The following is a 144,179-nucleotide window of genomic DNA, read 5'->3' as shown; positions in this document are numbered from 1 at the left end:
GGCACCACTGCTATAGATTGCTATTTAAAATATCTGAAATTCTGAACTTCTGCATATACTGCCTATTTACCTCTATGTATAACCTATACTGTATTGCTGTATATCTATAATTATTGCCAAGTCAATATTATAATTTTTGCTAGGTTTTGGTTGGCAAACTGGTTAAAAACTCTATAATTTGCCATTTCAATTAAATGCCTAAAATTTGTAACAATCTTTGGGTGATGTGTTTCAAAAATCGAATTTTTTAGATCTATTTTTAAAGACATCTTTAGTTAATTACTATTTATACGTAATACAACATTCTAATAAGCCTGATAATGTGGTGGGAACCCGAGAGATAGTACTAGTCTGATGCGCTTCTTCTTTGCGCCACGCCATTTAATTACTTACTTACTTAAGGAACATTTGTTTTTATTTTTATGTTATGTCACTTAAAGATTTTTCATTAAACTACTATAGAAATATACAAATCACTATATATTGTCGCCTATAGTTGAATAGTTCCCTCGATTTCTACAGGATCCCGTCATCAGACTCTGACCTGAATTGATGACAACGAGAGCAACTACGAAGTTAACCCTTTCAAATGTAAAAAAATCCTTAATACTTATTTTCCAAATCGAGCCAGACGTCATAGAAAGATAGGGGGTATATTACGCTTACAGTGGTCCGACTATGAGCATCGGTGGCCAAGTAGATACGTACATCACGTACATGCCAGCTGGATTTTATCAGGCCGTCCTCGTAACTAGGCCTTCGACGAGTAAAATTCCTGATTTTAATGAATGACAATCTCCTTTGCTATTAAGAGGGCGTAGAGGAGGGTAAATTTTCAGATTCTGTCAAATTACCCCATTTCACGCACAAACGCAGCTCACGCACACTACCTCAATTTACTGGGACAGGTCAGTGACCCCTAATGTTTTTTTAAAGGTGCTGTTTCGAGTTTAGTGTTAACTACTGACCTCCTTTGAGGAATTAAAACTGTCAAACTTTCCTTTGTGAGAAGACAGAGAAAAAACACTTTTTATATATAGCTTTCCTTGTTTGTTCATGTCATGTCATAGGTATGTGACGTATTAGGTAATTATTTATTTTCGTTGTTGACTTTTGTATTAAGATAGGTACAAACGGCGCCGCTCTTAACTGTCCATCGGTAGACCTTATGCCTTTTGTAATAAGGTTTACGAACTGTTAGTTAACAGTGTGGTGGTGTGCGATGGTAAGTATGCGGTTTGTAGACATAGACCAAATTAAAACTAGGAGTTTTATTATTAAAGATATAAGAAATCGTCTATTTTACCTACTCGAAGTGAACTACTTATATCTAAAATTATGAATGCAGGTACTACGCTTATACTTTTGTAAGCCAGTAAGTGATGCTTACTTAAAACTTATCGGGAAATCAAAAAACTCATAATTACCTATATTAAAATATTTAAATTTACTATTCCATCTCATACGTTCAATAAGGCCCGGGACCGGGCCTTGTCACCTGCACTGACAGAGGGCCTTTTTAGCCCCACATAATATTAAAGAACTGTGTCCCGGATAGCATGGGTTCTGGGCCATGACCATGACGCGTCCCGAAGTAACTTATACAGGGCGTAATCGTTAAGTGTAGCCAGGCTATAATTTCGTAAATATAACAGATATCAGAAAACTTCAAATTGTTATCGAAAGTGCGTTACCCAATGAGTAAAATTACATTAAGGGGTCATCCATTAATTACGTCACACGTTTGGGGGGGGAGGGGGTCAAGAAAATGTGACATGTTGTGACATGGGGAGGGGGAGTCACAAACACTGTGACGTCACTTTAACTTCATCACTATTCATCAGTAACCGAAAATTAATTTATATTTTTTTATTCGCAGTACATTTAAATAATGAGGTTTTGGAAGTATGTAGGTAATTTTCGTTCCTAATTGGTTTTGTGTTATAAAATTATATATATTTATTTTACCAAAAATATATTTTTTTTAAATAATGCCGAGTTAGTACTGCCCATTTCGTTGAAAACAAAATTATATATAAGTATAAGTTTCAGTACAGGAAAAAGTACATATGAGGTGTACTTTTAATTGTTAGTACAATCGGTATCAAATAGATAGTGACGGCCAAAGTGACCAAATATAGCTATAGGATCTAAATGTGAACGAATAGGGTTAGGTGAGGCATATAAGGCCCACCTTTATTTTAACTGAAATAGTTTTATAAATAATCAGGATATTATTACCAATTCAATTCAATATAGATTTCTCATTTGTTCATGTTTCTTCATATACCAAAATAGTTATAATAATATTCCGGCGCTTTTGAAAAATACACGTTTTATAAAAAAACCATACCATGTTGGTTCGGAGCCGGGCCTTGTTACTTGCACTGTCAGTGTCAGTGTCTGAGTCATAGTACAAGTTCAAGAATAACAGAGAATATTACCGGGCCTTATTACCTTTTATCATGAATTAATTTCATCTTTAATTTAAATGGTCTAGTAAAATAAGGCCTACATGAGTCATGGAAAAACAAATTGTATTTTATTTAGAAAGTACCTATATGTTGTTCATAATCTTCAGTAAGCTGACCTCTAAGAGTCTATCTATTATAATAATTAATGTAGATTGACAGTTTACTTGGCAAATTGTACTTTTACCTTTAGGTTTTATGTCGGAAATATCTCACCCAATTTGTAATTAATGATGTTTACTGATTGTTAATCTTAAATATACCTACTTAATATTATGAAGGGCACTTATATTATTTTAGCGGACCGAACGGATGTATATTATTGTGGACCACTTTTTTATTTAAATAATTAAATTGTAATTCATTTCAAAAAAGGTTATTACAATTAGGGATATAAGTAGATACCTCACCTATCTTATTACAAAGCATTACAAAAATGTCCAAAGGCCAAAGCCACGCTGATAAGCCATAAGACCTTAAAACCTATAAACGACCTCATAAACATAAACGTTCACTGAAAAAAACCAAAGGCATTTCTCATAATTTTATTTCGTTACTGAGTTATCGTTTTGCACCGAATATCAATGAAATAAAAGCACAGTTGTTGTTTGATAGATACATTTATATAAACATCGTCACATGAAACCAATATAGGTACTCGTAAAACAGACCACTGCTGGTATTGGATTTAAATATCGTTCTTTCAACTGATAATATAGCCACAAAAACTCGCTGAGACTGCAGGTCGAGTCTTGATTTCAATTTCTTGATGATATATCATTGAATTAACTTTCAGAGCTCGTGATAGCTCTTAGAATAGCAACAGAACTAGTTAAAAACTAAGAATTTTATTGCTGAAATTATGTGAACAACATTGCTCCGTCTTCATAAATAAAATTTTAATAATTTATATTGCTTAGGCTAAAATGTGAAGAATTTTGTTGATAAATTGTTTATCTAGTATATTGACATTATGTCATATATGTTTTTAAAATGACGTAACATGAATACCAGCACAATGAAAATTTATTCCAATAAGAAATAACAAATCTTCAAACTTTTTTCATTTTAAGAGAATTAGGAAGAAGCTAATTACACTGATTTGGTTGTATTCATATATTTTATTAAATAATTTGTTATATTTTTTAAGTATTATGACTTGTGAATAAAAAGATGTCGAAATTTTTATGACTCTAGATCTCCGTGTGACGTTATTTATTTACCCTATTTATTTTGAACACAGTTTTTCACTGGTATCATCATTCGTATACGGATATGAATTTCAAACTGTCAAACTGGGAGATCCTGGTACGCGTCCGCTTTGAACCAAGCCCAGCGGGCATCTGATTGAAAGGAGAATTTGACAGATATGGCGGATGTATGGAAATTTTACGAAAGTTTACGTTTACGATTGAATTTCTCTGTAGCCTTTAAGAGGAAAAATAGGAAAAGCCTGATTCGTTGTAGTCCAGTTATCTGGCTTTCGAAATCACTCGATTTTATAGCATGAGCATCGATTTTTTTATACAAATTTTACTAAACGCTGACACTCGTTCATCTCGTTTTAGGTACAACTTTGCATAGGTGTATTTATTATATTGTAAAATATTTCAGATTTTCAAGGGTGATTCGTTGTAAACACACTCTTTGGGATAATAATGACATTTATTATAATTTTTTTTATCAAGAGATGTGAACGCTAGCGACTAAACGGTGACTGCCTTTTTCGCTGATTTTGCTCGATGCAGTCTTAACATTTACTGTACATATTTTATTTAAATGCAAAACCTACCACCAATCCATGTAACACTCGATGTATCGACATAATTTATAAGTGAAGGCTAACATATTATTTTATAGTTAAAAGAATATTATTTACATGTTTCTATACCCACGTGTATGTATAATTTAATTTAAATAACTATTATTTGGTTTGCTAAACAGTCTATGCTAATAGATATGTATTGTTATTTTATGTTTAAGGACTATGAATAAGAATTATGCACCTACATCCAAGTTCAAATAAATTTGTATGATGTTATATAATAGAGGTACAGTCATCAGCAATAGTATCTTACACAACTAGGGCCGCAAAAATATATGACGCGCTCATTGCGCTCCAAATAAGAATGTGTCACATATTTTTGCGGCCCTAGTTGTGTAAGATACTATTGCTGATGAATGTACATTAGGTATACCCGGGTGTGGCCAGAAACATAAGCAAATAATTAAAACATAGATTGTACTCCTCAAACGCTGACACTTTTGTTCTACAACTTTTAAAAAACATGAATTATTTAGACTATATTTTTCATACAAAATAAATATTATCTTCAATGGACGCCATCGCCACGCCATATCATTGTGTTTGACGTTGCTTGTCACGCCTTAAACAAAACAAAATTCGCAATACATTGCGTCTTAGAATAAACTTTAAAGTGTATTAAAAATCAAACCACAAGTTATTTTTATAAGTCGCTGAACAAATGTTAGTCAGTATGAGGAGTACAGCCTACGGTTTAATTTTTTGCTCTTATTACAGGCCACACCCGGTATAAGGGAAAGATGAGCAAAAAATCATATCTTTGTCGTTAGCTCTGCCTGCATATTTATACGGACCTCTTTGGTAATGCCTAGATGTTCTTAGTTGCAAATTGTTTTAAATTACGTAACAATTTGATGCTGTCCAATGGAAGATCGAAAGTATGATTAAATCAATCCCAATCAAAACCCAGCAGGTCGGTACAGAACAATGATAGGTGAGCCGCAGACTAATGATCATAACGCACGGAGGTCAACTTTCCTACCGCTTTGTCTGCCATTCATCAGCCATTGCGTCGTCCGCGCATCACATAACTCATAGATAGCGGACCTACTAAGGCAGCCAGTATACGTGGGATCTCTGACTGCAATACAAATACTTATGACGGATATCGGTCACAGTTATGCTGGCCAGCTTGAACGATCATGATTGGTGGTGGTGCATTGAGAGCCTTAGGTATATTGGCCCGATAATGGTTCACACGACACGAGTGTGACACGTCATACTTTGCGGTGAATTTGCGGTGCATAAACAGTCAAGAGCTTTCGGCAGGATTAAGGTCATACATGCGGATAGATAACAAAAAGGGTTATAACAGTATCCGATCGGGAAAAATGGGCCCTTCCTTTGTAGTTTTCAGGTAAGTACCTATTAAAGTTTTGGCATTTTGTACCACGTTTAGGGTGTTTGATCGTTTGTGCACAAACAAATAATATTGGTTTCCATTCATCTTGAAAACATCTTTAAAGGATTTGTAATGAATAACAATGTGTATTATGCTATCAGGTATGTATGTAAGTCATTACACTAGTGTGTTAATGTTATAAAACTATCTAATGTTATTAAACGGAAGCTAGTTTTTTGCGATTGAATCCTTCACTAGTTTTTTTATTTTAATTTAAAACATACTCCCACACATCGTCTGTCTGTCTATATATTCGCGATAAACTCTAAAACTTCTGAACGGATTTTCATGCGGTTTTCAAATATCACTAGAGAGATTGTTGAGGAAGTTTTAAGTGTATCATTTGTTAAGGTGCGGCAAGCCCGAACGAAGCCGTGGCGGGTCATAATTAGTTATCTAATATTTTAAAGGGACTAGTTTTTTTGCGACTTACTCGTAATCTTTACTTAAGTACTTATTTGTACACTATCAATACATTTTATAAACGCGCACTGTCTTGTTAACAATCGAAAAGAAAGTGACAAGCACTTGACGCGGCCTTTCTACCTCCGCATCGATCGAGGATCTCACGTCTCCCAATTGTTCGCTGTGATCTATTGTCATGTGCACTTGCCAAACGCACTGCCGCTATTGTGGTTTTGCTCTTGTGAAAATATCACAAATAATCGGCCACTACTATTTTTATCCTGCTTGTATAAAAAGGTTGAATGTGACCTATTTTATTTTTAATGTACCTAAGTACTCGTAGTTGCCCCAGCTTTCGCATTTTTATGTTTAAATTCTGCCATAGTAGCAACACGCGTGATGTAGGTAAATAGGTTTTCTAATTGTAATCCTTACACAGTATCCTCAATTGAAAGATGACAATAATGTAAATCTCAAGAAATACATACATGCAATGTGCATCTCTCCTCTGTCTTACCTACATCGTATACCTACTCTATTGGTCGGTGGTCGTGTAATGAGATGCTGTGCAGGACAGGAACTAAGATTCAACTAAATAACCTACCTACCTAATATTACTGAAATGATTTGTAGATTTTAATAAAATAAATCCATTTGCACTCTAATAAAATATTTTAATGGGAAAATATAAGTACGAGTATGCACATTTCATTAAGTTTCAGCATAGGTAATTAACACGGCTCTTAACAAATGGCATTTTAAACGTTCCGCAATAAACTTGAAAGCGTTTTGCAAAATAAAAGCGCTGCAATAAAATAATGAAGTGCTAGAGAACGTGCGACAGATTATCGCGCGTCGTGCACCTAGGGGGGTTATTCTAGAATACTTCACTTCGTTTATGATTTCTCGAAATCGGTTTTCTTAGTCTTTTTAAGATTCCGCTTTTGCCATTTTGGCCACGGAGTCCGTCTGTCTGTCCTTATGTCACAGCCATTTCGTATGAGGCGTATTTTGTGAGGCGCAAGTACTTAAGTTTAAATTATAAAAAATAATAGTTGTAAGTAGGTTCATTCTATACACATACTTAACAATTTTTTTAAACCTGTAAATATCAAAGTATGGCAAACCATGACAGGTCTTAAAAATTATTATTAAGGTTACTCAACGCGATTTTTCTATTTAGAGAATAATTTTGGAAATAATCGCTCAGAAAGTGTAATATAATGTACGAAATTTTGCAGGAATCTACATGAACAGGAATTTACAGGAAGGAATGAAATATCAAAAATACACCAAATTGTCTTTTAAACGTTTCATGATTGTTGCAGGAAGGTACATATGTCTGATAACAAAAACTACATTATGTTACAATTCCTTCATTTAAAACGTTAATGAAATAAAATAAAAATGTGATCCTTTAAATTTGATATTTGGAAACAGCGATATTAGATATGATGTTCTATGGCGTAGCAAACGAGGCCTATTCTGACTTAAAATCCCTCGTGGTGCTGGAAATATTAAATCAATATCAAGTTAAGAGTTGTAATGTTCAAATAAGTCACCAGGGCAGTATAACGAAAGATTGCAAGAATAATCCTGTGGAACACGGAACCACGGGGTTGGGCAACCGCCCCTCATGGGAACCTCAGAGCACTAACTGCCGCTAATGAAGATGATTTACTGCTTAGTGGACCTGTTATTACACCGATTATATCTACGGTTACAGAGAAAACAATGCGTATTTAAATCTTCAATATGTCAATTTATATTAAGAAACATTTACGCCTACGCCTTGTTTCGGTTTCAAAACTAAGGTTATCTTTTATTATATCTAGCTAAGTATAACTACCTGCGCCCGATTTTTAGGGTTCCGTACCCAAAGGGTAAAATGGGACCCTATTACTAAGACTCCGCTGTCCGTCCGTCCATCCGTCCGTGCGTCTGTCACCAGGCTGTATCTCACGAACCGTGATAGCTAGACAGTTGAAATTTTCACAGATGATGTATTTCTGTTGCCGCTCAGTCAGACTCTTTGACTCGCACTTGTCCGGTTTTTTTAATTACTAGAGCTCGATTTCATCACTCAAAAATCTGTGGAAAACGGCAAATTGATATTTTTCAAATACGAGCGATAGAAATTGGGAATCTACTGATATTGAGTACTCGTTTTCAATTCTATTAGCAGAACTTAAATGCCCAGTCGTGGAGATATATTTAGGGGACACAAAATCGAGCACTCGAAATTAAAATCAGTAATTAAGGATAGTCTTCTCGGACATATTTACCACGACCATCTTGCGTACTAATTACCTCTCGTTAAGGCCCACCATGGATGTTAATAGATCCGTGGTGGAATGTCATCGATCCCAGTGTGCCCTCACGAACGGCAGAGAGGGTGAAACGCCGGAGTGGGTTTAGTGGGTATAGGGCCACATTCTCCCCCTCTCTTGCCAGGAGAGGGGAAAGGAGCGGCGAGTCCCACACACCGTGCATATACGCATTCCCACACCGTCAAAAAAAAAATGGATGTTAATGGGTGTTAATGGATGGATCGTCTCTAATTCCACCACCACCACCACCACCTACGCCTCGGCTAGTCTGTGGCCATTCATAATAAAAAAAAAAAAACAGTAAACATTAAAACTTAAATTCTGACATATTTACGCCCATACCGTCAATGAAATAAAACCAGCAGAAATCATAATTGATAAACACCCATACGTCAATAAAAAAAGTCTGCAGGATTCATATTGATTGTTCCTTTGTTCTAACTAATATTGAGACCTTTAATTGATTACATCTTTCGATAATGAGTCAAGTAAACAATGCTTCCTATTACAAATTTAGTTTCAAGAGCAATATGATTATTGTTCACATTAATTTCATAGCAAAATAGTACCTTATCATGTTGTGCAGAAGGTATAAAATGTTATTAAAATAAAACTGGCAATAGTCTTTTTCCATTTTAACTATTCGAGTGATGATGCACCAAACGGTAGGTAGCGCGGTATGCGTGTAGGCGCGCCCCACGCTGACGGTTTACACGACTAAAATGTTTCACATCGAATAATAACTAAACGACAAACAGCTAAATTAAACTGCACTAAATGTATTGCAGACTTCTGTCAAGTTAGGGACTTTCTTATTTTTAATGGCAATATAGGTTGTTACAGCCACCAAATAGATATCTACGGGGTGTGTTTGTTAAGTGGTGATGAGACCGCGATTATTCCGTAAACATAACTTTTATATCAAAAAAACTTTAAACTGACGTCAAAAGTCATCCATTTGGGTATTATCAGTTTTGTAAAAAAATGATTATAATTATTGTATAAAATATTATCGATTTCAGTTTTATGATGTAACTACGTAATATTTATGGAATCACTTTCCAGAAGATTGATTACAAATGTACTCATTCTAACCTATTTCAATTATTTATTTATTTCAAATCCAGAGATCCATAATATTGTTAGTACACAAATCTTAAAATTAATTAAGGTTAGTGACATTAAAATTACATTATTATAGCTATATACCTACGTATCTCATACCTACTAGTAATTAGCGAATACAAACATAATGCAAACGTAACTGATGGCCATGCATTTTGATCGGGAGGTCTATTCAAATAGTAATATCTTGTTATCAAACCGTTTTGGATATGATCTGTCAGCTATCAACAGTGATCTTCAACTACAGCTGTCACAGCTGACAAATTATATCGATAACCGTTTGATAACAAGAAATTACTATTGGAATTGGCCTCCATAACGTGGGGGCACGTGGATGAATGAGTCGGGCGGGCGGCGAGCTTTCAGCGCCCCACCACTAGGCGGGCGCGCGGCCGCCGTCGGCGCACCGCCAGTCCCTTCGCGACGCTCGCGCCGACATGTCTCCCCTGTGGATCGTGCTCACACTGCTCCCCATCCTCGGTAAGTGTGTGAACAGGTGACAAGTGAACGGAAGTGACAACAATTTCCCAAGTGAAATTTCAGTGACTTTTTTCTTTCAGCGTATCAAGTTTTCCCATTCTCTGATATGTGTTGCCATGGATAGCGGAATTAATTGTGTTTTGCACGATTGTTTGGTCGCGTGCGTGTTCGTGGAAGTTTTTACGGTGCAGGATGTCCGGGCGCATGGATATGTATTTATTCGACGCATCATATTTTGCTGCACGTCACTTTGATATAGACCGACAAACGGTCAACATATTTAAAATTCAATGTTTTCTAACAAGAAGTTAGACAAAGTGACCAATTACGACTTACCTAATTCATGCTTCATGACCTACCACAATTCTCAAACATAACAATAAACAAAAAAGAGATGATATCGGTCTTACAATCTCGATTGTTTGAGACCTTTCGCAACATTGCGCGCCCATTAGTGGCAAAGTGCATGTTTATAGGTAATTACGTAAACGCGTCCCGTATGTGCATCTCCGCTGCGTTTGCGCAACCTATGCACTTTCCATTCTGCGCCCGCGCCGGTCGCCCATCGCGGGGTAATCGATTCCCCGGATTTGCATAAGCGATTTTCCCACGCTCCGTTCTCTACAAAGTAGAGCGTGATGGTCGCTCAAGGCTCTACATGCATATCTAAAATTTAAATATACCTAAATAACAGTAAAAATAAATTTTGTAGCACTTTTATTGTTGACTGTAATTCTTGAGCCCTTTCTAATGAGCCTGTACTCGATGACTTTTAGTTTTCTATCGAGGAGTTCCTATGTCTACGTTCCGACTGCATCATCACCACAGCTCCGTATCAGCATTTTATTTATAGCATTGTCAGTAGAATTACGATTACGACAGTATGCGAAATTTACGCTAATCTTACACCGGAAGTGTTTCGAATTTGGGTTACAAAATTTGAATCAAACATATATGTTTACAAATATACGGAGTGAAGCTAGTTAAAATTGTGTAAAAAACATACCATAGGTACATATAAAGGTCACCGCAGAGATGTGTCGTAAAGAAAGGTGATAAGGGAAAACTAATTTTCAACGATACTCTTAAATTAATTAATTAGTCTAATTAAAAAGATTCTTCTTTTAAATAAATAAATTAGTCTAAATAAAAAGACAGGTTACTAATTAATCTTTACGCTCCTTCTTGAGACATTCAATTTTAAATTGACTTTTAGTGAAACAACTAAAACTTCTTAATTACTACCTACCACAAGTTCAGAGCCATCGTGAACTGCATTAGTAACAAAAAAAGGTTGTTTTTTTTTAAATGTATTCGTTTTGACGTCTATTGTATTAGTTTTTGTACCTAGCTATATATTTTTCATGCGATTAGAAAGTACCCATATAAATTGACAATTAGATAGGTCAAACATGTTAAAAACTTTTATAACAATATTGCTAAAGAAGTGTAACTAATCAATTAAGCCTTTATTTGCACATAACAGTTAATAGACATTTAAGTGTTCAATAAAGTTTTGATATGTTTCGTAAGGCTACCTACCTATAAAGTGCAATGATGTTTATCGATCGGGTCACGACACTATGGGAAGATTGCGCTCAAAAAGTTTCCCTGTAAACTAAAATGGCCATATGTGAAATAATCATAAAGTGCTATTTTAAATGACACTTTTTATTAACTTGTTACGTTTTGGACGCGCGTCTTCGGTAAACGTTCTAATGTTACACTGAGTCATCACAACAATGTGTTATGTAATTAACATATTCATCGTAAACCACGCGCATCTTGCACCTATAGTGTATAGTTTCTGGTAGGTATTTAGAATTGCAATAGGTCACCATTATATTACATTCGACCTTTTTTATGACAGCCTGTGACCTGGCGAAGGATCATATAATAGCAGCGCAACAAGCAAATATATCACTAGTCAATATTAGTCTACTATTTGTTTCTAAAATGCAATCATGTTGCGATTTGAGAATTCATGGGTACCATCAAAAATTAATTATAAGAGTGGAAAAATTTCTGTCTTAATTCTTCCACTTTTAAATTTATTCTAAGCTTAAGTAATAGCATCGTCCGCATCAGACGTTTCTGCTTGTTAAAAATTAAAATGACCGAAAAAGACATTCGAATAGATTACTAGGTCATTAGATTGTTTTCTTGTATACATAGCTACTGTTTAAATCCTAAGTAAACAAAATTCTATATCTACTTAAATTAGGAATGAAAGTGGGCCTCTATTGATGTTGGTTTAAAAATTTAAAATATACAAAACCAAAACATATTCGTTCCGTACAATACATAGTATCTGTTGTCGTCAATATGTTGCAAGTAGGTATCCTGCTAATTTCGGTTTGATACATATTTTACCACATACGTATTGCCCAAACCGTCATCACGAGAGACCGGAAAATCGTGCTTACAACACTGTCATTTCACGCTGCATACTAGACAATAGAGCTTTCCACGCTGCGCCTTCGGATTCTACCGTTGTTATCTTAATACACATTGTCTGTATAAACGTCGTATTAGTAACATTAGATTATACGGTGTTAGGTACGGGTGTTAACGCGTTATATATATGAAAGTGGTTGTAGACACAGGTTTTTAAATTCGACCGTTTTTCATGTTACCCACGAAGAATATTTCCTTTTATTTATCTGGGTAGATTAATGATCGGTTGTATCGACGTCATTTCAGATAAATAACTGTCAAACTGCTCATGCCATCAAATTTTCACTAACGTAATTTAATTAAATAGTTACGATTAGATAGGTACTCCTAGATATTTTCTAGATACCAATTATAGTAACAGCACCAGTCATGGGACATTTAAGAGGGAATTTGGAGTATTTGTGATATTTCCCTAATACATGTAAATGGTCTACCGCTTAGCGTATTAAAATATGAAAGTCCTATCCGTCTTTCATGTTTCAGGCGTGTTGTATCAAAGATACTGCGATGAGTTTCCACATACTTAACAAATTAAAACTATGCTTTTTTTCTCCAGTCATGGACACCAAAGCTCCAGTAATGGGCCCCCCAGTAATGGACACAGCTCTATCAGTATAAAATATTGAAATAGGTCATCAGATCTGGTCCATGTTGTCATAATATTGCATTATTATCCGATTTGCATATTTAATTACGAATACAAAATTTCAACTCAATCGGAAATCGGAAAGTGGCTCAAACTCGGCTACCAAGATTTGACCCACACTAACTAACAGGGCAAGTTAAATGAAAGTTTGGAAAAACGATATTATTTTATCCGAAGTCCGAGCATACCTCCTGGTTGACATATTTCGTAACTACATTTTACTTCTGTATTGTTTAAACATGAAATGATGGCATGGCAAGCATCATTATGTAAATTATCCCATTATAGGAGGTATGCAGTTTTACAGCTCCTATAATGGGATTGGGCCAAATACCACTATTTTTTACATCTGTGGAGTCACAACATAGTATGTTGTATACCTTATCTGATGGTAAATGCAATTAACAAAACACATTCTAGTTTTCATCAAGTATTAATTCATTAAAATTTAATAAATTAACTCACCTCTCTTAGCGAAGTTGTTAAGAATTCGTAGAGGTATTTTTTTTCAGTGACTCGACAACTTTTGGGTTGACGCCAATTTCTTAAAAAATAACCAAATTTAATAAAAATTCAAACTGAAACAGCTCTAGGACTATTATATATGATAATATACAGGCAGTGTTTATAAACTTCTTTTAGACACTTATTTTAGAGGATTTGTGGTTTTTTGTCCCATTACTGGTTCCACGCCCATTATAGGGTACACTACGATAGCTAATTATCTACATCAGATGAGATGTAATTTGTAGAATAATCCCAATATTACTTGATAATTGAGAATATATACATGCAAAAATAAAACAAAATTATTTATCTTCAAAAAATGGGACTATTATAAATTAGGTACATAGGTACATTACGATAAGTCATAAACCTTGGACGCAAAAGTACCAAACCATAAATAAATAGGTAACCATAAAAATAATGAACATACTTAGAGTTCATTCATTATGTAACAGCATAGGGCCTAAAGAGCAAACTACGAATGAACCCATCGTATTTGCATGCAGTACGGGTGACCTTTCGCCGAGGATGCTACGGCACCTTGCGGCGCTCTCTTGCGCAAGGCTCGCGTGCGATGGTATCACCCCCCTCCCCCCCACGCATGGGAACCTCGGTTAACCTCCACTGGACTAGGTACACATTCACCCGGATTTAGTGCATGTTAGAGGTAGTTTACGTGAGGCAATCTCATCTCATTACGTTGGTCTACTTTGAGATGTTTTTGCGAGTTGTCAGTTAAGCGGTGATGCGTTAAATGTTTTCTGAGAACGAGGAATGTTTAGATTGCGAAAAACACTTAATTTTAAGTATGGACGTGCTTAATCTTGCACAAGACGATACTTCATAATTATAAACTTCTGATATCGTAATACAGATAGTCTGTATCTTTAGGTACGTAAATAAATGTAAACAAAATCTACCCTCAAATGGCTTCTCAAGCCAGTTGAGGGAAGATGAAAACATTACACGGTCAAATAATGTAGACGTTAAAGTCAGCTCGTTAAGTGACAGATCCAGGCGGTTTTGTATTTGGTCGGTTAACCAATAAATGTTATAACTACCCGAAAATTTACAAATTATTTGTTTACTTTTATTGAAATACTCGTACCTAAAGATACAGAGTAAGTAGGAATTAATATTGGTGCACTTGGGAACGTGATGAAATAAATCTATTCTACCTAATGCAACATACGTTGCAATTGCAATGTAGACATGCGTTAAGACGAAGACTGCATAATATGAGATATCGATACGACCTAATTTCTTGTTACCTACTATTGAGTAGCTCGCTTATAGGTAACTGATATTTTACGGAGACATAGTAAAATATTCCAACAGCAAAGATAATGGTGAGTAAGTATGGTTTCCAAGCAAATTAATATGGCGTGTTTTTATTACATTTATTAGCATCGCTCTTTCCCGTACGTACCTAAAGTCCGTTTTGCCGTAGGTAAAAACCGATCTAGCTAAAATTAAAACTTGTGAGAATTCGTCTTCCCAAATGTATAAAATATTTTCTCGATATCCCAAATATTTAGATGATATTATATGTATTAATTATAATATTATGTAAGTATAGGACATATTATCATTTCAAAAAGTCAATTAACGCATGCATAACGACGTTAAACAAATATGGCGTAGAATAGATAAAGTAACTGTACCTACAGTAAGAAGCAAAAGCACTTAAGTGAGTAAAGTGTTCAAAACCTATAAGTACATACACTCTTACTCGTAACGATAAAATAAACTTGTGTTCATTTTATTTTGATCACCTCGCCTGCTTAGGATCTTCTGCTGCTAAGTATAGCAACTATACTTGCCACGTTTATACCGGTAGGTACAAGCAGTAAACAGATGGCATAACACAGCATCACCTGCCCTGCGCATGCGCTGTGACATGTCAGTGACCGCGGTAATTGGATACCTACATCATTATGCAACAGCATAGCGCACTCGCACAATCATTTCACTTGCGACTTTATTATTTGGTGTTCAAGTGTTCACTGTTCGTGTTTGTATTGTCAGTACGGATAACATAGGCATGGAAATGTAAAGTATGCAGTTCAATGAGGTTTACTTACCCCAGTTATGTTCCAATATTTTTACTCGCCTACGGTAAAACATAACTCGGTCAACTCGGTACGGTTAAAAGGTAAACGTACTAGTGTTTGACAGCTCCTTTCTCACATGTCTTGCTTGGAATCAAAATTGAGGGTAGCAAACATTAAAACAGTGTACAGCTCTGGGACATTTAAGTATGTTAACGTCCCATCAAAGAGTTAATACGCACCAGCTATTATTATGTGTGACCTCTAAGAATTAGGGCTGATTTAGACGGCGCGCAAACTCACATGCGAGTTTAGCTACATTTACGTCCAATTCAACCGACCGATCAAAACCAGCATTGTAATGAAACTCGCATGCGAATTCTCGCTTCGTCTAAATGAGCCCTTACCTACTCATATACTTATTTTGTTATTCGCCTAATTGCTCAACTCATTAATCCACGTAATTGAAAAGGACATTTCCATTGACCGTTTTATTTAGGTACAATGCGTTTTTGTCATTAGCTCATTCGGCAGGAAGTGTCTCTTAGGTATTATCTAATCCCATTGTAAAAATATAATGTCTGAGAAAGGTCAGACCTAATGCTGATGCTCAAGATAAGGCAGTTGCAACACACTTGTGGGTTTGGTGTGAAACCGCGGCGAACTGGCAAATAAATGCAGCTTCACATATTTCTGTAAACGTAACCATGGAAACCGGAATTCCTCTATCTCCGAATCGCAAGATATTATCTTCATTACATAAGGGCGTAGGAGGTGCACCGCACCTCGCACAGTGTCTCAGTGACCTGGCCCCTATTTCACCAACGTGACAGTTGCGACAATTCGACAAGTCTCATTGTTGCTGACGTCACAGGCATCCATGGGCTACGGTTATTGCTTAGCATCGGGCGGGCCGTATACCTGTTTGTCACCATCATTGTATTATTAAAAAAAAAACTTTATTACCTATATCGGCAAAAAACAGGTATTTCTCTTGCGATGTTTATGATGATAATGATGACAATTGTCACAAGATTTCAGTAATTCTTGACAGCAAATGAGTTCTGTGTCGAAATTTCGTGACAATTGTCGTGTTTCTTGTGACAATTGTCATTAGCTTCGTAAAATTATTTTATTAACTGGCGACATACCTAGTGGAGTTTTTTTTTAATTAACATGTTGGTGGCAAACAACCACACCGCCCATAAGTGACGGTAAGCGTTTACCGTAGCCTATGGAGGCCTGTGACGTCAGTAACAGTGATGTCGACAATTGTCGAACCTGTCACGTTGGTGAAATAGGGGCCTGACCACGCGCTACCGACATCTGTAGGTACTGTGTGCAAGCTAGGTGCAATGTCCCATTTACACTCGTAAGCCTACAAACTAACTGGCATTATCTCATCAGTCAGTAGATGACCTACACGACCCGATGATTAACTTGGTTTTAATGAGCCTACCGCAACATGCACTCTCATTTCATTACAGAAACCTTTGCATGATATAATGCATTAACATAATCATAATGATATCTTATTACATCGTGATAATGTTCAAAGATTTGATTAACTAAGCGTAATGCGATATTAACGTGCTCATTTGCTTAATATAAGTAGGTGCTTACTTCGATCTTTTTTTATAGAGCTATAAAGTTTTATGATGTAGATTTATATTCTAAAAAATATTAGCTAATGAGAAAATTCTCATTAGCTAATATTAGACCTATTCAAGTTATTATAAAACAAGATGATTCTGAAGATAGAAAGTACATATAAAACGTATTGTATTAGAATATACTTTTCAGGCAGGTTTGTTAACTAACAACTTCTTTTCACTTATTACGGTCACCATAAAAAAATATTTATTACCTATGCAACCAGGACAGGCTTTAACCTTTTGGATGCCACTGACCGATATATCCGCACCGTAGATCCAACGCCAAAGACCGATTCATCCGTCACGACCACTGAGCAACACAGATCTACGTACATATGCATAAAGTTCAATTTCAGTTTTGACACTTCGGTGACGTGGCGTCCGAGTGACAGCTTCTGTGTTTGACACGGCGTCGAAAAGGTTAATTAAGGATCAGCTGTTCTAACTATTTACTTGTATCCAGGGGGCGCGGAAAGGTTCAACTGTCGGGGCCGCATCCTGGGCGCCTACTACGCCGACGCCAAGGCCAACTGCAAAGCCTTCCACGTCTGCGTGCGAGTAGCGGGCGGGGGCATACGGGACTTCAGGTTCTTCTGCCCGCCCGGCACGCTGTTCCACCAGGAGGCGCAGACCTGCACGGACTGGGGCGACGACGACCCGTTGGCCTGCCCCGCAGACCTCTACGACGGTCAGTTTGATCTCTACAAGATCGGATCCGGTGAGCGCTTCGCTACTAACAAGGCCTACTCGCTAATGTATTTAAGTGATCAATTGGTTTGTAGACAATAATTTTGTTGCTGGCAAATTAAAAGGAATAGTTATTACTTGTAACTGTGTGAAATCGTGAAATACCTGATGATGATCAGAAATTCTTAATTAGGTCTAGATTAATTTAATTAAGGTAAAATAATTATATTACCTTTTTAGCAATTGATTTCATTGGCTTAAACTTTGTATGCGCTACTTATTCGATATGCCTAAACGTTGTTAAGCTAATCAATAACTTGGACCATATGGAGGATGGTCGCTAGTCAAATCATGAACTGGCGGCGTTTCATAATGTGCTTATGAATTTTATGATCTAGCTGATTGTACAATAGGCCGCCAAGATTAATATGTATATATATGTATATTATACAATTATGTAACATGTATGTTAGATAGTAATCTTCTAATTTAGCAGTTTCATCCAAATGTCAACTATGTCAACAACCCAATTGATATTGCAATAACATTTGATCTCAAGGTAAACTTAACGTTAATATTTTAATAAGCAATTAATATTAAGTACATTTGCGAGTTATGCTATAGCAATAATAATATCAATGTACTAAGTATCTATAAGTACATTTAAGAGTAATATTTACATACGAATATGACTGTGATCCGATGGTCTCATTAAAATAAAATTAATTAGCAACATGCAATCGACCTTCCGTTTGATCTAAATACTAAGGAATCCGGCTGTAATTAATAAAGATGAAGCAATACCTACTAAGCTCATGCATATATAGTCTGCTAGCCGTGAAACCATTGCGTACCAAGCAGGCCAACCAGTTTAACTGTGGCCTGGAGATTCGTAGACCTGTTACGCTGTGCGCACTGTCGAAGTGTCGACTTGTCCGCTTCGACTGAGTCGCTGGCGACTTTGATTTTCTATGGTTTATATGGGCACTTAAGTTGCCGGTCGTACGAGCGACTCGGCGTCTCTCTGCGTAGTGGCGACGCATCAGCGACTGCTGGTCGCCGGCGACCAATAGGAACACGGGTTCAAATGTACACACTGCCACAGATTAATAAATAGTTGACACTGCGAGCAACTATGGAGACGACAAATTTGTATCCGTCTCTCTTGAACATAGTTGTGAAGAACACAACATATTTTAGTGATGCCTATGTATTGGTCGCCGAGGAACCAAGTCGCCTACGACTAGTCGACAGTACGCAACGGCTCGTAAAATCTATGCTTAGTCAAAGAGCGTAATTATGCTAGCTTATCTAAGTCTACAATACACCTGCGCTCGGTAAGTGTTTGGAATAACACACTTGGTCGTAAACGCGGAATCGAATTAATTGCACTGACATTTATACCGCTGACCCACTCAAGCGCAGCAGGTACTATCGTTTTTATTACATCTAAATCATACATTATTTATAAGATTAAGGAAACTTTTTTGATAAACGTATAATATGTGATTTTCTTAGAGATATGTACACTAAATTAGGGCATAAGTGGAGATGACCGCTTGCATCATGAGCGTTTGAAAGGTTAAGCATACTCAGTCGACGTTAACGCTGTATTTGGTAACGGATTGCAAAAAACTAAGCTTCACTCGTACGCTTGCGTTGTGCTTTTTGTGGTGATCTTAAAATGTATACCTATTTAATAAATTACGCTTGCCTTGTTTGGCTTAGTGCGCTACCACCTACGCCAGTACGCCATTAATTAAAAAGCGGCCAAGTGCGAGTCGGACTCGCCCATTCGCGCGGGTTCCGTAGCAGCAAGTAACGTAATAAAATTGCGGTTTACGATTAAAAAAATTATGACGATTAAGACGAGTTATGACGATTAAAAAAAACTACTTATTAGATCTCGTTCAAACCAATTTTCGGTGGAAGTTTGCATAGTAATGTACATAATATATTTTTTTTAGTTTTATCCTTTTCTTATTTTAGAAGTTACAGGGGGGGGGGGGGCACACATTTTACCACTTTGGAAGTTTCTCTCGCGAAAACTATTCAGTTTAAAAAAAATGATATTAGAAACCTCAATATTATTTTTGAAGACCTATCCAACACGTATGGGTTTGATGAAAAAAAATTTTTTTAGTTTGAGTTCTAAGTATGGGGGACCCCCAAAATTAATGTTTTTTTTTCTAATTTTGTGTGAAAATCTTAATGCAGTTCACAGAATACATCTACTTACCAAGTTTCAACAGTATTAGTTCTTATAGTTTCGGAAAAAAGTGGCTGTGAGATACGGACGGACAGACAGACAGACAGACAGACAGACATGACGAATCTATAAGGATTCCGTTTTTTGCCATTTGGCTACGGAACCCTAAAAACAACAATTTCTTAATTTAGAAAAACGGCCGGCCATTTAAATATTTACAGTTGTCACGTGATAATTAATATACGAAATTACATAATGCATGTACATAATATAAGTATATAGTATGTAAAGTAAATAAAGATTTTACGTATGTTTGATTATTGTCTTATCGCCTGCATAAAATATACTCGTATGTAAATATAATCAGCAAACAAACAAATTTAACAAATATAAACCAAATGAAAATGCTGTGTTCACAGGATTTGATACTAAGAAACTGTCGTCGCCTGGTGCCCGCGAGGAAGAAGCGGAATTTGGTTTACAGCGCGCCGAAACCGGCGACCGCCGTCTCGCCCAGAACAACGGTAACGCCCCCGCGTCGGACCTCCGCGCCGCCCACTCCTCCGACTTCTTCAGCGGACAACGCGACCGCGGCCGCGACGACCCCGCCCCGCCCCAGCCCGCCCCCTCGTCCCCCGCGCCCTCAGCGCCTCAACGTGTCTCCTTCAGAAGACCCACCAGCCCCAGGACCACCCCTACTACGCAATACACGAATCCGCCGCCCCCGCCGCCACCGAAACCATTTAGCAATAACCAATACGACCCCAAACGGAAACTCGTCCGCAAACGCCCCATTCATGCATCCACTCTAGCTCCCTCGACATTTATACCTAGCTCCCCTCAACCTCAATTCCCAGAATACCAGCAACCTGCGGATTTCGAACGTCGGGCCCCGCAGCAGAACAGACCGAACCCTACTACGGCACCGGCTAGCGTCCCTCCTCAGTACAAAGATGAGTACGTCGAAGTCAGCCGCGTGACCCCTAAACAAAACCGACACTTCTCTAATAATCCTTCTCCCGCTCCTTTCTCCCAACCTACTACCCTAAATCCCTATTTCAGGAAAAAGGAAGGACTTGTCGAGTTGTACAATTATAACGCACAATCCACTCCAGGAATCAACGTTCAAAATGACAACAAACCGTTCAAAGTGAGAAACAGCTTCAGTGTGGCGACCGATGTTCCTCAAGAGCAAGACTTTGTGCGTACTAATGTAAATAAAAATAACAATGGTCGAGGCACACCCACCACGATAGATTACAACACTGCTGCGAACCGCGGCTTTAGCACGACTCCTGCCTACAGAAACTTCAACAGCGTTTCCTACGAGCCGGAAAAGAACAACTTTGTCCAACAGTCGAATGCTAAGAATTTCTTCAACAGTCCTTCAACTCCGGCAACAACCACTACCCTGTACACTACTACTCGCGTAGACCCCTCGTATAATCTGAATACGGTAGCCTATAATACAAACGTTGGGTTTAACGCGCAGTCATCCAACTACGCCGAAAGCGACGAAGACGACGGCCAGTACCGCCCCCCGGCCGGTGAAGACGACGGTCAATACAGACCCGAACTGTACGAACGTGAGCGCGAACGTGACCGTGAACTCCTATCTGGAGCTCACTCGCTCAACATCGCTGCTAGCGGAAATAGATTGCCCGAGGATCAACAAAAACAAAAGGGCAAATCGCAGAAACCATCCAAGCCTGTATCCCAAACGGCAGCGCCGAGACCTTTCAGACCCCCTCCCACGCCCTCGACTACCGTCGCGCCCCCGTCGACCTTCGAACCCGCATACACAACTACTTACAGGCCCCAGACGAGCACTCAGCGCGTATTTGATTACTTCCAAACTTACACAACAACCGTAAGGCCCAGTGAGCCACCAGTTCCAGTCCATGTACCGACTACAGAAAACTTCGAGAACGTGCCCGTGAGGTCGTCGACGACGGCGCCGCGCACCCCGGAGCCGCGGCCTACGACGCGCCCGCCCGCGCCGCCGACGCTCGCAACGCGGCCCCCGCCGCGGCCCGCGCCGCAGCCCGCGCCGCAGCCGGCACCCAAGGCGCCACACTTCGCCAATCCCGCCAAACCCAAGGAGGACACGAGCTACGACTACGCGTATTACGACTCAGATCCTGGGTTCTCGGAATACGATCACATAGAAGAATTCGGTAAAACAAAAACAAAAGCGTAAACTTGACGTATTAAAATTTTAAATACTGCCATTAAATTAGTCGCCTCTTTAGATGATAATACAAATGTATGTTATGAGTTCATCATTGGTGTGACAGGGTGCGTTAAGCCGGATTAAGTCAAGATTTTACTTTTTCTTTAATCTGTAGATAAGTCAGGTTAACACAACTGACCACGCGAATGTTTGCCCCGTGACGAGTAATCCATCTCTTTTTTATTAGTTATTGTGTCAGATAAATGGATTATAGCACTTTACGCGACCAGTGACAAGATATCAATCGCGGATAAAAAAGTACAACATAGCAATGTAAGTACATTTCTAATTGAACCCTTTTTGCACCCTAGTAACTTTTAAAAGTACGTAAAAGAAATCGAAAGAGCAGAGCAGAATATTCAGACTGAATAAACCGTGCCAGTTGTATCGATGTTACGTATATCTGAAGAGGCTTTGTAGTTACCTGCCCTAAATTATTTGTGATATTATGGATGTTCGAAGTTGCTCTTGTCTGTTGGGTTAGTCGCTATATACTCACAGGCCTACTTGTAAGAAGAATTAAATATCGGAGCATGCTAGCGACAGCGAGTCAACCCGCTGTGCTCCAATCAACGAGGAGAATTAGTTATAATTATTCTATAGAAACCCGACAAACATTTTCTCGTCCCTGATACTTTTGTATTCAGTGATTTAAATTAAATTTAAATTTACCTTTATTCTAAAAATAAAACTCCAATGGACGGGACAATTTTTGTCAGGAATCTTCTTCATTGATTGTTAACCGATGTAAAATGCTTGCCAACATTGGTATTTATTACGCAATTCGCGAATAAGAGAATATATGTCCTATGTATGTACAATAGAGAGTAAGTTATAACGATAGATGTAAAATAATTCAATGTAAATAAAGTTTTCTTAAATACAATGGTTTGCGTAATTTTATTCTCAACCTGTGCGCGTGTGAAATAGTTGGTAATGCTTACCTGGTAACAATGTTTCGCATAAGAAACTAGTCACTTGCCTTGGTACACACATTATCTTTTCTCATTGACATTAATTATACCTATTTATCGTAAAATTTTATGAATACAGTCAAATATTTTACATGTTAGCAGGCGTGGCTCACTCCGCGATTTCGTCGCTTTGCTACAGGTAGCTAAAAGTACATCCGTTCGACCCCAATTTTGGGGTATGCCATAAGCCGCGCGTGGCGCTGCGCGCTGTCGCCACCTAGCGGCCATATCTGTGCTGATAGTGACAGACGCGTTTTGTTAGAGAGTGAGTCTTCTGTATACCTAGTACAGCACTATTATTTATTCTGTGATGTTAGGTACTTTTCCGCCAAAGTCAGTTTGTTTTAGAAATAGTTTTAGTTATTAGAATTAAGCTCCAACTTCTTAGTCGAACTTCGAACTTTTAAAGTAAAAGAGTAAAAAATTCCCACAAAAGTCAAATTTGTTAACTTGAGCCCTTGCCTTGTAAATTAATAGTTTACAATTTACATAACAATAAAAGATTACGTTGCCAATATTTTCGAAATGGTTAAACTCGGTAAACCTCGTAAGGCCCACTAACCACTATACAAAATTTTCCTATTTTAATTTGAACTTGGTTGTATAGTAAATCGAGATGAATTTCGTTTGTCTGAGAAAGCAATGAAACAAAGAAATACTTTAATTGTCGTTTGTCTGTACTTTATATGAAAGATTTTAGTTAGATTGAAACGGAGTGTAGGGCTAGATACATTTTTTTAATGATATAATATGAAACCCATTGTGGAAGGGTTGTAAGTACGTTGCCGGCCGGCCTTTAAGATGGGAGTACGCTCTTGCATTGAGGGTTTAAAGTGAGATGCAACGGATAGCTGTTTGGCAGGATACCGGATATTCGGCCTGACCATCGGCCGAATCACTATCCGGTATCCGGCCGGATATTAAAATAATGACCGGATAGGTTGGACAACGGATAGTAACCGAATATCCGTTGCATCTCTAGTTTAAAGGTCGTGTCGATCCGGATAATATACCTACACATAATTCACATTGGGCATCTTAATTAAGTAGATAAAGAATATTTGGTTGGATTGTGGTTGAATTAAAGGAGGTCTGCCACTATAAAAACAAACTAACAAAACGAGTAAGTATAGTATATTTAGAACGCCTTTTATCTAAGAAGCAAACCCCTCTCTTAAATTTGCTTGATATCCCTTCTTATGGTCCCTAATAAGGTCTCTTGGAAGTAACATTTTATAGCACATACCTACCTACCTATAATTCATAGGTTACATAGGTGAATATTTTATCCTCAAATACTGCATACAGATTTCTTGAAGACTGCCATCTTTTGATGAATAGCGGAACTGCGTAGGTAATATATTGTTAGGCTGAACTTGAAGGCGCTTCGTAAACTTATCAATCTTATCATACGCTACTCAACGTTAGATGGCGCTTAATGCAGTAAAACTTAAATCTGCTGCAGTACCTGGCCCCTGTTTCACCAACGTGACAGGTGCGACGAATTGTAAAATCACTGTTGCTGACGTCACAGGCATCCATGGGCTTACGGTTACCGCTTACCATCGGGCGGGCCGTATTCCTGTTTGCCACCATCATTGTATTAGTAAAAAAAACTTTATGATATCGGAAAAAACAGATATTTCTCTTGCTAAGTTTATGACAATTGTCACAAGAAACACTACAATTGTCACGAAATTCCGACATATAACTCATTACCTGTCAAGAATTACCTACAATTCTTCTAAATCTTTGACAATTGTCAGAAACTTCGCAGGAGAAATATCTGTTTTTTTCCGATATAATAAAGTTTTTTTAAATAATACAATGATGATGGCAAACAGGAATACGGCCCGCCCGATGGTAAGTGGTAATCGTAGCCCATGGATGCCTGTGACGTCAGCAACAGTGATTTTACAATTCGTCGCACCTGTCACCGATGTGAAATTGGGGCCTGGGGGCCTAGATTACAATATTGACAGAAAACTCCAATCGGCAACTTAAATGTGTGGAAATAGTCACGTGACTTTTCGTAACAACTGTCATCCCGATTCATTTTTAGGGTTCCGTACCCAAAGGGTAAAATGGGACCCTATTACTAAGACTTCGCTGTCCGTCCGTCCGTCCGTCCGTCCGTCCGTCCGTCCGTCCGTCCGTCCGTCCGTCCGTCCGTCCGTCCGTCCATCCGTCCGTCTGTCACCAGGCTGTATCTCACGAACCGAGATAGCTAGACAGTTGAAATTTTCACAGATTATGTATTTCTGTTGCCGCTATAACAACAAATACTAAAAACAGAATAAAATTAAGATTTAAATTAGCGGAAGCAGTTATAAAGTTGACCCAAAAATTTTTTATTAAGCTATGAGCTTCATCACATATGTGCCTTGAGTAATTCTAAGCATTTCAAGCCTGGGAGGCAATAAGAAATGTGTGTCTACTCGGATTTGTAATGGATTCAAACTTTCAACCCCTTTTTAACCCTGTTAGGGGATGAATTTTACAAAACGCTGAAATTACTTTTCCTGTCTTTTAATAATATCCCCAAATATAAAGATTCAAGTCCCGCGTTCGAAAATTTTTTTGATATCCATACAAACTTTCAACTCCTTTTCCACCACCTTAGGGGATGAATTTTCAAAAACGCTGAAATTAGTTTTCTTGTATTTTAATAATATATCGTTTTACGAAGTTTCAAATTCCTAGCTTAAAATAAAACTTGAACCCCATACAAACTTTCATCCCCTTTTTAACCCCCTTAGGGGTTGAATTTCTCAAAATCGCTTCTTATCTCTTGTACACTTTATAAATGTAATCTAGTGTGCAAATTTCAACTTTCTATCTTTTGTAGTTTCGGCTCCGCGTAGCAAAAATCTCCAACCAAATTTTTCACCTTTTTACGTTTTTCTTGTAAAATTACTATGACATTGAAAAAACAAATATCAGCAATGAATTCTACGTCTTTGGTTTATACGAAAATGATACCAAACTTGCCCTAGTACCCACCAGGATCAGAGTAGATTTTTTTTAAAGATGACGGATGGCGGCCGTCTTTGTACCCCACCCTCCCCCCCACTTCAGGCTAGAAATGCTTAGAATTACTCAAATATCAGATGTGATGAAGCTCATAGCTTAATAAAAAAATTTTGGGTCATGTATGGCAGCGTTACATAACTGACTCCAGTAAATGGGGCTCCCATACAACAAACGTGATTTTTGACCAAAGTTAAGCAACGTCGGGAGGGGTCAGTACTTGGATGGGTGACCGTTTTCTTTTTGCTTTTTTTTGTTTTTTTTTGCATTATGGTACGGAACCCTTCGTGCGCGAGTCCGACTCGCACTTGCCCGGTTTTTATTTTTTATTTTCGTTAATTTGGCGTTATTTGAGATTGTCATTTTGGCTAGAACCCCAGAGCTGTCCTTATTCTTGCATTAAAAAAATCGTTTAAAAAAAGGCCTTACTAAAGGAGAGCAAGACAAACAATTGCATTAGTATTTCAATGTGATTACTGCGTTTGTGATAAGGGGTCATCCATTAATTACGTCACACCAATTTCTAGATTTTTGACCCCTCCCCCCCCCCCCTTGTCACACTTGGTCACATTTGGCAAACCCCTCCCCCCCTAGTGTGACGTCACATTTTTTCTACGAAATCGCCAAATCGAATTAAGTAAGTACCTAAGTATTATTAATATTTTATCAAAATATTTTTGACGATATAAATATTAGTAATTTTATAACCCAAAACTGCTTAGGAAAGAAAATTAAACGATTAAAAACTATTTTCGTTTTAAAAACTTGTTATTTAAATGTACAGCGAACTAAATAATTTAAAAAAAATTTCGGTTACTGATGAAGTTAAAGTGACGTCACAAAGTTTGTGTCTCCCCCCTCCCCCATTTCACAATATGTCACATTTTCTTGACCCCCTCCCTCCCCCTGAACGTGTGACGTAATTAATGGATGACCCCTAAGCAGGGCAGAGAGGGGGGCTCAATTAATTTAAATTTGAACAATCATCAATCAAGACATATTTCTCTGCATTGAAAACTATAGTATGCATTAATGTCATTGGTCATTAGTACATTACCTCATTAATCATTATTTATTGATCGTTCGGCCGAATAGGTACCTACATATATTACACTTACCTATGTTACACCTAAATAGAGAGAAAATTTTCCTACTAAGATGAGTACAAATGTTAAATGAATGAAACGTTAAAAATGAAACCCCTTACTGCATACAAAGCCATATATGGCAGTTATAATATTCAACTCTATTGATAGCTATTAAAGTTCAAATTTGTCGGCGTGATTGATCCCCATATCAAATTGAGCTAAGCCGTGGTCGGATAGACAGATAGGCATGGCGAAACTATAATGGTTCCTAGGTTTTTACGGAACCATATAAAGGTAGCCGGGTTTTAGGATTCAAAGTTGTGTATATACGGTGTAACATGAGTAAACCGAATAATTTTAACAGCGTATTCCTGATCATATTTAGAGACAAAAATGTCCTATAAACTTTTTTGATATTCGCGTAGTTTCAGAGATATTATTAATTAAAAAATCAAGTTTTTATTGTTACATAGTGTAAAAGGCCTTTTTGATGGTTATGTTGCTGCTATGGGACGTAGTCTAAATATCCTTATTGATAGATGTCAAATAGTGACAAGTAACACTTTGCAAAAAGTAGGTCCTACGAAAAAATTATTTAAAAATCAATTTTAAGTGACCAGTTTACTAATAACATTTATTTATTATGTACAAATACATTAAAAAAATTGAAAAAACAAAACAAAAAAAAATTTTTTTTTTGGCGAAAATGATCTAAACTCATTACATTTTTTACTTCTTTTGACCTCGGAAATGCGTGGTTAAAATTATTCGGTTTCTTCATGTTACACCGTGTATAAATTAAATTATTACTTACTTAACATAATACAAATCAGCTTCATGCAGCCAGGCAACCAGTTTATAGTTGATATTAATAACTTGTAAGTCTTTTAGTATTGTTACCAACCGCTTCAGTTCAATACATAGTTATTACATACTCGTAGTATTATTTCTGTTCACTGATAGTACAGTAGACCTATAAAATCCATTTTTGTACTCGACTTATAATAGTTGTATGTAGACTTCGTATACCAACCTGTAACATCGCCTATTTTTCACTATGGGCTGGGAGACTCAACTATAACGACTTCTTACGAAACACTTTAGTCAACTGTAATGAATTCGACCAAACATGTGTCGCTGCGTTCAAGAAGAATAAATCAAAGGATAGAACATAAGACATGAACGCGCTACTATTTAATGAATAAGAAGTGCGTTGATGTCTTTTGTTCTACCTATATTTTTATCTACTGAGATACCTGATTTTATAGTTGACTCGTAGAAAAAGTACAATAGTGATATAATCAAGGTTTTCAATATCGTACCTTACTTAGGCTACTCAGCAAGCTTCGTAGCCTAAACATGGTACCCGACTTAAAAGCTCTATATATTATATCACGGTTGTATAAAATACTATACTCGTATTACAGCTACAATTATTTTTTAGAAAAAAGACAAAAAACTCATAGCTTTTTTTATCTTATTTTTTATTTAAATAAGTATCACAAAGTTTGATAACACGGCGTTATTTTAACCATTACCTATATACATGATATTTAGCAATGTCAATTTTGTGGAACTACACCAATTCATAATCAACGTATAGGTATTCTTAAATAGCCCAGCCAAATGAGGCTAACAAATCTTTGATGTGTAAAAAAAAGTACGTATTTTGAATGTATTTTAAATACAGTTACCTATTTATTAAGTGGGAATCTCTCACATAGATGTAAAATTCTGTTTCAAATTTAGGTATCAACTAATATAGCTGACTGGAATCACATACAACTGATCTATCATAGTTTTGTTGATCAATACCATGCAAAGAGATACAGCAATCCTAAACCCCTCACGAAAAAAAAACTTGTTTGTTCACATACAACGACCAAAAAAGTGATCGAGCAAACAATACTTGGATATTATTATAAAACAGTCATGTAATTAACAACTAAAAAGAGATAATTACTTTCAATTATAAATAATAACTAACCTAAATAAAGTTAAAATATTTTACGGGCTAGATAAATGGCTTGATACATCAGTAGAATAAGGTATGCTACTAAACTTACAATAATGCCTTGATTATAATATTAGCCCGGCTTAGAAAAATCCAAGGGTAACCCCCGCGACTACGCTGGAATTAAGTACAATGCTGCAATGCCTGCAATAGTACTTATACGACAAATGTCAGCCTAGAAATATTTACTAGATTCTGTGATATGTCACGTAGTCGCTTGTCAAATCGTTAAGTTGAATCAAGAGGCAAAAATAACAATATGTAGGTACATTTAAAGTTCATCGTGGAATAAGTTCTAAAGTTCTAATTAAACATTGAACTTGTATTACATGATTTACATGTCAAACCTTCCACCTCTATGTTCAATCCACCACTAGGTATTTTCTATTTCCTGAATTCTCGACTGAGATGGGGTACGATTTACATCGTTTTGTACGGCACAATTTTATCATTATATTTAAAGTCAAGATCTTTACCGGAATAGTTGGATTACGTACACTTTAGCAAGGTGTCGGTACCAATGACATTCATACATTAGACACACACTCTTCCCATTCAACGGAATCGTCAACAAAAATATTGACGTCCTTCAAACGTACTCACACAACTAGCAATGTCAACACTTGAAAAGTAGTATTACTGGATTATTACTTCTTTTACCGAGTGCATTGTTCGAGGCAAACCAGTATAACATGACCTAGAGATCCTTTAAAACTAACCGTAATCGTAGACCATTCTAATACTGGTGCGCCTGAGGCGTAGAGCTCGATGCATAATTGGAAATACGAACTGCACTTATAATCATAAGGAAGGTAATAAGTCGGTTACAGTATAATTAAACTAAGATCAATGCCAGATTCATAGCACAGGAAATCGTAAAAGCAACAATGTATGAGAGGTTTTTGGCGTAAAGTAAATATTGTTTTGACAGATAGTTATGAGGTATGTACAATGAGTAATATTTTCTGTAGATTATTATTACTACTAATAACCATGCAAGGATCCCAATTTTGTAATGGTCACAAATAAAAACGCATAATTTGGGTCAGGTTTCATAAAAAAGGACCCTCTTTAATTTTTACAAACATCGGTCTTCCCTCGTCTCACACGTGGACGGTTGCTAAATAAGCAAACAACTTTTAGACAACAAAACATATATGTGTAGGTACAAATTAAATTTGAATGGTCATCTAAGCAGGTAGACGGGTTTTTCCGCTGACCGCAAACCAAATTGACGGCATGGTACTTAAATCCTCATACTCACACTTTCATGGCTGGAGTAAGATAGAAAAATATAGTAATTTTGACTCCAGTCGTATATTTGGTCTGCGGCTAGTCTTAAGTATGTACGTTGTAAATTACGCAGTCACACAACATTATCTACACTGATACTTTATAACAATTCTAAAACTAATTATTAACAATAACTTAAGATTACCTAATTGAGCTTTCTTCATCAGGCACTCTTATTTAAGGGCCACATAGAATGCGAAACGTCTACTCCTTTCGCTCTCCGGTAGCGCTTGGTTACCGGAGTAAGGAGCAGAGGGCCTACCGCGAACCACGTTCGACGTGTTGCCTCTCTGTCGCACTTGTAAATTTGTACGTAAGTGTGACTGGGAGGCAACACTTCGAACGTGGTTCGCGGTTGCCCTCCAGAGTTGGCTATTGGAGTGGGTAGCACCCCCGTGGTTGCGGGTGGATTGTCCTAGGATCTAAGGGCGCGCGGTGGTGACTATCACTGCGCGGCGACGGCGCCGGCGACTCGCTGCCGCACGTCGCCAAGCGCGGCGCCATTGCTGAATCCGTTCAGGAGTGGGTACATCATGTCTTTAGATTCCGATTTTGCTGCTTCCGCTGCTACTTTCGCTTTGGCCATCTGAAAAGATATATGATGTTCACAAAAACATCTTTGAAAATAATATTCATCACTATAGCGTCAAATTCGTGGAACTGAGGTGTTTGGAATAGTTTCACTCCTACATTATTCATATTAGGAGCTAGATGCATATATCTTTTAGAGACCTTTAATTTCAGGGTCCTCACCTCACAATCTAGTCATGCTTGTAGAGGTTTATTTAACTAAAATATTTACCAGCGGAGGTAGCACGCTATGGCAAATAAGCCTACTTATTATAGAAAAAGGAAGTGGGCATGCATATTATGTACAAATTAGGTTAAGGTCTTGAACCTCAACAGGAAATATGTTTTAAATATTTCCATTGACCAAGAGAACAGGTTACAGAAATATTGCCTAGACATGCAAATAATCAAGGGTGTGACCTAGGGTTTTACAATGTAATGAATAGGTAGGTATATTATAATCATGATCGTCTGTGGAAGTTTAATCTATATGAATCATAGTAGTATAGGCGTTATGCCAACAGTGATCTTTTAATTAAGTTTCTGCTATAGACAGGCATCAAGAAGATATACGATATCGGCATTGAAAGACAATTATTTCTATGTCGACTATCTAAATGTGCCCTACAAGTCCTACAACTTTACTTTTCTTCAGCTCTCTTTGTGGTCGCTCCCTCATGACTGAGAATCGTGGCCATCGGTGGATGTGGATACTCCACACCTGGTCTTTATGATCTACCTCCAACGGTGCCCGTTCATCGCGTCTCTTACAACCGAGCAAAAGTTGGTTGAGGCTGGGGCCCCTTTTAATTGATCGCTCCATTTTATTGGAGATCGTCCTCGGCTTCGTTTGCTCCTTTTAAAAGACAAGTACATGGTACTCACTTTAGCTTTTTCCTTCTTCAGATAAGCCTGTTTGTAGAAGTCGGAGAAGAGGTAGTAGAAGAGGACGGAGTGCATGCCGATCCACCAGACGAAGGCGCGCGGGTAGTCGCACTCCGTGAACAGCAGCTGGAATGTGTGGAAGAACACAAGCACGAACTGGACCTGAAATGAGAAATAACCAGTTAGTACGCTTACAGTAGCGACCAAAAGTATTTTGACAATGATAATAACTTTGGTATTGTATGAAACATATTAGTTTTTCCAAATGAATTTTTGATAATTTAATCAATGGCTTAAAAGCTTCTTGAAATACGTAAAAAGCTTAGTTTCATCGAATGAAAATATAAACTTGGCAACAAAAAATAACAATTTACGGGTTCAAAAGTATTTTGACACGGTTCTTTTTTACAATTTTTTTGGGAACAGAGCCGCAGAATTTAAATATTTTGGAAGTAATTACATCTGAATACTTCTCTTAATATGCCAAACATAAAGCATATTCGAACGATTTCAAGCAAGCTGGTGCGGCTGCACTTTAGAAAGATAAGTAGCAAGCTGAGGTTTCGCGGACTTTTGGTGTATCACTGCATCTGATTTCTGTCTGGAATAAGCAGTTCAAGGCTCGAAACTGCATCACAAATAAGCATAGAAGCGGTTGTCCTGGAAAAACGACTTCTACAACTGATCGTGTAATAAAAAAGATTTCAGTAGAACACCCATGGAAGCGTAAAGTAACAATTAAAAATTAACTAAAAAAAACTATAACGTAAAGGTTGTTGTTTTTACTATTAAACTACTCTTAATGGAGCATGGATTACATGGTCGACGCCCATTAAAAAAAATATACATATTTCAGCAAAGAATAAGGTATCCCAATTAGCATTCTCGCGATTCGTGACAAGTTGTGGACAAGTTCCGATTGCTCAAAAACTTTATGGAGTGACGAAAACAAGTTTAATTTAATGTCGTCGGATGGTATCAAGTATGTGCGTCGTCTAAATAACAAAAGACACGTTGTGCGATACCAGGTACCCACCCAGTCTAGCCTGGTGGCATTGGTGGCCCTAACGTAATGGCTTGGCGATATTTTTCTCGCCATGGAGTCGGGCCTCTCGTACGAATTGATGGGATAATGGATCGATATGTCGATATGATCGATATGATAACGACCTCAAACACAAATCCGGTCATGTAAAGGCTTTCTTTAATGTAAAAAAAATCTAGGTTTTTGAGTGGCAAGTCAAGGTACTGATCTTAATGCTATAGAGCTTTCATAGAAAGCGTTGGATCGTCCAGTGTGAGGTGCAGAAATAATTCAAACAATGGGGTTTTTTCCAAGGTCTTCAGTCAGAGTGGGCGAACATACTATATGATCATATACAGAAGTTAGGGGACTCTATGCCGTCTCGATTTACTGCTGTGAGGAAAGCCAGAGGATATGCCATTAAATATTAATGAAATGTTTTTTTTAACCGTCTTGCCAGTTCAGCAAAAGCATTTCATTAAAGTGTCAAAATACTTTTGATCTACCTGTAGCGCAAATTATCAGTTTTAATTCTAAGTCTGTTGTTTAGTTTTAGTAATCTAAGTGGAAACGTAACAGATGAAAGGTGAATAAAATATAATCGTAACGTAATGATTAAATATATACCCTATTCATAAACATATTGAAAGAAGTTCGTTTGTCAAAATACTTTTGATCGCTACTGTATAGCGAAGTGGACGGGTCGAATTTTAAAGTGAGTTAAGGCTCATTTAGACGGTGCGACAACTCGCATGCGAGTTTCATTACATTGCCGTATTTGATTGGTTGGCTGAATTGGAAGTAACTAATAGTCCGCAATGTAACTAAAATCGCATGCGAGTTCGCTCGCCGTCTAAATCAGCCATTAGGGTTAATAGGCGGCTTTCCTGTGAGCGTTATAAATTTGATGAACTTTATTCTGTTTATTTATTAGATTCTGTTTACTTAAATACGATAAATTTCCCGTCAAGCAACAATCATACTATGGCAACGCAAATACATCTCAAGTAATAAAGCCATATGCGCCTTTCGTTTTTACCTAATTTTTATTCCTAACTTTACATTTTATTGAGTTTTATTTTTAATATCTAGGAGTCCGAGCTTTGCTCGGAAAACATATAAAAGCTCAAAATAAGTGTTTTGGCTGAGATAAAACCTAGCTAGATCGATTATTCGCCCCCAAAAAACCCCCATAGCCGTTTCCGAGATCCCCGAAATATATAAATATACGAGAATTGCTTGTTTAAAGGTATTAGATATACATATAATGTACACAAAATTAATAGTACATGTACTAACCATCTGCAGTGCGGTGAGGTATTTCTTCCACCACAGGTACTTCTGCACCTTAGGTCCGAGAGCGGCCAGGAGGTAATACGAGTACATAATGATGTGTACAAATGTATTCAGCATGCCGAAGAAAGTTGAGTGACCACCTGAAAAAAATATAAAAGTACAAATAAATTACTGATAGGTAAATAATTTTAGTATAACTTGATTTTACGTTTGTACTTTTTTAAATTCTTTCAAAACACTCAATACATGAAAAGAACGGTCCACGGAGACACAAATTATAAAATTAAAAATAGATAGATAGACCCAAAAATTGCCAATTAAAATGGTAGTCCCGGTAATTAATTGAGTACTTGGTCATACGGTCCAAGAGTCTGGACACCATGGTATTTAAAACAGACACGCTGTAGCAGCATTCGAATCTTAAAAATCTGTTATTGATTAGATTTTCATTTGATTTGATATAAGCTGTGCAGTTCTACTTGCTTACATGGTTATATTAAGTGCGTATATACGAGAATAATTATCAAATATAAAAATACATACATGCTTTTATGTTCTACAGACGCCATAAAATGAAATAGGTATACTAAGTAAAATAAACTAAACTGAACTAGGAAAATTTTCTCATAGAATTCTTATGTTTTACGTCATACCATATGATTTATTTAACTCTCTAATACACTAATGACTAAATATTTACTTGTAACATGGACTATGTACTTATCGACATTGCAAGTAAATATTACGACCGTTCCTAACACAGTCATGAATAAACTTCTCTATAGCAGTATCCTTAACTGATTTGCACTTTACCTTATAACACTAATCTTACAAATGAGTATAGTTTCATGTAAATATATTAAAACTATTAAAGTCATTATTTACTCGATCCAAGTGCAACCAGAACTGGTCTATATTTCTGTAATCGCTTCTTGGAACCTGACTACGTACAACTAGCTTAAATTGCATCATACAACCGTTTTTATTGGCAGGGCACACTGTTGGTTTTTGTTGAAAAGTTTTAAGCAAACTAGATTAAAAAATAATATCAATTAAAATACAAACTAAAAGATATAAGTAAGATAATATGACCAAATAATTGAACTGACTTTGAATTACCTGTTTATAATATTAATATAACAAAATAATTACAACGCGTGGTGTTGTTCTGCTTTTTCATAATATTTGTTATTAGTATATAATATTTGGCCTTTTCTTAATTTCACACGAGTAAAACTAAAGTTTAAGTTACAGATTTGACTTTAGCCCTTATTATAGTATGTACCTATTAGAGAGAAATGGCAGCCTCTAGGGCCTTTCCCAGAGTCAGAGGAGGCGAATATCAAGATGTCACACCGATACGATACCGATCTGTCAGTTTTGTCACTGACAGATCGGCATCATATCGGTTTGACATCTTATAAGAAATGTTCGAATTGTGCCGCATATCTTTGGATTATATATGCAACAAATTGCAGTGTTTTTATCGTATTACGCAACTACGCACAAGATACTTGTTTTAGGAAATCCCAGTATTGCTCTAACCGGTATTAACCACAATATCCAAAAACCAGATTAACACTTAGCAATTGAAGCTATTTTATTATAATACCTACCCTAATACATTCAGAAATTATACCGGTTTGATATCAAATGTTTTAACACCTAACACTGTTACATTATGCAAATATTTAAATATTTTTTACACTGACATCACACAAAAAAACTGATACCTACTCGTAATAGTAAATCCTAAATACGACTGCATAAACTTGTATTATCTAAGATTCGCATTTAAAACCTTTCTTGACGTCAATATGAGTCAAATAATGTTGGATTGCGCATGTCGTTTAATAAATGCATAGTACTTTGCTTTAACTCCATGCTGTAGCTACTTAGCGTTTTACCAACATAATATGCACTTAGTCCCACTTAGTCCTAGGAAATACTTCTCATTAGGGGGAATATGCTTTTGAAATGAAATTTAATTTAGCCGACAGATCCCAATATATTTAAAATAGTTAATCCTAGTCTAAAGGTTATATTATAGTGGGTATACATAAACACATACAGATATGTAGTGCATAATCCTTTGCCATCGTATTTTCTCGGAAATGTTCGTATTTGTCATGTTACTTCAGTCAACCTCACTACTTTTTGTACTGAGACTGACTAAAATATGTATGATTATGCACTACTGTGGCCCGTTTCTCGAACGGTAGGTACCTATTAGACTAATATGATTTGTCCATGAACCATCAAGTAACCCATACGTTATCATGGCAACACACTAATAAGTATTGACAGCGGAATTTTTAAACTAAAATGTTTTAATTTTTTTGTTAGGTACCTTTTTTGCTATTAAATAGCAAAAAAGGTATCTACCTAACACAAATTTTGTACTTTGTGTCGCTATATGCCATATCAATCTGGATGCGCGTTCGATTGTAAAGTTCCACCCTATTTATACTTATTATTATTAAGTTCGCAGGTAATTGCGCAATTTCCGCTTATGCCAAAATTAAACTACATACGTAAGTTTCCGAAAATACTTCTTCGAGAAAAATCCGTTCGGGCCACGACCGCGTTCTACAAACATCGTAATTTGTGAGGCTCCAAATGGGCTCCAAGGAGTCCAAGACCTTCGAACAGATTTACGTTTTTGCTGACATTATGATTATGACTCTCGGTAAAGTTTCTCAAATATTCTAATTTCTTATCAAGGAATTCAAGGATGTCATTGACATGCAATCAACGAATGAAGGGTTTATTTAAAAATTATGACTACTTTAAATTTAATTTAACCCTTTACCAGACTAAGGGATATATATTTCCCACATACGGCACTTCAAACATGTGTTCTATTTTCGATCAGTAAGACTGTCATTCGATTGTCATTTTTGAACTGTCAGCCTGGGAAAGGGTTAACCGCGTTAATTATTAGGTAACTAGCCAAGGTTGCTTCGTAAGCCGACTCGTATCACTAGCATACGACTAGCCTTATTATTATTAGAGGGGTTCACGGCACGGTGCACTATGATTTATATATTTTCATACGTTTGACTTGACATCATTTCGTTTTAGAAAGTCTGTCTCCGTGTCGGACCTTTATAGCATAAAATAATTATGTATTATGTAAGTACGATCAATATTATCGTATCAATGTCAATACATATCATATTTTTTCTTAACATTAAATGAAGGCTATATTTATTTTCAGGGCGTACAACTACAAACTTATTTAGTCTTATCACTCTTATCAGTATATTCGATATACAAAAACTTTAATTAAATACAAATTAGAACCCAAGTGACGTTTATGTATATCTGAACTGGCCGAAAAATTATCAGTATAATGACCTTTATTTAAATGTGTTAAAGACACATCTGCTGCTCTATAGACTGACAGTCGTTAAAGGTAAAGGAGAATGATCGTTTAAATATGATCATGTCAATTATTGAAAAATTTCCAAATTAGACGTACTGGAATTTTTAAAGGAATTTAATACTACGAGTAAAGTGATTTAGATTGTGGTTAATGATTGTGCACGTGCTCGAATTTCGTACTTAAATGTAGGTTTTTAGCTTTCAAAACAGTTGTAAAGATATTTAAAAGTATGAAGTATGTACTATATTTTTACACGTGCCTACTTACTATATATCTCTATCATACAACATATTCAGTCTCTTAGACAACGTACTCAGGTATAAAAAGTACTTCCATCGAGGAATAAAATTGTAACTTTGGCCTTCTGTCTGTACTTTATTGTACTTAATTTATCATGTGCCTCTTCACTTTCTCCAACAAAGATCTATTTAGGTAGAGCAAATCAGTACTAAATGTACGAATCGACAATATAAATAAATTATAATAAATAATAATAAATAAATAAATATTATAGGACATTCTTACACAGATTGACTGAGTCCCACAGTAAGCTCAAGAAGGCTTGTATTGTGGGTACTCAGACAACGATATATATAATATACAAATACTTAAATACATAGAAAACACCCATGACTCAGGAACAAATATCTGTATCATCATACAAATAAATGCCCTTACTGGGATTCGAACCCAGGACCATCGGCTTCGCAGGCAGGGTCACTACCCACTAGACCAGACCGGTCGTCAAAATTAAAACATATTTTTTACATTACACACAGCACTCCAGGCTAAAATGCCTCAAGCGATAGCTTTAACCCTTCACCAGGCTACGGGATATTTATATATTTCCCACATACATATTTGATTTGATCAGTCCCGTCTGCATACCGCTTTACTTTTATGGTTTTAAAAATTGTAGATGTTTGTTACATACCTGGTGTGAACTTGACACCGAACCACACGGACATCGGCATGATGCCATGGTGGATCACGTGTAACTTGGACACATGGTCAAACTTCTTTCGCATCACGAAGAAGATCTGTAACAAGCATGGAGTACTAATTATGGACACCATACGTCTAAAAATATCTTGGTATGAAACCGGTCAGCGGTCAAGAATGAGATGAGGCATTCTGGTTATTCTATAAATAAAGTGTAATTTACATTCTTAATTTATTAGTAAAGGGCCGTGTCTGTTGCGTGTGTTGCGAATTTGGGACTTTTATATGAGAAAGATAATTTTAATTGAACTTGTTTGTCATGTTGCAAAGAAACGCAGTATTCAATCTGAAATTCAATAATATGTAGGTACCTACATAATTCTGTTATAAAATAAAATATCTATTGGCAGGCTGAAGTTAAATGTGAACTGATAGAATTAGTCCAAATTAAGAAAGTGATCTAAAAATGTATTATGTATATTCCCGTGAAAAAAAAAAGAAATACATATTCAAAAACCAATCTTATTTACACTACAATTAGAAAAAGCGAGGCGAGGCGAAGCATACGTAAAGAAATCCAACAAATAGCAGATCAGCCTCATAGACTTAATATTACTTATGCAAATGCTGCGATATGACCATATAAGTTGCGGAAATAAACATAATCGCCAACATGTTGCCTTGGTGTGGTATCGGTGCACCTTCGCAGTGTTAATTTATAATATGTATAACTTTTACAAGTCTATAAAAACTTTCTTTAAAAAATGCGCTAGTATATACATTTCCTTATTTGTTTTCCAATCCTTCAAATAAGCAGGTAGGTACCTACTCGCCTATATTAATATAATAACGTATATAGAATTTGTATAGATTCATTTATTCCCTAATGAATTATTTATTAAATAACACTAATCTTACAATCTAAAAACTTATTTGTAAATTATAAATTGATATAGATTCAATTCTATATCCGAAAGAATAAGTTACCGCTTCCAGTTCCCAATGTTGCGAAAGAAGACATTGATTCCCCCCAACCCTGGGCTGTTGGGCCTTAGGATAGGATTTTGAAATAGACATCTATTAGATATCTTTTAGACATCACCAAGATACGATAACGATATGTTTAAGATCTAACCTGTCAAATTTGACATTTGCGCGGTTCTGGAGATACTCATGAACGATTTCCACAGGATATGAAGAGATCCAATTCACATCTAATAGATATCTTACTCTATCTAACGTAAAAGTAACATTGGTTGCCGAATTGCGCTGCAAAAGAGAACTGGTTGATATCTAAACTATAACGTATTTAGAATGGATCTAGTACGTATGTATGCTTTCCTATTTAAATAACGTATTTAATGTCCAAGACAATACTCTATATCACAACTTTTAATAGTAATTAATATAATAGTTAGGTATAACAGCTTATAAAATTAGAAGACTACTTACAGTATCAAAGAATTCCGTGAATTTCGAAAAGTAGTACCACCAACATCCGGACGCCGTCTGTAAATAACCAACGCAAATATATTATTTATCTATTGTATTTAACAAACATAACTAGATAGTTTCGCGAGATCGCTTGTATAATCAACCCATAAAAAGCTTCCCAATGACCAAATGTGAACATGAGGAAATGAAGATTGTATCGAAACATCAGAATCTATTCTTCGTCTTTTTTTTACAATTTGATAGGTCATAAGACTGGACAGAACTAAAGTAAGCATTAGTATTTTATTGGGGCATTTAATACGGAAACGATACAGGTAAGTGACATAATAACAAGTTCAAATAGGCATTACAATTACCTAATGACTAATGTGGGTTGGATCCTTTGTGATAGATAAACACAAATATAAAATGATAGACAAAGATACCAATATATTTAGCTTTGTTCGCAGAAAATTTCAAAAATGTAGACGCGAAACATCGTTCTCCCAGACAAATTTAGAATTTCGCCAGAGTATATTACTAGCTACATTATCGTCAGAAGGTCACCTCAAATCGGTTCTACAAACTACACACCTACGTTACTAAGCAAATAAAATTCCCACAGCCAAAAGTGTTAATTAAAAGTACGTAACTGTCGTGTAGCATCTTCTCTTACACTTTCCGAGTAAATCCCATATTATGAAGCTATGAAGTCCGGCTTTGACGCTAATAACATGACAGTGTATGTAAATTAGCAATTCGCGTGTCATTAGTTTTCGTTTGTCTAACTACTCTATGGAGAAGTGTGAAACGATTACACGAGTTAAATGTAAATGGGTTTTATTTTTAAGAGCCAACAGGAGTGGTCATTTCTCCATACAAACGTACTCCTCGTTTTCCTCCGTGGTTTTTGAAGCTAGAGCAATGATTTTTTCAACACAGATTAATATTGTCAATATCTGTGTGGGACCGTTTTGCTTTTTTTGATATTTTTGTTTTTTAAGGCGCTAGAGCCCTTCAAAAATGGCCTAATTGACTATGCTGCAATGAGAGGCGTGGCATTCAAAACTAATATCAATTAGCCAAAAAAGCAAAACGGTCAGGCACAGATAATTTCATAATCATTTAGATTTCCAAATTTGGTTACGATTGGTTAAGTTTTGTAGGAGGAAACAGAGGAGTACGAAACCTCAATTTTTGAGATTTTTACGCAGGATTTTTCGCCTTGTCCTTATCGCACTACTTTTAGGTGCCGCTTCCGTTAGCGAGACGGGTATATTTACCTAAAATATTTAAAACTCAGCTCCTGTTTCGTCTTAAGACCTACACCAATTCACTGAATTCTTACAATTTGACGTGTTATTACTAGTATCGATCCGTTTGCCTAATCCTTACTTTTCACTAATCCATATTAATACTTGTATTATAAATACGAAAGTGTCTGCCTGTTACCTCTTCACGCTTAAACCGCTGAACCAATTTCGACAAAATTTGGTATATAGATAGTTTGGGCCCCGAGTAAGGACATAGGATAGTCTTCATCAATCATTATCATTATCCCAGGCAGACCATATCATTACCCCAGGAAGTCACGGGAAGAAGCTAACAGTACTCTAGGTATATATGAATAAGTGTGCCTTAATCCTATGAACAACGGCATTTCAGAAATTATTAGTACCTAAGCACAATATTTTTTGCACAATTGCTTGCACTCGGGCAAAATAAATAAATCGTGCTAAATGTTAAACACTGCTATTATTACCCATTCACAATCTTCAAGGGCTCATTACCGTTTCCGTATTACCGACAGCTCACCAGCAATATGTAGATTCACGCCTACTCTGTGGCGATTCTATTGAGTTTTCGGGTTATATTATAAACTTCATCAAATTTACTAGTGATGCATGGTATAATAATACACTCCGCCTGGTACTCTCTTCCCGTCTTGTCGTGGTCACGTGACTGACACGAGCCTACGTCATCATGCGACAGCGCTATATATAGCGGCCATGTTGTTGTGACGTAGGCTTGTGTCACTCTGGGAAGAGGAGACCATGTTTTATTAGACTATGTAGTGATGTTATGCAGGCGCATACATTAGCCGGGTTCTTGATCATTGTTCGTGTCAATAACGCATACGATCTTGAAGGCTAACAACCTGTCGTTTTGCTCCCGATTCACTATAACGTAGCATACTATTATATAGACATCTTACTCTAACTAAAACCTTTTATTTTCATTCTCTTATGTAACTTGTAAATGATTGAGCGTTTTTTTAGACAAGTAGCCAATCTTACAGGAACTTCATAAAAGATAGTGGAAATACATATTTGGCTGTATATCTGGGTATACATATTTACAATATCCTTATATCCATTCAAAATAATAACTTTAACCGACTTTCACGCATGAGCTGTCTCTGAAGCGAAAACTGGACGCTAGAATCAAATTTCAAACTACATATACTTAGTTGGAGTAACAATCGTATTTTAACAGTTATGAACTTATTGATTAAAACTTTTAGATATTTATGAAGCTAAAGGCTATCAACTAAACGGTAAGTAGATGGTCTTAGCTTCATCTAAATAAGGGTCAATTCATAACTGTTGTCGTAACATTGTCGTAAATCAATTTATGTATTATTATTCTCGGTATGTAAAGCGTCTGCTAATAAACATGACAATGAGTGTTTATATGACTCAAAACTCAAAATTTAAGCTTAGGTTGAAACTAACCTAAGTTAATTTACACAGATAAAGAACTGTAGATACCTACTATTATATTTCATTTATATATGATATTTCACTTGACCTCATTAAGTATTAAATAAAAACCAATAATGCTTACCCTCATTGCCATTGGTGACCGTGAGTAGTCCACAGGCTGGCATCGGAAACTATGCGTCGTGAACCATCCACTCGCTATGCTCTGTCACGGGAAAAATATGCAACTATTAATTACATATATGTACTCACAATAGCCTGCACTTCGGTATCGTCTTGGGTCGTCCCATTCGTTTTTCGTCAATTTCTTAAATTAGTCCTATTCTGCTTTCGTCACGCATTCTACGTTGAAAGCCACCGACGATTGTGACGAATGTAGAATGAGTGACTAAAGCAGAATAGGACTAATTTAAGAACTTGACGAAAAACGAATGGGACGACCCGAGACGATACCTAAACTTCATGTAAATAGAGTCTGTGCGGAAAGAGAAGAGTCGTGGCAGAAACGGGAACTAACATTTTAAATTTTATATGGCAATCAAACCTTTGACACCTGTCTTGTAAAAAGTAAACAAACTTCTGTCAATGTATATTTTTATTAACAAAAACCGCAAGTTTTATGTATAAAATATTTTCAAAACACGATAAAGCCGTACATAAAACCACAAGGAAAATTATATTTAACATTGTTCGGTTTTGTCAGCGGGAAGAAAACGGCTAAAAGCCGACTATCGACTTACAAAAAGTCGCGGAACGTGTTTTCGCTATTCGCGGGTATTGATGTTGTATTTAATATTAAATAATTACCTATTTAATAAGCCCCCTAAGTAACTTGTCTCCGGTACATAATCGGTAAGTATATTCATTCAAAATATATTAATTTTCATAAATATGCAGGTCATTCATGATCTTTAAAATAACAGACAAATAGTCTTAATACTTGCCATTTTATGCATATTTATATGTAATTTCTTTTTCAGGATTGTGTAAAAGTACCTACGGTATCTCGAATAAAAGACCGCTAAGTAGGTGATATACAAGAATTCGTAATCTACGTGCCGGATTCAAGCACACCCAGTTCAGATGAAGATAGTTCTATGAGTGTCCCTGATTGTTTTGAAGCTAGCTCAAACATAAGTGACATTGAATATTTTAATTCAGACTTCGATTACAAAGAATAAAACTTTTTCTAATAAAATATTTCTTTATTTGTAGGTTCTGTTAGTTACGAAATTATATTTCATATTTAGCAGTGACTTTTCGGCGAAGTAAAATATCGTGAGATGAGAGAACCGGACATATCCCCAATAAGGCCTACCTACTTATGCACTATTTTTATTCATATTCATATTTATTATTAATAATGTACACATACATTACAAGTCAAGTTTACAATGGGTGAAATATATCCCAGATAAAATTACAGTTCTATTGCCCAATTTCTACCCGATCTACCCGGTTTTAATAACTGTTGGACTGCACAGATTAGGCAGTACATAAATGAGACTCGTATCTTGTTTGGTACTAAAATTACAGTTGTATTGGGCATATTCTTAAATAGTTTTAGCAGTTTTGTCAAACGCATTCACTTTTTAGTATCTGAGATATAAAAACAAGTGTATTTTATAAAGAAAACTAGTGCCTGCGCTAAATCAGAGGATTGAGTTGACGAGCCGACACCACCACCAGGCTCCGTTTCGTAAGCCGTGGTAAAAAACCGGAACAAAAGGGATTCAAGTATCATGACCTTTAGTGTCGTACTATAATCACGTGACCAGTGTTGTCAGCATAGCAAAAACCATAAAATAGCACTGGCGCGCCCTCAAATCCCACGACTCTTCTCTTTCCGCACAGACTCTATACAATCTTATGTTACGAGGGTCGCACTGAAATATTCGGGAATGGGACACTTAGAAATAACATAATAGAATGAGGCATATAATTTATAAAAATGTAACTCTTTATAAAACTTTTAAGGTATATTCCATTTGGTTGTCATTTATATTTAAAAATTACTGACAATTTGAAAATTGTATGTCGAACATTATTTGAATTTTTGGCCAAGTGATTTTTCGGATCACATTTTTAAACGGTTTTCAATATGCCCTCAGCGAACAAATAAAAGTTACAATGGGCTTCTGTTATTTTTTTATGAACTAGAGTTCATCGTACGCTCGTTTGCAGTTAAAATTATATATGAAAGTCGCTTTCATTTTATCCCATGGGTGATCTTAAAATAGCATGTCATTCCAAAGCGACGTCAAAATTTAAAATCGCATTTGTGCTGTTAATTAAAAAGACTGCCAAAAAAGTTGCATATCGGCAGATTTCGACATTCCTAAATATTCATATGACAACAGCAAAAAAATCTTTTATATATAGATATATGTAAAAAAAACTTCAATTCCGTTGGCTACTTTACGAATTTCATACAAAACCACTAAGGCCCCAAAATCGCCATACAAAAAGGACTTTGGGATTATGAGCCGTGTGCATTACAGAATGATTACTTTCAAAAGAAAATTTATATGCGTGGTCAGTTTGAGTTTAAGTATGCATTAAAATAAAGATTGACTGTCTAGATGCGACAGTTTTCTCTATTCCCGACATTTTCAGTGCAACCCTCGTAAGATCTAGGTGCAAAATAAATTTAAACGTATTTGTACGAAATATGTGGTTAAAATTGTAAACAATATCCCAATACATTGAAAAACATATATCTTAGTCATTGAGATACTCGTATACTAAATTTTAGAGATTGACTCAAAGTCGACAGGTGTCGCTGAACTCGTACCGCAAACAGAGACAATAGTTTATGCAAAGATTCATTGATTTGATTGTATAAATAAGTAAGTAAATATTATTTATTGCTCCAATATCAATACATTTTAAATATAAAAATAGTACAGTCGCTTTTTGAATTTCAAGCGCTCGATAGGTGGAAAACGGCAAAATGCTAATTTATGAAATACGAGCGATAGAAAAGGGTATCGAGTGGTATTGACTACTCGTTTTCAATTCTATTAGTAGAATTCAAATGCCTAGTAGTGGAGATATTATTGAATGAAATAAACGAAATCGAGCGGTCGATATTCCAAAATCGGTCTCCAGCGCCTACTACATGCTTTCACACGCGGTACACTCGGGATCGCGATTTTTTTTTAGATTTATTCTTAGGAATGAAATGCCCATTAAATATTTTAATTCGAGGTGAATTAACGAAAGAATATTAATCCTTTAAAAGTTTAAACGAAAAGCAACTGGTCTAGTAAATAATTACATACTACCTATCGTTTATTTCTATATATTTACCTACATTCTAAGCGGCACCGGACATGCAACGTAGGTACCTGAGTAGGTATACTTAAGGTCAGTGCCGGGAATAACAACCACATTATAACTATAAAAATAATTACCTCGTTAAATAACCAGATACTGAAGAGCACTTGAAATAAATTGTACCATATAAGCACTTGTTTGAGTTCATACGGTTTTCTGTTTTCCATAAATTTTGGCCCCGCCACCTGTAAAGAAATAAAACTGTATAAAAAAATACATTAAGAGCCCTTCAACGTGCAAAGTTTTTCAAACTATATCGTGTTATATATCAAATGAAAGAGCTCATTTTAAGAATTTCAAATATATATTTTTTTTTTATTTTTTTAGGTTAGTAGTTATTTAAGAAAAGAGCCAAAAAATTACCACTCCCCCTTTATCTCCGAAACTACTAGGTCTAAAATTTTAAAAAAAAATACACAAAGTAGTACTTTTCCTGACAGGAAAGGCTATGATAAATGACAGGAAAATCTATTAGAAATAGGCAAGGCAAGCGTGAGTCGGACTTAATATACGGAACCCTTGGAATGCGAGACCGACTCGCACTTGGCCGGTTTTTTTATGGAATAAAATGTCTTAGGTACTTACTTTGACTACGAACACATATGTGAGACATATCGCCAGCGTAGGCAGAGGGGACGACATAAGGGGCCAGTCTTTGACCCTAGGGTCACTTTTGTTGTCCATCAGGTCATGGTAGCCCGCCACTAGCCTATTCAACGTCTCCATTTTCACTGCAACAAATAGAAACTTATTTAATACGGTGCTGTGCCCAGCTGTGGGACGTATACAGGGTCATTTTTGAACCGTTTGCCATATTGTGCGATGTGATTAGGTAGGTCATACTGAACAAATTTTTCTATGGGACCAACCCCGAATTCCCAAAAAAAAATTTGGCCTTCCCATAGAAAACGTCGTCATCCACTCAACCAAAATGTATGAAACGGCAAAAAAAATTTGTGATTTCGGAGTTGGTCTCATAAAAAAAGTTGTTCAGTGTGGCCTACCTAATCCCCTCGCACAATATGGCTAACGGTCCAAAAATGACCCTGTATAGGCTGAATTATTTATTTATTTACGACAGTCGGTCAGATCGGGTAAGGTAACTAGCAGCTAGCCAGACCGAATGTCAAGACAAACTGGCTCTCAGATTGGGCTTAGGTATTTAACGTTCATTTGACCAAATTCTGTGTTGTGCCCTTGTACTCATGAACCTACGTAGTGAGCGGACTGATAACAGATGGTTTCTTAAGTATTAACAGAATAATTATCAATTAGTTTTAATTTAAATTACAGTCAATCTACAACTAATGTAAATTTCCGGTTCATATGAGATGGAAATCTCTTTTTTAAATACGAATTATAAACAAAATCTTATCATACCACCCACCCGATATTATATACTCTCAAATTTTCATAATTTTTTTTCATTTGTGGAACTCAAACTCTGCGGCCCGGAACTTCTTACCCCTGGAGTTACACACAATGTTTTTCATCACACTTGCGAAGAAAAGACTAATTATTTTTTAATACGTCACCGTATTAAAAAATATATTTTAATATATTTTAAGTATTCGTCCGCCATATATTTTTGATAGGTTGGCATCGAAGGCACAGGCCCATCGAGTATTCAGCCGTGATTTTTCTTTAATATCTTAATCTGCTATAAAATTAATTAAAATAAATATATTTAAACATAAACAAAAGTAGAGTTAGACCTAGAAAAGTCTGCAGCGATTTTGATAGCAAGTGTAATAAAAAAAAGTACTATTAACGGAAGTTACAACATCTTTATTCCAGGCGTTTACAAATTAGCTTCTGTAATCAGGTACTTATGAAATAGCAAAATTCCTAAGACAATCATAATTAATCACTTTAATCAGTTATCTATGGATCTAAACCCGCTCACTGGCCAGCAAGGCTAATGCTACATGTGGACATATTAAACGTACCTTTTGTCAGTTATTTTGTTTAAGGTTATAATCAATTTAATACTATAAATTTTGAGTTTTTAGAAATAAAAAAATGATAACACGAGTATTATCAAATACACCCACAGAAAAAAACATACACCTAAGCTTAATTGACATATGCTATGAATAGCTATGACTGCATATATAAGTAGAAACATTTTATGGCATTATTCATAAATGGTTGACTAATCCAAGAAATCGTTGGTATTCGTAATTTTGACATTTCTGTTTGTTGGAAAGAGACAAAATTTAACTTTTAGTCACTAAAATTTTGTGTATAGCTGGTCAAGCAAATCTTGTCAGTAAAAAAGGCGCGAAATTCAAATTTTCTATGGAACGATATTCCTTCGCGCCTACATTTTTCAAATTTGTCGCCTTTTTCTACTGACAAGATCAGCTTGACCAAGTATGTATACCTATTTAGTATAAGATTTTTTTTTTAGATCAGATTTTTTTAGATCGCAAATAAACTGCTTCACAGTTTGGCGAAGCATTAAATAAAGGTACGAGTGGGTACTTTCTATTTATTTATCGATCACTGTAGCCTCACTCATCTAATCTGTTTGTGATCATGAATCTAGGACAATTCGACTTTACTACACCAGTAAAAACCGGGTCTACTCCAGAGAAAAGTTGTTTCCACTGTCAGATCTGATGCAAATTTTTGCATACATTCAAGCTTTGACGTCAACTAAGCGGTTAATCTGGTAAAGTCGGAAAATAATAAAAACAAGATTATCAAATCGGGTTGACCTCAGAAGCTTGCGGCCGCCAACAGGTTTTCGAGTCGAGTCGCAAATATTTAATGAGATGCGGAGCAACGAACTTATTTGACGTCATATCCTAAATAACCAAGATACGACCTACAGTAGGTAGGTAATTTCTAAAATATACCAATCAACAGAAATTTGAAAAATATCTTATACACCTGTCTCATCTAGATACCAAAATAATAAAACTATAAGTAGTTCGTTTTTTTTAGCAGAAAAAAGGTAAACAATCTTGATGTGTCTATTAATTAAAAACACATTTTAAAAATAAGTTACAGCAAATATGTAACAATTATGAATCTAATACGATCATTTTTATTCTTCTGGTTTCATATTTAATGGTTTCAGATTTTTAAAAAGCGTTTTTCAATTAAAAGACATGTCAAGATCGCTTACCTTCTTTCAAGTTCTTCCTAATGCTAAAAAAAACGAACTATATACAAAGAGATAAAATTGTCCTTAGTCTTATATGTATGTACAGCTTGGCAAAAAAGAGTAGAAATTAAAAAGTGGCAACACTGTAGTGTCGTCCCGTTTTCTTATATTAATTGGTTCGAAATGGACGACACTACAGTGTTGCCACTTTTTAATTTCTACTCTTTTTTGCCAAGCTGTAAGCGTGCCATACCTAAACTGAACTTCTTCTAAAGTGAAGTTGTATACCTATTAATTTCAATTTCATTTATTCATTTATAATTATTGGATTAATGCGGGTAAACCTCGCCTTTAGGAATCAAACGATAAACTTTTTAATGTGACGATTTGATTTAATGTTGCCTATATTTCACATTTTGTGCCAGAGCCACGACCAGAAATTGAATTATAAATATTGGTTACTGGATTACAACACCTAAGGTAATTTCAAAATTAGTATATGAACTTTTTGCGTTCCTCTAAATTTGTCCATGAGTGTACTATGCAAAGAAATACAACAACATCAATAAAAATTAAATAATTACAACGGAATTATTAAAATAAGTCTTTCATAAGGCATACCTAATGATATTTATTATTTAACAGGCTTTGAATTTAACACTCCCGAAGTATTAGAACTCCTCAAAATGCATCGACGATACGACTGATAAAAGTAGATTAAAATCGACTTGTAAGATTTTATTTCTGGTATTTATTTATTAACAAGGGAAGGTAATAAAAGTGTCATCAGTGGGAGCTTACCAAAGAAGCTTCTCGAGCCTGCAAGCCCCGACAAGTAAGCAGCGTCCGCTGTTCTCGATTAATGGAAAAATACTGATAAATGCATTTATTAATCATCGCGGCATCGATTGGGCACTTGCTTAGGTGTTTATAAAAAAAACATCGAGTGTTAAAACATAAACATAGGTTCACTGTATTTAATAGCCGTTTAATGAATCAATTACGTGACCGATAAAATTCAGAAAAAACATATAACTTTCGTAATACATATACCTGAGCGTTAGTTTTATTTTATGCCATTTTTATATAATATTGTGACTTTTTATACCACTTTTGTGTTATTTCTAGTCAGGTACTGCTCAAAAGCTGTTTTCTTTGTAGACCTCTCAGTGTAACTTTTTAGACGAGTCTAAAAAAGATCAAAACTTTTTAGATAGGTAACTGACCTACAAACATTTATTTTGTATGTAAATATTGTTTCACGGTCTATTCCGTAATGTAAATATACTATGAAGCTAACGACTTTGGAAGTCCAGTTTTACGTAATTGTTAAATTTATATTTGATTGACGCACACATTAAATATAGCCCGTTGAAATGCATTTTTATGAGTATATAGGTCGTATTACATACGTCGTATATGTCATATACGAGAGGGACTTCGCCCTGCTGGATAAAAGATAATTTACATTTTTATTGCGAGATAATCAATGCATCCTATTAAGCCTTCGTATAACGTAACTGTTCTAGTTGATATAATAGATTCCATAAATAGATTCCGTAAATAGGTATATTTGGAAAAATCCTACAAGTTTAAAAATAAACACGCGATATCGTAAACAAATCAAAACAAGTATATTTATTTAATTATTAAATTATTCTGTAACATTTACGTCATCATTGTAGATCAACTCATAATCATTTATTTGCACATAAAAAGGGTTTTACATAAAGGTTTTATATCAGTTAAATGCTATATTATTCGCTTAGATTGTTTGAGGGTTAACAAAAACAAACAAGACCGAAGTGATCCCATAAGTGTTCCGTGAACAAAGTTAGGTACGGAACACTAAAAACACCTCTCTCTTTCCATTTTTACTTCTACACAGATTTACCTGCTATGTATTTACATAGATGTACGATTAAGTCGATTAAATATATACCTACAGACTTATTAAATAAGAGGAAGAGGAAGGAACTAAATGTATCATAATATTTGTGCAACATTGACCGTGACTGTTTTAACTACATTATGAGTAGGCACTGCCCACTCGGTAGATATCCTTGCGATGCGAGTTTTTTAAAATGTATATTTATTTTCTATTTAGTGCTCAATTTAGCTCATCTTGCATTGTTTCCACCACTCAAGTTGACTGGAAGAAATGGCTTGTTAGGGATAACACCGTCTTCTGTCTACCAATCGTATTGTTTACTTTTATGTTTCCACTGTATTGTTATTGGTAAGCAATAAAAAATACATTGTATTGTGTATTAACCGCAAAGATCTGGTCTGGCATCCGGAAATTTGTCTCCTTCTGTCCGAATTCCTAGTTAGATTTGTAATTATGTCCCATAGGATGAGGTGCTCGAAAATATATGTAGAGGCCATAAGGGCAATCTGGCAGTTTAGTCGCTTGTTTACGAAGATTAAAAAAATAAGCAGTCGGACCAAATTAAAAAAAAAATGTGATCGGTCTGCAAATACTGCCAGGCTAAGGTGAAGCCGAGACACAGGTATAATTTAGCCATTATAATATTTATAATCCGATATTCTCCATATTTTTCGATGAGGTTACAAATTGTAGCTGTCACGTGGTATCACAAATTCAGGATTTGATCAACCACTTTTACTGTCCTCAAAGGCAGCTATCCTACCATATAAGTTTCATTCTGTTTTTTGATGAATTTTGTACCACTTTTTTTCCATTTGCGCAATATTTAGCTTCTAAAAGTCAACTACCCCCACAGAGTAGGTATTTTCTATTTTTTTATCAGATGGGTTTCATACAGCCGGCCACCGGACTATATTGTTTCAATTCGGAATTTGTTTTATTTCGTAGAGTTAGTATCAGAAGTCCTAATAAAAATATGTATAAATCAAGTATGTATAGGGTTTCCTGAAATTAGCCCAATAGTGTTAGTTACTCGTACCTTACTAACCGACTATGCGGTGCGCAGGGCCAATTTAACTGCCTATTTTGTAAAAATATGAATACTAATAAATGGGGCCAGCGTTGTCTTTATCTAATTCGATACTTTTATCTGTGCATCACGTTCGCACACATACGAGTGCGTACTATATAATCCAATTCAAATGCAATAAAAAATTGTCAAATTTTCATTCGAGAATTACTTCCTGAGCTTGGTGTACTGGAGGTGTATTCGAATTATAATAATCTCAACATGATTTATTATCTAAGTACTAATACAAACTTCAGAGAGGCGAAAAGCTAGGAATTTTCAGCTTGCATTTGCAGTTTGTTTTAAATTTTGCCTGTCAAATCCCTCGGTTATATTACTAGCTATTTTATACTAGAATTATATTGCCGTGGTATGAAACTTGGCATGATTTAGTACCACCTTTAATCTTCTAAGGTTTTGGTTGCAAATAGTCTATTTTAATTTGTTGTATTTTAGCATTAAAAAGATTGTGACATGTCTTTCCTATTCTAATTTGACTTCTACACAATTCTAACTTGAATCTTTATTTTGTCAATACAAAATTGTATTTGTCTTGGCAAGTTTTGATGTCTGTGCGGCTAGAAGAGAGAAGAGGTGGGAGCAAGATGTTCTGTGTATCGTCAATAGCAAATCGAGTAGAGATTCGAACCTTCAATTATGGGCCCGATTCGGATTATGAAATAGACATCTATTAGACTTAGACATCACCAAGATACGATAAGGATATGTTTAAGATCTAACCTGTCAAATTTGACATTTGCGCGATTCTGAAGATACTCTTGAACGATTTCCACAGGATATGACTTAGAGATCCAATTCACATCTAATAGATATCTTACTCTATCTAACGTAAAAGTGACATTGGTCGCCCGAATTGCGCTGCAAAAGAGAACTAATTGATATCTAAACTATAACGTATCTAGAATGGATCTAGTACTTGTCGTCTCTTGTGAATATCTTGAAGTTCGAATACGGCAGTGTGTATCGTCAATAGCAAATCGAGTAGAGATTCGAGCCTTCGATTATGCCTGGATTGTTTATTGCGCATTGCCGGGCGGCGCGCGGCGCGGGCGCCGCATACACACGACGTCGTTGACGCCTCGGCCGGCCCTGAGCGTGGCCCTGTCCACACTACCCTGTTTTAAGACACATTGCAATAATCATATCACACAGAATTATACTTCCATTTCGTATTGTAAGCGGGAAGGATATAAAATGTAAGTGCATGTAAAAAACATTGCTTAACCCTTAGTGTGGCAAGAAGCCGGAAAACGGTCGATTAACTCAATTAAATTTGAAATTAAATCAATTTGAAAAAAGTTGTCTTTCCAACAATATGCCATCGGAAGGGCATAAAGAATTGTTTTTTGTTCCGCTTTAGACTTTACTGGAAAGTTCCAAATCGCACACATTAATGAGTACGGCAGCGAATAAGATAAACAACGAAGATGTAAACAAATTCAAATTCTTTCCGATTGTAAAAAAAACTACCACTGTTAGTAACAACAAATTATTTCCTCTTGATGTTGAATAAGATCAGCCTTTGTCGCTGTAATTATAATATCTCGTCGTCACGGCAAGATTGAGCAACGTTAAGTACCTACTTATAGGTAGAGTGTCAATGAAACAACCATGGCTAATAAGGAAAGCCTCTATAATAGCAAAACCATTAGTTAGCAATGACTGAACATTAATTAGAATAAAATCTAAGGTGATATCATTACCGCGGTTCTATCCTTCGTTTCTTAAGGATATCACTTTTTTATAACATTCTGTACAGAGTATTTTACACAAAGCCGTACAGGCGTACATTATAACCGTATTCGTCATTTAATCCGCATTTTGTAATAAAGAAAAAACAAACAGCAAAACATTTTTTTTTTTCATTACGTTGGTCCGGTTTTGCGCAGCGTCGGTCAAGATGTTGCCCTTGGAATATGACTCGGTATACATTATATAACAACAGGGCTTCTATATTTTTCTACAGATTAGCAAATCCAAACGTCAATACATATGTTACATATAATATTGACCGTCCATAGCATATTAAAAGTACTGATGATAATTGACGTTTCATAAAACAGTCCGGAATTTATTGATAAGTATTTTACACGCACATTAAAATTAAGGGTTAAATTGGGTTTTAATAACATTTCTGTTACTGTTCTTTAGGTCAACCAATCGTATTGTTTAGACGTGCCTATATACTACATACTAGGTTATTTACATTTACCTACAGCCGTAAAATATCCTCCTGAGTCCCCTTTGTCATCATTGCAGTTTTGAATTTGGAACCCTCTTGTATTCTGTTTTAATTCAAAATTCCATTTGGATTAAATCCTTTATAAAGGCCTCAGGGACTCAGGAGGATATATTTTTACACGGTATAATTTTTCAACTAGTGTTGTTATGAATACAAAACGCCTTTAATGTGTTACATACCTCTTTGTTTGTTTCCAAGATTTGCGTTACGCGCAGTCAACGAACGTTAGGCTAATACTATAGAGTAATCCCCGATATGAACACAAAGGATGACTTCATTTAATGACAGTAATTGATGTAAACTGTCTGGTTATGTAACATGCCATTTAACTAGTTTAATAGCAGATCAATAGAAAATGGCGCCGTTGTTACAAGTGTATTACAACTCGCGCCTAATAATTAGCTTTTATTTAAGCTAAATTTAAAAGAATGCAGAATAACAATCTAATTAGAGATTACTGGCGCCTCATTTAAATGCGTAGTACCAAGAATATAATAAGTATATCGTAAATGCGGAGTACGAAGAATATAACATATTTATCTAACGGATGTTTTAATTAATTAAATTCCATGGTCATTCACAGAATTCACACAATTTTACGAGTAGCTGCATGAGTGTGGTTCAAAATAATTACTGTTAAGTGATATACAAATATTGAATGTAAGTAAATTAACAAAAAAACACTATGTAGCCTATGTGAAGTCAGTTCTTGTTAAACCAAATATTTTTACGATACTGTCAAACGTTTTTGATGTTAGACGTTTTTGTCTCACTCCATTCACCTTATTTTATTTTATTATAGGTTTTATAGATTATTGGGTAGACAATTTTATCTTATTTATGTTACATAAATTATTCAAAAACGTTATGTAACACTTACTATTTTTAATGGGATGAAAAAGTAATACGTATGTAATAAAAAAAATTAACGATATTTATTTTGTCTGAAAACTTCCTGGAGTACTTAGGCTAGTCGTAATTAAAAATAAAATGTTTAAATGGGAAACAGTAATTGCAATCAAAGTCCAGAGTGTGCCAGCAAAGCGACAGTGGCGGGTGTTCAATTGCAAAACCAAACCGCGGCGGCGTTGCTTGCGCCACGAGACGAGACCGCTCCGCCGTCGCCGGCACATTCCTCGCGGCTCAAACTCAAGAAGTTCAAAGTCAGACTAGTCCTCTCAGTTAACTGAGACGCCATTATGCTCGAGCCTAGGTGAGCGTTTCTTTTATTTTTTGCCATTATATATATTGTGTCCTTTTTTGCCACTTTGTGTAATTTCAGTCAGTCAGGATCGCAAGCCCTTTTCATCCTTATAGGAGAAAAAAAGTGTCCTAAAATGTTCATAAATTTTTCAAACTTTCCTTTTTGTTACCGCCATATAAAGTGTATGGGGAAATGGTAACACAGTAGGAAAAAAATCTGGGACATTTTTTATCCCATTAGGATCGAAAGAGCTCGTTAGAAATAACGCAAAAGTGGCATAAAAGTATAGTGGCATATAAAAATAGCAAAAAATAAAAGAAACGCACAGGTGTCCATTCCGTAGCGCTGCGATGTACCCGACACGCCAAGTTCAATAGGTACAATTACATAAGGCCTTCGCTCGCTCGTCTTGGGATTATTTGCCCCATGTTTCCGTTACGCGTAAATCGACAATTTCCATTGATAATGACATCTTGCAATAAACTGATCAATTAACTGTGACGCGCGTGCTGCAGGTGTAATACATAGTTATGATTATTATTTAGCTGGCTGTTATTTCAATGTTTGTAGGTTTTTCCCTAAGTCGGAATCCAGTTTATGTAGGTATTTATCTTCAAGTTGCCCACTTTTTGAAAGTTGTGATTCATCCTAAACTCGGTTATAATTGTTATAAATTACAAAATTTGCCCCGGGAGTAGCGCGGGGAGGCCTCTTTCAGTAGTTTTTATATATACATGTATACCTTGTTTAATTTTAGATATATTTAGGGTTCCTAATTTTAATTTAGTTTTATCTATAGATATATTTACTTCATAAGATTATTTAAAAAATCCAATATTAATATATTTATATATGAAAAAAAAAAACTAAACTAGCCTTTGTAAAAATACAATAATAACACTTTAAAACTTTCTGCCTATGAAGCCGATGGTCCCGGGTTCGAATCCTGGTAAGGGCATTTATTTGTATGATGATACAGATATTTGTTCCTGAGTCATGGTTGTTTTCTATGTATTTAAGTATTTATATATTATATATATCGTTGTCTGAGTACTCACAACACAAGCCTTCTTGAGCTTACCGTGGGGCTTAGTCAATTTGTGTAAAAAATGTCCTCTAATATTTATTTATTTATTTTATTTATTTATTTTAAAAACACGTTTATTATTGCGGTCTAATCCATAACTGTCAGTTCGATAGTACCAAATATATTATCACTATTATCAGTCATCTGAATGCAAATCGATACGAAAGGATACGAATATTATAAGAAAAAGATGCGAATCAACTTGCAAGACTTATATATATTAGATGACTAGTTTGTTGTGCCACAAAAAATCTCAAACACCAAATAACAAAAAGATTTAAAGTTGCTTCCGCTAGTGCTAGTAACCCGTATTACTAAATAAAATAAGTGAAAAGTTCACGGCTATATCATATTGTAATAATTACGTCCTCGTTCTCATCTATTCTCGAGTTACAATTACAATCGATTAACGTGCTTATTAATATCTAGAGTTAGTTAATCTAACTCTGCGAGTTTGACATCAGAAAAAAGCGTGGAAGTGAAAGTGTCATTCTCAATAAATACGTTATATTTTACATCGCCGGCATGGTCGGCCTAAGAGGAGATGACAAGACGCATTTCTGCACCAACTGGACGGATGCTGCAGTTAATCGGCAAGATTGGAAGTCTAGAGGGAGGCCTTTACCCAGCAGTAGGACACTTTAATATGCTAGTTAAAAAAATATGTTGACATGGTTACACTTTGTCATTAGAAATGACATGCAGTCTGCAGAATTTGCTTAGTCCAACAGCACGGTTCTACTGCAATATCGCCTACAAGACCCTACACAGAGCATGCCCGCTATGCTGTTGGCCATTATTTAATTGTAAATATTTTGGATGTAAAGTATTACTAAAACTGCCACGCCATGTTGTACGACTTGAAGCTGATAGTGTAATTTATACACGGTGTAACCTGAGGAAACCGAATAATTTTAACCACGCATTTCTGAGGTCAAAAGAAGTAAAAAATGTAATATCAGTTTAGGTCAATTTCGCCAAAAAAAAAATTATTGTTTTGTTTTTTCAATCTTTTGAATGTATTTGTACATATTAAATAAATGTTATTGGTAAACTTGTCACTTAAAATTGAGTTTTACATTTTTTTTTATAAAACCTACTTTTTGCAAAGTGTTACTTGTCACTTTTTGACATCGATCAATAAGGATATTTAGAATACATCCCATAGCAGCAACATCATCATCAAAAAGGCCTTTTACACTATGTAACAATAAAAACCTTTTTTTTTAATTAATAATATGTCTGAAACTAGTCGAATTTCAAAAAAGTTTATAGGACATTTTTGTCTCTAAATATGATCAGGAATACGCTGTTAAAATTATTCGGTTTCCTCATGTTACACCGTGTATTTTAACTACAAATGAACACGGTTGGTATAATTTACAATTTACATACAGCCTATATTAGCTGTAGTTATAACTAATATATACTAGGCTACCTAATGTATATTGTAAATATCGATATTATTCGTTAGCTCCATTATATTTAATTTGGTATTCGGTAACTCATAAATTTATTCTTTTTCAATGGATCTTAAGTAGCATTTTATTTACTTATCACAAAACATTTGATATAAGCCCAAACTTAGGTACCTACTAAAATATTAATTTTTGATGTAGATGGCAAATGGCAACAAATAGTGTTATTTAATTTCATAATTTAATAGGAACGCTATCTTAAATAAACATACAAATTTGTATGATGAACTTAATTTAATATAACTCAAAGTTCATTCAGACAAAACTAAAAATGATTAATTCGTCACTTCGATACTGGAGAAAACATTGAATGATTTCATCATAAATCAGAAACGAATGTTATACTAGCAAAATTCATTGAACTTATATCATTCACAGGTGAAGGGCAGGTAGACCATACAATCATACAAGCATTCAGCCATTAAGTACGTACGATCACTCAGCTGCGAGCCGTGAGTCCAAGTAAAGGTAAATCGAGGCCCCGGCCCATGCATGAAGCCCATTTTGTTTAGGTAATTAACCAAATTATATAAATGCTTCTTTACATATGTATGCCAAGGTGCTACGCAGTATCACATGTTAAATTTAGTTTACGGATCTATACGAAATTCGAAAAGTTGAAGCTAATTATATTCACCATAAAAAAAACAAGAATGACTGCAAAAAATTAATAATATAAACTTAATTAAATTTGTAAAAGTTGTAATTTTAATACGACCCTGAAAGCATTAGACAAAAATTAAAGTTCATTCAAGTAAAGTTCAAGGGTAAGCTCGAGCCGGTGTCAGTCATTTCGGACGTCACGCGCAGCCGGTTCAAGATGAGCAATGATTTTAATTGCAAAAATATTAGCCATGGAAATTATGCCGAAGTCATCATCGAACCATGACGATATTCAAAAACAGGAAAAATCTATCTCCGTTGAGTGATTATGTATAACGTGTTATAACTAACAGTACCTTCGCTACGAGTTACAACTGTTAGGCGCATCTCTGTTCTTTAAAATAAAAATAAATGCTTGGGTTTAATTTAGAAGCTTTAAAGTTTAACTTTGAAGATTGAGTAGCTTGAAGTATTAAAGGCCGAGCCACACCGGCTTGCTTGTGCGTGACGTGCGCGTGTGCGTGCGCTAAAATGTTGGAGCCGCACACGCACACGTCACGCAAGCGGTGTGCCATCTCTCATAAGGATCTGTATACTACAACGCCGCACGCGCACGTGCACGTCACGCACACGCAGCCGGTGTGCACAGGCCTTAAGAAGTCAATAGCCGATAAACGTTAGAAGAGGGGGAGGGGGCATTTTACAACTTCTACGCGGATGAAGCCACAGACAGAGCCTAGTGTTAGATAAATATTTTTATTCTCACATGGTTCTACCTTCATAAAAGCATTATTTTGGATCATCGTACTTAATAAGGATGATAATTGTGGCTCATTACTAAGAATCAAACTATGAAATACCCCTAATCGTCTACCTACCCTTAAAACAGTTAGGTAAGTAAGTACCTTTGTTTTAATTAATTTTTGATCCCATTTTTTTTGTAAAACTTGAAATAGGACTATAAAACTTTACGACGCTGAATTAGTTAAATTATACACATAGGTCAAATTAACCGATAAAGACAAACTATTCGAAGCTAATTGAGGATTGTAATGCGTTTATGAATAATGCCAATGTCTACCGATATCGATATAAAGATCGAACTTAGAACGCATGTCTATTGCCAGAAGACAACGACAATGAAGCTAAAAGACAAAAGACATGACATATAAAGCACCGTGACGAAGAGTACACGACATATGTGGTCCATGACAATCATACAGATATACAGTACGATTTGGACTTTCACATAGAAATCTGTACTTAGGATTTGCTATGGTATTGTCCGCTTCTCGACACATTCTGCATAGACACTACTTTCCGAGACACAAAGAACTTGTCTGTCACCTGTAAGCAAGTTCTAAGAACGATTTAAGACCAAGACATCATTGTCAATACGGTTCTCAGAGCCAGTCATTATTTGCTAGATAAATGTTGAGCAATCTAGGTAAAGCAATTAATATCAATGCTATCCATTTGACGACTGTTTTCCTCATCTCAAGTTTATTGTTAGTAAACAATATCTGGGTGACCGAGAAAACTCGAGGGAAGAATTTTCGCAAGGACGACACCTAGATAGACTGATTTTCCATCTTTGTTAACAGGTTGTAGATGTCATGAGAATCTTTTGAACCATTTTTGACTGATTTATGTTATGTTATGAACGCCAATTATACCATTTGTTCAGTAAAAAATAGTAAACAATAATTATGTTTTTTTTTCCATTTCGCTTGTCATGTCAATGTCATATTCCTTAGTTCGTGTAAATTTAAATTGGCAAGTTTTCAATTAAAATATTTATCTACTTCTAAAGTAACGAACATCACAAAATAAACATATTTATTGTTTAATAAACATTGGGGTTGTAGCTTTGTCCAGTTGTAAATCTAAACTATTAAGAATAAAACTATTGAGATTTGTTTATTTACCTAATTGTTCAATTCTGTAAGCATGAAGAAGGATCCGGATTCTACATCCGTTTATATTTTTCCAAATGAATCACTATTATGGCAGGAATGTTTATTGCCTGTAAGTATTTTAATCTAGACTGCCTGCTTTGGTACTTCATGGCAAAGTATGTAGGTATGTACCTTACTTCGTCAATTATCTAAGCGCTACTAGACTAGATAAAACACTGCATGAATTAGTTTTAATCGCAGAGCAGTATATTAACAATTATTGATTAATTGAAAGATCCATTAAAGAAATAAGGATAATGAACGTTAATTAAACTAGACTACCGAAATGTTCTAACAATAATAATACCTATAATGTTCTATGTTCTGATTAATCAATAAGTATAATCTAAATCTTACCAGCTTTATTAATGCTCCGGCACAGAAATGTTCACTCAGGGCACTGGTGCAATAATTCAATAATATTTTATGGATACAGCACCGTGCGCAGCGATCTAGATCTGTCGTGCGAACTGGCGGCGCGGGCGATTGCGCGGGTCTATTGTGGACTAATAATGAGCGCGCGCGCGGCACGCCGCCGTATATATGGCTGCCCCTGACGTCACTACGAGATAAGGACTTCGCAGCATCAAACTCCCATAACGTGTTTAATCGCGGATTGCCGGCTGTAATCCGATAACCGACACGGGTGCAACGCTGTCCAGAGTACGACTCCGACTCTCGTCGTTATTTCCTATTAGAAGCAACAGAAAAACCGCTGTGACGATACAATATTTTTCACGCAAAAGGTGTAATCAATTGTTAGACATGTGTTACTCGATGCAAGTGACATTTTTTTGTTTTGTTTTTATGCTTTTAATTTGACACTAAGTAAGAAGTTTAAATATGAGAGCTTATCGACGTGCGACGAACAAACTAGTCTATTGCTTTTGAGAAGAACCGGGACGTTCCACAAATACAAAGACGCAATGCCAATTATGTCTACAAAAGTATAGTTTGACAATTCTGTATTAATAGGGGATATTACTGCAATGTTCTGCCGCCAGAGTGCAGCACTAGTGTCTACAGTAAACCATAGAGTAACTTATACATACGGTGCCTTAAACTGTTTTGTAAGTTTGGCAAGTTTTCACAGACAAAAAAATATGACGTAAATGCATCAAGGTGGTTAGTTAACAAAGGCCTACCGGGAAACGCGAAAAACTACATTTAGTTATCTGCCTATTTATCGCTCCAATATGCAAGAGTGATAGAGAGGTTAGATAACGAAATTTCGATTTTCTTGTTTCGCGGTAGACTCCCAGATTGTTATGGATTGTGGTAGTGGCGCTCCCTACGCAGAGTTTAGCGTAATAATAAATAAAATAAGAGACTCTCGCTAGGTGGTTGGATCAAGGGACAGATGCAGAAGGCGGTGATCTTGGACACGGCGCGGATAGTACGTCGGTTCCTCTCTCTGCAGCCCTGACCACCGGTAGCTTGGGCCTTGCCCCGCTGCTGGCGGCACCCTAGGTTAGGTTTTTTATAATGTGTTTATATGTATTTTTATTGTTTTGTAAGTGTTTTTGTATTTTACTTTTATATTCATATTATAAAAATACCTAATCTAAGATGGAAAATAAATAAAGAGAATAAAATAAAATAAAATAAAAAAGCCTTTAATTCCACACAATATGAACAAATAACTTAAAAAATAACAATATAGCTAACATACCTAATTAAAATTATTGATATTAAAATGAAAAACTTAATTACTATGATTGGTGGAGCTCTTCGCGAGTAAAGGCCTCCCCCAGCCTCCGCCATTCTGAGCGGTCCTGCGCTACCTCTTGCCATTTGTGCGGTATGGTGCCGGTGACGTCATCGACCCATCTTGTGGTTGGTCTGCCAGGTTTTCTTTTTCCTTGTGGCCCTTTCCAAAGTGTCACACGTTTGGTCCATTTTTGGTCGCTCATTCTCGCTATATGGCCTGCCCATTGCCATTTCATTTTCAGACAGTGTTCTAATGCGTCGATGACTCTCGTTCTCTCTCTTATTTTTGTGTTCCTCACTCTGTCTAGTCTTTTTAAGTTTAGTATGCTTCTTTCTTGGGCTCTTTGGCAAGTTTGAATCTTGTGTCCAACTTGTGTCTTATGTCTTTGGTGTAAGTCCAAGCCCCAATTTCACATTGGTGACAGGTGCGACGAATTGTAAAATCACTGTTGCTGACGTCACAAGCATCCATGGGCTACGATTACCACTTACCATCGGGCGGGCCGTATTCCTGTTTGCCACCATCATTGTATTATTTAAAAAAACTTTATTATATCGGAAAAAAACAGATATTTCTCCTGCGAAGTTTCTGACAATTGTCAAAGATTTAGAAGAATTGTAGGTAATTCTTGACAGGTAATGAGTTATATGTCGGAATTTCGTGACAATTGTAGTGTTTCTTGTGACAATTGTCATAAACTTAGCAAGAGAAATATCTGTTTTTTTCCGATATAATAAAGTTTTTTTAAATAATACAATGATGGTGGCAAACAGGAATACGGCCCGCCCGATGGTAAGTGGTAATCGTAGCCCATGGATGCCTGTGACGTCAGCAACAGTGATTTTACAATTCGTCGCACCTGTCACCGATGTGAAATTGGGGCCAAGTCTGACAGCCGTAGGTCAAGCACGGCAGTAAACTAGTGTCTAGAACTTTTTTCTTTAGACTTATTGGAAGATTGCTTTTTAGGACCTCTTTTAGGCTCCAAAATTTGCTCCATGTTTTTGTTATTCTTCTGTCCAGTTCTTTAACTCCTCTGTTCTTATCGAATGAGATTTCCTTATCTAAATATACGAGTATATAGCTCTCTACATATTCTATTTCTTCTGTATCGATATATATTTTGTCTCTTCTTCCGTTAGTCATTATTTTGGTTTTATTGATATTCATTTCGAGGCCGATACATTTGCTCGTCGTTTGTAGTGATTGCATCATATCCTGTATTTCTTCTGACTTGTTCGAAAATATTGCGATATCATCTGCAAAGCAGAGATGGTTTAAGCTTTTCCCGTCGATTTGGATGCCTTTATTTCTCCAGTTAAGCGATTTAGTGATGTTATGTAAGACGGCAATGAATAGAGTCGGTGATATCGGGTCCCCCTGTCTTACTCCTCTTTCTATCCTTATTTTTTTACCTGTGTTTTCGAGCTTAATTTTACTTGTAGAGTTGTTATATACGTATTTTAGAATATCTATGTATGTATTATGAATGTTGTAATCTGACAGTGCTTTCCATATGGCTTCATGGGATATAGTGTCAAAAGCTTTCTGAAAATCAATAAAAGCTATGTACATGACGCTATTAAATTCTATATGTTTCTCCATAAGCTGTTCGATGACTTGAATGTGATCCATTCTAGAGAATCCTTTTCGAAAGCCCGCTTGCTCTATGGGTATATGTTTTTCGATTGTAGAAGAAAGCCTTCTCTGTAGACATGATGCGAATAATTTGTAAATACTCGACATAAGGCTTATAGGTCGGTAGTTAGAAATGTCGGCCGGGTCTCCTTTTTTGTAGAGTATTATAATGTCTGACTCTGTCCATTGCCGAGGGACCACTCTCTGAGTTAAAATCAGGTTTAAAAGATGTGCAAGATGAGATGAGATGAGATGAGAGTTTCGCGTAATATTCCCTATTAATTTGCTCCAAGCAGAGTTTGACCGGGATTGCCTCGCATATGAATGTGCTGACAGAAAGTGGATACCTAATACCTATCTATAAATTTCGTATGGAGAAATGAAAATTTAAACTTAACTTTTATTTCTTGTAAACGTTTAATTTCTTGTATGCGGTGGCATGAAACACTCATGGCAGGGCAAAGTCAAAAAGGGCAGAGCTGCCGCTGTTGCCCGCTTGACATCACTTTTTTACACCAAGAAGATTAATCAAAGAGTTTCCTTATGGCACTAAAATATTTACAAAAACCTATAATTTTCAATTTTTCTCAATGTATTAGCTTATACGTAGGTATGCATGCAGGTTTTTATGCGATTATTTCCTCTGAGGATAAAGTTATTCTTATATCTTAACTATAACGACACGCCCCGGTTTCGCACGGGTTAACAAATTATACACCTAAACCATCCCCAAGAATCATACTCGCTGAGGAAGAGGGAGAAGTTCTTTTAATTCAATTTATAAGTTTAACTTACTTTTTGGCAGAAATTTGTTTTACGACGGGATAGCGACTGGATAAGAATATGGGTGGGGTATATAAAAAATATTTAATGCTTTTTAATGGGTTTGTTTTTGAAGGCGGTTCCCTTTTTTAATTTTTTTTTAATTAGCAAGTTCATCAGAACATAAAACACAAACATCATAAAAATAGATAAGTTATTGGAATATATTTAAAAAAAATTGGGGTTGTAGCTTTGTCCAGTTGTAAATCTAAACTATTAAGAACAAGCTTGAATTTTTTTTAACCTAAAACCATTTTTTCTAGAATGATAATTCTTCTTCTTCTTCGTTACACTCTTGACAGAGTGGTCGAGGCCACTATGTAGACTTTTGAGCGACTTTTTTAACGACACGTCGTCGCCATTCCTCCCGTAGAGCTGCTTTCACACACTGGCTTTGAATTGGTCGGTCCATCTCATTGGCGATCTTCCTCTAGCCTTGTCACCTCCCGCTCTTCCCTGCACAACTTGATGTCCTCTATGTTCCATCAGAACGATAATATTAATAGCTATAAAAACAATTCAACAAACATGCACTATGAACCAAGATTCTATAATTTTCGGTCCTAAATATAAACATGATAAAATATTTGTAAGTATGCGGTTAGCCTCTAATATTGTAAGCGATATAATATAATATACCTATACATGTATTAGTCTTAACATACAAATTGTGTTAACATGTTAAGCTACGTCGGCTCCAAACATATCGGTACTTAATCTAAACGTTTCCATTTAACGTGACATAATTAAGAGCCATACGGTACCGGTAGAAAAATGAATGAAGGTTTTGATCTATTGCCGTCGGAACGTAGGAAGTATAGGCAAATACCGGTTCTATAACATGCCATTATCAATCCCACGTTCTATAAACTCTCTGGTCTACAAATATATTATATGTAGAAAAGAAAATTGAGCCTACCTATTTAACATTTCGTATGCTAAAGTCTATTTTTTTATTCAGTAGACTAAAATGACATTTCATAGTATGAAATGACATTTTACGTTCATACTATGAAATGTCATTTTAGTCTACCGAATAAAAAAAATGACTTTAGGTTAAAATTTTTGGCGTTACCATATTTGTATTGTTAGGTATCTGACTCTGGCAAAATCAAGGAAGGGTTATATTTTGGACCTGTGTGTATGAATGTCTTAGTTATCAATTTTTTTGTAGGTGCAATACATTTATTTCGCCATCTGTCTATCTGTACAGGTACCTAAACCCTTTCGTCTGTCTGCGTCCAGTGCACTACTGAGATATGTTACAAAACGAATGGGAAGCAGGGAAGATATCAGTCTATTTAAAATGTTTTATTTAATTTAAAATTATTTTTAATAACTTAAATTAAATAAAACAAAGAAGCGGTAAAAGTTTAAGCGGTGTCCGAGTGGATCTGACGTCCGACTTTCAATCTAAAGGTCGCGGGATCAAATACTGGCTCATACCAATGAGTTTTTCGAAACTTATGTACGGAATATCATTTTATATTTACCACTAGCTTTTCGGTGAAGGAAAACATCGTGAGGAAACCTGCATACATCCGCGAAGAAATTCAAAGGTGTATGTGAAGTAAAGTCCCCAACCCGCATTGGGCCAGCGTGGGGACTATAGCCCAAAACCTCTCATGCTTGAGAGGAGCCCTTGCCTAGCAGTGGGACGTATGACGTATATAGGCTATATTATTAATTTATTATTTTAATAACTTGTATATATAGGTATTTATTTATTACCTACATTTACTTACCAGGAAATTTATATTTTATCTGTATCTTTTAGATTTTACATATAATTTCTTGTAACTCTACATTTTGCGAAAATATTAATGTTGAAGTTATACAAGTACTCTACAGAAGGGTTTTTCCCGACACAGTTCATTGTAAAGTTTAAAAATTTTTACCCAGCGTAATCAATTTTTTACTCGATACTTTGCGCTCATCAATCAGACAAAAAAATGACGGTATGAACAGTTCTCTTACAAGTTTTTCCATCGATCGTTCCGAGACGTGTTAATTTTATTATTTCTCCTGATTATTTGAATAGCCAGAGGTCCGGTTAATATAGCCGCCACAGGTACGTGTAATGTAGGGAAATCCCACATGTCTTGGGTACTTTTTCTTCACTTAACAAGTAACTTGCCCTTCCAAGGCTAAAAAAACGGTCGACTGCGAGTCGGACTCCCGTTCCAAGGGTTCCGTACATTACCCAATTTTTAACAATGTTTTTTTTTATGTCGAGCGCGAATGATATGTCTTTAAAAAACCTGTAGGGGTCGGATAAAAAACTAAGTAATTAAGTCCGACTCACGCTTCACTGCACATTTCTAATAGGTTTTCCTGTCATCTATAGGTAAAGAACTATGTTGTGTATTTTTTTCAAAATTTTAGACCTACTGGGTTTAGACCCAGTAGTTTCGGAGATATAGAGGGAGTGGTCGGACAGATAGACAGACAGACATACAGACAGACACACGAGAGATCCTATAAGGGTTCCGTTTTGTCCTTTTCAGGTACAGAACCTTAAAAATCTCTTGTAAAAAGGTTCATGTTGTCTACGTCCGAAATTAAAAGTTCGTTTTAAATCCAAGATATGTCCTTTGATTACTTAGATAATGCTTGTGTAATATTTTTCTTATAGTTTGCAATTTACAACAGACAAAAACTTTTGACACTCCGTCATTTTTTACATTTTTGCCACGACTCACGCTAAAATCGTTTACTTGACCCTCGAATTCCCCTACGGGGCTCCCACATAGTCATTTAAGATGAGTCAGTCACTCTCACTCCGTAGTTCGAGCCTCGACTCGGACAATATAGTTGTTACAAAAAATTAAGTACGTACCTATTTAATAAACTTTCTTGTATGAATTAGTGTCATAGAGGAGGAAGAGATGCATATAACTATATTCACTAACCTTAAATTAATAATTCGCGTTAGTTTTTATGTTAACTTTAAAAATTTTAATTTGAAGAGATAAATCTAAGTTGGAAGGGCTGGTGGCCTAGCGGTAAGAGCGTGCGACTTTCAATCCGGAGGTCGCGGGTTCGAACCCCGGGTGCTACCAATGGAGTTTTCGGAACTTATGTACGAAATATATATATGTATGATATTTACCAGTAGCTTTTCGGTGAAGGAAAACATTGCGAGGAAACCGGACTAAGGTCTAGTTTACCAAATGGAAGGTTGGAAGATCAGATGGCAGTCGCTTTCGTAAAAACTATTGCCTACGCTAATTCTCGGGATTAAATGCAAAGCAGATCCCAGGGCTATAACCGCGAAAATCGAAGTTCACAAATTGTGGGCATCTTTCTCTGTCACTCTAATTAGGCCGCCATTTGAGTAACAGAGAAAAATCCCCGCAATTTGCGAATTTCGGTTTACACGGTAGGCCCTCAGGCTCCCATGAGCCGTGGCAGAATGCCGGGATAGCGCGAGGAAGATGATAATGAATCTAAGTTGAAAATAATTTGATATTAGTAGCTAAAGTAGCTATAAATGTACCTAATCTACATATTATACAGTGCGAGTTATATATGTTTTCTTGTATTCATTTCACCCCTATGGAGAATGAATTGAATAAAATTTATCGTAGCAGCTCATCCATCGTTTGACCCATTAAGAAAAAAAACCCAGACAAGATCGAGTCGGACTGGCCCACCGAGGGTCTCGTACTTTTTAGTATTTGTTGTTATAACGGCAACAGAAACACATAATTTGTAAAAATTTCAACTGTCTAGATATCACGATTCATGAAATCGTAACAGGTGACAGACTGACAGACAGACAGACCGATAGACGGTGAGTGGAGTCTTAATAATAGGGTCCCGTTTTTACCCTTTGAGTACTGAACCCTAAAAACGTGTAGGTAATGTCATGAAGTCATGAGCTAAAGCCTCCTGATAGCACCTCAATAGTGCTAATGATTCTGTTTCAGAAAAAAATGCCAATAGACGGTCAAAGGTTATGTTGCCTCCTGTGCATATAATCTATGTCTTGTTGACAATTTAAGGGGATGCAGCAAGTTTACAATTTAATCGAGCGAAAGAAACCATTCGATTTTCAATGTTCGCGGTAGACCCTCGGGTATTTATCTTATTTGCTCGATTACCTCAAGATGAGCTCGGAATATTTGCTTATAGTTGCTACATTTGTAGGTATATTTTTTTACATTGCAAACAAAAGTGACGCAACCACATTAAACAAACCACAACAAGCCCAGAAAATGATTAATTTATTGCGTTTTATTGATATACCAGCGACCCGCCCCGGCTTCGCACGGGTTAACAATTTATACACCTAAGGGCCTGATTCGGATTTTGAAATAGACATCTATTAGATATCTTTTAGACGTCACCAAGATACGATAACGATACGTTTAAGATCTAACCTGTCAAATTTGACATTTGCGCGATTCTGGAGATACTCTTGAACGATTTCCACAGGATATGACTTAGAGATCCAATTCACATCTTATAAATATCTTACTCTATCTAACGTAAAAGTGACATTGGTGGCCTGAATTACACTGCAAAAGAGAACTAGTTGATATCTAAACTATAACGTATCTAGAATGGATCTAGTACGTGTCGTCTCTTGTGAATATCTTGAAGTTCGAATACGGCAGTAAACCTTCCCCAATAATTATGGTAAAGGTTAGAGATGTCTTAGTTTTCCAAATATCTTGCTTGTTGTGGGTAGTTATTTTAATTTGATATCAGGGGCCCGTCTTTCAATAACTTGTAATACAAGCGGATGTCACTTTTTGACAGCTTTTGTTAGAAAGGGACTTCCACTTGTATTACAAGTTACAAGCTTTTGAGAAACGGACCCCAGACCACACAATTCGTATTTCTGAGGAGCAGAAGTGGGTATTATTAAGTTTGAAATGAAATGAAATTTAATAAAATAATTATAACTGCTGCTACAGTCGCATCAGAGCGGCTACCGTGAAAACCGGAATTCGCAAATTGCGGGGATCTTTCTCTTTTACTCCAATGAAGGCGTAATTAAAGTGACAGAGAAAAATCCCCGCAATTTGCGGACTTCGATTTTCGCGGTTATAGCCCAGTAGTGTCGATCGTCCTGTCATTCGCATGTTGCTGTAAGTTCAAATACTGTGGCATATTGGCGCATGTATTCGCGTCATGTATGGCTAGCGTATTTGTATGTACATTAACACCAAATATTTATGCGATTATCACACCAAAGCGGCGTGCGGATCCGCGTTCAATATGAAAACCTTTTATGGCTCCTCTACACGATGGGCCAACGCCGGCCACTCCAAGGGACGCAGCTATGCGGTAGAATGAGATAGCAATGTCACTTGCTCCCTCTAACGCATAAATGCGTCCCTTGGAGTGGCCGGCGTTGGCCCATCGTGTAGAAGAGCCATTACAAGCAACAGTAAACTCAACCTACAACCAACCAAGAAGTGGTGGTATTAATTAATGACGGCAAGGATTAATGCCAAGTAGTCCAAAGACCACGCGCCGCGCAACGTGACTAGGCGACCTGTGGCCTATTTTATAAAGCTACAAGTTACAATTTACAAGCGGAAGTCTCGTTCTAACACATAGGGTTAGAAAGAGACTTCCGCTTGTAAATTGTAACTTGTAGCTTTATAAAATAGGCTACTGGCAACGACACCAAATTACTTCTAACGGCTCTTCGGTTCTATCATTTTATGGGCAAAAATGTAAATCGAGGTATAGTCCGACAAGAAGTTGTAGTAAATTATTGAGAGCTCCGCTTCCTTCGTAACTGTCACATTTTTGACGTAGACATGGCAATAATTTAGCATGGATTGTTTTAAGTTCCATTTTATTTATTTTCTACTATTATATGCACTATAGCTATATCACGGATCGAAGAATTAAATAAACTGGAAATATAATGTTGTAAAATCTTCTTTATTAATAATGAAAGTTAATAGATAACCCTATACCACAAAGGCAGCACAGACTTTTCATGACTTTAGTTTTCAAATTTTTCCTACTATTAAATAAATATAAAACATTAAATTAGCTTAAAAATTATAATACAAACTATCTCTAAACTAAAAATGTAAACTTGGCCTATAAATAAGGCCAAAACAAACAAACAAAGAACAAGCCAAAACAAAAGGACAAATTAAAATGTTACATTTACTAACATTTTTTCCACATTCACAGAAGGCATTATTCGGCTAAAAGGTATACCTGGCATAGAATATATTATTTCCTAGGAAATAAAATGGGTTATTACGCCCGTTACGTCAGTATGAAATACTTAGCTTTGTTTCATGCAAGTGTGATGAAAAACTTATTTTAATTTACCTTAATATAGTTAGACCAAGTTACGACTGCAGCGATTTTTGATAGCCCAGACTGTTCGAATCAGAAATGAGGAGATCCGTTAGACGAACTAAAGTCACCGACATAGTCCACCGGATTAGCAAGTGGCAATGGGCAGGCCACATTGCACGCAGAAAAGATGGCCGATGGGGTCGAAAAGTGCTCGAATGGAGACCACGGACTAGCAAGCGCAGCGTAATAGGGCGTCCACCCACAAGATGGACAGACGACCTTGTTAAGGTCGCCGGAAGACGCTGGATGCGGGTCGCTTCCAACCGGCACGTATGGAGGTCCAAGGGGGAGGCCTATGTTCAGCAGTGACTCAGACTCAGTCTTATGGCTGAGATGATGATGATGATGGCATATGAAGCTTGCTACTTTACCGCCCTACTTAGGGCGGGATCAAGGACAATACGAGTACGTGCCTATGTCAAAAAATTAAAGGGCCATATGTACTGTACGTTACGTTGTACAATAGGCGTGCGAAAAGGTAAAGGAATTTCCAAATGCGAGTCGGACTCGCGTTCCAAGGGTTCCGTACATTACACAATTTTATAAAATGTATTTTTTTATGTGAAACGTGAGTGAAATCTCTTTAAAAAATCCGTAGGGGTCGGACCAAAAACTAAGTAATTAAGTCCGACTCACGCTTGACTGTACATTTCTAATAGGTTTTCCTGTCATCTATAGGTATAGACCTATTTGATGTATTTTTTTCAAAATTTTAGACCCAGTAGTTTCGGAGATAAAGGGGGGGGGGGAATGGTCATTTTTTGCCTATTCTCTTGAATTACTTCTAAACTGTTTATTCAAAAATTATAAATAAAATATATTTGAGATCCTTACAATAAGCTCTTTCATTTGATATGTAACATGATATAGTTTGAAACACTTTATTTTTTAATTTTATCATTTACCCCCCAAAAGTGGCCCCCATGTTTAAAATTCATTTGTTTACGTTACATGTCCGTATTTGGGTCTTAAACTTACATGTGTGTACCAAATTTCAACTTAATTGGTCCAGTAGTTCCGGAGAAAATCGGCTGTGACAGACGGACAGACAGACAGACAGACGCACGAGTGATCCTATAAGGGTTCCGTTTTTCCTTTTTAGGTACGGAACCCTAAAAATAGTCATCCTAATAATGCAGACGATTTATACGTCTCCGTAAGAACCGGTGTGGACCGAAATCGGGTTTGGCCGGCAATGTATACTAAATGTTTGCACTTTGGCCGCATATTTGACCTTGTACATTTGTACAGTAAAGTTCATTCCCAGACCGCACTTCCACGTGTACAGTCGCCATCAGATATATCGGAGCAGCCAAGGTGTTCACAAATATCTGAACACGCCTCTATTGTCAGGGCGTTAGAGTGCGCGTTCGGATATTGTGAACACCTTGGCCGCTCCAATATATCTGATGGCAATTGTACCTATCTTACAGATTAAGTGCGTGATGAAGATAATAATTATGTAATTATGTATGTATCTGTATCATGTTAACTTCGTTACAATGCAGTTTGCAAATGTTTACAACGGTGACACATAGAATTACTTAGTTGTGTGCCATGCCCCGTATTACTTAGTGCAAGATTATGGTGTCAGTAAAGTAAATGGCTAGTAAATTTAGGTACCTTTTCTGTAAATCTTGCGTTTTACGAGAACTAGGTATTTTTGATACTTACAGATCAGATCCATATCAGGGTTGCGAATCTCTTCCTTTCGGGCATTCTCGGCTCCGTTCGGCTCAGCATTGCTCCGAGCAATTATTAGGGTTGACACAACTTGAAGTCGCTTTGCGTGAACAAACACAGATAAGATAATTACTTGACTGTTGACAACCCTAGATAGCCGAAAGGGATAGTACCATACATAACAAAGGGACAGCATGATTCGTCCCTGAACTGCTGTCAAACTTCGGTTTTGTAGTAAGTTTCCTGTCTGTACGGTAGTAGTATATTATTCTGTGTCCATACCTAATTCTTAACTTGTAGGCCAACCAGAATGTATAGAGGGAAAAGCTAGGAACACAATTTTTGACTCCGTAAAGTCCGTAACTTTGTTTGGACTAGTTAGGAGGTGAACATATCAAAAGTCCCCGGCCGTAGCCCCGGTGCTGGGGGGTAGAGGGGGAAAAGAAGGTCTCATTTTTCGGTTTTTCACTTATATCTTGGAAAATTTGCGAGATGACTACTAAGAGATAAAATTTGTTACAAGTTTTATTCAGTCAAGTTTTTCGATATCTTTAATAATTTTTGAGATAACCGCTCTTGAATGTTTATTTAGGGCTTTCAATTTTATCTTGATAAGTATCTACATTAGTGAAGCTGCTAGGCCGAGTTTGGTATCATTTTCGTATAAATCGGGGGTGCTGAATTCATTTTTGGTATCACATTGACACCATTCCTAAGAAAAAACATATACACTTTAAACAAATACCTTTTAACCTTACCTTTACCTTACCTTTTTACCTTTTTTTTTATACCTTAAGCTAGGTACATGATCTGTAACACCATATTGTAACATCCCCATACTGTATCAATGCAAATAAATAATTTCTGATTTCTGTAGTTTTTTTGGTCTTCACATTACGTTTTTCGGCATAATTGAGGTTAGTATTTAGCGTGTTATGAATAACGTCATATACTTGACCACGGCATCGACAATATTTATTGCCTCTCTTTACACTGTAGTGTAAATTCCAATACGCCACTGCAAGTGGGAGTGCCTTTGCTTACACCGGTTACACATATTACGAGTAAAGTGGAGCTTTGAAAGCCAACTTTGATCATAGAAAGCTTAAAGTTGAATTCAAAACCTCAGCCAAACACACCAGCGGCAACACTTCAGAATGCATACTCTATTTGAAGGAGCGGCGGAGAAAGGAGACATACTAAACTGATTGCTTTTAAGGATGACTGCGCCACAATTCGACACATTTACCTACGTCTACTACAATTGTACATGAAATAAACGGTGTCCTAGCCTAGTCGATACAGTCGATCGATAGTGACCTGCCTACGGCTTCGTAGGCAGGTCACTCATAGCATGCTTGCTTATGCATCCCGGGATTCCCGGGTGCATGGTACGGGCATTTATCAAAAATATTTGGTCCCAGGTTATGAAAGTTTTCAATGTATTAAAGTATATTTTCGTAGTGACTAGACTAAGTACACTAACCCACAACACCAGCCTTATAGAGCTTAATGTGAGGTTAGGCGGATTTGTGTAAGATTGTCACATAATATTTATTTATAAAAATACTTACTTTACTAGTTTGGCACGTCGACCCAAAAAAATGAGTCTTGCCCTCCAACACAAGAGCACGCCATTTTACCCGGTCCTGCATGGATTCACGCCAGTTTTCACTGACGCCGAGCTCCCGGAGATCTGCCTCCACTCTATCCGCCCACGGTTACTTAGGATGACCTATAGGACGGCGTCCAGTCGGTCGACCCAAGTATGCTCTCTTTACAGCACGATCTTCACCCATTCTTTCGAGGTGGCCCAGCCAACGGAGACGATGTGCTATTTATTTGTGCGATGTGTGTATTTATAAAAATACATTCATCATCATCATCTCAGCCTATATACGTCCCACTGCTGGGCACAGGCCTCCTCTCGAGCGCGAGAGGGCTTGGGCTATAGTCCCCACGCTAGCCCAATGCGGATTGGGGACTTCACATACACCTTTGAATTTATTCGCAGATGTATGCAGGTTTCCTCACGATGTTTTCCTTCACCGAAAAGCGACTGGTAAATATCAAATGATATTTCGTACATAAGTTCCGAAAAACTCATTGGTACGAGCCGGGGTTTGAACCCGCGACCTCCGGATTGCAAGTCGCACGCTCTTACCGCTAGGCCACCAGCGCTCACAATACATACATAAATTAAGAAAAAATACATTATGTTTTGATATTAACCTTCATTTTTGGTCATATTTACTCGATATATTATTTTACATTAATATCATAACTGCAAGGTTTAAGTATGTTTGATTATCCTCCGTCAATATTTGTTTTGAGTCACTTTACGAATATTCTATGTACATAATTCTAAAAAACTGATCCGTCCGGTAAACTCTCGAGTTCTAGTTTCTCTCTACATACACTTGATTATGTTGGTAAACAAATGTTCATAGACATAAGCTAACAACATAAAAAGCTTGACGGTTATTTATCGACGATATATTTATTAAGTTAGTTATACTTAATGTTAGACTACTGAGCCCATAAACACGTCAAATCATTTGCTTTGAAAAGTTCTAAACGCTTTAAATAACTAGAAAATTCAACCGTCTACGGGTAAGTAAATAAATTAGTAATTTATTCAATAACAAAACTTATACAAACTATTATTAAAATTAAGTATAAACTAAATAAATTAAAACTAAAACTAATAACATTAATTAATAAAACTTACCCACCTACCTTAGGTCCCCCAGATCTGTCCCCTGCGGAAGGGTGCCCATAAGACTGGCTACATTCCCACGCTGAATAGCTATGCCTATTCTTTGGCCTAGGAATGAGCCTGCCCTACCGTCTACGTAATTTTATATTTGTCGTACTTTTTATTTTAAATTACTTACTTAAAAACCGTCAATCTATCTCATTCAACCATTTAACATAATAACCGGGCCAAATGTTTATAATTTTTTTATGATGTGATTGTGATGTGAGGTGTGTATGCGTATTTATAAAACTGTATTTCAGAGGTTTTGTGTAGTTTTTACATGGACAAACAAAATGAATAAACATTTTTATCACTACTACAGTACATACGACATCAACGTGCGCTCGAGGATACCTACTAAAATATTATATATATATCTATTATTTAGTGGTAAATAATTTGGAAATGGTTTTCTCTCCTATTAGTTAAGGTCAGGCCACAGAAAAGGTACCGCTCGGAAACAGACTGCAGTTACATCATCGTTACTAGCCGAATGCATCGCTGCCGCAAACTCATAAATCATGGCAGCAACATCGATTTTAACAATTGCAGCAGTAATACAGTCGAGTCGGCAGTAATGTCGCACTGCAATGATTGCTGCAGTCGACTACATCGCCTAATAAAATTTATACTTACTTACCTACCTACTGCTGTGGCGCAATGACCCGAAGTGGATCTTGGCTAAATTTTAATCAGGGTGAAATTTCCATTCACCGTTCATACTTTGCGTAGTGACTGAACCACTTTTACTACGGGACCAACCCTGAAATCCCAAAAAAAATGGGACTCCTACATACAAAATATATAATCATCATCAGTCCAGCCAAAATGTACGAAACAGACAATTTTTATACAGGTATATAAGGGTTAACACATAGGTAAACGTCAATATATACTTCTTACCTTACTCCGACTATAACTGACCCCGCACAACACTATCGCACGCTTGTTTGTAGAAATAACATCGAATTAATTCAATCAGAAGGGCAAAAAACAACCTTAAGGGGAATTAAAAAACCGGAACCCTAATTTAAATATCTCATCAGTCATCTCGAATACTTAGATATGACGCCGCATCGGATGAGCAATGAGCATAGTATGACGTAGCTTGTGACCTTTGCAAATATTTGACGGACCACTGTTCGATATTAATGAGATTATGAAATATTCGATAAGGCGCAGCGGGGCAATTTCGACTGGTAACTTCTAAAGTACAAATTTGACTAGCGAAAACTACTATCTACATGTACAGTAGGTGAAGTTCATCCAGGTTTCATATTTTCAGAATCACATCCAAAAAAGTTGAGTATAAATGAGTTTTTTATATAAAAACGCAAAAATTGTTATTTTTAATAAGTTTCGTTACAGTGAACTTGCACTACTAAAACAAACGTGAGCTCCTGTGGTTAGGCTGGGCGCTGCGCGTACGGTACGGGATCTATAGTTGATCAAGCAGATCTTGTCAGTAGAGAAAGGCGGAAAATTTGAAAAATGTAGGCGCGAAGGGATATCGTCTCATAAAAAAAAATTTGGCGCCTTTTTCTACTGACAAGATTGGTTTGACCATCTGTAAATTGAAGCAGTTTATTTATGTATAAATATAGTCCTTTTATTACAGGGTCAGTATTTTAAAAGAGCTATTTAGGTAAGTGCATCGATAAAACCTCTAATCGTGTACATCACTAGTGTTTGCTTAATTTCATATAGGTAAAATAAGGAGGGGTAATTTTTTCTACCAGAAAGTCGAAATTAGCCGACATCTCAATATATATTGGGGTTATTTAAACTATCGCTAAAACACTATTTAAACATAAAATTACATGCGGCATAAAATATGCAACTCACCTTTGAGCAACTTATAAAGACACATTCGAAACCACTATTTTTATAGAATATTTGAGGAGACAACTCTCAGCTATTAGGTATTTTATATAGGTATTTTTTCGAAAACAAAGCAGCCGCGTAGATCAGAGAGGGTTCAGTCTATCAAAACCATCTATAGTGAACAATTGTGAACAAGCTTTTCCTCTATCTGGACATAGATGGCACTGTTGTTAATAATATAAAAGATGGAAGATATTTTATTTTGTAGAAATTTCCTGCAATCAGGATTGCCCCGCTACACCTAAAGGCCCCTACAGGGGCCTGTACATATTGGGCCAGCGTGGGCCAGTCTGAGGGACGCATTTATGCGTTAGCGGGAACAAGCGATGTTGCTATATCATTCTACCGCATGGCTACGTCCATTGGACTTAGTTCAGGAAATGAATGCTCAAAAAACGTTGTAGAGGGAAATGCTAGGAACACAATTTTTGACTCCGTAACTTTATTTGGACTAGTTAAGAGGTGAACATATCAAAAGTCCCCGGCCGTAGCCCCGGTGCTGGGGGGTAGAGGGGGGTAAGAAGGTCGAATTTTTCGGTTTTTCATTGATATCTTGGAAACTTTGCGTCTTAGCGACATGACTACTAAGACAAACCGAAAGCTGATAAAATTAGCTACAAGTTTTATCCAGTCAAGTTTTTCGATATCATGAACAGTTTTTGAGATACCCGCTCTTGAAAGTTTATTTAGGGATTTTAATTTTATCTTGATATCTACATCAGTGAAGCTGTTAGGCCATGTTTGGTATCATTTTCGTATAAATCGGGGCTGCTGAATTCATTTATGGTATCACATTGACACTATTCCCAAGTAAAACCAAAATTTTAAAAAAATATAATTTTGAAAATCCCTCTTCACGCTTAAACCGCTGAACCAATTTCGTTGAAATTTGGTATAGAAATAGTTTCAGTCTCGACACAGGACATAGGATAGTTTTTATAACCAAAAGCATCTTTGGAGGGTGTGAAAAGTGGGGTGGAAATTTGTATGGGGAGTCAATAACCGCTGAACCGGTTTAGATGAAATTTAGGATGGTATACATATGTGTTTAGATGAAAATGATACCAAACATGACTTCAAACCTTACCTTAAGCAGTATTAACCTCAGGAATTCAGTTTCGTCGACGAAGTTGAATTCCCCCCATACTCCATTTCACAACTTTAAAGGATGATTATTGAGATAAAAAGTATCTTATGTCCTGTCTTGGGACTCGATATATCTGTATACCAAATTTCAATTATCGGTTGAGCGGTTTAAGCGTGAAGACGAATTGAAAAAAAAAGTATTTGTTTAATGTTTATATGTTTTTTCTTAGGAATGGTGTCAATGTGATACCAAAAATGAATTCAGCACCCCCGATTTATATGAAAATGATACCAAACACGGCCTAGCAGCTTCACTAATGTAGATATCAAGATAAAATTGAAAGCCCTAAATAAACTTTCAAGAGTGGGTATCTCAAAAACTATTCAAGATATCGAAAAACTTGACTGGATAAAACTTGTAACTAATTTTATCAGCTTTCGGTTTGTCTTAGTAGTCATGTCGCTAAGACGCAAAGTTTCCTAGATATCAATGAAAAACCGAAAAATTCGACCTTCTTACCCCCCTTCTACCCCCCAGCACCGGGGCTACGGCCGGGGACTTTTGATATGTTCACCTCCTAACTAGTCCAAACAAAGTTACGGAGTCAAAAATTGTGTTCCTAGCATTTCCCTCTATAACTTCTTATTGCTTGGCCTAACTGGCCTGCGTTGGATATTTAAATATTATATTAATTGATGTATATAATTACAGCAATTAATAATTATACCATTGGGTAGTCACCGGACCCAATACCTAACATTTTGTAACTTATGACATGCATTACAAGTAGGGGTCTTGCAACTTATAAAACACTGATTATATATTAATGTTTAGCTATTAAACAACATATATATGGATTTAAATCATTATAGCTATTTTTAAAGTTAATTAATAAAACAACAAAAATACAAACTTGTGCAATGAATCAAACTATCAAAAAAAAGTAATATATCATAAAAATTATGCTCATTGGTAAGCCAGTAATTTTATAATATGACATAAATACCAAGTTATGCAGTAGATAAAATAAGATGCGGGTTTAAACTTATAATAAGAGTACAATATTGTTAATATGATTTAACATTGAAAAAATCCAAAAAAATAAATGAATACATAAATTGCCTATTTCGGAACATAAATTATTTAAAATTATACAATAATAATACTTGTTATATATTTACTTATATGAAAAAAATGTATTTTTTATAATTTTCTAAAAATAATTTATGTAGCTAGTCTTATGTTCAAAAACATGTTATTTGTAATGTTCAATTAAAATAATAAAACTTTTTTTATTTATCCCACCTTTCAAATTCAAGCACATATTGAAATGTTATTAGTTGTATGTAAGAAAGATTCAACCCAATCGAGAAATCCGGTTTCAAGTCCTTTTAAGTACGAATGGCTAGTTTCTTTTACTTTTAAAAGTGACGCCGTAGTATAAAAATGTAACCATATACCTAGGTAGAAAAAAATATGTTGAATTGTTGACAGAATATTTAAAGGTTGCTAAAGTATAGAAAGATAGACTTGTGAAACCTGCGATTTTTAACTAGTTTAATCCGGATTGAATTTAAAGTACCTACTAAATCTACCTGTTATGAAAACCGATCCAAATATTTAAATTTCATCGTTTTTTGTGCAAATATTTTTTTATTACCTAATGATTATAAATCAAGGCCTATTCAGGAAAAACTAGGCCGTCCCAGTTTTTCTCAATGTGCTTGGACAAAACTGGTTTGGCTCAGGACAAATTAGTTTGACCCAAAATCGTTTGGCCGGTAACATATGCATATATTACGCTATCGCGGCCACCACTAAGTCAGGTTATTTATCATTTTTATTTTTATAAAACCCATTTTTTTTTGTTTTCATTATATGCCTTTTATTTTATGTAACATTACAATAAATTATATCTAAGTCTAAATACCAACCACCAAATACCTAAGTATGTACCTACCTATTAGGGAATGCAATCTCGGACCAAGATTGGCGATTCGAGATCTCGCACGAAAAATCTGAATCGAGATAGGGTGTTTCGAGATCTCGACCGTCACACTTTCGAGATCGAGATTAATATCGACGAGATCGAGATTTGACGAAGTTATTAAAAATATGTTATTTTGAGCAAAAATCTCTAAGAATTCCGTATATACTACTTATTTAGAGTACCTACCTATGTCATGTTTTATTTTGAAGATCTTCAAATTAATCAACATTTAATAAAAAAAACTACTTTTATTAAAAAAAATACCGGTCAAGTGCGAGTCGAACTCGCGTCCCAAGGGTTCCGTACTGCTCACATTTTCGAACAAGCGAGCAAAGCGAAGTTCTAAAGTACATTCAACTGTTCATTCAATTGTTCCACACACGGCTGGCTAGGCTTCTAGGCGGCTTTTCCGTAATTTTTAACTGAGCTATCAGAGGATATAATATTTAAAATTTCAGCGTTTTGAACACATATAAATAAATAATTTTTTAAATAAATTTTGCGTTATACCCGTCTATAAAAAATATAAAATAAAATATATCTTATATGTATAAGATTATTTTATTTTATCTTATATGTATAAGGTTTTATATTATAGTTAATAATCTATAAATATGTATCAGAGGATAGTTACGCAATATTTTTTTTTAATTTAGTTCAAGTATTTTGTTAAGCATAGTGCCTACATTTTTTTGCATGGGTTAGGCGGATCTCTGTTATTTCAAGATAACAGGGCTACTACCGCGAAAATCGAAGTTCGCAAATTGCGGGCATCTTTCTTTGTTACTCTAATTACGCCTTCATTGGAGTAAAAGAGAAAGATCCCCGCATTTTGCGAATTTGGATTATCGCGGTAGCCCCTCAGGGCTCTAACCGCGAAAATGGAAGTTCGCAAATTGCTGGCATTTCTCTCTGTCACACTAATTACGCTTTCATTGGAGTAAAAGAGAAATCTCCGCTATTTGCTAACTTCTGTGTTTGCGGTAGACCCTCTGATATACGGTAGTTCAGCCTTCTCATTTAGCTACTCGTACTTAAACCAATAATTTGTTATTATTATTTGTTCTGTTTGAGCACTAACCTCCTACAGCTCATCCTTCAACCTTACGTGGAGGCGCACCTCTCTCGGATGCTTCAGGCCTTCGACCCAATGCAGAGCTTGGCCTTCGACCTTCGCACTAGCTGTCCACACCACGTTTCACGTAAACAATTGCGGTTGTGGCCCTGATAGAGCTTATCCGCAATTCTTATTCTTAAGTCCGGCTCACGCTTAATTGCAGACTTCCTATACGTTTTTCCAGTAATCTATAGGTATCGGGCCCAATCGCTTAACAAAAGATAGAAAAAAATCGACGATCTCCTTTGCAGGAAGCATGCACATGTCAGAGGCTCCGGGCCTTCAGGGCCTTCGACTTTCGCATTCAGACACTTGTACTATAATTGTTCTGTGTTTGAAGAGCACTAACCTCCCGCAACTCGGCCTTCGGCCGTGCGTTTCAAAAAGTCTCTGGGGGACGCTACTGGCCTTCAACCCTACGCGTAGCTCGGCCTTCGGCCTTCGCAAAAGCTGTTTCACGACGTTACACCACGTTTCACGTAAACCATTACGGCTGTGTCCAGCCCAACCGCGTTTTTTTTCTTAAGTCCGACTCACGCTTGACTGTAGATTTCTAATAGGTCATCTAGAGGTGAAGAATTATTATGTGTATTTTTTTCAAAATTTTAGACCCAGTAGTATCGGAGTTAAGGGGGGGAATGGTCATTTTTTGCCTATTTTGTTAAATAACTTCTAAACTATTACATATAAAATTATAAAAAAAATATATTTGAGATTCCTTTTGAGTTACGGAACCCTAAAAACTAATAATATGTATGTAGCTCTAATTTGCATGTAATTATGAAAAAGTGGTATTAATTATTTTTAATTTTACAAAATTCTAAGCATAGGCAGTAACATGCTCAGTTGATATTTTTGACAAGCACTCAGCAACTTACAAAAAAATGTAGGGTAAGCGAGCAGAAATAATAAATAATTATGACTGGGTACGTTAAGTTCGTCCGATTTATCCGCACAGAGCGCGCCACAGTGCATTTATCGTCAGCTAAAGCCGGCCGCATACCTACAATTGCACTGCCTGAACAACATGAACCTAAGGTCAAAAAGATTACTCAAAACAAAGTAATTCACACGGATCAATCTTTCAATCTCGTTCGATATCTCAAAAATATTAATCAAGATCCCGACCGAGATTGCTAAAATCGAGATTTCCTGTCAACGGGATTGAATCTAGAAAATTCGTGCGAGATCTCGCGAGATCTTGAAATTGCGAGATCGAGATTGCATTCCCTAGTACCTATGTAATAAACTAGAATACCAAACGATGCTGCCCCGGATTAGTGAAAGATAAGAAGATAACTTATTACTAGAAGATGTTACTATTACTTTAATAGTAAAACCAGTAGGGGGATACTAGATATTAGGGTTGCCACCACTTGATGTCCTTTTGCGTGCACAATGCACGACCACGGATAAGATAATGACTTGAATTTTGACAACCCCAAATAGCCAAAGGGGATAGTGCTATACATCAGAAATGGATGGCATGATTCGTCCCTGAATCGCTATCAAACTTCAGTTTTGTTGGAAGTGTCTTTTCTTTACGGTAGTACTATAATAGTACCACCGTAGTACTAATGGTAGTAGAATAAATGTAGATGGTCAAGGAAATCTTGTCAGTAGAAAAAGGCGACAAATTTAAAAAAATGCAGGCGCAAAGGGATATCGTTCCATAGAAAATTTGAATTTCGCGCCTTTTTCTACTGACAAGATTTGCTTGACCAAGTATAAATTCTGTGTCAATATCTAAAAGTTGTCCACTAAAATAATACCTAACTTAAAATCAAGATTTTGCTTAAGTATGCTATTGAATTATAAGTCAAATTGATTACGTACCTATTAACGGAATTTTGAATTTGTAAAAAACAAGTTTATATGAACAGACCCAAAAACCAGTCCTACCTGTTTAAAAAAATATTAAGGATGGAAGAACCTTACAAATTTATGTTTAGGTACTAAAACCTTCTCTTACAAAGACTCAAGATGGTCTTCACACACAATAATACATGTTATTATATATGTATATATACTAGAGATGCCCCGAATAGTGAATTTGGCCGAATACCGAATATTCAGCCGCTCGTTTGGCCGAATACCGAATTTTCGGCGACCGAATATTCAGCATGACATGCGAGTATTTTGAGGCACAAAAAAATTAATATGAAAATTGAAAACTGTTCTCCAACTAAGCACAGCGTTTGTTACGGCCCCGACACTATCATTAGCAATGACATGAAATTCCATGACGCTCCATGCAGCGTTTGGTCCAGTCAGGTCATGACATTCCTAAATCTCCCCACACACTTATCAGTATTTCTATCAGTATTTTCATCATTACCTTTCACGGGGAATTTTAAGTTATTATTTTCCTAACCGTTCTTAGCTATGTTGTAGTGTACGTTTTGAAGAACACAAAACCAAGACATTATTCAATCATCGATTCAAATATTTCTAACCTGTCGTAATTATACTATGTACTGTGGCAACTCTATGCCCGATGAGCCAGAAAAATGCAGAAAAAGAAATAGTTAATTAAAAAGAATATTTATTTGTTTCAACCTTTTCGTGCGTGCGTGCGCCATGACTGTGTGAAAGATTGGTAGTTAAAAAATGTATCCAAATATTTTCTTTTTAATCTTACCACGAACCGGGAATCAAACTATTCTTAAAGTACAATCAGCATCATATAGGAGGTAGCATCCAAAGTACCTATTCAAATGGTTCGGTACGCCATACATACCTATTATATGGTGTACCGAACTATTTGAATACTTTGGATGCTACCTACTATACGACGCTGACTGTACCTACTGGATTCTTCTGTTATGTAAGAATGTATACGTATTTGGTTAAGAAAAAAGGTACCTGATATGTAGGGATTGCAATCCGGTCCGGCGGATCCGGTAATCCGGCTGGATCCGGCACATTTTTCAAGATACCGGATCCGGCAAAATTCACCGGATCCGGTCTCGGATCCGGTAAAGTGAATCAAAGCGATAAAATATAAAATAACAGCTTAAAACACTGCTAAAATTTAAAAGTTCGCGCCATTATTCGAATTTTCTCGCTCGCAAACAGCAACAAAACAACTTGTTTGTTAGTTGACGCCAGTCTTCTAGCCGACGAAATATGTGTAGTCGTAGCGTTGAGATTTCCGTGCACCGTAAGTACTGGATTGGTTTATATTCAATTTATTGTGTTGTTTCATTGTAATTTAATGTACATGTTCTTTCGTTTTATTTTGTACAAACCATTATAGCCCACTTTAAGACACAGGTTTTTGGGGTATCCGAAATACTAATACTTGTACATAATTATATTAATTATTAAAAAAGTGGTTAGGATTTTGCTGATTAAAACTAGTCGGGGTTTCTGCGGTTGACCTGACGTTTAGTAAAAACAATATCTGTGGAGGTTCGAAGTAAGGAGGCATAAAAAGAGTCCGTCATAAAGCAAGTTCGAACGGGATAGTCTTATATGGAACATTCAACCATAAACACTAACTATTCATTCTCAATTAGTCATAAAACTTTTTAAGCTTTAGTTAATATGTTTTATCCTTCTTACAAATACATAAGTCAAAATGAGAGATAAAGACCAAAACGAGAAGATCAAAACTATTCATAGCTAATTCAGGCCAGTAACGCGTTTATAAATAATGCCATAAACCAGAGAGTTTACTTATAGGATAGATGCATACTTACAACATGTTATTATATAAGGCCATATACAGAATATACAAAATAGGGATGTTGACCATATTTTAAAAAATATATTGAACTCCATGCACGAAATAAAACGCAAAAGGGAATATTACGCAAAAGTCGGCGTAGGGTCCACTAGCAAATTCAGAGGGTCTACTTCGAAATGCGAAAATCGAAATTTCGTTATCAGTCTCTAACGCTCGAATACGCAAGAGTGATAAAGAGGCAGAAAACGAAATTACGCGGTAAGCCCCCAGTACGTGCTAGAGGCGTAATATTATTCTATTTCCCTGAATAGGGAATATTACTTGAAACTCTGCGTAGGGGGCGCCACTACCACAATCCATCACAATCTGGGGGTCTACCGCGAAACACGAAATTTCGTTATCTAACCTCTCTATCACTTTTCATCATCATCATCCTCACTTTTGCATATTCGAACGATAAAGAGGCAGATAACTAAATTTAGATTTTCGCGTTTCCCGGTAAAAATATAATTAAATTGTTGTAAACAACATAAAATAAAAGGTTTTTAATTTTTATTTCATGTATGGAAACTTTTAGAAAGGGACAGAGATTTTCTTTGTGCATCGCAATGCAGACATTTTTTCCTTTTTTCTTAAGAGTCAAGTGAAAATAAACTTTAGAGCAATGATAATAGAGTAGGTATTGTAGCGATGCTACGTATTTGCCTAGGATAAATACATGTTTTTCCATACAAGATAACCGGTACAACATGACTGTCGCATTTCCAACAAAATAACATACACCAGAGTATGACACTTATGTAAAACTATAATGTACCTTCTCAGCTGTAGGTTGTTTAGCATATCCTGCCTCCTGGTTAGCTGGTTTCGAAGAAACAAGTCTAAAGAGTATGCCACTTGAACGGAACTTGTCACCCAAATTGCGCGGAGGTTATTGAACCAAACCTGGCTTCGTGCATATCAAAATGATCCTCCTAGTCTACCCCAACTGCTCAAATAGGTCACTTCCTAATTTAATTAGTATTTTAGAATCATTTTCGGAATTTTTATGAAACATAAATAGAGATTATGAAGGTGACAGGAGAACTGTCAGAGAGTAGACTATGCGTTTAGTTACCGCATCGGAAAGAAGGTATTCTGAATGAAACAAGGTAGGAAACGTACGATAGAAATATAATTATTAGTAATTATTATTAACCACTTAAAATATTACAAGTATTAATGAGCATTAATATTTTTTAGAGAGTCATATGATTTGGAAAAGGTTTAAGTTGGTTTGACGTTTGATGCGTCGATATGGATCGAAACGGAGGGCTGGGGATTTTTCTAGAATCGACGAGGGATGGGTGAGTTGGTACTGGGGCACGCTAGCATTTATACAGTTCCTAATTGAATATCGAAATAGACCGCCTCGCCCCCTTCCGCCGCCTGCCCTGGCCGGTGGAAGATTGGGATATATGTAAAGTGCGCCGTTGCGCGCTCCCTGATGTGCTGAGCGTCGTGGGGACGCTGGTTTTCACCGCAGGGCGCAGTTTCCAAGGCCTGTGGACTGCGTGCCGCCTGGCGATCCCGAGGTGCTTCGCACAGGCCTCCCCTTCACTTGCGTGGCCTATCGGCTCCGAGGCGCATCACGTTGGCGCCACCATCAAGCCGTAGGGCACGGCCTTGTCCCGCGAGCCGTGTGTCGGACAGCCTTGCCGCGGTCCGACGACCCCAAGGTCTCATCGCGCGGGTTCTTCTTGTGGAACTCCTGAGCGCCGCGGGTCGTTCTCGCCCGGGCTTGCCAAAGCCGGAGCTTGAGGAACGCCCGTCGCCCACCGTCAGCGATCCGCCTGCTGCGTTAAATACCAGCGGGCCTGTGGATGATAGCTACGTTCGGTACCCGTGAGTGCACTAGACTTTTATCCCAGGTTTTGGCCAAGACTCCGCGTCTCGTTCATCTCGCGATCGTAGATTAAGGTTTACTATAGTGTCACCCCATAACTGCCGACAGTTTAGAGAAACCGATTGTATTCTGAGCAGCGCCCGCCCTAAAGCGGAGTGCATTGTAGTAGTTAGCGAATTGTATTAAATTGCATGTCATATATTTGGTCTTATCTTTTCAATATCCTATCAAGTTCCCATTAACCAGGTTAGAGTAACAAGAGGACCCTTGCACTCCAAAGGTGAAATGTTTTACTGCGGATCTTATCCGAGGCATCACTTCCATTAATCATTTGGGCATCTTAAAAACCTTATTATTTCTTAACAACAACAACATTATTTTTTATATACGACAGTATACTTCACTTATTGATTTAAACCCCAGTAATGACTCTTGTTAGTATAAAACCTTCTTCTAAAGTACTTTAAATGACGGAATGAGGGATTACAGTTGCCTCCAGAAACTCGCGAACTAAATTGACATGAGTTTGACAAATAAAATGATACCAGGAATAGCAAAGAAAAAATAGTCACGGGTATATGTCGATAAAATGATATCGATAAGTAGGAAATGCACTTACTACCTATTCATCCATGTCATAATTATAAAGGGGTCACAAACGATTTCGATTTGTATGAATGTGACGAGAAAAGTGGTTGATTCTATTGTAACATTGTGACGTTACCGATCAAATCAGAAGGTGCGGATGTGAAACTGACAAATTTCAATGTTAGTATGCAGGTTTGGGGGCAAGTTGTTTATTTCAAGAGCTCGCGGTTGTCGCCATAAATCTAAAATTGGTGATTTAATTTTATACAATGCGGCCGGTAGATGAGATTGATCCATAATTAAAGTTAGAACTAGAAAAGTCTGCAGCGATTTTCATGGCCCACGCAGTGCAACTGTTATTTAATACGTCATACTTTCATAGAAGCTTATTGACGTTTAAAATAATACTTACACTGCGTGGGCTATCAGAATCGCTACAGACTTTTTTTGGTCTAACTCTATTAAAATTCTGACCTAATTGTCAACTTGAATGTCCAGTTTAGGGACTGATCTTTACGATCGAAGCAATAGGGATCACCGAGATGATTTAATTTTTACGTCCAAACCACACAAATTAAATGAGAAATCTTAACTTACTCGTATCTTATTTCCCTGTCTGGGCCGGCCTTTTTGTTGTATTTTTATGTAGCCAAAATCACCGTTACTATGTTATCACCTAAAACTTGTTACTCTAGCTGTAAGTTTTCCTAACAAATAAAACAAAATAAATATAATAAAATATTTATTCAATTACCTACAATATGTTTATCCAATATCCTTGTATATCTATTACTATACAATTTTACAATTTTCGAAATACCAAATAACATTTGTAAAATAACTTAAATTACTTAAAGATACATTTTAACTGACCGAGCAACAGTAGCGCCGCTAGCGGTGAATTCTCGCGATATTCTCTAATTCAAACTTTTTTGAAAATATCGATATGAACAGCACTGGCCAAACTGTGGTATCATTTGTGCACATTCACCTGTCAATTTAGTTCGCGAGATTCTGGAGGCAACCTTAGAGTGATGCGCTCCACTCACTATCAGTATAATGTCATTATTTTGACATTTCTTCAAAAATATTAAAAATGTTTAATAACTTAATTATCGTCCATCATTCTTTCTGTCATTTCTGATTCCATCATTCTAACCAATTCACTGTCAGTATAATGTCATTTCTAGTATCATTACTTTGACATAACTCCAATACTGACGGAAATTATTAAAATAAACTTCATTTCTTGCCGTCATTCCTTCATGACACTCCCTACACTATCACTAAAAACGTCATTCCGTCAAAGTAATGTCAGTATCCATGATAGTGTCGGGGCCGTAAGTAAGATATAGGTATTTTTTATGTTGAACAGAATTAATTAATGTAGTTAGAGTCAATCAAATTAGATCAGTGTTATTTAGAATGTTGATATTTAACTTCGCTCAAAAGTTACGTTTTTTTTTTTTCTGTTTATTTCTCACTGCACCCACATGGACGCTTTTCTGTTTCGCCCTATGGTTGACTGGTAGAGAATGCCTATACCGGCATTAAGTCCGCCTGTTGTACTTTTTGTATGTGCAATAAAGTTTAAAATAAATAAATAAATAAATAAATCAGTGTTAAAAATAAAATATTTTTTAATCAACAAATGCTCAAAAACATATCTACGTATTTAACTACTTTCCAAGAATACATTTTAAATATACCTACTTTTTAGTTATTTTTCGTGTAATTTTTCTTTTTAGGTAGGTGCAATAGATATTCGGTATTCGGGCAAATAGTAGGCAATATTCGGCCGAATACCGAATATTCGGCAAAGTGGCCGAATAGGCCGAATACCGCATAGTTACCGAATAATCGTGGCATCTCTAATGTATACCTACATTGTAAAATTAAACATACATTTCGCACCCTACCTCTACCTAAGACATCGTTAAAAGTTGAAAGGTCCCGCACAAAACCGAATAATTATTGTTAAGACCAAATAAAAATTAAATACTTATAGAACTGTAGCATATATACATATTATAATTCATATTGTAACAATAGATGTCACAGAGGTATATCTGGAAGAGTATCCAACTAGCTAATAAAGTATTGCAAATATGAACACAACATATCTTGTTAAATTAATTACATTTATATACTTATCGATATAACAATCGAATGAATGAGGTGGCGATAATCCACGTCCTTGCAACGTGCTATATCAGAATCATCGAAAAGGTACTGTATGTAGATAGGTATATTATATATGTTATTAAGTAACTGACCGATTAACCCATACAATTTTACGCTATAATTAGGTAACATTTTAAACTCTCGCGTGTTGTACACGTATGTATTTAGAAATTCTCGGGTCTCGATATAATTTAATTATATTAGCTATCCAACGTTTCAGCTGGGTTTCACCAGCTGTGACAGTGGTGGCGTAGCTAGGCGTGGGCAAACGGGGCCTTCGCCCACGGCCTCGCACTTAGGAGAGCCTCGCAAAGCCAACCCTACCTCAGCTGCCTTGTTTTTTTTACCTTGCGAAAACACATTTAAAAGGGCCTCACAGATATGTGGTTTTCACCCACGGCAAGATTGGTTCACACTACGCCATTGGTGACCAGCAGTGACAGTCATCCATGGTCACTACTGGTGCAAACCAGGTGGAACGTCGGATAAGGAAAAAATACTATTAAGTATATGATAATATATATATAAAGTAGGTATTATCAAATTTCTCTTATTCTGATACTCCGAACTTATTGATCCCTACATACCTAATTACAGTAATTATATACCTACGTATAAATCGCACAAAGGATGATTAAAGCTAGACCGAGCCATGCCCGGGCCGAGACATTCGACATGTCGTTTTCTATGACGGCTGATCGGTGATCACGCGGTGCTTTCCATAGAAAACGTAGCGCCGGAAGCTCCGGCCCGGCCCCGGCCCGGTCTAGCGTGAGTCATCCTTAATGTAGGTGTGTACTTGCAATTCACATTCATCGGTGACCGGAGCACGAAACTAGTTTTATGGGGAATCCAGAGACGATGAACAAAATAGATAGCTTCAAAAGGGCTTCAAGGCATAGAACCCGTTCATGGTACTGGACTGGATGACTGATATTTATTTCGCATTACCGGACACAAACAATGGATACGTTGGTAGCGATACCTAATCATTTTATATCATCAAATAATATTTAATATCATTTTTTGGTAAAGGAAAACGTCCTGAGGAAAGCGGGTTTCAAGGTAAATATTCAAAAATGTATTCCGCAAGTAGGCTTCAAAGGCTCTATTACAAGTCAATAAGTACCTACTACCTACTTACTTACTTGCTTCTTTACTTCTCAGTTAGAATTGCCCCTATTTTCGCCTTATGGTAAAATGTCCACGGGATTATACCAGACCTTGAAATCAGAAGACATTTATCAAAACACATACTTACCTAAACTGTTCAATGTGCGCTTAAGACTTCTTCTGCCATCTGTTATCAAGTAGTGGCACAAATAAGTCACTACAAATGGCTTAGAAGCGCACTGTATAAATGCTCTTAGTCTGTCTATTCAACACAAGATGGCGATAGTATGGAGCATTATATCTCGGAAATGTTAATGGGAGAGTAGAAAATATTTTGATCGATAAATTAATACAGCACGTTAAATAAGTATAATAAATAAATAAGAACAAAATTAATAAAATGGGAGACATTCATTTACATATTTTATTTGATTATAATTTTTTTATAACGTAAATTTTTCATCCATTTTTCCAATTGTTGTTTTTTGTCGAGTAGGTCCGATTTCTGTTATAAGTTTTTTAAATATATTTCTTAATATTGTGGGGGGGTTCAGGCCTGTCCAGGCGAAACAATTTTTGACCAATCTGATTAAATTGTCCGATCGAAAAGAGGTGCGGTGCGGGTGTGTGATTATAGATGGTCAAGCAAATCTTGTCAGTAAAAAAGGCGCGAAATTCAAATTTTCTTAAAAATTTACGATATGCCTTCGCGCCTACATTTTTCTTTGCCGCCTTTTTCTACTGAGAAGATCTGCTTGACCAAGTCCGAGTATTATTCTCTTTGGTGCGTATACAAGAATACCAATTTTTGACGCAGGTATTCGCGTTTGGGGTTTTTTTTTAATTTAGAGCGCTCTAATGACCCATAAATCTAAAATTGGTGAAAGTGGCCAGATTGGCGTTTGCGTCCGCACCACCTGATTTGATCGGACAATTTAACCAGATTGGCGAAAAATTGTTCCCGTCTGGACAGGCCTTATGTGAAATTTTGCATACGAGGTTATTAGATGCAATGCATGACAGCCGCAGGCTAGAGTGCATTAATGACTTGAGTTTGCAATATTCTTACCGAGGATCCACTCGACTAATTCACTTACTAATCTACTCGACCTTTGGTGTTCAGACACGTAAGTAATGCTCGCCACTCAACTTAATTACTGACGTCGTAGTCCGAACCAGGTTTTAAAGCCGTAACAGGCTACCGCACCGCACCTCAACCTTGGTGCGGTGTGGCGCACGTATCGATAGTGTGTAAGGTGGATGCCGATAAGCTAGAGCGAGAGATATTTTGATCACACCAGGGTCGTGGCGCGGTGCGGTAGTCTGTTACAGATTTTATGGTATGGACGGACCATTTTGAATTTGACACATTGAAGCGTCCATAAACATTACAGGTCGCCCTCAAGTCCATACAAAGAAAAAAAAAATTACAGGAATCAGGAATGCTCTGAATTTTAAATGCTTAGAAGATTTATGTGAAACAAACGAGAAGGAAATTCATTTTAAATGCTAAATATCTCGTTTTATACGTACCATTTAGTGAAAAGTTGTTATAATTCTAAAACAAATGAATTTTCAATGTTTAAATTCGTCACATATCCTTACGTTCTTACTGCTTTGACAAATGAAGCGTGACAATGTTGGGTTCTACATTTTGTTTCACCAAGTGACAGCTATATTTATAACCTAAATTAGTCATCGAGTGTAGTTAAATGATAGTGGCGGCGTCTAGATTAAGTGCTAGTTATGTTCGTCAAAATAATTTTGTTAATTAATGTTAAAGTACCATATTTTGGTTAAATAAGCCACTGGGTTTACTTCATCATCGAGCTGTCGGCGCTGCTAGGCGAGGTAAGAGACTTTTCTAATTCAAGAATTTATGTAAAAATCTGTACACGCCCACTGAAAGAATTTACTTGTTGAATTGAAATATAATTTTTAATCTGCAATAAATTCTCATTACATTAAAAGTTGTATTCAATTACTGTACTACAACCATAATACTAGTATGCTTTTAAACATAAAAAAATTGACTTTGCTATTTGTTGCTTGTATTTGGTTATTGTTTTTTTTTTATGTTTGGTAGTGTAAATATTTTTCTTTTTGTTCAAACCAATGAAGCTAGTATCACTTTTATTTGCAATGACATATTTTTTGTAAATTAATTGATAAATATTTATTTGCTACTTGGTAACAATCTCTGTGGACTAGTAAAGTACACAAAAAATTGAGGTACATTTAAGCAAGTATTATACAATGGTATTTGCATTTAATATTAAAATTAAGAACAATTTCAGTCAGTTCAGTCAACCTTAACGGTTAAATAAAGTTAAGCGTAAAATTTTTAGAATAAAATATAATAAGCTAGCATAATTGTATTTAATGTGTATTTGACTGATCTGAAAGAAGAGTAATTGGACATTATTTAACGCATTCACTGCCAGGGGGCGTGGCCTAGGAACAAACTTGTATGACAGTTAACGCATATGTGCGTCGGGGCCAGTGAATGTATTAAATTGTAGGTTGTAATACTGTTCATTCCTAATGCAACCATAATGTTATGCACTCTAAACAAGCTTTGACAATTTTGACTAAATAAGTGGTGCAAGGACCTGCAGCATTAAAAGTAAAAGTAATGAGGGGTCACAAATCATGTTGTCCCTCTCTGACAAATGATGCCAAAGATACATTATCATTGTGTGTTTAATGCATCCTTGGAACAGTTGTGAGATTCTCGGCACATAAGTAATTTAAAAATGTTTTAAACCAGGGATCAGATCCCGTTTTTTGCAAAAACTTTGAAATAAGCATTTGAATTATTTTGTACTCAAAAAGTAGGACTTAGTAAGTAAGTAAGTAAGTAAGTAAATAAATATTCTTTATTGCACCAATAATCATACATCTTACATACATGTAAAATTACAAAGAAATTTTAGTGGAACAATAGAACCCGGTAACAACAGGCGGTCTTAGTTGTATTTTTAGGTTACAACTTCGTATTATTAGATTGCCCAATTATAAATTAAATAATTGACAAAGAACGAAAAAATCCTGTTATCGTTCCCATACAAAAAATACTGGTATCCAATCCCTGGACTTTAGACTCCTCTTGGATAATAGTTGTATGAATTTTACCTCTAGCCGCCCACATATAAAAACCTACATTCAACAAACACAATCTTGATTGATAAATGATTAAAAAAACACTCAAACAATAGGTATATGAATCTTTTTTCCATTGTTTCCTTTTGTTACCTATTAGATTATAATCAACGAGAGGCAATTTTTACAGCAAAAATCAACTTAAAGAGGAACTGAAAAAAGTGTTTTATCAATTTTACCAGTTATCATTGTGACTTTTAGTACTAACCTGTACATGTATATGTACATGATGGAACTAAATCACATCAACGTCATATGCCTATAGCTTAAGAGCTATCCGGCTACACTAAGTAAAAAACATTAATTCAAATCTGTAATTTTTTTTCTATTAAACATTAAGTAGATAGTATAAAAAAGATTTTTTGAATAATCCACCAACATTAATATCTGGTATGGTATGGTTAAATATAAATACTTAAGCGATCTTGGCCCACGTGGGCCTTAACACAAAAAAATAGGAAATCCCTAGAAGTATGTCAACACAACATAGAGAGAAGTATTCTCAACATCAAAAAGAAAGACAAAATAAGACTAAGCACCATAAGAAAAAACACAAATTTAAGGGATGTATCCTACGTAACAGATAGCCTAAAATGGAAATGGACCGGACACATGCTCAGAGAGCCAGGACAAAAATGGTCAAAAATTGTTACAACCTGGTACCCCAAAGACGGGAAGAGGAAAAGAGGCAGACCATACCGCAGATGGGAAGACGACATTAGAGCTATCGCTGGACCAACATGGACATGGACAAGAAGAGCAACGAACAGAGAGGAATGGAAGGTCTTAGGGGAGGCCTATGCCGGGAGGCAAGTCGACCGATGTCAACTCTAACAAAAATGACAAACAACCTTATTCTAAATATTTAAAAATTATAATAATTAGTAACAATAAATGTAGATACAAACAATAATAATAATAGTGTAATATGTTTGACTAATATGAATAATTTGACAAATATCCAATAACATGACAAAATGTACCATTTAAAAATTTAAGGTCGAAATAAAAGGCTATTTTATTTTTATTTTATTTTATTTTTATTTAAGCGATCTTGACTTATCATTTAATTTAAAAAAATGCTTTAAAAAAATCAGTAACTATTACTTATGAAAGCAGAAGAATATAATTGATTGTATTAGATTCATAATTATTACATATTTGCCATTACTTAATTTACAAACGTGCTTTTCAGTTAAAAAACACATCAAGATTGTTTACCTTTTATCTAATGCTAAAAAAACGAACTATAGTTCAAAAAAATGTTAAAGAACCTATACTTCCTATAGTTATAATATCAAGGATGGCACCCTTGAAATTAACAGAATTTTATAAAAATGTGGTGTTAAAAAAATTATTTATTTCGCTTACTCTTACATTTGAATATATTTATGTTAATGATTTTAGAGAAAAACATAAGTCAAAAACATTAAGGAAAAAAATGAAATTATATTTCTAATGTCACTTAATATGCAAATTGGCATTGTTTAACGCATTTCATGTGTGTTTCGCTGCATGTAAATTATGGAAACACTGTAATACATGGACCAAATTATTTGTAGTGCTCATTTTGACAACATTCCAGGATGAGGTAACTTTGCATACAAATTTCTTTTCTCTGCAATTGAATGTCATAGTCATAGTATTTATTCATGAATAATACAGGATTTTGTTTGAAAATACGTTTTACACACACACTTAAAACTAATGTACATGGTTCTTACTTTTATTTTTTATTTCCTATCTACTAAGATATTTATTCAATGTGTTTTTCCATACTGATAACATCATTATGTACACCTATACTAAATGTATGTATTATTTATTTATTTATATATAATCAATGTATAGATGGTCAAGCAAATCTTGTCAGTAGAAAAAGGCGCGAAAATCAAATTTTCTATGAGACGATATTCCTTCCGCGCCTACATTTTTCAAATTAGCCGCCTTTTTCTACTGACAAGATCTGCTTGACCAACTATAATAAATTTCATAAATTACTCAACCCAAAATATCCTCCTAAATACTTATTTTACTTAAAGAAATTACCAACAAATACATACTTACTAAGGTAAATAGCTTATTATAAAACAATGTAAGGTTATTTAAAAGTTACATTGTATTATGGTTTAACATTTCACCTGCTGAATACTCTCTATCTATTGGTAGGTAAATAATACGAGGCAGCTAAATATTAGCACTTAAAATAAATTACAATGAAGCTCAACTCAAAGAAAACAAGTATTACTGGTACTGTTTATATTACCTCTGAGATATCTAAAGGAGACCCTGTTGTTTATTGGCGCGAAGTGTAAATGTCAAGTTTAAGCTTCCAATGTAGCTCACAAGAGAGCAGAACCTACCTGCAATGCACAGGAAAACCTATGTGAACTATAGAAGGCAGCACTTGCTTTGGCGTGAAGTGTCAATGTAATTATGTATAATTAGTATATTAGAAATGTCACCTAAAACAAATTCAATAAATAATGAGTATTCCGACTATTCATGTCACGCAATGTCGCGCCATTTTTTTTTAATTCTTTGAAGTTATAGCCGAAAAAGAAGTACCGGTATACATATGTACACATTCTGTAAAACAATAAACTATTTCATGCCAACTACGGAAACGCCGAAATTACCTATTTTATTGGATTTTCCGTACACGAAACAATGGTGTTCCGGATACTTATATGGGTCAGTGGGAGGTGTCCGAGGAGGCCAACACAGCCCTTTCGACAATTTAATGAAAAAAAAGACAGCTCCCCCAGGAGCTGTCAGGTACGTGAAGCCACTCCCCGACAGCTCGTCACAAGCTGCCTGCCTTAACTGATTGCACAGGCACAACCACCTGGTTATGAAGGCTGTAGAAACACACTGTAAAATAGGGTATTTGACCGTATTTGAAATGAATTATTTTATACGCCATAAAGCACCAGAAGATTAATAGATTTTTAGACACAATTTATATTTTAAAACTATAAAGAGTAGGTAATTTGATTGCGACGTCACATGCCATGCTAGTGTTTCATATAAATTCCCTACTAGCAAAATCGTTTTGACAGTTCGAAAAAAGAAACTGATTTGACTAGTAGTCAAATACTCAGCTCTTCAGCTCAGACAAATTAATTACAATTTATATTCTTTACGGCGTGTTTACACAAACAATGGTGTTGTTGAAGGAGATCACACAGATTCTATATTTAGTAATAAACAAATCAGTTATTCTTGTTATCGTCACATTGCTCGATGTTTCGGGAAAAATAAATAAAAAAAAACTTTAGAGGTCAAGGACCTAAACCAATACCAATCTATACTTGTTAAAAATCCGGCATCTGGACGAATGAATGTGCGTCACAAAATAAGCGGCAGAAACTGGTTTCCAGAAAATATTCCATTAGTTACTTTTAAAAGAAACTGCGGAATTGGCTGAAATAAAAATTCGGAAAATTTTTATCCGATCCATAAATTTTTATTCACGTATTTGTTTTAGGAATAGCTATTCCTACCTCCGAGACAGTAATGCATGGAAAATATTCTAATAGGTACCTAGGTCAACTGAAATTAGTATTTTTTTAGTTCTACGCCCCACTACATAACATCAAATTTGTCTTAAAGGGCCTCTGCGCTGTTGGCTTCGGCCCCAAGTACACCTCACAAAGGACCCCACAGGGTCCCGAGAAATGGAAAGGCTTACAAATAATAATGAGTCTCAAAAAGGAGTCCAAGTTATTCTGCCATCGCCGAAGAAGTATACCTACCGGCTTTTCTGTTTGGAAACAAAATACAAAATAGTTTTTTTTTTGTTCTCCGGCAATATACAAAACTTTAAGGTTGCATGGTATCTCTCATTAAGTAATTTTAATTATAAAAATACACAAGTAATTAGACTTCCATAGCGTTATAGTCTTATAGTTGTTATATTATATAGATCTGATTAATGTTAACACCTGAACTGAAATACAGCATGTGTTACAATTTATATTAATTAAAATATTTCAGAACTGAATGCGCGTCTCTGTTTGAGATAAAATGAATAAAAATATTTTGCAAATAAGTACCTGTACCTACGCCAATAAACTGCAAAAAAAATTATAGAAATGCGAGTAGAGCTGAGAGATGGTAGACTTAATTTGGAGCGGTCAAGCTATGCATTTTTCTGGAAACTTATTATATAAATTAGCTTTTAATGATATTTCTAATTTGGACAAAACGTTTACATTAATTACGTAATTATTTACGGTTTGTAGGTTCATGTTGAATCAATATGGCAATTATTAAATAATTAGGCAAGTAATTGTTGGTTTAAATATGCCTCCTAATATTGCTTTATAACGCCCATGTTCATTTGAGGTGCCAAATATTATTGCACTTGCTACCATTCGAGGCGGAGGACGCGCGTACGGATATATATTTCGTAAGTTATTTTAATATTTTTAATTCGATATTTCTGTGTATTATGGACTATATACCTATACATGGTGGGCCCTGTAACAGGATCATAAATTATTAAGCCTATTTTTTTGTAATGTGAATTATTTATGTGAATTACCTCGTTGAAATGTGTTGATTTCCAAGAACAAATAATGCCAAAAAGTTCGAGGCCCTAGCAAAAACTTACAAGTCGGGTTGAGGTGATCTTTTAGATATTGGACAGCAAATATTTAAATAAAATTGTGAGTGACGTAGTGATGACGCAGAGCAGTGGGTTGTCAGCGCCGGCGCTGCGCTCGCGCCGCCAGTCGCCTGCCGGGCTCGCCGACGGCACCACAGCCCTGCATCCACCTGTACCGGTGATACGCGAAAGTCGATACGTTATTATTTGTATTCACGAGGTGCATTAATCAAGCACACTCCTGTATAAAGGATAGCCGTATACTTTTTCCGTTCGTCGGGCCTCCGAATAACTGCACGTACGTACCAAAATGAGAACATTACCATTTTGTTTTTATTTCGCAATTAGTAAGTTTTATTAAAAGCGGGTAGTAACTTAAACAAATTAAAGCTAATGTTTTCATTCGTTTTGTGTCACGAATGGCATGATGTTCCATTAATCTACTCTTTACCCTTAGGACCGCCCGCCCGTTAAATTTATACTGCCCTGAATTAATTTGTTATGGGGTTTATGATAAATTATTAGCAAATTTCGTTAAAAAAGGGAAATAACGTAAGTGTGTTTACAAACATTAGTAGATGTCATTGATAATATTGTGGTCACTAAACCTTATAGCTCAATAGTGGGACCGGATTTTTGCACTAAAAGTTTTGATAATTCTAAAGTTGAAAAAGTGATACTTATCTGATATAGGACATATTTTTAAGCATATATGCTATATATGATGAAAAGTTAGAACGAGCGTTAGATATAAATTAGGTATTTATATATTTTTAGTAATGATTTTTTAATATTGAATTAAAGTGCAATGTTTAAGTTCCATTGTTTATAATATGTATGACGCTTTATAATGTAAAATTATTAGAAATTTTTTTAACGTGCTTCTTTGTCAAACTACAATTAGCTTATTATTTTGTCGATATTGAATTAAAGTTTAATAAATCCACAACAACATATCTAAATTTATAAGTTAATAGGCGAGCTAAAAAGCTAGAAGAATAAGATATATGCTTTAGAATTAATATACGTTTTTTGTCCTATAAGATCTAATATTGAATTAGAGTCTGTAAAAATAAGTCTATTACTATAAAATAATATACGCAGCCATATTATGGAAAGTAAGAAATTTCTGTGTGTAGCTTGCATTGTAATAGTAAAATCTAGTTAAAAAGGCGCGAAATTCATACATACGCCGCGCTGGTCCGTCAGTCGCCGGCGCGGCGCTCGAGAGCCTATCATAGCCTACCTATACCTCGCCCCTCGCCCCACCTCCCGCTCAGTAACACTGTCTGTCTTTTCTTATCATTCATTTGTTTGTTTACCGTGCACATATATAAATTAGATGCGGACATTACGTGAAATTAAAATATCTTATTAAGTAAAAATACCTACAGCTGGTCAATCAGATCTTGTCAGTAGAAAGAGGCGGCAAATTTGAAAAATGTAGGTGCGAAGGGATATCGTTCCATAGAAAATTTGAATTTCGCGCCTTTTTTTAGTGACAAGATTTGCTTGACCAGCTATATTTCATTATCTTGACTAATATTGTAATAAAAATGTACAAGATATTCACAACTATTTTTTACTATACATAGTTTGTCAAAGGACTGTCTCATTTCAAACATAGACAGGGAGAATCATCATACTATCTTTGACTTACACTAGTACTAGCACCCAAAAGAAAAGGATGAATATAGTTTTTTGTTTTTATTTACTGACAAATTGGTTTGACCAACTATACCTATTTCTGGTTCCTATTGTCATGTCCTGTCCTATTCAACGTCAATATCATAATATGTATATTATAAACCAACTGATCAATATTACACGGTATACATCCTGAATATACAATAAGGTAAGTGGCCTCACTTACCTTATTGTATATTCCGTGTGGGCCGTATATGCCTATATACAGCCCACCTTAAATTAAAATGTTTTTTTTTTAATAAACAGGATATGAAGTATGAAAAACTCACTCAAATAGGTTTCTCATTTATTTAAGTTTCTTCATTATACCAAAATAGTTATAAAAATATTACGATACTCTTGGAAAATATACCTTTTATAAAAGTCCTATTATGGGCCTTATTGAACACTACCAGTGTATTACTTAATCCCGCAAAAAATAATCATTTTGACAGTAGGTAATAACAGATTTTATTGTTTTTAACTTAAGACTTATACATATACAAATAACAATATTTGATACTTCATAACAGGAGGATTTATTTATAATAAGTGAAAATAATTATTTTGGGTCTTAATAACTAAAGATATAAAAATTGTCTAGTTTACGCGAAAATAGTAGGTAACTAAACATAAATCTTTATTAAATACAGTAGTCTCATCTTTTAACATCTGGGGGCACGGCAGTGCCCCCGCCAAGACGAGAAAAGCGCAAGGGCACTATCTACCTTTTCTCGAAGCGCTTCGTCGTTTTTTGGAACCCTCATAACTTGGGGTTGGATTATACCAGATAAACAAAGTTCTCGGACTTATTAAGCATATCAATTGCATAGCTCTTATACTTTAGATTTTATTCATATCTAAAAACTTCGATTTCGTCACTGACTCACTCACTTGATGATCATCAATACCGGGTACTTCCTGAAGTCCTCTAAGAAGCTGAAATTTGGTATGTAAGATAGTTTTAGTACACAAACAACAAATAAATTCAAAAAAAAATTATCCCTAAGGGGATGAAGATGGGGTTTAATTTTGTATGGGAAATCAATAATCGCTGAACCGATTTAGTTGAAATTTGGTATGTAGATAGGTATTGTCATGGGGAAGGATATAGAATAGATTTCAACCTCAAAGTTTACCCTTACGGGGTGAAGGCAGATTTCAACCCCAAAGTTTACCCTTACGGGGTGAAGGGTTATATGGGGAATCAGTAAGAAGTACATTGTGTAACAGATGCCCCCAGATACTTATTTCAGGATTTTTAATAGTAAATCACCCCCAACCCTTTAAATTAGGGGATGGAAGATTGTCATAAACAACTTACAAAAAGAAGTGAAATCCCATCAAAAACATTTTGATGTACAATGTTGCCCAAACGAAACCATAAGGCTCGCACTGTCAAAAAGTTATCAGATCTCTTGCCAAACTTCTAACTCTACAAGCCCTCTAACTTTACTAGCTCTACACCAAAAGTGTGTGGCTTGGCCGTTTCGTTTCTACAAGAACTATTGTATGTAAGTATAATACAAAAACCGCCCAAATGCGAGTCGCACTCGCGTTCCAAGGGTTCTGTACATTACACAATTTTTAACAATATATTTTTTTAAGAGAAAAGTGAGTAGTCTTTAAAAAACCCGTAGGTATCGGAAAACTAGGTACTTAAGTCCGACTCACGCTTGACTGCACATTTCTAATAGGTTTTCCTGTCATCTATAGGCAGAGAGCTAATATGTGTATTTTTTTCATAATTTTAGACCCAGTAGTTTCGGAGATAAGGGGGGAGGGGGGAATGGTCATTTTTTGCGTATTTTCTTAAATAACTTCTAAACTATTTATTTTAAAATTATGCAAAAATAAATCTGAGATTCTTACAATGAGCCCCTTCGTTTGATATATATATATATATATATATATATATATATATATATATATATATTTTTTTTTAATTTATTGAACAATAAGCTAAATAAAGTACATTATTATTACAAGACCCATCGTGGGCAAAACCTTGAGGAGGTTTGTATGCCGATGGGGAGTTCGAGAAAATAACATGACAATATACATATCTATCTTATACTAATTAAAATTCTAACAAAATTCTCTTATATTAATTCATATTCTAATTCTCTTATATTAATTATAACAAGATATAGTTTTTTTTTCTTCTATTTATCATTCATCTCAAAAGTGACCCCTTTATTTGAATTTCTATTATTTACTTTACGTGTATGTCCTTGGGCTAGAGACTTACATGTGTATACCAAATTTCAACTTATTGGTGCAGTAGTTGCGGAGCAAATAGGCTGTGACAGACGGACAGCCAGACACACGAGTGATCCTATAAGGGTTCAGTATTTTTCCTTTTGAGGTCATCATTGGCCACAGCATCTTGACAGATGATTGTTGCAGCGACAGTTTATTGAGAAGAGGTCTGTGCGCCGTCGGAGACCGGGGGTGCGGCACACCTTTTCCTATGGCTGTAAAGTCCAATCGCAGCACGACACTTCCTGCCACAAAGATCGCAGGTGAAACGCGAATCCGTTGATGGTTCCTGTGAAGCCCGAAGTCTTTTCTGCTTTAAATCATCGAGCCAGACTTCATCATGCTTCGCTATGCCGTCATGTAAGAGGTTACGCCACTCCGCTCTTTTAAGGGCTTCCGTTTCCCAGGTGTTCGGGTCGATGCCAAAGGACAACATGTCCCGCTTGCAGGAATCCTTAAAGCAGGAATCCTTAAACTTACATGTGTATACCAAATTTCAACTTATTGGTGCAGTAGTTGCGGAGCAAATAGGCTGTGACAGACGGACAGCCAGACACACGAGTGATCCTATAAGGGTTCAGTATTTTTCCTTTTGAGGTACGGAACCCTAAAAATAATGAATTTAATAAATTTTTCACCTTATGCCCATGTGGCGGTAGCGAAACAGCCAAGCCACATATTTTGACTAAGGTGTAGAGTTAGTGAAGTTAGGGCTTGTAGAGTTTGAAGCTTGGCTCGACAAGAGATCTGACAACTTTTTGACAGTGCGAGTCTTATGGTTTCGTCTTAGCAACAAAATTTACATGAAAATGTGTTTGGTGGGATATTTTTTTACAGTAAAAATATTTATTCGTAACAGTAAGTATTATCTTTTAACATAATTTTTACAGTACATCTGGTGCTACATTACGACCGGTGCTATAATAAGCACGTTAAAACACTCCCTTTGACCGTGTTTTAAAATTCGTCACTCGTTGCAAAATATCTATTTTTCGCAATTCTATCGTAAAAGAAAAGAAAACTAACGAAGAGGTTTTACGCATACGAGGGCCGCACTGAAAGTTTTGCGTAACTTTTGAATAAAATCATTTATAACCATAATAATACATTTATTGCTTCTCAAAATGTTTCCCTTTACATTCTATGCACATATTCACTCGCTCAGACCATTTTTGGAAGCATGAGGCCCAATCACTTGACTGCATGTTTTCGACGTGGTGATGAAACGTAGTAACTGCCTTATCCGGGGTCTTAAATGTCAAACCCCAAATTAAATCCTTAATTTTGGGAAATAGATAGAAGTCACAGGGTGCAATGTCTGGATTATAATCCGTATAAGAGACATTTTCCACGTTTTCGTAATTAAAAAATGTTTTTGCCTTTATTGCGGTATCGGTGGACGCATTATTATGACGCAGGAGGATGCGGCTTCTCGGTCGTCTCTCGCGGTCTTTTTCAATGACTGCGGGCACACAAATGGTAGTGTACTACTCAGTATTTAACGTTATTTTATTATTTAAAAGTACGGTACAAAAAAGTCGCGTTTAAAAAAAACAGACGATCAAAATGTTTGGCAACGCTTTTGGCTTGTTGAACTTCTATGGGCCTCCTGTCACCTTCGAAAGACCCATTGACTGGACTAATGCCTTTTTTCCGGATCGTAGCAGTAAATCCAGATTTCATCTCCTCTAACGATGTTATATACAGCATTTGAACTTTCTTGCTTGTACTTACGCAGCATTTCTCGGCACCAGTCAAAAAGTACCTGTTTTTGGACTGAAGTTAATTCGTGAGGAATCCAAAGACAACAAGGCTTCCCGACTTTTAAATATTCTTGTAAAATCTTTTGTATTTGTCTCATACCTATCCCTAATTGTCCTCAAATTTCGTCATAGGTGATTCGTGGGTTTTCTTCAATGAGTCGTCTCACAGTAGCCACGTTTCCTTGAATGATCGCCGTGGACGGTCGACCTTCACGAAAATCATTATCTAGAATAATACTGTCTCTACTAAATTCACCATACCAACGCCTCACGATGCTCAGATGTGGTGCTTCAATCCCAAAAGCATTTTGAAGGCAAGCACTACACTCTTGCGGAGTAAGCGAACTTTTAAAATCATAACAAAATCATAGCTCTAAAAATATTTTCGCGTTAAAGCCACGTTCAACGCACTGACTTACTTTGACAAGCCATTAAAAACAAAAGACGATCGATTTGTCGCCAACATTTGTCACATTCCATAATCAAAAGCCTGTATTTTTTTTAAATATACAATTCATAATTTAAATGTTTACCAGTGGCCAGTAGTGCAAAACATTCAGTGTGGCCTTGGCCTATGTAGTAGGAGAGAGGAGGAGTTTGTTAAGAACTATAGACAATAGAAGAGGAAGGATGCTTGGGCACCTGATACGACACGACGAATTTATCAAAAATATCATAGAAGGGAAAGTTGAAGCAAACAGGAAGAGGGGAAGACCAAGGAGAGCGTACATGGATCAAATAAAGGAAAAGATCAAAGTCGTGTCGTATCGGGCTGTCAAAGAGAAGGCGGAGGACCGCCAAACATGGAATTTGCTCCACCGACAAGAGTCATACTCTTAAATATATGATGATGATCGTAAATACCTACCTATGTATTAACAAAAAAAGTCACTTGTAATTAGTTACTGCCTTTAAAAAGTATAAGTGCCTCAATGTTATTAGACTTTTTGATTCTTTAAAACGTCTTTAGGTCAATAAAGCAAGTGAAAAATTATTAGAGTTACACCAAGAAAAGTCTGCAGCAATTTTGACAGCCCACGCAGTGCAAGTGTTATTTATAAGTCATAATTTCATAGAAGTTTCTTCAAATCGACCTTATTAATAAGAGATTAAAAATATTGAAAATTATCTTAAAATATTTTAATCTAATATTTCATCTCATACGTTCAATAAGGCCCGGGACTAGACCTTTTTACCTGCACTGACAGTGGGCCTTCTTAGCAACAAGTACAAATTCAGAATAATTGGGAATAATAGGGAGCAACTGCTATTTTTGAATGCTGGGCCTTGTTACCCGCCGGGCCTCATATGCCTGCACCTCATCTACCTTATTTATTTGTTTTACAAGGGGAAAAGTTGTTGATTAACCGCTCGTGCTAATATTGATACCCAAACAAGCGAAACATTTTTTTTTATTAAATAGGAGGCAAACGAGCAGACGGATCATCTGGTGGTTAGCGATTACCGCCGCCCATGGACACCCGCAACACCAGAAGGGTTGCAAGCGCGTTGCCGACCTTTAAGATGGGGGTCTTTGAAGGTTTGAAGGTCGTATCGGACAGTTCATTCCACAGTTTGGCTGTTCGAGGCATTCACAAATTCAAACATTCTAAAATTGAACCACGAGCGTAGTTAGTGGTTCGTAAAGTTGAACCTTGAGCGTAGTGAAGGTTTCAAGGGACGAAGGTTAAATAAAATTTTCACCACATCAGCTCGTAAAGGCCCTCTTGATTGTTCGTAACGGATAACAAAAGTGGCATTTAATTTGATGCAAATTTTGAGTTGTTACCGTAGGTAAATTGGATCAGTTGGTTGGTAATATTCCCAAGTAGCATGGAAGTGTCGGCAACATCAATATAGCAGCCAATTAAGAACTTAGAGTGATTTAAGGGACGTATAAGAGTGTCAGAAAAGATTTAAGCTGTATAAAAGGTACTTTACAGACATTATACAGCTCAAGCTGTATAAAATCATTATAAAGGATTCTGCGGAAGCATGGGGTGCTTTATCAGAATATAAAAAATCTACTATAAAACTAAAAGTGTTGTGAGAGACTACAAGCTAATTCTATCGTAAAAGCTGTATACAGGCTGTATTGTAGTAACACTTGGCACTTTTAGCTGTACAAAAGTATCTGTCAACTCCGTTTTAAAACATTAAGTGTTGTGAAACACTACAAGCTAATTTTATCGTAAAAGCTGTATACAGGCTGTATTGTAGCATCACTTGGCACTTGTAGCTGTACAAATGTATCTGTCAACCCCGTTTTAAAGCTATTTCTTATGGCGTAATCTTACTCTCCTATAAGAATAGTAGTTGTATAACTTCTGTCTGTAAGGGTATTATAAAACCAAATGAATAAATGGCAGCTATAGTACAGCTTTTTTCTGTATTACTGATAGAGTCGCTTATAACAATCTTTTGGCGTAATTTTACACTCGTATAAGTATAGTAGTGTAATGATTTCTGAAAATAAGTGTATTATAAAACTAAAGGAATATATGACAGTTACAGTACAGGTTTTTTATTTGTTATACGGATCTCTAAAGAGAATTATAACTTATGTACGGAGAACCGAAATACAGCCAAACGAATACAAATATTCTATTATAAAGCTGTTTTAATTACAAAAGCTGTAAAAGACACTCCATTTATTACACAGCACAGCTACTAAGATTATAATGCTCTCCAACTATCCTGTAGGCTGTTTAAAAATTGTCGCCGTTTTACAATAAAAAAAAAACGTATTTGTAAATATAATTAAAGAAATACTTGCAAATATTTAGCAGACTAACGCCGTGTTATGATTACCAGCTAAAATAAATTGTTTAGCCTTAGAATTAATATTTATATATATTTTTGATACTCTAACCTTAAAAACAAACAGTAACTTTACCGATTTTTGATATTTTCCTTATGGTTTCTCTTTGTTATTTTGCAGGCGCGTAAATATTTTGCCACAAAAGATACACACGTTCACAATAAATAATAATCCGCACTTACCAATAATGTAATATTCCATTCAAGTCCTGTATAATATTTACTTTTACTTTTACCATCCACTATAACACTTTATTGTCGCCATTACTATATTACGAATTAACAAGATTAAGACATTTTAGTTTCGTAAATGATTATTGTTCTCTTGTAATTCTTTCTTATAACTCATTTAAAACTTATATTCTTATATCGTACTTATAAGAGATTATCTGTAGTGTTAAGGTTTCCTGTTACACCGAAATATAGCTGTAATGCAGCTATTATGCAGCTTATGTATTGCTTATACAGCTACTCTACAGCTCTAATAACGCCAAAGGCTGTATAATTTGGGCCCTTTTTTTACTTATAAGGGCTGTATAAGCGCTTATACAGCCTTTGTACAGCCTAACTGTACAGCTTATAGTATACAAATAAACTTTAATACAGCTTATATACAGCTTGCAATGCTACTTGGGTTGACTTTAAAATGATAAATATTGAATAACGTCAGTTTGAAATTGATTTTATGATAAAGTAAATATTATCGGAGATGATCGCTCTTAAAAAATATATGTCGCTAGTCATTTATAACCTAAAAGCGCCAAATTACGCAAAATTATATTGAAATGACACCTGTGTATTGAATTTGAAGAATACTTTAACAAGGGTAGTTATCTGTATGACAATGCACCTAAAATAATTTTCAAATGTATCTATTATTTCTGTACTTAACACGATAACGAATTCTACGTAAACGAAACCGCGGGCAATCCCTAGTACATATAGAAATAAATAAGGGAAGGTAAGTTTCCATTAGTGTACTGTGTAAAATAACTATTTACCATTGATAATAATTTTATAAACGCTTTGCGTATTTTTAAGGGCACCGCGCTAACCGCTAGCCCGCGACCGTCGATCGCTGCCTCCTGCCACGGCGCGCGCAAACGCCGCGCGTTTGAAATGTAACTTAATATAAGCTCGGAATGCATACTTACGTATCAGTATTTAGTGTCGCCGTGATTTTATATTTCTAATCTTTTGTGTGAGAAGTAAGATCTTTATTATGACCGTGTAATATTAACTCTACAAACTTTAATTCAATATTGGCTATACTGCTTAACGAGAAATCAATATCTAGACAAGCACATTGTCTACATTTCTAACTTTTTACATGTATACTAAGTTGATAGATAATATTGTAATTTTGCAATATCAGCTACTCTAATTCTGTATTTACATAATAATTCCTGTTGTTACGTTCACCAGAAAGCAGCTGTTCCAGATTTCTAAAAACCGAATAGTGTGAATAAATTAAAGTGTTATTGAATATGTTAAAGTTTTTTGTAACTTTAATTTTATATTTACATAGTTATTTAGCAAAAATTAAAAATTTAAATATGGCCGAACGCTCCACCTAAAATTTTCTAACTTTTTACATGAATGTTATTTAACATGCTTACAATAACATATCAAAAAAGAAAAAACTTTAATGTTATCAAAACCCATTTTTGTTCCACCGCTGGTCTATTAGTGCATAACTATTTTGGTTTATCGATTATTGACCTAGACACGCATAGAAGCCAATCCGACCATTAGCGCGGCAACTTTGTTTACAAACTTTGTGGCATGTTGCATACACATTACACAGCTAAAATTTCAAAATTAGCTAAATGATTTCGTCTGTTACTGCCGGCTGCTATGCAATACTTTAGTGTCGAGGACGCCGCCCCAGTATGTTTCAAAATTGAAATAACACATTATCCTGACCGCGTTGCTCAACTTTATTGACTGTTAAATGTTGATTTTATACCGATTACATGTTTAAATGTATCATATAATATATAGCATTATACTTATAATATTGTTACTAACAATATTGTATAACTAATTTAAGATATTTTTATGAGTAGCAGGTACGAGTATATATGTAATTCTGTAATAAGCCATGTGACATACGACATACATTTTCAAAAATATTAACCTTGTGTTAGCTAACATTGAACTTTGGTGGCTCAAGCATAGGCCTAACTTGTAAACAGACGCTCGATCGAACTGGAATGAGGACGACCCTAATTTAAAACTTGACAATTTGGTCTTCTTCAGTTACATAAGAGTTCGGCGTAGGCTTCGCGCGTCAATTTGATATGGCGGCATGTCGTTGTCTTTACGCAATGTCCCAACCTAGCGCTATTGCCTACCTCCTTCGCAATCAATACACTTATCCTTGTCACATATAATTACCCAGATTTAATTAGCTGCACCCATCGAAATGGAATCCCAAGTCACCAAGGAGACGACTGCACTCCAAGTATCAAAGTTCTTAGAACCTTTAAAGTTACACCTTCCCGTTCATCCGTCCCACGTTTGCCCTCAGTTGGCCTGTTAACTTAACCTGTTTATCTCTTATTTACGTTATATTGGAAAGACCCAAGCGGCAACGTTGGCAGCCCTGCCTTCACAGAAAGGCGTATTAGGGCCTACGAAACAAATAAGATAACATTCACCGGGTCGGGTTTTTCCCACTGAATTAACCTCGGCTCACCTTTGCTCATATTGCATTTGCGCTTTAGTAATAAGTTGCTCAGAACTTGCAGAACATTAGTTGTATCGATGTTTTGAATTAAGAATATTAACTCAAGAGGTTTTTGGATGGTGCGAACGTATTGGTTGTAAATAAGGGAGTTTTCTTATTGTATTCTTATCACACCATCAAACTAGTTATGCCTGGGCAATACACCCGCCCTTGCAAAATGTATTCTAGCAAGCTAACGTTGGAGAACATTCCATGGCATGCATCTAATAGTGGGGTGGCCGTCTAAGGCAGTGGGTCAGTGGTTCGGGTAGGGCGCGGGCGGTCTTCTGGCGCAACACCCTTACGTAAAGCGCGGACGGCTGCGCCCGCAGTCCGCACGGGTGAAAGTTGCCGGGCTCCGCGAGATGGGCCTTCCTCGCCACATGCTCGCTTGTCCTCCAAGGGTGGACTGTGGACTTTATGCACTTGTGTCACCGTTCGAATCGAGATCACCTGACCATTACCATCTTATGCAACACTTACCGGTGAATTATAAAAGTCGACCTTGCCGACGTAAGCGCTAGCCGTGATTGTTGTTTATTGATGATCGTGTGTAATACTCAAGGTCTCGGTTTGTTTTTTGATAAACTGGTGTTAGATCCAGTTTGCATAAACATGGTGGTAAATTCTGTCTCATTAATTATTTAAGAGAGTATTAAAATTTGTCGTCTAGATGGCACATGACTTATAATTGCTTATTTTTCAGTTCCAATTCAAAAAATTTATACTTTTTAATTTGAATAAGTTTCAAGTGTACGAGTGCATTTGCCGCGAAGATCAGGTCAAGGTCCCGCACAATAGGCGGTTGCGCAAGCGCCGACGGACGGACGGCTAGACCGACTGCGCTGTGCCATCTCGTTATTTCGGTTAATGTTGGTAATGCCCTAACCGCGTAAACTGACAACCGGCCTGCACTTGCGATTCAGAGACAATAAGTATATTGAAACAATTTGATTTTGACAACATAATCTAGTTAATTGGGTAGAAAATAAGCATTCTATCATAATAAAATAGAAATCAAAAGTACAAGACTTCAAATTTTAAGAACTCAAGTTTATTTTAAATTTCACACTTAAACCTTTGAAAATAAAATTATTATGTACGAAGTATTAATTGACATAAAATGACACGTACAAAATTTACGAAGTTTATATTTAACCGAAATCGCTTTACGCAAAAAACTTCCGCGCCTAATTAATGTAAAAAATACATTCCGTTTCAAAACAACACACACATTTTGCACCATTGCAATGGTCAACTCAATGCATTGAGGCAACAACCCTCACTCTTGCGTTGATCACTCCAGTTAACCGTCTCGTTCACCTCGCCTATAATACTGATAATCGCTGCACTATTATGTCTTATATTATCGCAAACAATCATGTTGTGCTTCCTATGAACGATTCCTCGAAATAGTCTACCGTGTTTCTAGTATAGCCTGTCTGATTTCTAAGATCAAGTTCGCCATACGCCATACATTTACTATGGCGTAGGAACTTGATCATAGTAAAACGGACAGACTATACAATGGCGCATTTTGAGAAAATACGTAGTACTAGAACCTTTGAAGCGCTGATGGCCTAGCGGTAAGAGCGTGTGACTTGTAATCTAGAGGTCGCGGGTTCAAACCCCAGCTCGTACCAATGAGTTTTTCGAAACTTATGTACGAAATATCATTTGATATTTGCCAGTCGCTTTTCGGTGAAGGAAAACATCGTGAGGAAACCGGACTAATCCCAGTAACGCCTAGTTTCCCCTCTGGGTTGGAAGGTCAGATGGCAGTCGCTTTCGTAAAAACTAGTGTCTACGTCAAATCATGGGTTTAGTTGTCAAGCGGACCCCAGGCTCCCATGAGCCGTGGCAAAATGCCGGGATAACGCGAGGAAGAAGAAGAAGACGTAGTACTAGAACCTATAATAAAATTAGTTTTCTTTTTTACCACGAGACTTCAAACAAAATGCATACAAAAATGCGTCATCGATTTAAGTACGCTAATGAGACGGAAACTCGCGTTTGTGGAGGCTATAGATAGACTAGCGAAATATAAAAACTCATAAAATAAATCACCAAATCACGGATTAGCAGAGATAGTTGACACTGCATATAAGTTTGTTTAATTTAAAGTATAGGCAACACTTCCCGCTAAAAAAACGCCCCGATTTATAAACTGCGCTGAAGTTTTTCGCCTACTTAAAGTGATTTCGGTTATAAACTTTAGTAGGTACCTAAAAAAAATATTTTCTAAGGACAAACTGGTGAAACATTTTTAAATATTGATAAGGATAAAGATATTTAGGTAAAACAATACATAATTAACTACGATAGCAAAGCAAATTTCCTTTAGCGTGCGTGGCTAACTTCAATTTGCGTGGCTTCGGCTACTATTTATTCTATACATTAAGGATTGTTGTTCAATCAATTTGAGCTGTAGCCATTTCCTTAGAATCATCGTCATCTAGCATAGCCGATACGGCTGATACCAGGTACGTGACAATAGCGCGTCAGAAACGTGCGCGTTAGTGCAAACGTGCTAATATCACAATTCACAAGCTACTACCTCATATTTACTTTCCATTATACCTATCATTAAATTCGTTAGGTGTGAACAATTGCCTCATACGTGGAAATGCTACTCTATTCTAAACATTGTTATAAACATAAGGCGTAATCATCATACAAACTTAGCGAAGATGCATATACTCGTATACCTATATGCCGTAATAAATAATTACTACTTTTGTAAGTTACCTTGTTCTCCTTTATACAACACTGGTATAGTTGACGAAATATAATTTGCTAATCTCTCGAACAACTTGTACTTGCCTATTCTTTAACTGCATATGTAACTATACGGTATTGTTTTGATATTTTTATACCTACTAGTCAATCAATAGAATCAAGTTTAATTAAAAGTGCGAAAAGCCCTGATTTTGGTGACTAAATTTTGATTACGGGTTAATACCTTACTTTTTATTCACGAATTATATAATACCCTGTAGGTACTTAAAGTTTTATTTCTTTATTTTTATTTAGCCTTAGGTTTTTTTAAGATTGTATACCTACTAATGAAGTAAATATTTTTAAATAGTCGAAACATATTTTAATAGTTCAGCTAACGCAAGAAGTCTTTTATATTCCGAAATGGATTAGCCTTGTAACATATAGGTTGCTTAATTAACAATAGCATCTACTTGACTTATATAAAATACCTCAAGAATTGGGTTACATGTGCGGCCAACAACAGAGCTAGAAGCGGGCAAGGCGTTCAATACGATCTACACATTTGTTCAAATTACTTAGTAGGTAACTCCTTTATAACCCCCTTATTTATAAAACTAAGCAACATCTTACAAACCTCTGTTAAATGTTGTCTTTTTCTAAGACTTGACTTGACTTGACTAACGATTATCAACGGTTTTTAGGATTCGACAAACGTTTATTAATAACGCAATACATAAATAAATATTACTTATTACATTACAAATGAAAACAAATTCAGAAACAGATACAATGTAAATAAAGGCAACACCAGACGGTCTTATCGCTACAAGCAAGATACAAATAATATCCTATCTTAATATACCTAATATGTGTTCGAAATATCGAGTTGTGTTATCTGATTTCTCAGATAACAACTACAACTCGAGATAATGACACTATCTGCAAGAAACGAAACATGATAAAATCATCTTTACAAAGATAAGACAAGAAGTAGGTATACACATTAAGGATTACATTAAAAAAAGTTAATTCCGAAGACAATTAGGTATAAATGCTAAAATATTTTATATATTTTAAGACAAATTTTACGCAGTAACATACCTAGTTTATATAGTCTAACCTCGGCCCTGGCACTTAGTATATATATAAGAGCGAGCAAGTTAAATATTCGTATTTGCAAAGCGTTACGCGAGATCGAGGCGACGATGATATTTCCTATTCCGCATCCGTACGTCACGTTTGTTTCTGCGTACTCTGTTCTCATTGCTCCAGCTATTCTAGGTAATCAAATCATTATAGAACTTCTTTTTAACTAGATATTGTATAGGTGACACTAGAATGTGAGTAACAACAAATTACTGCGTACGTACTGCCGAGGGCTCCGTACAAATTTAACTATTTTTTCACAAGTTTATAGTTTTCATGTTTTTCTCTATGGTACTTATAGTAGTTAAGTCAACGGGAAGAACATAGGTACCCTATAATTTTTGATTTCCTTGAGAGTGTCGAAAATGTCTAAATAAGGGTTTTTGCGCCAAACGTTTGTATCTTTTATTTACGTTAAAGTAACTTGGAATTTTGATTTTTTCACAGTTTTAAGAGACCGTAGACCTGATGGTGGGAATGTATATGGTTTTAATTTCAACTCGATACCTCCTCGCGTTTCCGAGATAAAGGGTCTTGACAGACGAACGGACGGACGGACATCAAAGTTATACTATAAGGCTTCCGTTTTTCCCTTTGAGATGCAGACCCCTAGACATTCATATATTATGACGAATACTCTTATCAACTTGTATTATGTTATCGATAGGATTCTAAGATATCGACTCATAGTCTAGTCACGAAATACCTTGTCGAGGTACTTAGGATAATCATTCGTTATCTTCCTTGTATTGGCGATAATTAGGTATTAGACCTCACAATCATGTAAATATGTATTGCTGTTCTGATAACAATCTAGATTTAGGTGGTGAGTCGACTGTTCATTGATTAATTTTTAGATAAGTAAATAGATAGTAGATATAGATTATATTTAGGTACTCTTTTCGTTTAATGTATTAAATTCCCAATAGTGGAACGATTGAGTTTTTCAAGGGAATATATGTATATAGGTAGGTCAAAATAACAAAGTACAAAGTCCGCTTCTAGCAGCGTATCAACAGTCCAGTTTGAGTTGAGAACCGGCATCTATAAAAATTGGTCATAAAAACACTTAGTAAAAAATGTATAATAAATGCGAATATATTTGAGCAGGCGGCCGATACCTTAGCGAATAAACCAGTAAATTAGAATATCAATTAATTTGCAAATTTTATATGCATCAATCAAACAACTCATATATAACGTATATACCAATATTACAACTATAAATGATGACTTAATTTTTTTAATTAGTTCATTTACTTGTTACAGATAACTGCGTAGAACCAGCTTTTCAAAATGACGAGCATCTACAACTGGTACAGAGACCTCTTGGACAACAGGAGTGGTAGGTATCCCTTTTGTTTATATGCTGGCTTTAACGTTAATTAATAGATCACACTTAACACGTATACAAATAGTGAAAAAACCACGAGTGACGCGTAAACCTGTACGTACATCAGCTAGTTCCGGAATCGATCGATAAATAAACTAATTATTGAAGCCTCTAGTGTTTGTGATTGTGTTTCCTTACGTCCGATGGACCCCTGTACGGGTGTGTAATGATCGATATAAAAATAATTAATATATTTTCTGTAGATATAACAACATTTAATATAATTTCAGAAAATATAATAACTCATTTTGTATAATATACATTTGATATATTATTAAAATCTTTCACATCATTTTGTATAATTATCTTTTGATATAACACTCATTTATTATAAAGATCATGTGATATAATGCTCATTTATTATACAAGTATTATTATATGTATAAGCATTATTCGGTATAATATTATAGTAAAAGTATTTTTATGACGACATCACGGACGTAGAGAGTAAACGGGATAGTGTACACTGGCCAAAAAGTGTGTCCACATGAGACATCAAACCTGAGCCCTCCATCTCTTTCTAATTAGGGTGACCATAAGTCATATGTATGTGGGATATTAGCATAAGATTGAATGTATAGTTTGGCCAGGATCTTTTCTCATTCGTACATAATCAGAGAGAATCATACTGTATTTTCCCTATGCTAGTATAATTGTCCCAGAAAAGAGATGGATATAGTTATTTTCTCTCCTGTAAAACGCTTCACAACAACCTTACTTAATTTAGTCGTTATAACAGCTTTTAGTCGTTATAAAAGCTGTTACAGATGGGATGGGCGTATTGAATCGCGATCATGGTCGATTGTGAGGAAGGTGTGGTCCGCCGTACCTACATCAAAAACACAGCTATAAGAGAGAGCGAGACAGATATCCAGGATGGGGTAAAACGTTGTACTACGTAACTAGGTAATTCGCAAATCGTGTCGATTAAAAACACTGCCTTCGGTCGTGTTTTAATTTATCACCACTCGTTACGAATTTGATTCTTACTTTCAACACTTGTATCGCAAATTACCTTATATTAATACTATACCGACTAGTTATCGATACCAGTCATTTTGTCAAGCCCTAGCGTAGCGTGGCGTAACAATTTATGTTTATACACGAAATTATCTTGAGTATTGACTAAAATAATAAAATATTAGCACACAACGAAATAAAAACTTACATTTAACTGTGTAAACCGGCATCTTACACTATTTATGCTTAACAAAATACCTATCACTATCAATATCATACTCATGGTGTGTTCATATACGTGATGACTTCCCTTTTGCATACTTAAGCTATTCTTTAAGCGTAAGCGTCATCGTAGATCTGTGGTCTGCAACAAAATTTTCAAATTTGCCGCCTTTGTATACTGACGGAAATGTGTGTCCAACCTATATAGAATCGATTACATCTATATAAATAGTTAGAATTAACGTTTCAGTAATTAAATATTATGTAAGTAAGTATAAACATGAGTCTGTAATGTCTAAGGACTTTGGATTTAATTTTTGGCAATTATATAGCTCTCATTACATGAATCGAATAATTAAACATGCCGAAATAAGTATATCTTTATTTATTTATTAGTATACTATTTAGGTAAACTTATTTTTACATTAAGTACGTAATAACAATTCTGTAAGACCGATCCAAATCGCACCGATATCATAGTCACCCTAATGAGTTTGACAGTGTTTTCTTGATTGTACACGTGTGTGTGTGTGTGTACACGAAAAATATGTCATCAAGTTGGGGATACCAATTAATATCCAAAGTTACTACAATTTCTACCATATTCAATTTAATGTTTTTTTTGTTATGCACATGCTTGGTTTAATCAGTTAATAATATTGACATCATAATGATTAACAAATTATTTAAAAGATATCGGAACTGTAATCGGAATATAGCACTAATATAGTATATGAAGGTAATTACTTTCAGTAGTATATTGATATAAATACTGCCACAATGGTATCTTTTTTACATTGGCAACATGTGCGAGTGAGACACGGGGCTCTGGTTTTCTATCTCATGTGGACCGTTTTCTCTGGTCTGGTACGAACAACTTTCTGGCTCGGTGATAAGGTTCAATTTAGTATGACAAAAAAACTGACAGTTCGCTCCCGATTAATATATAACTTCCTGGACGACATATGTAAATGTTTAACGCAGATTAGGTAGTGGTTTGTTTTGTGTAATGGGCGCAATTCTAACCTAACCTAACCTACTTTTCTGGTAGCGGTTGGTTTTATGTAGGGGTCGCAGTTCTTAACCTAACCTAACCTAGTATTCTGGTAGCGGTTGGTTTTGTGTAGGGGTCGCAGTTCTTAACCTAACCTAACCTAGTATTCTGGTAGCGGTGGGTTTTGTGTAGGGGTCGCAGTTCTTAACCTAACCTAACCTAGTATTCTGGTAGCGGTTGGTTTTGTGTAAGGGTCGCAGTTCTTAACCTTACCTACTTAGTTATAAATAGCAGTTCGTTATATGTAAAAATAGTCGTTTTTTGTAGTGTGTAATAGTAAATGTGGAATTATATATCTAATACATTATATCAACAATTCTACTTTAGATGAAATAACTTTATATCATAAATTCATTATAGAAAATATGCATTATACTTGAAGAATGTTATGTTAAATGTTATTAGATCAATTAATCTTTATATAAAATGATAATTTATGTCATATGAAAATATATTAAGTGTTGTTATATCATTTAATAATTATACTAAATAAGCGTTATTGCAACTGATATTATAATAAAAATGTTTATAGCCATCGATACGCACCCCCCCTGTACACCTGTATGCAAGCCAGCTTTGCGCCAATTGTCAGCCGTGCCGGTTGCTCCAAGGTTTACTAGCAAGAGTTTGCTCAACAAAATTACATAAGCCTTAGAATGTTCCACACTCCAACTTCGCACCGTGGCGTCTTAGCGTAACGAAAACGGAGTTATGTCAATGTTCTAAGCTTCAACACATGTGCCGAACCGGCATTGATCTCAGATCCGCGCTATGACGCACAAACTAATACTTATCCGTTGTTTATTCGCATTTGAATATTATTTACCTGCCATTCTAACTACCATTGATGATATATACCTGCCTACAGACGTTTGTATTTTACAACCGTTGGAAAATCCTTTAACCTTTCTGTGGTTATTTGAAACCGGATATACGTACCGTATAGTTGACATAGTAATTGGTGTTTACCCAAATGCGGAAAAATCATAATCGCTGCTTGACTTGTCTAGGTAAATAAATGCAGGTCGTCCTTGTTGGTCCAATGGTCAACTAGTGCTATTACCCGTAGCGTATGACTTATGGTTGCCGCTCCCGTATTGGCTTATACAGCCATGAAAAACGTTGTCGCCCTGCCTGACACTGTTTGTATAGTCTGCAAAAGACTGAAAGGCCTATGATCTATGATGACTTATTGTAATCATCATACCCATTGTACTTAAGTTGCTGTACGATTGTGTAAAATTCGTGCTCGTGGTTAGTTACACAATTAATGAATACCTAAAATTTCCATTCCAATTATTTGAGCAGGATGCATGCACCGTGGTAGAAGTGTAGAGAAAGATGGGACGTTCCCACTTCGCGTGACCTGAAACAGTTAATTTATAACAACGTACATTTGAGGGAGGAATTTTTTTATGGAAATGATTATACACCACGCCCGCTCAGTATTGAAGATAATTATGATTGTGTTCCAGATCCCCGGGTGAAGGATTGGCCGATGACGTCGTCGCCGTGGCCCACGGTCGCGATATGTCTGGCATACGCGTATTTCTCCAAATCTCTCGGGCCCAGACTCATGGCCAACAGGAAACCCTTCGAGCTGAGGGGCGTCCTCATAGTATATAACCTATTCCAAACCCTCTTCAGCGCCTGGATATTCTATGAGGTAAATCCCCAAAGTTAATTACGTACTAGAGCGATTAGCATTCTGCCACAATACATTTCCGCATCGATGAGCACGCTGCCTTCACGGATGGAAATGGGTTAACTGTTATGACGTATTGTGAGATAATTAACCTCACAGACGGAAAACATTGACGTAAATGTAATTAAGTAATATTCAAACCAATTTTGTTCTCCTTGTTGATTTTTACCGGATTCGTGATAGAATCTGCGTCTAAATGACAATGATTCACTTGTTGCCAACCACAATAATAGCTTATAGGAAGTTAAATTATTAATTTGTTATTTGAACATATGTAGGTAGGTAACCTACATAATGGTTTGTTTATTGTATATTTGAACATATGTTCCCTACATATTTATATTTATACTAGCTGTGCCCGCGGCTCCGCCCGTTTCTGTCAGTAAGCGGCTAATTTCTAATCCTAATTTCTCTCCCTCTCCCCTGGAGGCAGAACTTGTTTATATTTATATTACCGAATAATTTATACAAAAATATACCACATGTATAAAAGTATCGATGTATTAAGTAAAAAAAGTAAAAAATTTTTGTGCCTAATTTTTCTTGTACGATATATCGTCGAGTTGTCACTCAAGATATGTATCTCAAATAAGTAAATACAGTGAAACCTGGATAAGTGAGATCTCAAGGGGCGAGCAAATTTGTCTCACTTAAAGAGGTTTTCCACTTACCCAGGCTCCCAGTTAGCCAGGTACAAATAAATTTCTGTCTCATTTACAGAGGGTTCCATTAATAGAGGTGAGAATAGAGTATATTTCAGTTATAGAGGTGGTTAATAGGGTATTTAGTAATTATCTTTAAAAATAAATAAGGTAAAATAATCCTTGTCCCTAAATATTTTTTAGTCTGTTTAAATATTTCTTTGAATTAATTTTGAATGATTCTCCAAAGGATAGATATTTCAAAATTAAATTAAATTTGATATGGACTTCAATGCGTATTAGAAATTTAATAATAGAAAATTTATTTTTTCGTGTTACTTATCAAAATTTCAGCTTTCGTTTCGATAGTTTTAACTACTTACATAAATGAACTAAATCAAACTTGAAGTTGTTTAGACACAATTAGGCAAATGCGGAATTTGTGGATTGACTAAGAGCTAGTAAGAATACGGAAATTGTTCAATGAAGTCCAAGTTAGAGAGGTCATAGATTGACGTTATCTCAGATACAGAAGTCAATTCCCTATAAAATTCCAAAAAACAATTAGGAAAATGTAATCTTATAAATATAGTCTCAGTAAAAGAGGTAAAATACACTCTCTGTCTCAGTTATAGAGGTAAATGTGACTATAAAATCACAATAACGAATCCCAGTTATAGAGGTTCGTTTTTTCTCAGTAACAGAGGTAATTCAGTGCTAAAGTGTCGGGACCGCACCATGAGTCCCAGCTATAGAGGTTTCTCACTTATCCAGGTCCCACTTAACCAGGTTTCACTGTAGTTTGGTGAACAAAGCATTTTTGATTGCAGTACCTAATGAGCGGCTGGTGGGGTGAATACAACTTCACCTGTCAACTCGTCGACTACTCGCGAAGCCCGACAGCTATGAGGGTTTGTATTTGATCCATGACTGATACTAGGACTACAGGTTTAAATCACATTCTCTAATGTTTAACAAACTCAATTATACACATGTGCACTATCCTCCTAAGGCCCAAGGTCCTATAGTACTTATTCAGTTCGTTGAAATTTTAATGATATTCAATTGGAACAGAGTCGCATTTGTTTTTTTTTCGTTAAATTTTAAAAAAACATAACCAAAATCAACTCTATTCCCAGCACTAAAGGTTCAAATTTCAGTGGCAAATTCTGGATGTTTCATTTGTATGGCTGGGCATTAGGACGCTATGACGTGAACTCGCTCAGTAGTATTTAATAGTCATAGTAGGAGTTATGCTAAAATGCATCACAAAACAAAGTCCTATGGGTAAATAAAGGCAGTTTTGCATTTGACGTAAACGGTAAAACGAAAATTTTATGTTTTTATTAATATGAAACGGACATAAGAATATGATACGGATTAGAGTTGGGATTTAAAATATAATTTTATCTATTAAATTTTCTTCTTAACGTTTTATTATACGTAAATGTCAGTGATGATCGGAGTCCTCATCACTAGTTTTATGAGGGACATTATTAGAAGACAGGAAAAGTAATTTCAGCGTTTTGTAAAATTCATCCCCTAACAGGGTTTAAAAGGAGTTGAAAATTTGAATCCATTACAAATGCTTTGAAACTTCTTAGAAATGCAAAATAGCCAATCACAAAAAAAGTAATTGCAACGTTTTTGGAAAATTACAAATGCTTTGAAACTTCTTAGAAATGCAAAATAGCCAATCACAATAATTAATTTTTAATTCTAAGTTAATTTATAGTATTTTTTTTTATTAATTTCTATTGTTCCAAATGTTATTATTGTATGTTTAATAATAAAGTCAATTTTGGATGATCACAAAAAAAGTAATCAATAATTTATGATACAAAATCATAGAATTGATTTAAATACATCTGTCGTTTATATCCAGTAAGATTTGCGTGGTAGCGTCAAACTTCCTTGTGATGACATAAATATTTTAGTATTCATAAATTACCATACCATCTAAAAAGCTTGTGCCAAAGTTCAGTGTCCTTGACATTAAAGTGTGACGTGTTTTGTAGATGGCAGCCACGTGTTGGTGGTACTACTTCAGCAAGTTCACAGAGTTCTTCGACACGCTGTTCTTCATTCTGCGCAAGAAGAACGAACAGGCGTCCACGCTGCATGTGATACACCACGGCATCATGCCCTTCTCAGTGTGGATGGGGCTTAAATTCGCGCCAGGTAAATGACACCACATACTCCACCACCACGTAAAGTAAATTTTCCCATTCAGAAATCATGACCATAGGTGGGAACGAAAGGTCCGATCGCTGTGTCTCGTTCCAACCAACGGTTATCGCTGCCGCCGTCGCAAGTCGCTCAATGTTGTGACCGCGCCGTTGTAGATGTTTTACGACGGATAGAAGCGCTACATGTTATCCCCTTGGGCAAAGTTGGACGGTTTGATGGTATAGTCAGTTCATGTTGACCTAACCAGTTTCGATTATACAGAAATTATCGGCTTAGGGCCCGCCAATTGTCTTGATCAGTAGTAGATGACTGTCTGAAGAGACTTTAAAATATTCTAACGCTCAATTTTTATCACGATTAGAGAAAATTTTCCGTCGGACGTACTATTTTCGAACTACAAGCAAAAAACTGACAAAGAACAAAAGAGTTTTTCCACAACTTCTGGAATGGAGCAAACACAGATTACACTAAGCAGGAACGTATTAAGACGATTTCCAGCTTGCTGGGAATTAATTCCTGGAAAAAATCTAATTTGACTAAAAAAATCTAAACTGACACGGGTTAAATATTCAAACCTGGAACCGACCTTCGACATTGCATCGCCAATGGTAGCCATAGAGACCAGCAGGCCTTGGTGCGCTGACGCAAAAAAAATATAAGAAAGTTAGGTCAACGCATTTGAGAAAAAAGCGGCGACCCCAGGTCCTGTTCAAAGAGGCAACGCCAGCAGCGTGCTAGGCACATTTACCCGGGTACCTATCGACCCTAGTCTGCTATTTTTTTAATTGCTATAGTATAACTTGTTATATTTATTCTAACAGATGCATGTTCTAAAATATATTTCGTTTTTGACTGGCCTAGTCGTAAAGTCAATGAATTATTTATTGTCGGTGTCAAGACCAGAAAAAGTCAAAACCAGACATCGAACTGAGAAATTCGAATATTATCTTATCAATGAATATTTTTGTAAGACAATGACGATTTATAATATAATGTAAAATTATACTGTGATGACAGCAGTCATTCAAAAGTAGGTAGAATAAAAACATCATGGTAATAAATTAACAGCTTATCGCGAGGAACGGGGTGGATTGATGTTTTAATGAAAACCCATTGTATAATTAGTTTTCGCCGTCGGTCTCAAAAGTATCCTATATGTATTGTGCACCAAGTTTCACCAAATGCATTGTTATGTTTTCTGGATGATCTTTTCCACTTATAATATTAGTAAGATGATATATTTACTTTGTTTTCTGATCGTAATAGTTCCTCTCACGAGTAAAATACAAGAATACAGATTAACCAACGAGAGCAATCAAATGTAACAAGATCGCATGTACAGATTAATTTGTTTGCAACAAAAACCATCTAAACGTTTCCGACGAATTTCAGTCGAAGGCCGAATGCAAGACTGATGCATCAGCGCTTTCTAAAACGATGTCACGTGAGTCATCGTACTTACTGGTGATTAATCGCTGTTCGATGAATTAAGCAGGCGACGCAACTCGGCCATCGATGAGCGCTCGCGGTCATGGTTAATATCGTTATACAACCGCTTCGTTGCTGAAACTTGGTTGGGATTCATAATAATCATAACAGTCAGAAGGGCAGGTTAAATAAAAACAAGCTAAATATAATCACAATAGCGAGCAAAAAACACAAGGCAACTTAAAAAACTTAATTAATTCTTAATTTATTGTGGCTAATACAATAACTAATTTTTTTCTTATTTTTTGCATCAGTTGTTATGTATTTTTAGCAAGCATATTAATATGTTTAAAGCGATTGTCAAAATAGAACAGTAATAACATGAAAATAATTTAAAAATCACGGTCACCGCACAACACTCCCATAGTCGTTATTATGACAGCGCATCCGCTTATTTTAGTTCATGTTTACGACCTGTACTCGTGTGTACTTTGAGTTCTAGGTATAAACAATCGTAAGATGTATACAATAGTGTAGGACGCCATTGGGCGGCGCGTCTCGCGATGGTGTAATATTTAACAAGGTACTAATGCACCTACCTATGAATGATGACCACATAGGGCGTTATAATGCAGTCTTTAGCCTAAATTCGGATAGATCGAATAATATTAGTTTGGCTGTACGGTGCTGTTCTTACACGACTGCCAAAAAAAAAAGTGTATTGTTTTCAGCGTTCATGTTTGTATGTAGGTATATTTATGTGAGTTTCTTTATTGTCCAATGCCCTAATTCAGGAATTAAACTTTTAAGATTTAAATAGCCCCGATGCCTCAGCTAGTTTAGAACCTGCTTCATTAAGACCGTTTTCCGATGTTATTTTCCACTACACATAACCTTATACGTTTTGTTTTTACAAAAGTAAATTCAAACCCGGAACAGACATTTAATGTAACGTTAATTAAAGTTAGTTTATGGATTGAATTTGACAAACAATAAATTATGACCACTGTGTTACTTATTCGTTCAATTAGCATTGTCTAGGTGACAACATAGAATCTAAGACGTCATTTTGAATAATGATCGCAGTCAATATTTTTGATATAAGTAAGCGGATACACTGAAAATGGTTTTTGCCACATTAGCTCGTAAATGCTCTCTTGATTGTTCAAAAACTAATGGGAAAATTGCATTTTATGCACACGGGTGAATTCACATAGTTTTGATGCATTTTTTGAGTTGTTTCCTTCAGTTGGCTGGTAGAATTGACTTTATATGAAGATTTTGAATGCTGAATATTTAATACCATTGATTTGGTTTGATTTTGTTTAATGTTTTACAATAAGTTTTTCCCTCAAGTTGGTGTGGTGAACCTGAACATTTTTATGTTTCATTCGGTGGCAAAATTTGTTTGACCCTCGTGCCTTTAAACCCTCGCAAGTCTCAAGATCCAATTCCAGATTTCAATTTTGTAATCTTTCGCTTGCTCGGGTATCAATTAACAGCATCAGAACGAGCGGTTAAACAAACAACAACAACAACTTCGCCCCCTTGTAAATTAAATAATTACTATTTTACTATTTTCGTTGGTACCGTCGTTATTTTATTTGCCATATAGACGTGTATTTTGCTGAGGCTGAGATTAAACTTATCGTGTGTCAAGTCTTGCAACTATGAATATAATGCCGCTGTTTCGATGTTTAACGTCGTAGTTTTAGATATCATTTATTAGAATTTATGGATTCTTATTTTCATATCGTAACTTATTTTGGTTATAAATACATACCTAAATATCATTATGTCACATAAAAGTCATTAACACAATGTACTCACGGCTTTGATTGATAGATGATTCAATACCTACTTTTTCTTTTTTTAATACCATTAAAACAAAACAAGCATTGTTTTTGTGACGCTGAACCCTCAATTAGACAAGTCACCGTTTGACGCAATGACTTAAGTTCTATGACTCGTGAACTATTCAAATCAAGCAGGTACGCAAATCTTTGTTTACTGTGGTACTCACTGGGAGTTTCTTGAGTTTTATATAAATATAAGGCAGCTAGGCACTTGCATAGAGAGGTTCATTTATTTGTTTATTATCGTTATATGCGCCACTTTAATGATATGACTTCGCTTAGTTAGCCCGCCGGTAACCATAGCTACCTTTTCTTAACCAAATGGATAAGTACATATCAATATCACATCATAAGTGGTAGATCAGGTAGATGTAAAAAATGGCAATCTTAGAATTTGTTATGTGGACACCAAGTCTCGGAACCGGTGTTTTCTTCATACAAAAAATACCGGTTAATACCGGTACCGTGTTCTTTAGTTTATTATTTAATTTTTGATGGGTCAATCTAATAATACGAAGTAGTTACCTAAATACATGATTCAGTTCTACGGAAAGAGCATAAAATAATTAAAAATAATGGGCTATATTGGGATTTAAAAATAACCGGTTCAGAGCCCTGGCGGAACGGTTGGCAGATTACAACTATACGTAACAAAAGAAATCTTAGTTGCACTGTACATTCTATTTACTTTTTATACTGGAGTGACTTAAATATAAAGCCAATACCTAAACGATTCTACTTAAAATAAATTAATTGTTTAGTTTAATCGTAATTATAATTATGCAACGGTAACAAGGCGAGAAGACGCCTGAACGCTCTACTAACTAAGCAGTCGAATTGTTTTATCTTACGTAATGCGCAATCCCTTTCAACTGGATCCCGCGGGTTTTTGTATACGAACATTTTTGTAAATAGTTGACGTATTTTTAAATCAGTTTTTTAAGACTATTTTATTTATCACGCACGGTAATTTAATTTCGGAAACACAAAACATTTTTCTTCGTATTTATACCGAGCAACGAAAACTCTAACTACTTATAAAAGTAGTCAAAATTATTACGATAGTTCCTATTTACTTAAATATTTATCCAATCATTTCTCAGCCATAAGACGTCCGCTGCTGAACATAGGCCTCCTCCTTAACATAGGCCTCCCCCTTAACATAGGCCTCCCCCGTAACATAGGCCTCCCCCTTTTTTATCCAATGAATATGAATGAATGAATGAATGAATGATACTTTTATTGGAAACACACATACACAACAACATTAAAATAGGCTTAAATCTAGGTAAATTTGAAGTTACAGTGTTGCGAGAGGTTCCAAAAAGGATAACACTCAGCATGTGTCGCAGCACATGAGTAGTGTTACGACGCTGATTTTCAGTGTACCCATTGACACGTAAAACAAACACAAAACAACACAGAACATAAAAACAAAACCGAAGCAGAATACAACAGAATAGGTATATTTATGGAATTAATAAATTAACGCTATCCAACTATTAACTTCAATTCAAGGAAAATCGCAACGCGATATAATTTTATCCTTATTAAGATGAGATGCATTTTTTATTACTTCTTTTAAGGGCCACTTGCACTATTCACCAACACGGGGTTAAGAGCGCTCTTACAAGAAAAGTCGAAAAAATGCAAAATTTATGATACTAGTCGACGAAATTCAGGACTTTGTGCTCATTATTAGAAACAATGAGTACGTGTTCCAGTAAAAGCGTCTTCTTATCTTTTTAAATATCGTTGTAAATATTAGAAAAAGGACTTATTAAATTAGTAATGAATTTTTTTCTGATGGTCGTTTCCGAATAACCCCGTGAAGCACTGAACGGCAAGCTCTTATTTGGAAATGTTGAGAAGTTTACTCTGCTAAACCTGGCTATTTTGTATTACTAATACCCTGTACTTTAGGCATATCAAACGATATTTTTCCTACATACCTTTGAGAAAGAGAAAATCTAAGTAAAACGAACTCAATTTTCTCTCCGAAACAAGTGTCAATTTCTACGAAAATCTACTTAATATCGAAGTCATTTTCATACTCAAGCAATCTGCAACGTTTGCTTATACTGTTGGTATACATTAGTGTTTATGAAATTCTACTATAATTTTTTGGCAATTTTTTGAAAACTACTCTATATTACCGATGACGCGCGCTCGCCAGCTCAGTGCCGCGGCAGAGCTTGTACAGGTAGGACGTGTGTCGGTCGGCTCCGCACATTTTCAACGGCGACGACGAGGTTTTTTATCATTGTGTGCGGCGGGCGCCGTGTAAAACGCTTTACTGTGTGCGTGTAAACCGCAACGAGAGACTTTGATCCTAGCACTGTTTTTATAGTATTATAATTTTTAATGGTACAGTTTAATAAACTACCGGACAGTATTAAAAATATTTGAAACGACCTGACATTCTATATGTATTTATTTGACTCAAGATAGTACTCGGGGTCTGATGATGGAGCCGGAAGGTGGTCACCGGTACCAATCAACCATGCAACTAAACCACTTTGTGTTTAGGCTCGTTTTATTCATCTCAACAAGATCTTTGACACAAGACTGTACTCAGGGTCTGATGATGGAGCCGGAAGGTGGTCACCGGTACCAATCAACCATGCAACTAAACCACTTCGTGTTTGGGCACGTTTGATTCGGCTCAACAAGATCTTTGACTTAAGATAGTACTCAGGGTCTGATGATGGAGCCGGAAGGTGGTCACCAGTACCAAGCAACCATGCAACTAAACCACTTCGTGTTTACGCTCGTTTTATTATTCTCAACAAGATCTTTGACACAAGATAGTACTCAGGGTCTGATGATGGAGCCGGAAGGTGGTCACCGGTACCAATCAACCATGCAACTAAACCACTTCGTGTTTAGGCTCGTTTTATTCGTCTTAACAAGATCTTTGACACAAAATAGTACTCAGGGTCTGATGATGGAGCCGGAAGGTGGACACCGGTACCAATCAACCATGCAACTAAACCACTTCGTGTTTACGCTCGTTTTATTCGTCTCAACAAGATCTTTGACACAAGATAGTACTCAGGGTCTGATGATGGAGCCGGAAGGTGGTCACCGGTACCAATCAACCATGCAACTAAACTACTTCGTGTTTGGGCTCGTTTGATTCGTCTCAACAAGATCTTTGACACAAGATAGTACTCAGGGTCTGATGATGGAGCCGGAAGGTGGTCACCGGTACCAATCAACCATGCAACTAAACCACTTCGTGTTTAGGCTCGTTTTATTCGTCTTAACAAGATCTTTGACACAAAATAGTACTCAGGGTCTGATGATGGAGCCGGAAGGTGGACACCGGTACCAATCAACCATGCAACTAAACCACTTCGTGTTTACGCTCGTTTTATTCGTCTCAACAAGATCTTTGACACAAGATAGTACTCAGGGTCTGATGATGGAGCCGGAAGGTGGTCACCGGTACCAATCAACCATGCAACTAAACTACTTCGTGTTTGGGCTCGTTTGATTCGTCTCAACAAGATCTTTGACACAAGATAGTACTCAGGGTCTGATGATGGAGCCGGAAGGTGGTCACCGGTACCAATCAACCATGCAACTAAACCACTTCGTGTTTAGGCTCGTTTTATTCGTCTTAACAAGATCTTTGACACAAAATAGTACTCAGGGTCTGATGATGGAGCCGGAAGGTGGTCACCGGTACCAATCAACCACGCAACTAAAACACTTCGTGTTTGGGCTCGTTTGATTCGGCTCAACAAGATCTTTGACTTAAGATAGTACTCAGGGTCTGATGATGGAGCCGGAAGGTGGTCACCAGTACCAATCAACCATGCAACTAAACCACTTCGTGTTTAGGCTCGTTTTATTCGTCTCAACAAGATCTTTGACACAAGATAGTACTCAGGGTCTGATGATGGAGCCGGAATGTGGTCACCGGTACTAATCAACCATGCAACTAAACCATTTCGTGTTTGGGCTCGTTTGATTCGTCTCAACAAGATCTTTGACTTAAGATAGTACTCAGGGTCTGATGATGGAGCTGGAAGGTGGTCACCAGTACCAATCAACCATGCAACTAAACCACTTCGTGTTTAGGCTCGTTTTATTCGTCTCAACAAGATCTTTGACACAAGATAGTACTCAGGGTCTGATGATGGAGCTGGAAGGTGGTCACCGGTACCAATCAACCATGCAACTAAACCACTTCGTGTTTAGGCTCGTTTTATTCGTCTCAACAAGATCTTTGACACAAGATAGTACTCAGGGTCTGATGATGGAGCTGGACTGTGGCCACGGGTACCAGTCTACCATGTAACTGAACCACTTCGTGTTTGGGCTCGTTTGATTCGTCGCAACAAGATCTTTGACACAAGATAGTACTCAGGGTCTGATGATGGAGCTGGAAGGTGGTCACCGGTACCAATCAACCATGCAACTAAACCACTTCGTGTTTAGGCTCGTTTTATTCGTCTCAACAAGATCTTTGACACAAGATAGTACTCAGGGTCTGATGATGGAGCTCGAAGGTGGCGACGGGTACCAGTCTATCACATAACTGAACCACTTCGTGTTTGGGCTTCGTGTTTGGGCTTCGTGTTTGGTTTATCACCTAGTGTCAAAGATCTTGTTGAGACGAATCAAACGAGCCTAAACACGAAGTGGTTTAGTTGCATGGTTGATTGGTACCGGTGACCACCTTCCAGCTCCATCATCAGACTCTGAGTATCACCTAGTGTCAAAGATCTTGTTGGGACTAGTCAAACGAGCCTAAACATGAAGTGGTTTAGTTGCATGGTTGATTGGTACCGGTAACCAACTTTCAGCTCCATCATCAGATTCTGAGTATCACCTAGTGTCAAAGATCTTGTTGAGATGAATACAACGAGCCTAAACACGATGTGGTTTAGTTGTATGGTTGATTGGTAATGGTGACCACCTTCCAGCTCCATCATCAGACCCTGAGTACTATCTTGTGTCAAAGATCTTGTTGCGACGAATCAAACGAGCCCAAACACGAAATTGTTTAGTTACATGAGAGACTGGTACCCGTGGCCTCCTTCCAGCTCCATCATCAGACCCTGTGTATCTTCAGTGTCAAAGATCTTGTTGAGACGAATCAAACGAACCCAAACACGAAGTGGTTTAGTTACATGATAGACTGGTACCCGTGGCCACCTTCCAGCTCCATCATCAGACCCTGTGTATCTTCAGTTTCTTGTAACTTGTTTCTTGTAAATAAGCGAGTACCTATAATTTCTTTCGAGTAATATACGTTCATAAGTACGAGTATGGGGCCATTCATAAATTACGTCGTTTCAAATGGGAGGAGGGGGGGGGGGGGTCTGGACATCGGATGATGGTAGCATGACGTAGGAGGAAATAGAGTCATCCGAAGCATGATTTTTGGATGATTTGAGGGATGGGGGGGGGGGTCAAAAATAGATGACGTAATTTATGAACAGCCCCTATGTACATTTGCACTGCATTTAGTATTTTCGTACTTACCAAATAACAGTTTTAGGACTTTATAAGTTAAGTACAGTTAGTGTTGTTATGGTTGATTTCAATATGCTTCGCGAAGGATCAAGAATGTTTAATCCATCATTGTAGTGCGAGTGTGGCAGAAGGGATCGGAATACTGAGCTCGCACGGCCTGCCGCAGCGCGTAAAATACCTAAACTCGCTCAACCCCGAAATGTAATAGCACTCTTAACCGGTTAAACCCTGAGTTACCATGGTTACCAGTATAATTTGATACTGGGTTAACCGGTTAAATCTGGACATACCATGGTTCCCAGTACAATTTTACACTAGGTTAACGGCTTAACCGGTTAACCCCGGGTAAGTGAGAGGGTGCAAGTGGCGCTTAGGGAATTTGCATTAAATCGATGCATATTAACCGATTCGTTGAGTGTTCCATTTTCGAAAACTTTGGAACAATAATTTCATGACACGGCAGCCATGCCATGCGCCATAGAATATGATGACACTCCTCACGTGTCATACGTCACACGTAAAAAACATTGATGACACGGCAGGCGTGTCATCAGCCCCGAATCGGTTAACATTTAACCCGATAGCGTTATTCGATAGCGTTAAAATCCTGCCTTATCTTGTTACTATACAGATTTTAATTAATTTTAAGCGTGCCAGCACGTTCGTAGTGTTTTAATTATTGTTTTCTGTTGTACAGGCGGCCACAGCACATTCTTCGCGCTGCTCAACACGTTCGTGCACATAGTCATGTACTTCTACTACATGGTGTCAGCCATGGGACCCAAGTACCAGAAGTACATCTGGTGGAAGAAGTACCTCACCGCTTTCCAGATGGTATGTCTTCTTGTCCATTTACCCATCCCTAAGGGCCCCCCCACATCTAGCGTCTTTCGAGCGTCGTCGTCTGGTCAGCGCTATGGAAAATGACGTCGCTGCGCAGTTGCGTCGACGTTGCGTCGAGCAGCGGCCACAGAGTTATAGACGCCGACGCTCGAAAGGGCTAAGGGCTAATTTAGACGGCGTGCGAACTCGCACGCGAGTTTCATTACACTGCGGGTTTTGATCGGTCGGTTGAATTGGGCGTAACCCATTGTCCGCAATGTAACTAGAATCGCATGCGAGTTCGCGCACCGACTAAATCAGCCTTAATTCCTCCTTAGTTTACCCCCTCTTAATAACTTGACACAATTACTCCCTTCGGTCGTGTTTAAATTTATCGCCACTCGTTTCGAATTTCATATTTATCGCACTTGTATCGTAATCATCATCATCATCTCAGCCATAAGACGTCCACTGCTGAAGATAGGCCTCCCCCTTATGGGGGGTGAATGCCATAATCGCCACGCTTGGCAGGCGGTTTGGCGATCGCAGTCGAGTACACCGAATTTGAGGGACGCTGCTGCCCGTCCACCGGTGGTCTTGGACGTAGTTTAAGGACATACCCGGGTCGTAATGTAATATTTCCACATTTCACATGACAACATTGTTCATTAATTGTTGTTAATTAATTGTGATTAATTCAAATCGCGATACAGTTTTACGCGGTAATTCGAATTTTTGTGCCACTTGGTACATTGTCGTATTCACATTCAATACGAAAGCCGCTATAGTTTCATGGTATTGTCACTGTGACAAGGTGGGATGTGGCGGCAGAAATTAAAGTCCTTAACCGTACATATGTGACGTTTTCAATCAAAAAGTTGTCAATAAGGTTGATTTCAAATTGAAGCCATATGGGAATAGCGCCTTTATTGACAACCGACAATAAGTATGAATATAACCCTTTTGATTGAGATACGACGTTAAGATAGGTATACTAAATGTGTATGTGTATGGTTAAATCGTTTAACGCCTGCGTCAAGCATCGCCTAGCCCTTTAACACGTGTAAAGGTTACTTGCGTCCATGTCACATTTGCATACCCTGAAGTTTCCATCTGTATGGTATTCACAGATTACCTTCCAATAGACCACACATTAAGGGTCGGTTGTACCAAACCGTCTGTCATCGTTAAAGTGTTCGCTAAATTTTATTGTATGGTAAGTTAGCTGAGTGACGTTGACCTGTCCGTCAACTGTGGTTAGTGCAACCGGACCTTAATGTCATATAATATAACACTACTGGCTTTTATTAGCCATGACAATGCTCGGGCTAATAAAGCATTCTGCCACCGCAAGCAGCATTGTCCTAATAGCTTTATGCGACTATAAAAAATTAAAACAAAAGCGTACGATACAAAAACTGTACGGCGTGCATCGTTTTTATATGTACAGTCAGCAGCAGAAGATGCTAACCGGGTGAGATGTTCAAAATTACCTTGGCACGCGCTTATTTTCTTAACTATAAAGTCGCGTCAAGATCATTTTGAACACCTAGCCCGTTTAGCAACTTCGTCTACTGACTGTACTTACAAACAAACAAGATACAAAAGCGTGTTTTTCTATAGCTATGCTCCATCTAGTGGTAGTTAATAGTCTGTGACAGGAAGATAACTTGTTTAGAGGAACTGGTTTTGCTTTCATTGTCATATTCATATTAGATCGGCAATAGATATATTTTGTGACTGTATGTAAAAACAACAGGTGTGTGATTAAATAGATATTAGTTGTAGGTATGTACTTTAATGTGTAAGGTAAACGTTCTAGTGCTCGACATGCTAATGCCCAATAGATGACACCTTTCTGTCACGTCTATTGAAAGTGATTTAAGTTTCAAGATGACTTATACTGGGACCGCGTCGAGCACCAGTACCTTATGTTTTGAATTTATAGGTAAACATTAATTATTTTCCAACCAATTTACGTAACATAAAAGTATAAAACTTTGCCCTTTAACATAACTTTGCCCACCGCGTCACAGTTCAGTAAAAGCAAATAACTTAAAAATAGTACTTAGACACAGATACTCTTTACTGTTTTACTTTTAAGTTATAGTGAATAGAATCAGGCGTTACTTTGCGGAAATCTATATTAATTAAAACCAAAATATTACTTTGCTAATCCGCGAAAAGATAACGTGCTAGTCAATCAACGCTAACCGCTAACCCGTTATACTTACTTGCGTATTTTTCACATGCATGCTTTTAAGTTATGTTAAAGATTAAAGTTTTATACTTTTACGGTAGTTGTTATATGCCTCGAGCCTCCAAGCACGTTGTTGAACATTGAGCCCTATTACAACGGCATACGTTATTGTTTGCAGGTGCAGTTCGTGATGATCTTCAGCCACCAGCTGCAGGTGCTGTTCCGGCCGTCGTGCCAGTATCCGCACGTGTTCGTCTACTGGATCGCCATGCACGGGTTCCTCTTCCTGTTCCTCTTCAGCGACTTCTACAAGGCGAGATACACGCAGAAGGTGCAGAAACGCGCCGATGGACTTTGTATGGTAAGCTTTACATACACGACTGTACCCTAAGGGCTCATTTAGACGATGCGAGAACTCGCATGCGAGTTTCATTACATTGCGGGTTTTGATCGGTCGGTTGAATTGGACGTAACCAACAGTCCGCAATGTAACTAAAATCGCATGCGAGTTCGCGTGCCGTCTAAATCAGCCCTAATCCTAGAGGCTCATTTAGAGAGCCTGCGAGTTTCAATACATTAAGTAACTTCGATCCATTGAATTGGTTACCTTAATTTTTTTGTTAACAATGTAACAAAACTGGGGGCCTAGTCAAAAGGACAATCGTTGATAGAAAACGCCGGTAGGTACTTAAATAATGTATAATAGTCAGTTTTTCTGTCACGTATGTGAATCAACAAGGCTCAGTCAGCTATCGGCACCTATGAGATGATCTTAATGGTTTATTTAGTCCACAAAATTTCTCATGTCCAGCCCAGTCCTATACACTACCTACTCTACCTATACATCAGCTATTTTGGTTTTGCACTCATAGTGTTTTAAAACTGCAGTGGTTGCCATGGTTACCAGTATAAATTGACACTGGGTTAACAGATTGACCCCGGGTTAGTGGGGCGCAAGTGGCGTTAAGACGACTACTTCAAAGCTTCAAACCCTGTATTTCATCCTCTTATTTATTGAAATGTCATGTCATAGTAATGGCATTAAAGTCTTCCTACTTTATGTTGTTGTTTATGGTTACTTGCGTAACCAATTTTACCTACAGAAAAACGATTCTAGAATCCTTTTCTGTTTTTAATATAAGTTCTAACGTTAAACAACAATCTTGTAGTATAGTAGTACTATTTTGTTAAAATGTCGGAGGGTGTTGAAATCTTTTTATTATATTTCCTAGTATTAGGTACACTGTTATTGATGGTGGCAAGCTACTCTATTTTGGTCGATAAGGCCATAACCATTTCAAAGTAGTGTCCAATGTTTTGTAAAAGTGTAAAGACTTGCGCGGAATATCATCTTGCGAAATGACTTAAAGCCTCAAGGCCGCGACTGCCCGGAGATACTACTTTCGGACGCGATTCGATGTGTGTCATGTTAAACGAAGTTTGTTAATGTTATGCCCTGTTGCAACACGCCGTTGAACTGAGACTGCATCTTTTATGAATTTTATGATAGTCTTGTCTCTCATCTAACGCGTGTCAAAAACTTGACACCTAATTACCCGAATCGACACATGGCATTATATGATGCAAGCCTTAGGGTGGGTTGCACAAAACCATCTGTCACCGTTAAAGCGTTCGCTAAATTGTGCTATGTGGAAAGTTTAATAGTCCACTGCTGAGTAACATTGGTCAGTCTGCTAATTCTGGTTGGTGCAACTGGGTTTAATTGAAGTTGCAAGATGACCTGATAGAACTGGGCCGGGTAGTGAATACTGTGTGGAATCAGGGGTAGTAGCAAAGATGATAATCTTAATCGACAAACGCCAATCGGGATCGTCAAAATGGGGCTTAAAACTATGTTAGAATGGGGTATAGTTAATTATGCTTTTTATGGAATTGGAGTCTGCTAAATTAAAGGGGTGTATATTTCCAATTACGTACATAAGCTCCACCAGTGCGCATGTCCGACTTGTACTTAAAATCATTGATAGTATCCATTTACTACTTAATAGCATGTAGTATTTTTATTGACCTATAATTGCGAAAGGACTAACACTAGGCAGGAAGCGATTATCGGGCGATTATTTCTCGTTTGATTGTTTACATGTTAATTCTGACTGTGAAGCGGACTAAATCGTGGGAGAAACGTCAGGGATAGTTATTCCATAGTCATTTTAATTTCATTCCATAGTACGAGGAAATTAAATGGATCACGCGTGTCTCTACACGTGTCTGCAGTTATTATTCTCCTTAATAAGTCTGCGTGAATAGGTACAGCTTTAATAGGGATACTTTTTCTCTCACTGTGGCAATTACGCGGAGGGGCGATTTTTTTATTGAAGTACTTTTACATTGTTTCCACGCAGGCAGAGAATTTATGGATTAAATTTACGTAAATTTACAAGAGGCTATTGTGTGTAATAAGATTTATGTAAAATGACAATTGACAACGTACTAATTAGATACTTACTAGCTCCTGCCGCCATCTTTGTGTGCGTGGAATGATACTTCCCGTGATAATAACTATCCTATGTTTTTTCCCGGGGCTCAAACTATCTTCATATCAAATTTCATCTATATCGGTTCCGTGGCTTAAGCGTGACGAGGGTTACCTCCTTCTTGGTATTGGTAGGGATATAATTTTAATCAACAATTACTTAATTATTTAAATTCCACTTAGTCTGGCAAAATAAAAGGGTAAAAACATGGCCCTAAAAGATGGGTTTTGGGTAAAGCTAGCTAAGAAAAAAGACAGTATGTTTGTGTCCGCCTCTGCTTCAGTAACAACAATTTCCCAACCCACTTTTACACCCTTATGACCTAGACAATAGAGTTCAATAAAAAAAGTGAGTGGCTACAGGTGCACGGTACTCGAGCAGGCGTTTAACAATACAGGCCCCGCTGGCCGAGTCGCGCGGGCGCACCAACCTGCTAGGGCTGGCGCCACTGACGCGTACTGTGCGGATCCTCATTATAATAGCGGAAAATATTGACATATTCTCATGTTCTTTGAATGAATTCACAATATCAGCATTGTATATATTATGTTATAGACGAAATGACATGCTTTAGATTTTTATTAATAGTTACACTATTGTCTTAGGTTTACCTGTAAAAATAGTTGTAAGTGTGGAAATAAAATAAAAAATGTGTTGTTGCAGGCGGTGGACGTGGGCGCGACGCGCGGCTACAAGGAGGGCTCGCAGGTGCCGAGCGCGTACGCGTCGTCGGCCGCGGACGCCTTCGTGCGGCGGCGGCCCGTCTCATAGTGCCCGCTACTGCTGACATGTTACACGAAACTTTTTTAATGCACAAACTCACCGCAACTCGAATGCCTTGTAATTTCTCTAAGTACAGAACTATATTCCGAATATATTCTATGGATTGTTATCGATTCGGCGAGATGTAGGATGTTTAATGAGGTGTGGTCTGTAATTTTTAGTCACAATTGTAGATCTTACTTTGATTTCTCCGCGATATCGTGGACGGGCATTGTGTATTTATCGTCACTGTAAATAATAATGTTTATGTAACGTTCGGGTCTCGGCTTACGTTTTGAGGAGGGTAGTGGATTGTTTGTAAATATTATTTTATCGCTTAGGTAGTCCATGCGAATAACTGAAATACGTTACCATAAAATTCTGTAAGGTGTCCAGTGTCCATATTATTTCGGTATTTCCCTAAATGAAATGTATTTTCGTAGTTTCTTTCACGTATATGATATCTACTGTTAATACCAAAAAATGAACAAGTATATGAATCGACCCAATGTGTCGGGTCTGTGTGAATACTGTATAGATTGCATTTAAGTTGTGACATTAATATTGTACTTGTTCGCGAGTACGGGAGCAGCGGCGCAGGGGCCGCTGGTAGGTGTAGATGTGTGCGCGGGCGACGATTCGCCGAATAATGTTAATTATTATTTTGTATCATGTTTTGGTGTATTAATGCTTTGAATGTTGTGCAATGTGAAGTGCCGGTTGCTTGTCGCGACAGATATGCTCAAATAATACTGCGTATTCACTGTTTTGCTATTCTATTTATTATTTTAATAAAGAAGTTTACAGTATTTTTCTCGTGTTTCATCGATTACCCCTACCACACTAGCTACAGGTATCGGCATCAGAGTGGATGTCACGCACACGAGAAAATCTCATGATATTTTCAAATTAGTGTTTTGTCTTTCATAAAGATTTCAAGTTGAATAACGAAGTGCAAAATTAAACAACTTGTCAATATTGTACTTACATTACTTACGAGGTAGTCTATGTCGTTGTGTGTGATCAATAATCATTTACATCCAACACCTAAGACGCAATATAGCATCCATTTTATTCAATTTTCCCAATACAAATGCATAGTGAATAGTGCCAGTAAGGACTCATCATCACCACTCAAGATTGGTGATCCATATCCATATTCAATGGCAAAAACCAAACAGTATACATAGCAAATTATCGATACTTAAGTACTTTAGTAGTTAGCTAACCGACTAACGACCGAGCCTCGGGACCGTCGGGCGCCAATTTCCACATGAACTTTGCCGGCAAGGCTGCTGTAATCTGCATAGCATTGCCGATGATTATTAGGGTCTTGAGAAATACATAATGTGGCCGTTTACTTGACCGAGTCGGTGCTAAATTCGCATTTTGCGTAGGTTACTTCTGGGCCTAAACTTATTCATTGCCTATAATGTTGTATGTATGTTTAACATAGGTACCTACTACGAGTATGTCTTCATAAAATTCGTTTTAAATAAAATAATTTACAAAATACATTAAATTCATGTAGATAAATAAATTAATATTATAGGACATTCTTACACAGATTGACTAAGTCCCACAGTAAGCTCAAGAAGGCTTGTGTTGTGGGTACTCAGACAACGATATATATAATATATAAATATGTACATAAATACATAGAAAACAACCATGACTCAGGAACAAATACCTGTGTCATCACACAAATAAATACCCTTACTGGGATTCGAACCCAGGACCATCGGCTTCACAGGCAGGGTCACTACCCACTAGGCCAGACTGGTCGTCAACACACTCTGGCCCTCTCTGGCTCTTGGTGGTCTGGTGGTGGTGGTGGTGGTGGTGGTCTGGTGGTTTGGTAGATACATCGGTTTATGACGCAGTAAGATCATTTTATAGGCTCCATGATCACTAATCAGTATATATATTATAGGTATGCTTTTTTAAGCATTAGATCCTTAAGTAATAAACCTTTTTAACTTACACCGACATAGTGCCTACAGTTGTAGGAGCCTAACAAATTTCATTGGTTGGTGGATGAAAAATACGGAAGTGGAAACAAGCCAGACCATATAATGCTTGATGTAAATTTCCACAATAAGTAGGTACAGTCAACCCAGTATCGGATAAACAGCGCGGCGCGCTCATTCTTTCTTTCGTGGGATAAACCAACGCATTAAAAATTGCCTCACTGTAATAGTTTTACATATATGTAGAGATTATATTACGAGTAGACTGGTGCCAGATAATCGTGTCACAAAAAGCGGTAAGAAAAGAGACCTTGTCACACGACACACTGCCCAGAGCGGCTACCGCGAAAACCGAAATTCGCAAAATGCGGGGATCTTTCTCTTTTACTCCAATGAAGGCGTAGGCATATGTGCCGACTTCGCGACGAACGGTGGAGCAAGTGCGTTTTGGAGTGGAGACCCCGGATAGGCAGAAGAAGTGTAGACAGACCACCCGCCCGTTGGTCCGATGACATAAAGGAGACTGCGGGACCAGTCTGGATAAGAGTGACCAACGACCGCTCAAAATGGACAGAGATTGGAGAGGCGTATGCCCAACGGTGGGCGAGCACACGCGGAAGAAGAAGAAGAAGGCGTAAATAGAGCGACAGAGAAAAATCCCGCAATTTGCGAACTTCTATTTTTGCGGTTATAGCCCTGAATCTATATTTCTACAAATCACGTTCAAAAATTATTGCCACACACCTCAAGTTTCAGTTTGTTTGTAAAGCTACATACTTACCTAGATAACTCTACATTCAATTTATAAAACTACTAGTTTTTGCCCGCTACTTCGTCTGCGTGAAATTAGTGACAGCAGCTTAAAGTAGGTATAGCGCCTGGATAATGCTAATAGCAATCATTCAATTCGCACATTGCTTACTTCAATTATTAGGCAATTCATTAACTCTTTAAATTCCACCCCCCTTTGCACTCCATTTCCGACATAAAAACTATCCTAATATGTTCTTCCCCGGGACTCAAACTATCTCTATACTAAATTTCAACTAAATCGGTTCAGCGGCTTAAGCGTGAAGAGGTAACAATTATAGAGGTAAAAATATATTTTTTTAATATTTTTTTAATTTTAATATTATTATGTAGGTAATATACCACATAATAAGTGCTTTGGTGTCATACTGTTAATTTACGTGTAAAGTTTATTAAATAAAATAATATTTAAAAAAAAAACAGACAGACACACACTTTCGCCATTACAATACAATACAATACTCTTTATTGCACACCTCACATACACGTAGTTTACAATAAATGGACAATAACATAAACAAAGACAGTAGAGGTAACAACAGGCGGTCTTATCGCTTAAGAGCGATCTCTTCCAGACAACCTTTGGGTATCGGAGACATAAGAATTAGAATATACGGTAGGTGGCGCAAAGAAAAAAATATGAAAAGTCGAATTGAATATAACTTAACAATACAAAATATTACTATAGATAAACATACTTAAATACGTATAACCATAAACATACATAGACATACATAAAAAGTATATATTAAATAAAGAAACAACAGTGTCAATATTATAAAAATGAAAAACTAAGGTAGGGAAAGGTAGTATTCCTTAAGGTTTGATTATAATATTAATATGGATAAATAGAAGTAAGGATTAAGCAGTACCCATAGCCATCCCTTACGGCTCTTACCTACGCTTGGTCCTATTGATTATGTCCGAGATACCTACCATTGCATCTGACTGTACTAGCTATCTACATATCCCCAGTCTAAGTCGTCAATATCGTCATTCCTTATTAACGCTAAATATAATCAAATTTGCGCATACGAGACAATAGCAAAGTAAATAAGCAATTACCTACTTATAAAAACAGCTCCTCAAATTCCAATGTTGGTACGTAAATTCTAATAAGTTGAAATACGGTACACTTACCACCACACGTCACTTCACGGTGTCAAATAAATGTGAACCTGGTAAATAATTCGGGTAAGTATATGTACATACACACCAATCGAATCTACATAGCTACTTGATTTAATTTGAGTAGAAACCAAACATCCCGTTGACGTCAGAGCTTATTTAAATTAATTTACTTATTGGAACATTAGTATGGATTTCTTAGTTTTTCTACAGGTATACTAAGTTGTACCTATACGTAAGTGTAAGTTAAGTACCTATACTTAACGAAATTATACATCATTATACATACAAAATACACATTTACATATGGATACCTACCTACAATATCATCATGATCGAGCAATTATAACATAACGATTAATTTCCTATATTATATTACATGTATACGTTCAATTCTGCCGAATGCCGAGTGAGCTGTGGGCCAAGATCGCCACAGAGTGGCAGCCCAGATCAAAACGAGGATTTGGCAGACCACGTCGGCGATGGCGAGACGAGTTAGACTCCTTTTTAAAGGAATGGCCAGAGACTGCACAGGATCGGGAAGACTGGAAAAAGTGGGGGGAGGCCTTTGCCCAGCAGTGGGACATTATAGGCTCCCAATAATAAATAACGTTCAATTTGCGAGTGGGCCCAAACGCCTAAGAAAATCGACGAGCTCTTTTCGGTTACTGATGAATAGTGACGAAGTATTTTTGTATTATCATATTAACTATCAATTCTAACTAACTATTTTAATAAGTAAATATAAAACATTAAATTAGCTTACAAATAATAATACAAACTATCTCTAAACTAAATAAACTTAAAATAAATAAAAAACGTCCCCCAAGTCACTGCCGATGGGCAGTGTGCCCAGAAGGCTGGCTGCATTGCCAAGTTGTATGGCAATACTTATGCGTTGAGCAAAATCGTTGTCGATTATCGTAACGATTTGTCATACACACGGTTCGATTTATCTGCACAGTCGGACTGCACAGTTTTATCGCAACGATTTATCGTTACGTATGTAGCCGGCATAAGGCGCTCCGCTAAGGCCCTGTATATACGGCGCGCGCTTGGCCCGTGGGGCCCCAGCGTTTCGACCCCAAACGCCTCAAAAATATAACTACTGCCAAGGGTGGCATATATATATATTATATATTATGGGATCCTATCTGGTCGCATAATAATTGATTGTCATAATGTAATCTATATATATAAATGCAAGTGTCCTGACTGACTGACTGACTGACTGACTGACTGATTCATCAACGCAGAGCCGAAACTACAAAAGCCAGAAAGTTGAAATTTGCACACCAGATTGCATTTATAAAGTGTACAAGAGATAAGAAGCGATTTTGAGAAATTCAACCCCTAAGGGGGTTAAAAAGGGGATGAAAGTTAGTATGGGGTTAAAGTTTTCTTTTGAGCTAGGAATTTGAAACGTCGTAAAAAGATATATTATTAAAATACAAGAAAACTCATTTCAGCGTTTTTGAAAATTCATCCCCTGAGGTGGTGAAAAAGGGGTTGAAAGTATGTATGGATATCAAAAAATTTTCCGAGTGGTGGACTTGAATCTTTGTATTTAGGGATATTATTAGAAGACAGGAAATGTAATTTCAGCGTTTTGTAAAATTCATCCCCTAACAGGGTTAAAAAGGGGTTGAAAATTTTAATCCATTACACATGCTTTGAAACTTCGTAGAAAGGCATAATAGCCGATAAGAAAAAAAAGTGATTGCAACGTTTTTGGAAATTCAACCCCTAAGGGGGTTAAAAAGGGGATGAAAGTTCGTCTTCGGGTGCAAATTTTATTTTAAGCTAGGAACTTGAAACTTTGTAAAAACGTATCAAATTCAAAAACAAGAAAACTAATTTCAGCGTTTTAGAAAATTCATCCCCCAAGGTGGTGAAAAAGGGGTTGAAAATTTGTATGGATATCAAAAAAAATTTCGAGCGCGGGACTTGAATCTTTGTATTTGGGGATATTATTAGAAGACAATAAAAGTAATTTCAGCGTTTTGTAAAATTCATCCCCTAACAGGGTTAAAAAGGGGATGAAAGTTTGTATGGGGTTAAAGTTTTCTTTTGAGCTAGGAATTTGAAACTTCGTCAAAAGATATATTATTAAAACACGAAAACTAATTTCAGCGTTTTTGAAAATTCATCCCCTAAGGTGGTGAAAAAGGGGTTGAAAGTTTGTATGGATATCAAACATTTTTTCGAATGTGGGACTTGAATCTTTGTATTTAGGGATATTATTAGAAGACAGGAAAAGTAATTTCAGCGTTTTGTAAATTTCATCCCCTAAAATGGTTAAAAAGGGGTTGAAAATTTGAATCCATTACAAATGGTTTTCAAACTTCTTAGAAAGGCATAATAGCCGATTACAAAAAAAAGTAATTGCAACGTTTTTGGAATTTCAAACCCTGAGGGGGCTAAAAAGGGGATGAAAGTTCGTCTGCGGGTGCAAATTTTATTTTAAGCAAGGAACTTGAAACTTTGTAAAAACGTTTTAAAT

General features: G+C 36.4%; 3 protein-coding genes across 5 annotated transcripts; 2 read left to right on the top strand and 1 right to left on the bottom strand.

Moving 5' to 3' along the window:
* The first annotated feature begins 9,930 nt into the window (after window positions 1–9,930).
* Window positions 9,931–23,369, top strand: LOC134665991 (proteoglycan 4-like). 2 transcript variants are annotated; one of them, XM_063523055.1, is made up of 3 exons: window positions 9,931–10,038; window positions 17,818–18,042; window positions 20,670–23,369. In XM_063523055.1, the coding sequence occupies exons 1-3, from the start codon at window positions 9,996–9,998 to the stop codon at window positions 22,448–22,450; spliced, it is 2,049 nt and encodes a 682-aa protein (XP_063379125.1). In that variant the 5' UTR covers window positions 9,931–9,995; the 3' UTR covers window positions 22,451–23,369. The 2 variants fall into 2 exon arrangements, with proteins under 2 accessions (XP_063379125.1, XP_063379124.1); XM_063523054.1 differs by having other exon boundaries at window positions 17,818–18,072.
* A 7,567-nt stretch (window positions 23,370–30,936) lies between these two features.
* LOC134666004 (very long chain fatty acid elongase 7) lies at window positions 30,937–61,672 on the bottom strand. Its single transcript, XM_063523078.1, has 9 exons — window positions 61,509–61,672; window positions 47,069–47,214; window positions 46,561–46,668; window positions 43,269–43,349; window positions 40,440–40,496; window positions 38,980–39,085; window positions 34,661–34,797; window positions 32,338–32,499; window positions 30,937–31,468 (listed from the first exon to the last, which is right to left on the bottom strand). The coding sequence occupies exons 2-9, from the start codon at window positions 47,207–47,209 to the stop codon at window positions 31,328–31,330; spliced, it is 933 nt and encodes a 310-aa protein (XP_063379148.1). The 5' UTR covers window positions 47,210–47,214; window positions 61,509–61,672; the 3' UTR covers window positions 30,937–31,327.
* Window positions 61,673–93,225: 31,553 nt separating this feature from the next.
* Window positions 93,226–138,577, top strand: LOC134666006 (very long chain fatty acid elongase 7-like). Of its 2 annotated transcripts, none has more exons than XM_063523083.1 (8): window positions 93,226–93,498; window positions 115,820–115,895; window positions 119,655–119,845; window positions 121,356–121,436; window positions 122,544–122,706; window positions 132,187–132,323; window positions 134,690–134,872; window positions 137,670–138,577. In XM_063523083.1, exons 2-8 carry the CDS (start codon window positions 115,847–115,849, stop codon window positions 137,775–137,777), a joined length of 912 nt encoding a protein of 303 aa, XP_063379153.1. In that variant the 5' UTR covers window positions 93,226–93,498; window positions 115,820–115,846; the 3' UTR covers window positions 137,778–138,577. The 2 variants fall into 2 exon arrangements, with proteins under 2 accessions (XP_063379153.1, XP_063379151.1); XM_063523081.1 differs by lacking the exon at window positions 93,226–93,498 and adding an exon at window positions 99,538–99,719.
* Window positions 138,578–144,179: the final 5,602 nt, after the last annotated feature.

This window comes from Cydia fagiglandana, chromosome 7 (assembly GCF_963556715.1).
Source record: "Cydia fagiglandana chromosome 7, ilCydFagi1.1, whole genome shotgun sequence".
Lineage (NCBI taxonomy): Eukaryota > Metazoa > Arthropoda > Insecta > Lepidoptera > Tortricidae > Cydia > Cydia fagiglandana.
Note: the sequence above shows the minus strand (reverse complement) of the source record. Positions and strands in the feature narration are given on the sequence as shown.

What these genes read in the sequence shown, in the direction of transcription:
- LOC134666004 (XM_063523078.1), bottom strand. Translation starts at nt 47,209, where the DNA reads ATGGAGACGTTGAATAGGCTAGTGGCGGGCTACCATGACCTGATGGAC. An exon ending in GGTCACCAATGGCAATGAGG is followed by an intron (nt 40,497 to 43,268) that starts GTAAGCATTATT and finishes GGTTATTTACAG; the next exon opens with ACGGCGTCCGGATGTTGGTG. An exon ending in TGAAGAAGGAAAAAGCTAAA is followed by an intron (nt 31,469 to 32,337) that starts GTGAGTACCATG and finishes ATATCTTTTCAG; the next exon opens with ATGGCCAAAGCGAAAGTAGC.
- LOC134666006 (XM_063523083.1), top strand. Translation starts at nt 115,847, where the DNA reads ATGACGAGCATCTACAACTGGTACAGAGACCTCTTGGACAACAGGAGT. An exon ending in ACCTCACCGCTTTCCAGATG is followed by an intron (nt 132,324 to 134,689) that starts GTATGTCTTCTT and finishes TATTGTTTGCAG; the next exon opens with GTGCAGTTCGTGATGATCTT. An exon ending in GCGCCGATGGACTTTGTATG is followed by an intron (nt 134,873 to 137,669) that starts GTAAGCTTTACA and finishes GTGTTGTTGCAG; the next exon opens with GCGGTGGACGTGGGCGCGAC.
- LOC134665991 (XM_063523054.1), top strand. Translation starts at nt 9,996, where the DNA reads ATGTCTCCCCTGTGGATCGTGCTCACACTGCTCCCCATCCTCG. An exon ending in CACACTGCTCCCCATCCTCG is followed by an intron (nt 10,039 to 17,817) that starts GTAAGTGTGTGA and finishes ACTTGTATCCAG; the next exon opens with GGGGCGCGGAAAGGTTCAAC. An exon ending in TCTCTACAAGATCGGATCCG is followed by an intron (nt 18,073 to 20,669) that starts GTGAGCGCTTCG and finishes CTGTGTTCACAG; the next exon opens with GATTTGATACTAAGAAACTG.